The sequence below is a fragment of the Phascolarctos cinereus genome, unplaced genomic scaffold (assembly GCF_003287225.1).
Source record: "Phascolarctos cinereus isolate Bilbo 61053 unplaced genomic scaffold, phaCin_HiC Scaffold_1;HRSCAF=81, whole genome shotgun sequence".
NCBI lineage: Eukaryota > Metazoa > Chordata > Mammalia > Diprotodontia > Phascolarctidae > Phascolarctos > Phascolarctos cinereus.
Window position 1 is genome coordinate 285292509 of NW_027555514.1, and position 122039 is coordinate 285414547.

The following is a 122039-nucleotide window of genomic DNA, read 5'->3' on the forward strand; positions in this document are numbered from 1 at the left end:
CAGAGAGGGAAACTGAGGCCCAGAGGAAGTAAGGGGCTTGCCCGGGGTCACATCAGTACCCGAGGGCTCTCGTTAACAGAGCCAGGGGTAATTAACCCACGTTTCCCTTCTCCCCCCAGCCGTGCCCAACTGGATTCGTCCAGAGGCTTCCGAGATGCACGCCCCACCCCCGCCCGGGAGCGACCACGTCCACGAAAGTGGGGGGAACGAGGGTGGGAAAGAAACAATGAGATTTCATCTCGACCGCCAATCAGAAAGCAGGAACGGCTCCTCTGTGCCAATTGGCGGGTGGCTCAGTAGGAGGCTCCTATGATTGGCCTAGAGTCAGTTATTCCCGCCCCCACACCGCCAACTCATCCAATGAGCATGTTGCCCCCCCACCCCGCTCGGCTCGCCAGAGAGACGCCGCCGAACTAAGCGGGACTGTCAGTGGATGAATGGGGCGATTGAGGGTTGAGGGGGCAGTCTAAGAAAAGGACCTGGGGCCTCCCGGACTTACCAGGATGGTGGCTACATCCAGGGTCGGCAGCTTGTCCAGGGGTCGCAGCAGCGCCATCTTCACGCCAATCCGAGCCTATCAGTAGGATAGAGGTGCGAGTGCGCATGTGCACCCCGCTTTTAAACAGCGCTTTGGCGGTTTTTCTGTCTTTGATGACGTCACTTCCGGCTTCCATGACCCCCCCCCCCGAGGAGCACGGGGGCGGGGAAGTCTCTTTCCCATTACATCACCTTCTGGTGGGGCGGGGCTGCGGAGTCTGGGCTTTAAAGAGGCCGTTACCTGGTTTCTAAAAGTGCGCCCTCCTGGGGCATCCCCGTCCTGCGGTCAATAGGAAGAATCAGTAGTTCAACAAGCATTTATTGAGCACCTGCTGTGTGCCAGGCACTGTGCCAAGATGTAAGACAAACAAAACTATATCTAATATGTGTTATAGATAAACATATACACACATTAAAAAAGTGCAGAAGACCAGGGCTCTGAATTGCTCCTAACCCTTCATACCTCTGGGACCTCTCCCTGAGCCTCAGTTTCCTCATTTGTTACAAGGAGATGGTCTTGATACCACCTGACATACCCAGGTGGTTTCAATTCAACAAACATTTAGTAAGCAACTGCTGTCCTCAGGGCCCTGGGGAAGATCAAGTCAAATCAAACAGCATTAATGAAGTGCCTACTGTGTGCCAAGCACTGTGCTAATGAGGTAGGCCCAGAGAATGCAAACGGTGTTTGGTAAGAAAAGTACTTTGTGTATGCAGTTATCCCTTCTACATTGCAGGGGTTGGGAGTGGGGGAGGTAGAGGCAGGGCATTCCCCCCCACTTGGAAAATCCATATAAAATTTTTTGGCTATCCCTTTGTACCAGAGCAGAAGTCTGAATTTTGTCTTTTTCTTCTATGGGGTGTTTACAGGACCTTGTTGTAAAATTTGGGTTAAGTGTTTGGTCATAGGCCTGTGGCTTCTGCTAAGCTCCCCAAAAATTACCATTGAATTTCTTAAGCTGATTCATGATGTATTGAAGCCGTAATGGAGAAAGGTGAGTCACAGTGTGGAAGAGATAACTGTACGGTACCATGAAGCGCTCTTATTGGGAGCTCTAGCTACCTCTGAGACCTTGGCCACATCCTTTCCTCTCTGGGCTAAAGCATGGTGCCATGGAAAGAGGGCTGGCCTTGGATTCAGAAGGACCTGGGTTTGAAACCTGCCTCTCCCTCATCGCTGCCTATGTGACCTTGGGCAAGTGACTTCTCCCTGGGTCTCATCTATGAAAGGAGGGAGTTACCAGGGCCTTCTCCAGCCCTCAGAACAGAACGGTGAACCTTCACCATTCCAAAGCTCTACTGCATGGGGCCTTCCTCCAAAGGCACTGCATGGATGAGGCTGCTTTGGGATGGACAGGCCACCAGGTGCTGCTGAGCAGACTGCTTCTTGGAGCCTCTGAGCCCTCTCCAGCTCAGTGCCAGAGCACAACCTTCAAGAACCCTGAGGACATTATCCAAAAAGCATTTATTAAGTAACATGTGGGGGCTCTGTTGCCTGGCTGGGGTGATAGGAAGCAAAAAAATGAAGCAATCCTCGACCCCCGGAACTTGTGCTCTAGCTGGGGAGACTCAAGATCATCACTCAGGGCTCTGCTCAGGAGCAGCTTCTCATTCCCAGTCAGGTGGCAGTGCTAGCCCCCTCCTCAGGGTGTTTACTGGCCCATCTCAGAGTCTCCCCTATTAGAATCCTCCTGTTCTTTATTCTGTCTTTACGTGCCCACTGTTACAGAGAGTGCCCTCCACATGGATGAATCCCCAACCCACCACATGAAGGTGTTAAGCCAGGGGATCTGTCTATGGTCCTGATCCCACCTGGGCTGTGAATTTGCCAGGTTAATTCCCTCCCTCTAAGCCTCAGTTTCCTCATCTCTAAAATGAGCTCCTACCAAATGGTAGGAGACAGGAGGCCTCTGAGACTTGGGAGCTCAGGCCTGGCTGCTGCTGTCCTTCCAGATCTGACAGTCCCAGGGGCCAGGGCCCTGACAGAACAGAATCTCGGGATAATAACATTGCTAGTGCTAGCTAGCGTAGGGCAGACGCAAGAAACGTTTGTTGAATAAATGAATGAGTGAATGAACAAGGGAGCCCACCTCTGAACAGGAATTTCCTCTGTAACTTCTAAGGTAAAGTGGTCTTCCAGCCTCCACTTAGAGACCTCCAGTGAAGGGGGACCAACGCACTTCCTGCTAAGTGGCCCATTCCACTTGGGCTAGCTCAAATTGCTTGGAAGGTTGGGGTTTCCCTCCCATTGCTGCTTAGCTCTGAGGCCAAGAGGAGTGCATTGGACCCTCTTCCCCAGGCAGCCCTTGGGATCCCTGATACTGTCCTGTCCAGCCCAGGCCCTTCCAGACTGTATTTGATGCAATGAAAACCACCCCCTCATCTGATCCTCCTCTGGCCTGGCTGGCCTCTTCCTCTTTCTCAATGGCCTTGCTAGAAAGTGGCCTCCAGAGCTGAACACCACGTTGCCATCATTCACTGGAGGGAGAGCGACAGAGAGCCCCAGCTTCCTTGGCTCTGCACACAATCCTTCACCGAGATCATCAGCTCGGAGCTGCAAGGGAACTCAGAGGCATCCGAGCCAGTCCGGATAAGGAACCAGACCCAAGGGGAAGAGTGATTTGCCCAAAGGGCGAGAGTCAGAGCAGGGCTTAGATGCCGGTCTTCTGGCTCCAAACTCGACACTTTTCACTTAACCACACTGCCTCCCAGGCTCCCTCTCCCTCCCCAGATTCCCTCCTATGCTTCCTTCCTTCTCACTCCAGCTGCCTCGACTGGGTTCCTTCCTGGTAGAGACTTGCCGCTGTCAGGTGACCTCCAGTCAAATGTTAATGGCACCTTGGGGGCTGAGGGGACCAGCCCTGGCTTTGGAGTCAGGAGGCCGGCTTGGATCCCAGCTCTTCCACTTACAGTTGTGTGGGAAGGGGCTTGGAGATCATCTTACCCAAGCCTCCCAATTGGCGCATGAGGAAGCTGGCACCAGAGACTTGCCACACAGCCCTTAAGTTGCAAAAATGAGATTTGAATCCAGGTCCTCTGACTCTCTGAACTCACACGCTGTCAGTGGCAGTAAGACCCAGTTCTCCTGAGGCCCAAGGCTCTACCTTCCTTGATCCTGTGAGCTCCAGAGCTTGAGTCCCTTGACCCTCCTGACAAATAGGATGAGTACTGTACATGGTCATACCTAGCCCCACATGAACTGCGGGGGTCTCAGCCCAAGGGTCCCTGCCAGCCTAATCCAGCCCCTCCCTCCCCTGAAGACAGAGCTGCTCCCCCTCTCCTCACCATGTGACACCTCCCCTCCTTTCTCCCCATCACAAGCTCTGTACCACGTACATAAATGAGCCAAGGTTGGTTTCCCCGGCAACTGTGGATGAAGCCCTTAATCTACCCCAGCCTGCTGATTGGTGGAGGTAGATCCCGCCTCCTTCCATCCTGAGATAGGGAGAGAAGGGAGCTGACCAGGGCGCTAGAGCCTGGATGTGCTGGTGGACCAGTGAAGTGGATCTCTCTCAGATCTGACTGAGCCCTGGAGCTCCATCCTTCAGGACGGGCATCCATCTCGGCATTTCTTCCCATAGCCCCAGCCCCCCGGTGTCTCTTGCAAATGGTGGTATCTCCAAGGAGTGCCCCTAGGCCACGGCTAAGCCAAGAGCTAAGCCTGGATCAGGGACTGAGCATACCCACAGCTTGAGGTGAGTCAGGGGCAGGGGTGGGAAGAGCTCTGGTGGGCAGGGAGAGATGCCAGCTGGGGCTTGCCTGCCCAGGGGCCAGACTGAATCAGGGAGGTTCATTTCTAGGGGCTCTGCAGAACAAAGGGACCAGAGATGCCAGCTAGTGCCACCTGAACCCCAAGAAGCTAGGAGAAGATGCAGTGGGGGGAGGTGGTACCCCCTCTCCCGGGAATGTGACCTTCCTCCCATATCCCAAGGGTTGAAGAGGCAGCCAGGTATAGTGAAAACAACCAGGGTGCACTTAGAGACCTGGATGCCATTTCTGGCCGGACTATACCTGCTGTGTGACCTTGGACCAATCACTTTACCTCTGAAAAGTATGATGGGGTTCACCATCCCTGATGTGCCTGGGCCCCACGGCTGAAGAGAGTGGTTTGTTACTCCTATTCTGTCTGCATGGGAATTGTTGTTTTGAGGATAAACCGTCAAACACGTGGTGAATCTCCTCAGCCTGAGGAGCCCCAGGCACTGAAGGACTGGCAGGAGGGTTCCCAAGGTCTGTCCAGCAAAATCCAACCCACAGCGCCCTGAGAATGACCCCCCCCTTGTCTCCTCCAAAACTCCCCACTGTCCAGCTTGGGGGTGGCTGGACAGGAATGACCTCGGAGCACCTGCTGGGTTCCTTCCAGGAAGTATAGGAGGCATGTTTGGAATCTGTGTTTGGCCCTCTAGGGAGACTGTTGGTCTGTGGAGAATGCGTGAAGGGAGGGCCAGGGCACCTGGACCCCTGTTCCCCAGGGCTGCCCCCTGATTCTAGGCAACCACCCCTCCGGGTCTTAGCTTTATCCCTGGGGAAAGGGAGCTCTGGGAACGGCTGTGTAGAGCCTGGCGATCTTCGGAGAGGGAAACAAGCCGTGAGCTCCCCACTGGGGATGGGGCGGGCGGAAGAGCCCTGACCTTTTCCCACCAAGTCCAGGATGTTCGAGACAAAGTCCTTTTCTTCCCTACTGGCCAAAGAGATTCTTGGGGTCAAGACACCGGCCCCTCCCTTTCAGTGGGCCACGCTCAAGTTCTCACAAACACTGGCTCTCTTTCCCTCAGGGCTTTCAGGTTACAAAGCACTTTCTCACAACTCAGAGGTAGGTTGTGCAAGAATTGTTACTCCCATTTTATAGATGAGAAGGCTGAGGCTTAGAAAGGTTGACTTTGGTCACCAGCTGGGTAAGCGACAAAGGCAGGCTCTGTACCTAGCCTTGTGGACTCCAAGGACTCCTGACTAAGCATCTCAGGAAATCAGTGAGGTCAGTGATCTCCCCCTCCCCCCTCCCCCACGCCCCCACCCTGGCGTCCTCTGGCCCAGAGCCCTGAGTGGATCCTCTCGCTTCCTCCTCCGCAGTTTGGCGATGGTCCTCACCCAGGGTCGCCGTCAGCCCCAGCTGGCTGGAGTCCTCTCTCTGCCGCCCCCGCCCCGCCCCCCACCCCCACCCCCCAGCACTCTCCTGTAGCAGGAACCTTAGGACCTCAGCGCTATCAGGTTGTGGCTCGATCCCTGCCTGAGCAGGAAGTCTGTCCCCAGCAGACCAAGTCCTGCCCCCAGTGAGAGGCCCCTGGGGATCAGTTGGCAGGACCACAGAGGCCTATGTCTACACAGTGGATGGGAGCTTGCCTGGTAAAAGGCCCAGTGGGATGAATGTGCCTGAGCGGGGAATAAGAGTGCCAGACCTGGCTTTGAATCCCGCCTCTGACGCGCACTGGCTGCCCCCTCTGAGCCGCAGTTTCTTCAGCAGCAAATGGACGAGATAAGGCTTTTCGGACTGTGTGAGGAGTGGTTATGTACAATGGTAACTTGTAAATGTGCGTTAACGGTGTGATTCCTCCCTCTGTCCTCAGTGGCAGCAGCAGAGGCCAGGGCCATGCCGCATTTTCTGGACTGGTTTGTGCCCGTCTATCTCATGATCTCCATCCTCATCCTGGTTGGTTTCGGGGCCTGTATCTACTACTTCGAGCCCGGTTTGCGGGAAGCCCACAAGTGGCGAACACAGAGACCCCTGCTGGACCGGAACTTTCGCAAGACCCTGATGATCCAGGACAACCTGGCATTTGGGAGCCCCGATGTCTGATGGGTCTGGGGCCGAGACAGATGGGGGGACAGGGATCCCTGCCTCGGGGTCTGGTCCTGTGCTAGCAGCCTCTAAAGCCACACCCTTGCCGGTCCTGCTCCCAGCTCCCTGCCTCTGCCTCAGTGACCCTTTCTAATCGCAGGAGTGAGGTTTGGCCTTCAATCGGTCACTTACTCCCCTGGATGCTGCAGCATCGGCCACCCAGCTAAGGCCCCGCACTCTTTGCCAGCCCAGGATCCCCCCAGAGCGGGAGGCAAACTGCCAGCCCCACTCTGAGGCCTGAGGTCCCCAGGCTTGGCCAGAGCTGCCGTTTCTTCTCCTCTCTGTCTCTTCTTGCTAGCTCAAGCCAAGAAGCCTCAGGAGGGGAGAAGCAGACGGGCAGGCTGGGGTCCCTCGTGTCCACTCCTCCTCCACTCCCAGAGTCCCACAAGAGGGGGCGACTTCTGGGGAACAAGGACAAGCCCTGCATCTGCCTTTCGTGCCAACCGAGTGCTGCTGCTGGTTCATTCTCAAGTATCTGAGCATCCCCCACCTCTCGTGCCAATAGCTTACTCCTCAAATGTGAGTCATTCCCCTCTGCCACAGCGGGCAAGCAGCCAGCCACTGCCCATCAGCCGTCACTCTCCCCGCATTCTGTGTGGGGCGGGGTGGGGTGTGAGGGGCCCCGGACACTGCCATTTCTATTTGCTGTGAGCCACGGCTTCCCGGTTAGGGAACATCTCCCCTGTCCCCAGACACACTCAGCATATGAGGCGATCCCTGCCTTGGGGTAGTGCCCCAGCCACGCAGCAGGCCCAGGAAGGGGACACAGACTCCCTATAGTCCGTGTAGGCACAAGCTGGGGGTAGGGGGTCAGAAGCCTGGGATGTTGGCAGCCCTATCCAGGCTGGGGAGAGGGCATTCCCAAGATGGGTATTCTTGGTTCCTGGGTACGTAGCCCTGGCTTTTAGGAGGTCTCAGGGGCTCTGAGAACCTTCCTCCCAACCCAGCAATGCCTCCTTCCCCAGGGGAGAGAGGGTTCGGGCTTGGAATAGAGAAAGGAAGAACTTGGAGGGGAGGCCAGGCCATCCCCATCACCCTTTTAAGGGTGGACATGGTCTGGAGAATGGAGGAACCTTCCTTCTTCTTCCCTGGGACCTGGCCTCTGACCTCAATTTGTCCCTCCTCTATACTGGGCTTTAGGTCGTGTGAAAGGGTCTTGTTGCCGCACGGGCTGGGGTCAGTGTGGGGACGGAGGTACCTCTGGTCTAGCGGATGTGTGTGAGTAGTAGGGCTTGTGGGTAGGTGCATGTGCCCTATAGCTATCAGGGTGAGTGTGATCCCATGTGGGTGTGAGTGCATGGGAAGCATCAACAGAGGGACCTGAAAGGGTGCGTGCGTGTATGTGTGTGTGTGTGTGTGTGTGTGTGTGTGTGTGCTCGTGGGTAAATCCGGACATACATGTGTGTGACTTGGAGAGTATGCAGTGGGTGTTTATACAGAAGAGGATAAGAGGTATGTGCAGGTATGTCTAGGAGAATATGGCTATGAGTGTAAGTGAGAGGTGTAAGTGAGACTGGAGGGAGTGGGGGGGTGGTGTTGATGAGGGCAGACTGGGCCCTAGGGCATGCTCAAAGTTGTTCTGCTCTGGGAGGAGGCCTAGAGGCCTGATGGGTCTCCTCAGGCCATAGAGGTGAGATGTGAAAGGTGGGTCTTCATCCCAGGAAGGAATGGGGGCCTGGGGAAGAAGCACGTTCTGGCCTCTCCAGATGCCCCAGGCTCTTCTATGAGCCCCTTCCAATCCAACCCTGAAGCTGAGGACCTAGTCCAAGGCTGAAGCCCCCGGTCAGTCGATGCCTCACTGCCAGGGTCCTGTGCTGCCCTGTCTGAACCATACCTGGGTCCACATCTCCAGCACCACAGCTCTGCTCACCTGCACTACCACCGACCCCCAGCCCTGCTGCTGCCTCTTGTGGAGAGACTTCAGTCGTGAATGTGAAATGTGGCTATGCAACTTGTCTCCCCTCTCCCTCCCTCCCTCCTCTGTCTGTCTGTCTCTCTCTTTCATTGTCTGTTAAAAGACGTTAATAAATGCCTTCTGGTCCCTCCACTCAGCCGTCTCAATATTACCTAAAACCTCCGAGTCACATCCCTACCCTCCTCTGCTCCTCATGTCAAACTGGGGAGGTGAGCAGGGCAGCTGAAATCAGCCTTGTGTGACAGATGAGGAAACTGAGGCAGAGGTCAGAAGAGACCTACCCAGAACAAGTAGCAATCAGGGACAGGGCAGGGATTAGAACCCCGGGCTCCTGATTCCCAAACAAGGGTCTTTACACCCCAAGCACTGATGTAAATGTGTGCTAGGGGACAGGGGAGGGAGACCCAACGATATGGATGACGGTGATAATGAGTCTCCTGATTCCCTCTGCCCTTCAAGTGTGTGAAGTGCTCCCCTCTAGAGAGCCCGGTGAGGCGACAGTCATGTTTGCTCATCCCCATTTGACTGAGGAGGAGATGGAGGCTGAGAGCAGGCAGGGCCTTTCCCAAGGGCCTCCAACAAGGAAGGGTCCCAGGTGGGATGGGAGCCGAGTCTCCTGACTCTCTCCACCCCCCAGGCCAGGGAGAGAGGGGAGTTCAGCCGACAAAGGAAAGGGGGGAGGAGAGAAGAGAGGAGAGGGGGAAGCCGGAGGCGCCTGGGGCCAGACCCAGGGGAGAGGGATTCCAGGGTCTCCCCTCTTGTTATTGGGGTCAGCTGCCTGTGCAGGGAATCCTGCAGGCCAGCAGGGAGGGAGGGAGAGGAGGGGATGGGCCAGAGTGGGGAGGCACGGAAGGAGACAGAAGAGGAGGGAGAAGTCCGGGGGCCACTATCATCTGACCTTGTGGCTGAAGCCAGGGCCAGGGCCCATGACCAGCACTGCCCGGCTCTGATGCGGCAGAGAGGACATGACCCTCTCTGGGTGGCAGCTCTCGGGGGACCCAGCCCAGCCATTCCCACAGCCCCATGGGCAGCTGAGGAGGCAGACTCTGTCAAAGCCCCCAGCCCACCCAGCAATGCCTTCCCCAGGGAAGTCAGTTTGGAAGGAGCCTGGGGCCCACTCTCTACATTTACTGAAGTGTCACGAAACAGAACCCACAGACCTAACAGCAAGGGTTTGGGGGTGGGGGGAAGCACACGTATTGACTCAGGAATCCAAGGTCTGGGTTCAAATCCTGGCTCTTCCACTTACTGTGTGACCTTGGATGAGTTCCTTGAGCTGTCTGGGCCTCAGTTTCCCCATATTAAAAAGGGGAGGGGGAGCAGACCATATGATTTCTAAGATCTCTTCTTGCTCTAACCCATGATCTCATGAAGGCCAGATCAAGCGTTTCCCTTTAGCAAGACCCTACCCCAGACGTAGGGGGATGGCTGGGCTGTCTCAGCACAGACAGCTGCCTTGTCCCTGGCTTCCTCCCTGGCCCTCCCCCAGCCAGCAGCCTGGCCTTTGGCTCAGGGAGCCAGGATTCTGGTGGATGAGGGCTCTCTTTCATTTGCCTCCCACTCCCTGGGGCTGGCATGCTGTGGGGTGGGGTGCAGGAGCCTGGGGCCTTGTTGTGAAGCCACAAGGAAACAGAGGCCCAGGCCCGGGCCTCTGCTACTTACCGCCTGGGGGCCCTGGGGCAGAGGGGGTCACTGAGCTGGCACCCAGTGGCCCCAAGGAGAGCCTAGCTGTGCCCCAGTTTAGACCCACATGCCCCCAGCAGCTCCTAGCAGCCCTTGGCCCAGCCCTCCTCAGTGCAAGGTAAGTATTAAGGGCTGCGGATGGAAGCTTGGTCAGGGGCTTGGGGGCTTAGGGGTCAGGGCTTTGTCTAGCAGGACCAGAGCTTCCTAGATTTAGATCTGAGGGGACCTAAGCAGCTGTGGAGTCCACCCTTATTTTATAGATGAGGGGATTCAGGCACAGAGACAGTCAGGGATTTCTGCAGGGCTCAGAGAGAGGGGCTTGGGACAAGAACATGGCACGCTAAAACACGGCCCAGTGGATGCTCCCTAGAAGCAGCCCACCAGCCCAAACCAAGGAGTAGGGGAGGGCTGGTGGATAAAATCTTGGGGAGGGGGAGAGAGGCAGATAAGGAAGACTTCCTGGAGGAGGCGACAAGGTTTGAAGGATGGAGCCTAGATCTAGAGCTAGCGATCTCTGAGGTCATCTCTTCCAGGTTCCTCATTTTTCACATGGGGACCCGGAGCCCACAGACGTTAAATGACTTGTCCAAGGTCGCACAGACAGCAAGTAGCAGAGATGAGATTCAAACCCAGGTCTCTGGCTCCAAAGCCTCTTCCCACTTTTACTGTATTGCCGAATGGGCAGGATTTCAACTGACGAAAGGGGTGAAGGAAGGCCTTCTGGGAACAGGGGGTGTATGGGAGCTAGATCGCTCAAGCAACAGCATCGATCAGACCGGGTCCCAAGGCTCTCTGCTCAGCACAAGGAAGAACAAAGCCAAGTCCCTGCCCTCCAGGAGCTTACATTCTATCGTCAGAGAGGAGGAGTACTGAGATAACTGTATACTGAGTCTTTACACAGTGAATGCAAGCTACTCTGGTGGGTTTGGTGGAAGCGAGGAAGTGATCCTACTATGTGCCAGGCTCTGTGCTGAGTGCTGGGATACAAAATGAGGCAAAAGTCGAGTCCCTGCCCTCCAGGAGCTTACACACACACACACTCATGCACACATGGACACACTCACACACAGAGTACAAAGTTCACAGAGGGCAGTAACGTGAGATAAGGTTGGAAGGGCTGGGCGGCCGCCATATTGAACACTGACCAAGGATGGTGAGCTGGACTGGGTAGGTAATGGGCAGTTGCACAACCAGAGCCGTCAGAGTCTTCTGAGAGTGTGAAGGATGGCTTGGAAGGGGAGAAGGTGGAGGCAGAGGCTGCGACAGTGGACCGGGGAGGGCAAAGAGGGCCTTTTACTGGTGTTGAGAAGGCCAGGCTAGGGAAGGAAGGGGATTCCATGAGACCCAGCAAGGGACTGGACGCTGGGAAAGGAGAGCTGAGAGTTATCCCCTACACTGTGGCTTACAGGGGTGATGGGTCCAAGGTCAGAAACAGTGAAGTCCCAGGGAGGAGCAGGTTTGGGGGAAGACAATAAACTTGTTCTTGGTATTAAAACAACATCTTGTAATGTGGAGGTGTTTTGCATGACTTCACACATATAATAGGTGTCATGCTGCTTGCCCTCTCAATGGGTGGGGAGAAGCTACAGGGATGGAGAGAATTTGGAACTCAGAAAAAAAGGGGAGGAGGAAACCACACTGTTTGTTCTCCAGGACTACTGCAGTGGGGGCCTTGGGTCAGAAAGTCCCGGGTTCCAATTCTGCCTCTGACGCTTAGTAGCCATATGATTCTGGGCAAGTCCCCTAACTTCTCAGAGCCTCAGTTTCCTCATTTGTAAAATGAGAGAAGTCCCTTCCAGCACTAAATCTTTGAGTGATTGTTAGTGAGACTTTACAATGGAGGTGAAGGGCTCGGCTCACATAGCAAATATCAGTAGAGAAATTTGAATCCCGGACACAAGCTCCTTTGATAAGATTTAGGACTGGAAGAGACCTTAAAGATCCCATAGTCCAGGCCCCTTATTTTACAGAGGAGGAAACTGAGGCCCAGAGAGGTGAAGGGTCTTGTCCAAGGTCACACAGCAATGCTGGGCGTAAAACCCGGGTCCCCAGAGTCCTAGGTCTGTGCTACCTTCTGTACCTCAGGGGCACTGGTAGCTCCTGGCATTGGCTGCTGGAGGGTAGAGTCGGGGGAACCCCTCCCTCCCAGCCCAGGGTGCCTTTGCTGTTATGGGAGACCTGACCACTAAAGGAGGAGATGGCACTTCCTAGTGTGTCCCACGCTGCCTCCTTGGTGACTACCCACCTGGCCCACGCCTAGTCCTGGCAGTGGAGATAGAAGCTTGAGATCTCCACCTCTGGGTTTAAGCAAATCATTGCCCTTCTGGGAACCTCAGTTTCCTTCTCTGTAAAATGGGGACAATTGCACTCCCTCCATCACTGTACCGTGGAATGGAAAATGCTTTGTCAAATTTAAAGCCCCTTGGGGCCGCTAGGTGGCACAGTGGATAAAGCATCAGCCCTGGAGTCAGAAGGACCTGAGTTCAAATCTGGTCTCAGATCAGACCCTTGACACTAGCTGTGTGACCCTGGGCAAGCCACTTAACCCCAATTGCCTCACACATACACACACAAAAAAATTTTAAGCCCCAGAAAAAGTTATCAGTGATATGGGGTGTCAGGTTGCAAGTGGAGGAAGCTAGGCTGCAGAGTCACAGAAGAGATGCATGTGCGTGTGGGGGTATTAAGCTGACATGCCCTGTTCTCAGGCCCCTCCCACCTCTGACATTCCCTGTTCTCAGGCCCCTCCCAGCCTTGACATTCCCTGTTCTTAGGTCCCTCCCACCTCTAACATTCCCTGTTCTCAGGCCCCTCCCAGCCTTGACATTCCCTGTTCTAAGCTCCCTCCCACCTCTGATATTCCTTGTTCTTAGGTCCCTCCCAGCTCTGACATTCCCTGTTCTAAGTTCCCTTCCAGCCCTGCCATTCCATGGTCTAAGGCCCTCCTAGCCCTGATATTCTCTGTTCTAAGTTCTTTCCCAGTTCTGACATTGTGTTCTAAACTCTCTCCCAGTTCTGACACTCCTTGTTCTAAGCTCCCTCCCAGCTCTGACATCCCCTGTTCTCAGGGCCCTCCCAGCTCTGAGCTTCCCTGTTCTGAGGCCCCTCCCAGCTCTGATATTCTCTGTTCTAAGTTCCCTTCCAGCCCTGACATTCTCTGTTCTAAGCTCTTTCCCAGTTCTGACATTGTGTTCTAAGCTCCCTCCCAGCTCTGACATTCCCTGTTCTCAAGCCCTTCCCAGCCCTGACGCTCTCCGTCGGGGGCCCCTGCCCTGGAAGGTTTTGAGGTGCAGGAGGGATCCAGCAGCCGCCCCGCTGTGGTTTCTGGGAAGCTCCCTGTCTTTACAGGCAGGGTTGCTAAGGCTGGGGAGGGGGCGGGGCTCTGGCAGAGGAGGCCCCGCCCCAGGAGGAGGGGCCTGAGCGACTGCAGAGCCTGAGGTGCCCAGTAGGGGGCGGCGGCTGTGGAGGCGCGAGGCCCAGGGAGCAGGTGGGCCAGGCCTAGGGAGGCTGGGGGAGGGGCAGGGCTGGGGGCTGGGGGCTGGGCCCACCCGAGACCCCCTCCCAAGCAGAGAGAGAGAGAGACTTGGGGGGGGTAGAAATGGGGCGGGGGACAGAGACGGGGGAGGGACTAAAGGGGGTAGAATGGGGCAGGGGGACAGAGACGGGTAGGGGTTAAGGGGGGTAGAAATAGAGCGGGGAGGGGCAGAGATGGGGGAGGGGCAAGGGAGTAGAAATGGGCAGAGATGGGGAGGGGCTAAAGGGGGCAGAAATGGAGGGCTGGCAGAAAGATCTCAGGAAGTGGGGGACAGAGAGAGACCTTGGGACTCAAAGGGGGATGGGTCAGAAATGGGGCGGCTGGCCCTTGAAGCCCAGGCACCAGGTGGTGGTGCCTTAGTGTCTGCTCCCTTCTTGCCTCAGTTTCCCCAGTCAGGAGCCTCTGGAAGAGCCCCACGTGGGTCATCCCGTGGACGCCTGCTGTGCCTGGGAGGACCAGGAGTCCAGGAGGTCAGGGGGCCCGGGAGGAGGCAGGTAGAGGGAGTTGCCCCCCATTGGTGGGAGCAGATGGCCAGGATCCGGGTCACTGGGAAGAGGGGCCCCTCTAGGTGGGGGGCAGTCAGGAATAGGGGGCTTCCCATGGGGGAGGGTGTAGGATCCCAAGTCTGAGCCTGGAAGGGCCATCAGAGGCCCAGGGAGGGGAAGGCTGGACCCAGGGTCGCCCAGCATCTAAGTGGCAGAGCTGGCAGCACTTGAACCCGTGGCCTCTTGGGCCCACCCCCAGCCCACTGGCCTCCCCGGCGCTAAGGGGCTGAGCAGGGTCGTGGCCAGCGTGAGCAAAGGACGCCTCAGAAGTTGGCGGTTAGCATCCATGGTTTGTTTGGTGGATTTCTAGCCTGGAGAAAGTGATGGGGAAATGCTGATGATGCAGATTGAGCAGAAAAGTCTCCTCCTTCCCCCTTAAACAGCAGCACCCTCCTGGGTGTAGCTGTGGGGGGCTGGGGTTCCTGTAGCGCTGGGCATCCGCCTCAGTTAGGATCACAGATCACAGAGTTAGAGTTCAAGGGGCCTTGGGGGTCGGCTAGGTCGACCCCCACCACCCCCTCCCCATTTTACCAATGAGGAAACTGAGGCTCACGTGAAGTGACTTGCCAGAGTCATGCAGATAGAAGCGGAAAAGTCAGGATTTGAACCGACGTCTTCTGCCTCTGAATCTTGATAAGTCCATCAGACCAGCTGCAACTGGCAGAGCCTTCCAGAGGCCTGGTCACCTCCATACCTGCCAAAGCTTCAGGGGAGGGCCTTGTGGTGCTTAACAGATCAAACTCTTGACCCTGCATCAGGAAGAGGACTTGGGTTTGAATCCTAGCTTAAGCATGGGTTAGCTAGGTGGCCTTGACCTAGTCACCTCACTCAGCACCCTGGCCTCAGTTTCCTTATCTGCAAAATGGGGATAATAACAATCCTTCCATACTCCTTCCCTCACAGAGTGGCTGAAAGAAAAGCAACTTAGAAACCTTTAGTTTGCTAAAGGTTTTTAAAATGGGAGTTCTCTGGGTGGCGAGGACAAACCTGTGTGTGTGTTAGGGGTAGATGTGGGTGTCAGGTGTTTTTAGGTATCTGTGCTGAGATTAGAATGGAAACTCTTTGAGAGCAGGCACTCCAGCCTTTCTCCCCGAAATGGCAAAGCCAATTTACAATTATTTAAGCTAGTTAGTGCAATGGAAACACTAATTAGACTTCCACTTCTCACTCCTAGCAATCAAGCTTTATTAATCAAATGCATGTAAACATTAGTTTATATAATCATAGCATATAGATCATATATATTACATTATGTCATTGATTCAAAATAATAATGACAGCTCACCTCTCCATAGTGCTTTGAGGTAAGGAGCCAGACCTGAGGAGAATACAGTTATCTCTTCCCCATGGTGACTTTCCCCATCGAGGTTTTGATATATCGCATATCGGCATAATAAATTAAATGGGAGTTTTGGGGGAGTTTTGTGGAAGCCTCAGATGACACAGGAAAAGTTTAGAAACTCAGAAATCCATAAAATAGATGTATGGTATTGTATAGTATCAGCATCTTTTATCTTTTAATCCCATCATAATTCAGACTTCTTCTGTGGTGCCACGGGAAGGCCAAAACATTTTACGCAGATTGTCCAGACTGCGGTAGCTCTGTGTTCCCACTGTCAGCCCTCACCGTAGGCCCCAGACCAAGGTCCCAGCCCACCCTGGCCCCCCAGCGCAGCTTCTAAAACTTCTTTGTGGTCATCTTGGTCTTTGGGGCTGTGCTCTTCCTGCCCTTCAGCTCACAGGACCTTGACGCCCTCAGGCATTGGCCTTTGCCTGGTCTCCTGGAGAGAGGCAGTGAGGTCACCTGGGAAGAGCACCACCCTGCTCCGGAGACAGAGGTCCTAGGTGTCCCTGGCACTGGCCTTTACTGCCTTTGTACCTTTGGGCAAGTTCACTTAACCTGTAGGCCTTAGTGGCCTTCTCTATTAAAAAAAAATGAGAGGGATTGGCCTGAGGTTCCTTCAGGCTCTAAATCTGTCATTCAGTAGATCCGTAATCTTATCCAAATGCATGGTCTTACACAAAGGTACAAGATGGCAGCCCATCTTGGCCTCATCCATGCAGTCTTGAGGATCGTCCATACACATTCTACCCAATGCCCTGGAGGCCTGCCTCCAGATTAAAAAAAAAACGATGAAAGTATCCTCTTTCTTTCTTTTTTTTTAAATAAGTAATTAATTTATTTTTAGTTTTCAACATTCACTTCCATAAGATTTTGAGTTTTTAATCTTCTTCCCCTCCCTCTCCTCTCCCTTCCCCAAAATGGCGTGCAATCTGATGTAGGCTCTACTTATACACTCATATGAAACATATTTTTCCATTAGTCATGATGTAAAGGACAATTAGAACTAATGGGAGGAACCATGAGAGTGGAGCAGTGAAACAAAACAACAACAAAAAAGGAGAGCAAATAGTGCCTCCACCTGCATTCAGACTCCATGGTTCTCTCTCTGGATGTGGTTAGTATTTTCCATCACGAGGCCTCTGGAGATGTCTTGGATCCTTGCATTGCTCAGAAGGGCTGAGTCTATCAACGTTAGTCATCGCACAACATGGCTGTTACTGTGTACGACGTTCTCCTGGTTCTGCTCACTTCACTCTGCATCAGACCATACAAGTCTTCCCAGGTTTTTCTGAAGTCAGCCTGCTCATCATTTCTTACAGCACGATGGTATTCCATTACATTCATATACCACAACTTGTTCAGCCGTTCTCCAATGGATGGGCATCCCCTCAAGTTCCAATTCTTTGCTCTTTTACAAAAAGAGCTGCTATCAATATTTTTGTCCATGTGAGTCCTCTATTTTTAAAATTTTAAATAAAAGATTGTTTTTACATCCCCTTCATTTCCAAATATGCCTCCCCCAGGGATACATCCCTTAACAAAGAATAAAAAAGAGGAAAAAATATTGATTCAGCATCCCACTGAATCTGCTCAGCTGACACGTTGGCTGAGTCTGATAGGTTATAAAATGTCCTGCACCCATAGTACCTCACCTCTGCAAAGAAACCCGCCAGATATTTTATTTTTAAGAATTTTATCATATTAGTTTTCCCAATGAACAAGTTTTATTTTCTCTCCCACCCCCTATCCCTATTGAACAAAAAGAAAAACAGAAAAAGAGAGTCACCCCCACTCTCCCATGATGCATAGTCAAGGGAAACAGTTCCAGCATTGGCCATGTCTCAGAATGGAGGTCTCCTTCTGCACTTGAATCCGTCTGCTAGGAGGCGGGCAGCCTCCTTCAGCAGGGTCCTCTGGGGTCATAGTCAATACTTGCGTTGGTCAGAGCCTGCCGTGTTTTGTTATCTTGTTCTCTTTGTATAAATGGTTTTCCTGGTTCCGCTCCTTCCCTCTGCATCGGTTCAAGCCAGTCTTCCCAGTTTTCTCCGAAACGGTCCTCTTCCTCGTTTTCTTATAGGACAACCGTCTTCATCACATTCGCACACCTTCCTTGTTCAGCCAGCCCCGAGTGAAGGGCATCCCCTCAGCTCCCTCTTTGCTACTGTGACAAGAGCTGCTGTCAGCAGTTTTGAGCACGTGGGCCCTCTTCCTCTCCCTCTGACGTCTTTGGGGTCTGGGCCCAGCAGGGCTATCTCTGGGTCAGAGGGAACGCACACTTTGTTGGGTGGAGCTCAACGTGTCTGTTTCTGCACAGCGCCGCTGACATTCATCATTTCCTCTTTCGTCATCATGTGTGTGAGGCGGGACCTGAAAGTTGCTTTAATTTTCATCCTCTAATCTTGTTGGCATTTTGGTTATTTTCTCTTCCACAGAGCATTTTTCCATATGGGTGCTGATCACCTGAATTTCTGTCCTTGAGAACTGCCTCTTCGTATCCTCTGACCGTCATCGGGGAATCCTCCTGGTCTCTTAACATTCTGTGGGCACCCATTCGGCCTTCCCCTCACTCTCACAACCCATTTTCCACTTTATTTTCAAATTACACTTTTTTCTGATTGATCTTTGTGTTTGCCTTTTCAAAATCCGAGCTGGCCTGTGAGCTCCCTGTGCAGCCACATTGGTCTCTTTTCTGAATCCTTTATGTTTTTAGCATTAACATTTCATGCTTGAGAGCCTCCTGTGCCCTTTGGGCTGACCTTTCCTGTAGATTCTTAGTAGGATCCTACTTGTCCTTCCTGGAAAGGCTTTGGAATCTGATCTCAAGAACTGGCTGCCAAAAAAGCCAACTTCCCCTTCCTTATCTATCATCAAGACCAGTTGACAATCATTTATTAAGTGGCAGAATGGGGGGGGGGGAATGGTAGTGCCTGCCTCCCAAAGTTGTTGTGACCTTCAAATGAGATGATGATTGTAAAGGGCTGCCCACCTGGCACTTAGTCTGCTCTCTGTAATGTTAACTATTATTATTATTTATTATTATTATTATTATTATTACTATGCTCTGAAAGCCACAGGGGATCCACAGAAAGGCAAGAAGTGGGCCCTGCCCTCAAGGAGCTCACCCTCTAATGGACAGAGGACAAGCAAACAGATACAAACAAGTGATATTCAGATTAAATAGGAAATAATGACTAGAGGGAAGGCTCTGGAATGAAGAGGGCCCTGGAGAGATTTCCTGTAGAGGGTAGGATCTTAGTTGGGACTTGAAGGAAGATAAGGAGGGAGAAACCTTCACAGCTGGGGACAGTCAGATAAAATATCTGGATGCCAGTGATGGAGGGTCTTGTCTGTGGACCAACCGGAAGGCCGGAGTCACTGTGTCAGGGGGAGTGCAGGCCAAGAAGACTGGGAGGGAAGGAGGGGGCTGTTACGAAGAGCTTGGATGCCAAACAGAGCACTTTGTGTTTGCCCTGGAGGTGATAGGGAGCCTCTGGAGTTTATTGGGGGTGGAAGGGGATGGGGAACATGGTCAGACGTGGGCTTTAGGACAGTCGCTTTGGTGGCTGGAGGATGGACTGAAGGGGAGGGAGCCTTGAGGTAGCCAGATGCCCCTATGCTCACCCCGGTAGCTGCTGAAGTAGTTCAGGCATGAGGTGGCCAGGGCCTGCACTAGGGTGGGGACAATGTCAAAGGAGAGAAGGGAATGGATTTGAGAGATGCTGCAATGATGAACTCGGCAGGCCTTGGCACCATGTGGGGTCTGGGGGTGAGAGAGAGTGAGGAGTCCTGGATGACTCCAAGGGTGGGAGCCTGAGGGACAGGATGGATGGTGTTGCCCTCTACAGTAATAGGGATGGTAGAAGGAGGGGAGGGTTTAGGGAAAGATATTGAGTTTGTTTTGGACATGTTCAGCTGAAGATGTCTCCTGGACATTCAGTTTGCCACATCTGAAAGGCCTCTGAAGATGTGAGATTAGAAATCAGGAGGGAGAATGGGGCAAGAAAGGTAGATTTGAGAATCTTCAGCATAAGATCACCAGGTAGCTGGGGAGGGGGGGCAAACAGAGCCCTGAGGGACACCTGTGGTTAAAGGAGGCAGAGGAAGAGCACTCAGAGAGGTAGGAGGAGGCCAGGGGAGAAGGGGTCCCAAAAACCTAGAGAAGAAAGGGAACCAAGGCAGAAAGAGTGATCCAGTGTTAGGGGCTGCAGAGAGGGCTGAGAGAAGGCCATGGTCTCTGCAATCTGGGCTTGGCAGACCACTTTCAGTGACTCGTGAACCCTAAGACAATGCGGTCAACTCTCAGCGCCCATCATTTCTAGCTTGGCAAACAGCTCCTCTGTTATACTCCCCAAATAGGAACAGGCCAACATTTGTCAGGAATTATAACAAATAGGAATAATTCACTTTTTATATAGAACTTTAAAGTTTGCAAAGCCCCTCACAGACAGGGCTTCATTTTATCCTCTGAGGCATGTACTACAGATGAGAAAACTGAGGCTAAGACAAAAAAGATTCCCAACTCCTCAAGTCCCCGGCCAAGAGCTCTCTGTCTTAGGGGAGGGATTCGCCCTCAGGGCGTCTCTGTGTACCCCAGAATAATTTGGCCTCTTTGGACTTCATAAGGAAATGAAGCCTTGTATGTGGTGGCCTGCTGAGGACCCTGGCCTCCCTCACTGAGGCCCTCCTACGGAGAGAGATTGAGCCTCGGCAGGAGGCCATCTGCCGTGGAGAGCACGCTGAAGCTGGCATCCCCGAACTAGAGATAGTTGGGTGGCCCTCCCTGCTGAGCCTGGGGGGAGGGAGACCTGAGCTCAAATCCAGCCTCAGACATGCACCAGCTGTGGACCCTGGGCAAGTGACTTCACCGCTACCTGCCTCAGTTTCCCCATCTGTTAACTGTGTAAAATGATAACCCTCCCAACGTGGTTGTAGAGGATCAGATAATAACATTCAATGGTCTTTTATAAGTAAATTCTAAATGAGATTGAATGACAATGTGCTTTGCAGACCTTACTGCCCTGCACAAAACCTGGCTGCCTCACCATGGCTGGCTCCCTGTGTGGCTCTTGGATGGGTCACCCCCAAGCCCCTCGTGCAGCAGGCCAGTCCTTCACTTAATGTTTCCCAAATAGCGTTTTCAGGTTTGCAGAGTGCTGTAGGGACAGGACCTCATCTGATCTTCTGATTCTGCATCCCTGAGTGAGCTCTGGGTGTGAGTGCCAGAGGGGCACACCTCCCTGACAGCTGCCCATCCACCTTCTACTTGAATACTTTCAGCGATGGGCTGCTCACTCCCTTGCAGGGCAGCTCTGGTTGTTTTCTTTGGCTCATCTGGGGAGGGGGCAGATAAGTCTAGGCCTGTGGCTGTCAAGACAAACTCCGTAGTTCCTTCTCTCCCTTCTCATTCTAAAATGAAGATCAGTAGGAATGTGTATGTGGTGGTGAGTAGACAGGTGAGAGGTTGGAGGTCTGGAATGAAGAATGCAATCAGGAGCAAGGTTGACTTTGGGCAAATCACGCTTCCACTCTGTGCCTCAGTTTCCCCATCTGTAAAATGAGGGGTTTGGCTAGGTGGACCTAGATCTGCACTCCTGTGATTCTGTGACCCTGAGAAGGCGGGGCTGGGGGGTGGAGGCAGCCTGGAACAGAACTGGAATGTCCACTCAGTTCACATCCCTCAAGCTTGGCCTTCTCTGCAGCAGCCACAGGCATGGGCAGGAAGACAAGAGGGGAGCCAGGGCAGGCTGGGCAGACTCCCTGGTCATGGCCACAACCCCCTTTTCCTCAGGGAGAAGCTTGAGGAGCCGGGATGGACCGAGGCCGACCTCCTTCCCCTCCTGGGGACCAGCAGCCAGGCGAGGCCCCTCCTCACCCCAGCCGTCCCTCGGGGATCCCTGTGGTCTCACCTCCCCTCAGCCCCGGGGCCAAGAAGACCTTGAGCCTTGGCTGCATCTCCAGTCACATTCCTCTCCCCCTGAACCAGTCTGGGCCCAGAGTTAGGCCCCTGGTCCTTGACCCCCAGGGATCCGGCCACTGCCAGGGGGGCCATCCTTCGCCCTACTGGCAGCCCTGTGCCCAGGAAGCTCAGCTCTCTCTCCTTTACCCTCCACCACCACAGCCACCAGGAGGCTGCCTCTGTCCCGGGATCTTCCCCTCGGCAGGAGGCAACTGTTAGAGATAGGAAAGGGGTTGCCCAGGCAAAAGGGGAGTCTCCCATCCTGGACCCACCCCCTGCATCTCTGTTGCCCATCATCAGGGCACGTTCCGCGAGTCCTGGAAACCCCAATCCCATTGGGCCCCCAGGGGCCTCCGTTTTGGAGAAGCCCCTGCTGACCTCGCATCTGGCCCTTTCTTTCCAGCCACGCTCAGCTCAGAGCCCATCAGCCCCGCCCAGCATAGGGCTCCCATTCCGATATACTTCCCGGACACCCAGCCCAGGCTCCCCAGGGAGGGTGGGGACCCAGCACGTGGGCATCCCCAGGCTCCGGCTGCCGTCTGGAAGGGGCATCCCGGTCCGGGGGCTGCTCAAGTCGGGAAGGATCACATTGGCCAGGTCAGAGAGGGCTGAAAACCCAGTTGCCACCCCAGGCACGACCGCCGATCCAGCCCCAGCACATTAGGTACCACCATGGATCCGGCCAGGCCAGAGATAGTCACAGGCTCATCCAGGTCAGGTGTAGGCCCAGGCCCAACGGAATCCGAAGCAGCCACTGCAGGTGTGTCCGCAGCCACGGGCCAGCTACCCTACCCACAGCCAGGGCTGAAGAGGACAGGGCCTCGTCAAGGAAGAGTGTAGCATTCTTCCAAGTCACCAACCTGGAGAAACAGGGCACTATGGGGCACCGACCCAGGCCAGTGCCAGCCCCCAACCCAGCCACAGACCTTGCCCTGCACGTCCCGCATGTGCACGCAGCCAGGGTCGTGGCCACCTCAGGCACAGGGAAAGGCTCACCAGTCTCCACTTTCACAGCCCTGGTCTTGCCTCTGTCCAGCGGCACCACAGTGCTGGCCGCCGCAGAGCCAGGCAGGGTTCTGTCTCCACCAGGGCCACTCCCAGGCCCGGCCCAAGCAGACCCAGCCAGCACCATCCTCATGCTAGACAAAAGCACCAGCACCAGTGCCAGCCTGGCAGCCCCAGCAGACCGGGCTGCGCCGTGTACTGCGATGGTCCTAGCCTCGTCCCACACAACCAGGAGCCTGGCCTCCAAAGACACCAAGGTCTTCTTTACTGTGCCAGGCATAGACGCGTCCCCAGCCTTGCCAGGCACAACCATGGGTCTGCCTGTGTCCAGACGAGCCCAGCCATGCACAGCCATGGTCTTGGTCACACCCCAGAAAACCACCCCACACAGAGCTACGGTCGCCCGCCTCGCAGAGAGCGGCACATCCCCAGCCACCCCAGGGGAGGCCTTTGAGCCCCCCGTGCCGGCTGTCGTCCCGATCGTGGCAGATATAGGCTCTGTCCTAGGCACGCCAGACCACACCTCAGAGCCAGGCACCCCAGAGTCAGAGGAGGAAGAAGCTGCAGCTGCCCCCCAGGCCTTGGCTGCCAAAAGAGCCGCTGACCTGGATGCCCTGGACCTGGCGGTGGCTCACAAAGGTAAATAAATGAGAGTCCGGCAGTTTGGGGTTGGGCTGGCTTGGGAACATAAGTGTCCGAGGCTGGGGAGAATCCCAGAGGCTCGGGGGCCAGACCCAGAGAGAGAGCGGGGTTCAGAGGAGCTTAGCTCCAGGGGCCATGACATCTTTATGGCCCCCGCCTCGAACTGAAATGTAGCATTTCCTGCGATGCCCTAAAAAGAGCTTGCTGAGAAGGGTCCAAGACACACAGACGGTAGAAGACCCCTGGTATCTCTAGAGGGTGGCTCACCTCTCTCCCTCAAAGTTAGAGAGAAAGGGCTGGTGGGAGGAAGGAGGGGCGAAGTGAGCATTTCCACCCTCCCCTCCCCAGCCAAGGCAAGTCACTAAGCAGTTATTGAGCACCTACTGTGTGCATCGAGTGCCTACTGTGTGCTAAGAGACGTGAAAGGCAGTGACCGCCCCCCAGGAGCCCCCGGTGCAGGGGGAGACAGCGTGTAAACAAGCTAGCCCGGTCGATTGGGGATAATGCACAGAGGGAAGGCCCTTTGTGCGGAAGGTGAGATTGTCCCTGGGATTGGAAACACTAGAGCAAGTGAAGAGGGAAAGACTTCCAGGCCTGGAGGATGGCCAGTGCAAATGTCCCGAGGCTGGAGATGAAGGTCTTGTCTGATGCCCAGCCAGGAGGGCGGAGTCCCTGAAGGCTGGAGGGCATGGAGGTGAAGCAGGTGCAAGAAGCCTGCAAAGAGGTAGGGAAGGGGGGTTCGACAGCCCTGGGGGGCCGGGACTGGGGTACCTGGGGCTAGGGCCCTGCTTCACACAAACCCAGGAGGTAACCATCTGACTTCACAACCATTGCTGTTGCAGGAAAGGATCCACTTTGTGAAAAGGCACAGCTGAGTCCCTCCGAGGCTGGCTCCTGTTGAGCCTTTCTATGATCTGATTTTTCAGAGTTTCGACCACTGAGATCTAACTGGCCTGTGAAGATGGAAGGATTCTCTTGGAAGTTCAGACGAGGTAAGTTTAGGACCGACCTCGGGGGTCCTAGTTAGAATGCCTGTGAGGAAGTGAGCTCCCTGTCCTTGGAGCTATTCAGGCCAGGGCCATGTGGCCTCCTGCCTTTGAGGCTGCAGAGTGCAGCCCCGTACTGGGGAGATGAGATGGCTGCCGGACTTAGGGGATTGTTGAGGTCACTCAGGTGGAGCTCTGACTCCACTCCTGTGTTCCTTAGGGCCTTCTCCACAAGCCTCCTTAACTTTGGAAGCCGTATCCCGGGAGAAGGGGAGTCAGGGAAACCTGGGTGGTCTTGGGGCCGGCTTCTGACCTTGGAGGTGATGCCCAGGCCCTCAGAGGCTCGGATTGCTCCAGAGGGTGGGCCTTGCTAAGCCTCTCTGCTCCCCTGCCTTCATGCCCAGAGCCTGTCCCAGACACAGGGGACAGGATATTGTGGAAGGAGCTGCCTCAGGCCATACCACAAGTTCATTCCAGAGCCTCAGCACAAGCTCTGGCCTCTGGGCCCTCTGCAGGGCAGGGCAGGGCAGGGCTAGAAGGGACTTTGGGCCCCTCATTTTGCAGATGAAGAATCCTCCTGCCAAGCCCAGGTATGTCCATCTGAGCCTCACAGAGAACTTGGGGGGAGGCAGTGCTGAGACCCTTGGCCCTATTTGACAGATGAGCAGACTGAGGCCTGCCAGGGGAAGGCTTCCTGGCTCTGGTACTGAACACACTGTGACCTGAGGGCAAGTCCCTTCCCCTTGCTTGGCCTCAGTTTCCCTGGCTGTAAGATGAGGGGCTCGGACGAGCTGGTTTCTGGGTTGTCTTTCAGCTCTGACACTCTCCGACTTGGCCAAGGCCTTGTGAGTTACTGGGACTTCCCTGCCTGATTTCTCTTTTGCTCCCTCTGCCCCTTCCCTCCATCCAGGGCTGGTTCCTAAGGAGGGCGGCCCCTGGTGCATGAACACACATGTGCAAGCATGTCCCCTCCTTCCCAGGCACTGATCCCCCTCCTGGGAGGCTGGAAGGGCCCTGGTTTTGAATCCCTGCTTTGCCACTGGTCACCGGCCTGATCGTGGGCAAGTCTCTTCTGGAGTTTTCTCTAAAGTGATGGAATTGGGATGCCTTAAGGCAGAGTTGGCAAGGAGCTGAGCGCCCCCCATTTTGAGGCTGAAATTTAATAACGATGGCCTCTTAGTGTACAGCTTTGTGAGGCAGGTAGGGAACAGACCCGTGGTCCCATTTTACAGATGTGGAAGGTGAGGCTCAGAGAGGTCAGTGGACTTGGTGCTCGTTAACAATTACTAATAGTAACAGTAGAGATTTCGATTGTTCGGCGTCCTATTGTTGCTTGTTCTGAGAGAAGGTGCCTTGGGAGGGTCTCCCAGCTGCTGTCAGAGGGGCACTGGGGCCCCCGGGGCTCGGACCCCCCCCCGAAATGCCTCTTCTCCCCAGGGATGGGTGAGTTGGGAGCAGAAGCTGGGGGGCACCTGCCTCCCCTTGTCCCAGCTCCCCCTTTCCCAGGGCAGAGGGGGAAAGGGGGCGGGGTTCCCCATGGGGGGGATGGGCATGGGCACGGGGAGGAGGGGGGAGGATTCACGGGGATGGTTAACATGCGCGTCACGTGGTGCGGGTGGCAGATCCCAATAGTGACGGCGGCGGCGGCAGCATCCTTCCCTCTTTCCTTCTCTGCCTGCCCGCCTCCCTCTCTTCCCATCTGCTCCTGGCTGCTCCGGGCCAAGAGGGGAGGCGAGCAGAGGAGGGAGGGAGGCCAGGGCCAGGGCTGGGCCCCCCCCCCTTGTCTGAGTGGGGACCCAGAGCCACCAGCCCTGCGCACCCAGCGCCCGGCCCCCCCACCCCGAGAGCATCTCCAAAGACAAAGAAGGATTCATGTCCAAAGGTAGGGGCCGGGCGAGGTGGAACTGGGCCAGGAGGGGAAGGAACAGGGCGGGGGTCTGCCTGCCACCACCAAGGCCACGCTGCGGCCACAGCAGCCACCGCCCGGCCCTGCCCCCAGAGACGGTGGGAGGGCTGCTGTGTGGATGTGCTGGGCGCAGACACACACACACACACACACACACACACACACACGCACACTGACATAGCAAGATGCACACATGAAGAGACAAATGAGAGGGGTAGGGGAAGAAGGGAGAGGGACCCTTCCCCTTTCATTCTCATCCCTCCTCACCCCCACCCCTCAGGCACCTACATGTAAAGACGGGCTTGATGACTCCGGGCGCCAGAGCTCACACTCACACACACACTCATACATACACACATAGGCTGCCACAGGAGCCCACAGTGACACTGGTCCACCCTGACATGGATGTGTTCATACCAGGCACAGCTCAAGGACATGCTCACACACAGGACACACACAGATGATCCCACAGCTGCTACACACACACACACACACACACATCACACACTCACACCCCACGGTGCAGAGGGCTACCCAGCCCCAAACCCCTGGCCCAGAGCCCCACAGGCTTCCACACTCACGTGGCCAGTGGGGAAGGTACCTGGAATGGCCTCCCTGGGAGGGGAGAGGGGTAGGAGGTGACAGTTCCTTTCTATATGGAGATCCCGGGCTGGGGTGGACTCCAGGATGTGGGAGCTGGGCAGCAGAAGGCCTGCAAGGGGACTGACCTGCGTGTCCCCCTAGCCCCAAGAGGAGAGGGAGGGTGGGAGGTGAAGCCCAGCTTGCCCCCAGAGAGGGGGGAGGGGATCTCTGCCTGTAGAGGCCAGCCCCCAGCCTCCATGGGGAAGGGGAAGGGGGAGGAGGGAGCCAGGTGACAGGCAGGAAGAAGAGGGGAGAACAAAAGGGGGTGGGGGGCTTCCCGGGGCCTGGAGGGACACGAGCCAAGACCAGAGGCCCAGAGATGGGGCAGGTGAGCCTGTGAGCAGCCCTCTCCCGTGGAGGAGACAGAACTAGACAAAGACAAGCCCGTTTTCCTGAGCAGCTCCCAGATTCTCAGCTTCATTTGCCTTTGGGCAGTCTGGGCAGGGGTGAGGGGTGGGAGTGAGGCAGGAAGAAGCTGCTTCTCAGGGGCGGCTCGATCCCCCTCCAAAGCCCAGAGCCGAGGGATCTGGCTCCATGAACACTACTGTGTACATGCGGGGGAGGAAATGCAGCAAAGGGCAGTGGAAAGAGCCCTGGGGGGCCTGGGTTCAAATCCTGCATGGGCTACACTGGCCATGTGCAAGTCCCTTCTGTACCATGGGCCTCAGTCTTCCCATCTGTAAAGCAAGTGGGTTGGATGAGATCACCCAGTCACTCCAGAAGCCACTAGCTTGTGCTGGGCTCACCAGGAGTGAGCGCCCCACGGGAGTCAGCAGGCTGGCTGGGACACTCACTACCCAGGGGACGCTGGGCAGTCCCCTTCCCCAGCTGGGCCTCAGTCTGCTCATCTGCAAAATGGCGACCTTGAAGGCCTTCCCTGAGGGCAGCTGATGCTCTCTGGGAGTATGACCCAGAGCAGAGCCTGAGGGGTGTCAGGCTGAAGCCAGGCCAGCACACAGTGGGCCCGGGCAGTCCTCTCCAGGCTCGGGAGGCACCTCCCTCGGTCATTCCAGTGTTCATCCCTGTGCCCAAATGGCCTCAGGATCCATAGGGAGGCAGGGCGTCCCCTCTGACGAAGGGCAGTGAACGTTCCCAATCCATCCTTCACCCAGCCCCAAATGGGGAGGAGGCCAGCGTGAGAGGGGCAGCAGACCAGGACCAGGGAAGAGAGGCTGAGAGCCGCCCGGCTCGGTCTGTCCACAGTGGAACGAGCGGCCTGGGAGGCGGGGATGTCAGCATCGCGGCAAAGGCTGGGCGACCAGGCGTTGGGAAGGGGGTGCTGTGGAGCTGAGACGTTGGGCTGGGGCCCTGTGTTCTAGTCCTGGCTGTCTGGCACTTACTTGCTGGGCGGCTTTGGGCAAGTGGTGTCCCCTCTCTGGGCCTCTCCCAGGCCTCAGAGCCCCCTCCCAGCTGTCCACCTGTGCTCCAAGGAGCCCTTCCTGTTTTGGGATTGTAATTCTGTCATGGGAGGCTTTCAGGGCGGGATGGACCTTATAGAATGGAGGGTCTGGGAAGGCAGAGAAGAGCAAGGTGTTACAGGAGACAGGCGAGGCACCAAGGGAGGTGGGAAGAACACTGATGTGTTTGCAGTGAATTCGCTCGTTCGCTGCTCCCGGCCCAGTGGCTAGGGTGCAGGCGTGGAGTCAGGAGGACTGAGTTCAAATCCAGCTGTGGGACCCTGGGCACCTCACTTCACGCCTGCCTGCCTCAGTTTTCTCATCTGTGGAATGGGGCTCATAATAGTTAAATGAGGTTGTACGTTGCAGACCTTAAAATGATCTAGATGGCTAGCTGTCCTGTCAAAGGGAGGAAGGCCATTGCCTTGGCTGGTGGCAATCTCCACTTGGCCTCTGCTGCTCCCCGGTGCTCTTGGCGGGCACTGGCTTGTTGGGAACCTGGGAGCAGCCACCCAGCGCTCAGGGGAGTGGCCCACCAGGTCATCACACACTCATGGTGACAGAGAGAGCAATTTTCCACCAAGAGGCAGGCCACAGCCAGAAAAGGGGGGTACCCAGGCCAGGGGCAGGGAATGCCAAGATCGGTCATCAGACTCACCAGCCTTCACTTCCCAGCCCTGGGCTGGGGAAGAGGAGGTGTGTAGAACATGGAAATCAAAGCTGGGAGGGAGCTTAGGACAGGGGATGTCAGAGCTGGGAGGGGCCTGAGAACATAGAAGGTCAGAGCTGGGAGGGAGCTCAGAACATGGAATGTCATGGGAGGGAGCTTGGGGCAGGGGATATCAGGGCTGGGAGGGGCATCAGACACTATCTCATATAGAAAGCAAGGCCTCTGGAGGACAGACAGGGCCTGCCTTAGATCAGCCCAGTGAGTGGTAGAAGCTGAGTCTCCAGCCTTCTAGGCCAGCAGAGCTCTTGCTCCCTCAGACTCTGGGTGTCATGGCCCCATATTCACTCCACAAGTAGTTGTTAACTCCCTCTTGCATGCCAGGCCTGGAGACACAGAAGTAACTCTGATAGAGCCCCTTCCATCAGATGGCCCGGACACAGGGGAGAGTGACAGGGATGAAGAGGCCTGTGGGGGATCTGAGGGGAGAGAGGCCACTTTTCTCTTGGGGAAGGGGCAGCCCCTGAGCTGAGTCTCCAAGAAAGCCAGGGTCTTCTGGAGGAGCCTGTTCCAGCCATGGGGAAAGGTCTGAGCCAATGGGAGCAGGGTGGGAAGGGGATGACAGAGCAGGGATGGAAGCTGTCTGGTCGGGCCAGAAGGTAGACTGTATGATGGGGAGGAATGGGGCATCAATCTGGAAAGACAGGCTGGAGGCAAAGCGGGAAAGGGCCTTGAATGCCAGAATCAAGAGTTTGCTTTTGGGGGTAGACAGTGGGGAGCTCCTGAAAGCTTTTGAGTAAATGAGAGTGGTTAGACAGAGGAGAGAGGCTGGAGGCAGGGAGGTGGGGAGGCCAGGCAGGGGTGCTTAAACTAGGCTGGTCTAGGTGAGATGAGGACTGTAGATCATACGTTTCTTACAAGTAGGGGCTATTCCATTCTTTACCTTTATAATATCCCAGCTCCCAGCATAGCAGAGGCACTTATGGGATACCTGTTTATTGGCTTAGCTGAAGAAAAAGAATTACAGCAGGAATTAGGAGGAGGAAATGGGGTGAGAAGGAGTCTCCAGGTTTGGCAGCTGGCAGCATGGTTACAGAGGCCATGTTCGAACTTGGGTCCTCCACCTCTGAGGTCAGGAGCCTGGGGAGCTAGAGAGATGGGGGTGCCATTCACAGATACGGGGAGGCCTGGAGGAGAGACACGTTGTAGGGGAGGGAGAAAGGGTGAGCGCCATCGTGGACGCAGAGGGTCTGAGGGGTGGGTGGGTCATTCAGTGGGCAGTCAGCTGCCTGTCCTGGAGCTCTGGACAGAGGTGGGGGCTGAGCCAGGCCCCAGAGTCGTCTGCCTGAGAGGTGATAACTGAAACTACAGGAGTCGATGAGATCACCAAGGGGGGGGAGAGGAGGTACCCAAGGACAGAGACCTGTAGGGCACCCACCTTTAAGGGATGTGTGGAAGAGGGGCCAGAGATAGGAGAGCCAGGAGAGGAAGAGGTATGGAAGCCAAGGGAGGGGACAGGATCCAGGAGGGGGTGGTCCCCAAGGTCACATGGTAGTTTGAGGACAGAAAGAGATCAAATCATGACCTTGGCAGAAGCCTGTTCGGAAGAGGCCTCAGGACAGAAGACAGTTTACAAAGGCCTAAGGCCCAAGTGGGTCAGGAGGCGAGATGGCAGTACCGAGATACCCGTCTGTTCTAGTGGCTGAGTCCAAAGATCTCAGTTCATACCCCAGCTACATTTATTGCTGATTGTGCGACCTGGGAGAGGAGGCTGGGGGGATCTTCTGCTCAGGATGGACCGTTCTGCAGTTTCTGCTAAGTTGTGAATGAAGCTGGCTGGGGGTGCTTCGTGTGCCCCCAGAGACCAGTTGTCAGTCCCTTTGTCTTTCCATCACAGGGTATGGAAGAAGGAGGGAGGGGACCAAGTGGAGGTTGTCCTTGGCCAATGGGAGAGGAGGCAGTCTGGAGCTGGGGGGGAGGGGGGGGGGGAGAGACCTCTTCCTGAAGTGAGGGAGCCCCAGGAGGTCCAGCCAAGCCTTTGTCTCCGTGCCTGAGGAAGGCCAGGCTCAGTCACAGAGCAGGCAGAACCCCCTCATCAGAAAGAAACTGAGGCTCCTTCCCCCTCTCACTGGGGTTGGGAATGTGGCCAAAAGAGACAGTCATTCTTCTTGGCCTCTTCAATAGTATTTTCTAACATTCCACACTCTCTAAGGCCCTTCCCAGCTCTGACATTCCATGTTCTAAGCTCCCTCCTAGCCCTGACCTTCCCTGTTCTGAGGCCCCTCCCAGCCCTGACCTTGTCTGTTCTAAGGGCCCTCCAAGCAAAGTCTATACCATTAAAAGTATAGTATCTTACAAACCCTGCCCAGAAGTGGTAGGTTGCACACTGAGGGGAGGTGGGTTCAGTAGGACAGACTAATCAGGACAGACTTCTTGGAGGTGAGGGTCACAGTCCTTGAGGGACGCAGCGGCTTTGGGTGGGCTTGAGTTTCCTCCTGTGGTGGGCTTGGGGCTGGTCAGCCTCATGGCTCCATGGCCTCCTCCCCGCCTCATCTGCAGGCTTTGCAGAGAACAGGACTGACGTGACCATGTCGGAGCTGGTGGCTGAGCCCAGGCCCAAGCCGGCGGTGCCCATGAAGCCCCTTGGCATCAGCTCCAACCTCCTGGGCTACATTGGCATTGACACCATCATTGAGCAGATGCGGAAGAAAACCATGAAGACGGGCTTTGACTTCAACATCATGGTTGTGGGTAAGAGCGGAGGCTGGCAAGCAATGGCCTCTCAGAGCAGGCCACCTGGGGCTTCTGCAGGGGATCTCGACCCAGGGCTGCTGAGGCCGTGGGACCCAGGCATCCCTGCACCTTTGGGGCACCTGGGTGGCCTTTTAATCTCTGTCATTTGGAAAAATTGTTGGTGTCCTCCTACCCACCTCCTGGGAGGGGGGTGGGCCCAGAAGGGGGCTGTTTATTTGGAAATAAAGTCCTAAAAGCAAATTGACTTGGGGTCAGAGGACCCTGGGTTCAAATCCTGCCCCTGGGCTTCATCCTCTTCCTTCGCTCCCCATCCAGGTCAGAGTGGGCTGGGCAAGTCGACCCTCATCAACACCCTCTTCAAATCCCAAGTGAGTCGGAAGTCGGCAAGTTGGAATCGGGAGGAGAAGATCCCCAAGACGGTGGAGATCAAGGCCATTGGGCACGGTGAGTGTCTGAGAGCGGGTCTCCGTTCCAGCTGAATGGACTCAGAAAGGCCAGGTGTGACCTGTCATAGCCAGGGAGCATCTTGAGGCTGGATTTGAACCCGGTTCTTCCTAACTCTAAGGCCTCTGTTCTAGCCACATGGCTGCCCTGCCTCTCAGCCATCAGAAGAGCTTCCCTCCAGCCTGTTCCTCCCAGTCTGCTACACCCCTCCCAAGGGTCTTGGAGCCCACTGAAAGCTGCCTGGGCCTTGGGGGGCGGGGGCACAGGGCCAATGGCCAATCAGAGGCAGCTTCTCTGTAACATCATTGTCACTTCCAGCGGGGGTAGGTAAGGTCTGCTGGGGTACAGCCTCACTCCAGCCCCGCCAGGGGGTCTTGAGAAGATTATCATTGGAGCTATGAAGATGAATGTTCCACTTTGGAGATGAGAAAGTGGCTCTGAGCGGGCTTTGGCTACGGACAGCTCCTGGCCTCCCTGGACACTTCCTTGCTGGGCACAGCTTGCTGTCCATGGCAGGCGAGACCCAGATTTGGGATGGCATTCCCAGAGAGGCCCCGGCCCCTCCCCGGCCCCGTTGGTCCCCAGCGGCAACCCATCACCGACATAATTAACTTCCTCAAAATTAATCTTGAGACTCGCCCCTGCCTCAGCTAGAGCTGGGTCGATTTCCCCCAGGACAGTTTGGTTTTAGTGGGAAGGATATTGAGGTATTTCCCTGCAGCAGCGGGAGGCCGAAAGGCCAGGATCTATCTCACCTCACTCCCCTTGGGGTTGGCGGCTCTCAGCTTCAGGTGACCATGGCTTGGGTCGGAGAGCTGACGACTGTGAGCCAGGGCCTGATTGGACCGTGTAGGCATTGTCCAGTCCTGACTCCAGCGACTGGCTCCCTCCTCCCGCCGGGGCCCGGAGGCTGGCCGAGGTCTCCCAGCAGTCCTGGGACTCAGCCCCTGCTCCTCTGATGACTGACACAGGGCTCTTTCTGCTGCTTAAGCCTCGGTTTTCCCTCCCTGTAAAATGGGGATAATACCACCTACCTCTCAGGGCTGTTGGAAGGCAGGACTTTGCCGACCTTAAAGCACCCTCCAAATGTCGGCTCTGATTATTGTTACTACTGTTATTATTATTCATGTTTATATTATTCCGACACCCCAGGTGTGCTTTGGTAGACAGCCATTCCTCTGTGCCCAGACCTGTGCAGGGGCATCCTTCCAAGCCCAGCTGGGGTCGCTGCCTTCTCAGAGCCTTGCCTGGTTGTTCTGGCTAGTAGAACCCCCTCCCCAAGAATTACCTTTGTATTCACTTTGTGTGTAAACACATGGATGAGTTGTGCTTGGCCCAGGGAGCAGAACCAGGAGCTTGGGGTGGGGAGTTGCAGCAAGACAGCTTTAGACTGGACATCACAAAGGCTTCCTAACTCTTGGGGCTATCCAGAAATGGACTGGGCCACCTTGGGAGGTAGTGAGCTCCCTGTCACTGGAGGTGTTCAAGTGGAGGCTCGGTAACCACTTGTTGGACGCGTTTAGAGGGGTGCCGTATAAACGCTTATCATCTCCCACCCCTTCCCCCCAGTCTATGGCTCTGCCAGGAACGTGGCCCGTCTGTTAGGAGGGAGACAGTTGGGTGTGGAGCTGGGTGCCTGTTCTTGCCTACTCATCATCAAGGAAGGAGATCGTTGTAGCCTGGAAGGCGGGGGTGGCTAGGATTTGGAGAGGCAGGGAGGAGTGGATGGCACTCCAGGCAGGGGAGCCGCATGAGCAAAGGTTTAGAGGGGGACCTTTGGGAAGGGAGGGGGGTCAGACAAGATGGCGGCGCAGCGGCGGGGAGCCGGGCTGCTGGGCGGCCTTGAAGGCGCCGCTCCCGGCCGGAGGTTCGCGGTCCTTCAGATTGGATGCAGAGGGTGGGGGGTCGGCGTGGAGCAGGCGTCACCCTCGTCCTGTCTGTCATCCCAGTGATAGAAGAAGGCGGAGTCAAGATGAAGCTGACGGTCATCGACACCCCAGGCTTTGGAGACCAGATCAACAATGAAAACTGGTACGTGCGTGGATCCCTCCCCCCGTCCGGGTTGCCGCAGCTCCCTCCGGCCTGGGCCGGGCTGAGTCCTAGGTCTACAGCGGCAGGGGACCCAAGGGGCCCTCTAGCCCGCCCGCGTTTGGCACATGGGGAGACTGAGGCCCGGAGAGGCCGTCGCTTGTCCTGGGTCACACCGCTCGTGAGGAGCAGAGCTGGGTGTTGGGGCACCAGGGATTCAGATGGTGAAGCCAAGGATGGCAGATCCACTGGGGAAGTCCAGAATCCACGCTGTGGAGGGGCGGATCCCCGGATAACCCAGTACACAGAAGGGGCTCCGTAAATGCTTCTGGACTGAGCAGCATGCTGCATGAGGGCTGGTTGAACCTGGGGAACAGCAGACACAGGGTGGGGTGTGGTGGGGTCACCATCTTCAGGGGGTTGGTTGGGCTCTGCTTGGCCCCCCGGGAGCTGAGAGCGGCTGAGAGATGAGCTCAGGCTCGAGGGGGCCAAACAGACCCTCGTGATGAGAGCGGGCCGAAAAGGAACGGGCTAGGTGGGGTGGTAGTGAGATCCCCCTCCCTGGGGGGATTCTGGAGGTCCCTTCTGACCCGGGCGTCCGTGATCCCACGAGGTCTGTCAGGTCCCATGTCCTGCCCCCTCCCAGGCTGTGGAGGGCAGCTGGCTCACCTCAGTCTACCCGTGTCTGTCCTCCTCAGCTGGGAGCCCATCGAGAAGTACATCAATGAACAGTACGAGAAATTCCTGAAGGAGGAAGTGAACATCGCGAGAAAGAAGCGGATTCCGGACACGCGGGTCCATTGCTGCCTCTACTTCATCTCTCCCACGGGACACTCGTGAGTGCCTGATGCCCCTCCCCTGGTCCCATAGAAAGCACACAGCAAGATCTTTGCCACTGTGTCCTGACTCCGAGCCTTTGCTCTAGCGGTGCCACATGGCTGATGTGCTCTCAGCCTCCTGCCTTCCTTCAAGTCTCAGATCCCATTCCTGCTTCCGGGGTAGGCCTGTCCCCTCCCCCTCTCCCCCGGCTAGTAGTCCCTTCCCCCCGTTGTGTCTGTGTCTTGCGTGTATCTAGTGATCGGCAGGCTGTCCCCCGTCAGAGTGGGCACCCCTTGGGCAGAGAGACTGTCTTTCGCCTTTCTTTGTATGTCCAGCACTTAGCCCAGTTCCCAGCACACAGTAGGTGCATAATAAATGCTGGTTGCTGAGCTCTAGCTCTACAGAACCAGCCAGGGTGGATTGTCCATCTGGGCAGGATGGGGCGCAGGCTCTAGGGGCCCCCACTTACCTCCTGGCTTTTCTGCCAAGAGCCCTCCTCAGCACAAAGGAAGGGCGAGCTGACCAGCGGCAGCCACTGTGCCACCCAGGGCGGTGCCCACGGGGCTCACAGGGCTAAGAACAGAGCTTCAGAGCCGGCAGGAGTCTCAGAGGCCACGGAGTCCAACGCCTTTACCTTACAGAGGAAGAAACTGAGGCCTGGGGAGGAGGGGCTAGAGTGATTTGCCCAAGGTTACAGGCAGCAAGTGGCAACGTCAAGATTTGAACCCGGGTCCTCTCCTGCCTTGAAGCATGGTTGCTGGTTAGGAGGCACCCACCTGCCTCACCTTCTGTCATTTGTTCATTCATTCAACAAACCTGTTGTGAGGCCGACCGGTGTCCCCTCGGGCCCAGAGTCCCTCTGGAAGAGGCCACAGCGGTCATTTGGTCTGAGGATGGCCTGGAGGAGGCCACTGGAACAGGGACTGAGCTGTTTCCCCACAGCCCCTGGATGTGGCTGAGGCAGGCATACCTCCGAGGGCACAGGGGGCTGAGAGCCAGCCAGCCAGCCTGCTAGAGGGTAGAGGAGAGAGGGGGCTGGGCCTGGAAGACCCGAGTTCAAATCCAGCCTCAGACCCTTAGTGGCTATGGGATCCTGGGCAAGGCACTTCATCTCCGCCTGCCTCAATTTCCTCATCTGTAAAATGGGGATGATAGCATCACCTGCCTTGTAGGGCTTCTGTGATAACTGGAGAATGCTCAGCACAGTGTAGGCACGTAGTAGGGGCTGTTATCGTTATCATTATTCTACCGCCTCAGACACCTGGAGCCATGCACCCCCGGGCCTCAGTCTCCTCCCAGGGGCTCTCCTGGGGGCCGGGCTGGGTGGTGGAGGGTGCGGACCACAGGCCTCTCACTCGCTCCTTCTCCAGCCTGAGACCCCTGGATCTGGAGTTCATGAAGCATCTCAGCAAAGTGGTGAACATCGTCCCCATCATCGCCAAAGCCGACACCATGACCTTGGAGGAGAAGATGGAATTCAAACAGAGGGTGAGCTCATCCCTGACCTTTGTCCCCTTGTCGGGGTGCCAGCCGCTCTGCTCGGCCTCCTCTTTCTCCTTTCGGGGTTCCACGTTCCCTGGACACTGGGCTCCCACCTCTCCGTCCCCCCATGCTCCCCCTCACCTCTCGTCTCCTTGCTTTTCCCTAGGCTGTTTCCCACACCAGGCATGCCCTCCCACCCCATTTCCACCTGTGGAAATCCGCCACTTCCCACAAGAAGCCTTCCCTGATTTGCTCCCCCTCCCCACCAGTGTATGAGAGTGATCGCCTGTCCGCCAGCGTTCCTGAAGTCTGGCTTTAGAGCCAGAAGGCACCTCCTGGTTCATCCCTGGCACACTCTTCCTGGTGCCATCTTTATCTCTGTACACATCAGACCTCCCTTGTAACCTGGGAGTTCTCTGAGGGCAGAGCGCGTCACTTTTTGTCCCTGTATTCCCAGCCCTAAGCTCCATGTTCAGAAGATAAATATTCAAGTTGCATTGAGTAGAATTGGGGACCCATATTCTGCCCCTAACTACTCGGATGACCTTGGGTAAATCACCTCCCCTGCCTGGGCCTCGGTTTTCCCAACTGTAAAATGAGGGAGTAAGACAAGATGACCTCAGAGGTCCCTTCCAGCCTGAATGAATGAGCACCGTCCCCTCTTAGATCCTTGGTTTCCTCCTCTGTAAAATGAGGAAAGACAAGCCCAGAGGTCCCTTCTGATCCTCGGTCTCAGCATCTCTGACCCCAGGCTGACTCTCCCACCCCCAGGTCCGGAAGGAGCTCGAGGTGAATGGCATCGAGTTTTACCCGCAGAAGGAGTTTGACGAGGACCTGGAAGACAAGACGGAGAATGACAAGATCAGGGTAGGAGGCGGAGGGCCGAGACAAGCTGGAGTGGCCCCCCTGAGGCTGGGGACCAACTTGGCATTCTGGCTCTGTTCCCAGCGTGGAGGGTGGCATGCAGTAGGTGCTTTAAAAATGTTTGCGGCACTGCGTGGGATAGGGAGTGGACTTAGTGTCTCAGGTCCTGGGTTCCAATGCCAGCTTGGCCACTCAGCACCTGTAAGCGACTCGACCTTGGGCAGGTCATGTCGCCTCTCTATGCCTCAGTTTCCTCTTTTGCAAAATGGGGGAGCTGGATTAAGTAACCCCTGCTGAAGTAGGAGTGGGGAGACCTGGGCTCTATAGAGGGAAGTGAGTCAGGATAACCGAGCCCAGGCTGAGGGACAGACCCGCCCGCACAAGGGCCCAAGACTTGTCCAGGGACTTACTGACCCAGCTGTGGGATTTGAATCCAGACCCCTGGACCCCAGACCCAGGACCCTGTCCACTGTGCAGGGGAAGACTTCCTGGGGCCGGAGGAGAATGGCCTCAAGCCCCTGGCGGTGTCTGTGTGTGTCCCCTCCAGCAGGAGAGCATGCCCTTCGCCGTGGTTGGAAGCGACAAGGAGTATCAGGTCAATGGCAAGAGAGTCCTCGGTAGAAAAACCCCCTGGGGAATCATTGAAGGTAAGGCACTGACTTTCCCGCTGATTCTCGTTGGGCGCCTGCCATGTGCCCAGTGCTGGGCTGGGTGCCGTGCAGGAGACGCGGCTCCCGTGATGGACCGTCTGGCCTGAACTTTGTGATCCCCCAGTGCCGAGCAAAAGGCTCTGCATACAGTGGGCGCTAAAGGCACGTGCGAATGAATGAATGAACGAGGCAGAGGAGCGCTTGAAGCTCTGGTTGGGATGACACCTGTCAGCCAGTCAGTCAGCAGGTTTTCATGAAGGGAGCTGCCAGTCTAGAGGCCGTGGACAAACACACTAGAGAAAAAGTCACCTGGAAGGCCAGGGCTGGGGAGGGACAGATCTCAAGTGGGCAGGGATGTTAGAAGCCGTCCAGCCTACCCCTTATTTTACAGATGAGGAAACTGAGGCCTCCCGAGGTTAAGTGACTTGTGCAAGGCTGTATAGGCAAACACCAGAATAAGGAGTAGAACCCAGGTCTCCTGACTTTAACATCTGTGCTCTCTCCCCTGGGCCGTGGTTGTCCCTCCCAAAATCTAGCACTAATCCGGGCATGACCCAACCAAGGTGGAAGAAAGCAAGGCCACCTGTCTGTCATCTCTTGATCTAAACACAAAGGGCTGCCATGTCACACCCATGTTGAGCTTATGGTCAACTAGGGCCCACAGCTCTTTTTCAGCTGAATTGCTCTCTAGCCACATTTCCCCCTCCTGTATTTGCACAGCTGGTTTTTAGCCAAACAGCCAGAGGAGATCTGGAACCTTAAGAGGCAGGATGGGTGGCCAAGGGTCTAGTTGCAAAAGTGTGTCAGGGGACATGAGTTCCAATCTTGACTTTGTTATTGGCTGATGGAATGACAAATAGTGGTTAAATCATTTAGCTTTTTGGTGTCCAGGTTCCTCCATCTCTAAAAGAAAATAGTCCAAGCATCCCTGCTTGTCAGGGAGGCTATGTGTCAAGTGCTTAGAGATAACAAGAAAAGAGCCCAAGGGGTTTTTTTCAGGGTTTTCTTTACCCAAATGATCCTTGTGGGAGAGTGTGGAGTTTAAAATTGTCCAACCTACAATAAGAGAAACTGAGGCAGAGCACTGAGCCAATGGTACTATATTAAAGGATCCATGGTCCCTTCTAATGAAGTGGACCTCAGAGCTCTTTCATGGTCCAAGGTGCTCCTGGTCCCCAGGACCTTGTTTTTGTAGGGTTTGCTACCCAAATATGCAAAAGAGGCATGGTGAGATCCAGAACCTCATTGGTTGATAGATCTTGCTCCTGAGGGCCTAAAATTAAGATGGGCCAGGCAAGTGTCATCTCCAGTGACCAAGTGGTCATAAGATGGTTGGACAAGAGAGGGTGGTCCGGAGGTCCAAAGATAAGCTGGGAGACGTTTCAAAGCATCAGAGCATCCCAGCCACACTGGCTTTGGACGTGGACTTTGAGTTAAACGGGATAGAGATATCTTTAGCAGCTTTCTTGGGTTGCATAAATGAGCCTCACAACTGGTAAACAAGTAGTGAGTATGATGTTAAAGTTTGAGGCCTGCTGTGAAAACCTGTCCTATCTGATTTATGTAAAAATATCAAGCGATTGACACTGATTGGAATAGAAGAGGGGTCCAAATGAATCATTCCTTACAAGAGAAGGGAATGGCTTCTTCCTGCCAACCTTGGAGATGCTCAGCCAGGGAGAGGGGAGGCAGGAGAGAAAATGGCACCCCAGAGCCTGCGGCACAGCCCACGTGTGTGCCCAGTTTCCCGCCTTTCCAGCATGGCTTCAGGCCTGAAGGAATCTAGAAACACATCCAGGTGCTTCTTTCCCAGACCCTCCCTTGCAGATGACTTCTCCCTGGGGCTGCGGCTTAGTCCAGGTAGGGAGACACATTACCCATCTCTGGGTCTCTGGACCACTGGGCCTTTCCTAGACTTGGTTTTCTTACCCATGACTTTGAGGGGAAGGCACTCTCTGAGGCTGACAGTGACTTGGGGGCCTGGGGGTGCTTGGCAGTCCTGTGGGCTTTGGCAGGGGGACTTGGGCCTGGCTTTTTCCTGTCCTGTCCTGAAGGAAGCCATACTTCTCCATCCCAATGTCCAGGGCTCCTTTTTTTTTTCTTTTCTTTTTATTTTTTGGCTAGGCAATAGGGTTAAGTGACTTGTCCAGGGTCATACAGCTAGTTAATGTTATGTGTCTGAGGTCAAATTTGAACTCAGGCCCTCCTGACTCCAGGGCCAATACTCTATCCACTGCACCACCTAGTTGCCTTTGTTTTTTTGCTAAGCAGTGGGGTTAAGTGACTTGCTCAGGGTCACACAGCTAGGAAGTCTCAAGTGTCTGAGGTCAGATTTGGACTCAGGTCCTCCTGACTGCAGGACTAATGCTCTATCCACTGTGCCACCTGGCTGGACCCCGCCCCACAGGGCTCCTTCTGCCCCAAGTACTGGGCAACACTGTTACTTCTGAGCCTCTGGGGAATTACAGCTGGATCTTACCTATTATTTTTTCTTGGAATATATATTTCCAAATCATCCGGGGGAGCAGGAATTCTGAAGACACCTGCTACTTTGAAAGCAATTTTTGAAACACAAGGGGATGGCCTGCCCATGTTTCTTCACTTGACCAAGTCATTTTCACAGGTCCTGAGCACATTCTTGGGTGGAGGAGACGTCTCCTACCACCGGGTATGACGGCTGGGCCACTGCCTATGTGGCAAAATACAGAAAAAGCAGGGATTTTCCCCAACCTGTGTTCTTCGATAGAAGGAACCGGCGTGCATGGAAGTTTCAGAGAGGAGAACTGAATCCATTCTCTCTACCTGGAGTGAAGGGATGAAGGATGGTGCTGTTCCATGGGTTGCAATCTCAATTTGGCATCATTAGATGGCACCTCAAGCAATGAGGTCACTGTGGTACCTTGCCTTTGTAAAGTACCGGCCTACAATAGATGCTTGCTGATTGGCCAAGATCAAAGTAGTTGGCAAAGAACTTTCCCATCCATTAACTCATCCAATCCTCCCAATAGCCTTGTGAGGAAGTGCAAATATGATTACCCCATTTTACAGATAAGGAAATTGAAGCTCAAAAGGGAAAGTAGTTTTCTGAAGATCAGATAGCTCCTATCCAAGAAATAACCCATGTGTCAGTTGGGTCCTAGGCCTCGCCATAATAGACCTGGGTTTAATTTTGGAGGGTCTCTCTCAAGACCTCTCAGGCTAATTGCCATCAGCATTAGCTAATTGGAATGTTAGTATCTGGCTTGTTTCTCTCAGAAGTGAAAAATCTCTGGTTCAAACTTCCACCCAGAGAAACACCAGTATCTGACTCACTTTGTTTCCCCTCAAAAGATTCCCCCGCAAGCACTCAGGCTAATGAGACATAAGCTATAGGGCAGATTATATTTAACCTGACAAAAATGCAGATTCACAATGGACCCCCTGAATTGTCAGGAAATGTCTGTTTTTCTAGGGGTCCTGAAACAACGCTGCCCTTGGGTGAATCTCACCTTTCCCTGCTGACTCATGGCATTAGTGAAGGGAGTCAGCGGTGCTTCTCAGTGGGAAGGATACAAGTGAAAGGGTCCTAGACACAGCCGGGCTGGTACCTCCAGGCGAATAGCACTAACCACTTTGGTCAGGTTGGGTAAAGTGTATTTGGCTGAAACAGTCGGTTTCAGAACCTGGCTGACAGCAGGTGTCACGTAAGGAGGGCCTAGCTGAGTTCTGCTTGGCCCCAGTAGGCAGAACAGGAAGCAGTGGATGGGGGATGTGGGGAGCAGATGTGAGCTCCACGCCTCACTGTTAAACTAACCAAGGGTGGAATGGTGCCATGGGAGGTAGTGAGTACCCCATTAGTGGGAGTCTCCAAGCTGGATGACCACTCACTTGTCAGGAATTTCATATAAAGGGGGGGTCCTGTTCCAGGCACCAAGTTTGTTATCTCCCCATTACTCTGAGTGTAAGGACTGTCATTGGCCTTTCTTTGTACAGGGCCTGCTGACTGACCAGATGATCTCAGAGTCTCATCTTGCTGAGAGATTCTGGGATACTGGGAGTTCTTGTCAGCCTTGTGAAGACTTCCTTGCCCATTCCTTCACTTCTGGGAACTAGAGCTCACCCCAGGCTTTGGATATCTACTTCCTGGGACATCTCCTTTCCTAAGGGAGGAGGGTGGGGACCGTATCCTCATTCCTGTGCTAAGCTCCCCGAGGGCAGGATCTATAGCTTAAAATCTGCTTCTTTCTTTTCCATCCCTGGCACTAAATCCATTGTCAGCTTAGCAAACAATGGGCTGATGAATGAATGAGTGAATTAATGAATGACTAAATTTGTGTTCTGTAGGCCTCTGATTGCCATCTAGCTCATGAGTGGGTTGTTGTACAGTAATGTGCTTTTAAGAAGTCCCTAGAGCCGCCCTATGACTGCTCAGTACTAGCATAAAGTAACTTGTCTCTTTTGGATTTTCAGTGGAAAACCTCACCCATTGTGAGTTTGCCTTGCTCAGAGACTTTGTTATCAGGTAAGGCCCTCCCTGTAGTATGGACCCAGTTTAGTCAGGAGGGGCCCCTGAAGCCCACCTCCAGGACTTCCTGGCCTCAGCCCTCTCCTCTCCCAATTCCTCTGGTTGGAAGGCATCCCAGAGAGCAGGCCCTCTCCATCCAGAGAGCCTTCTGTTGAATGGCCAAGACTCGCCTGGAGATGGAGAGTCCCCAGAGAGGTTGGTAAGAGCCTGGCTGATACCGGCTGCCTGCCTCCCTGAGGCCAAGGGCCTCCCCTTGCCGGTGACAGCAGTGACTGTGACCGGACGCTCACAAGGGGATTGGGAACAAGCATTTCTTAGGTGCCTAGGAGGCACTGGGCACTGCTGCCATCTGGGAGGTAGATGCAGTCATGCTCCCCCTTTTACAGTCAAGGGAACGCAGGCAGGCGGCGGTGAAGTGACTTGTACAGGGTCCCACAGCTTCTTAGTGCCCGTGGATGGATTTGTGTTTCTCTTCCACCTGGGCCCTCAATGCCAGCGGGCTGCTGCCTGCCCTTGGGGAAGCCTCCCTCCTTCTCCTCCCCTTCACCCACGGCGCAGCAGAAACATCACAGCGGGCCAGCTGGGTGGCACAGGGCACAGAGCACCAGCCCCACAGGCAGGCCCCCTGAGATTCCTGGCGGGGTGCCCTTGGGCAAGTCACTCACCACGCCTCTCCTACTCAGCAGGGCTCTGCGGACCAGCTGAGATCATGTCTGTAAAGCACTTAGCACAGTGCCTGGCCACGTTAGCTTCCTTTCCCTGCTAGGACCCTAGGTCTAGGGCTGGAAGGGACCCAGAGGCCTTCTGGTCTGACCACCCCTCATTTTACAGAAGAGGAAACTGAGGCCCAGAGAAGTCAGGGTTGGGGTGGAGGTGGAGCTGGGGGGCCTCAGGGGTCTGCCGGGTGGCCACTTGTTAGATGGCACCAGGCGGGCAGTATCTGCCTCGGGCCCCGCTCCCAGCCCCGGCCCACAGCGGGGCAAGTCTTTGGCCGGCCTTCGGGGCCTGTGAGTGCGTCCCCTTTGGTCGGCCCACCATTGGAAGCCGACTGCTTTGCTTTCCCCTCTCCCGCTTGTTCAGGACCCACCTCCAGGACCTTAAGGAAGTCACCCACAACATCCACTACGAGACCTACCGGGCCCGGCGGCTCAATGACAACGGCGGCCTGCCCCGGTGAGCGCGGCCACGATGGCCACGCGGGACAGTGACCTGTGACCTGCCCTCCCCCTCCTCCCCTATCATCCAGCGGCGCCCCCACAGCCTTTGTCGGTCCCTTGGGCCCACAGGCCCGGGCCCGGTGTTTGTGGAGCATCGTCTGTCTCATTCCGTGCAGGGGTGGGGCGTTTTCTGCCCTCCCTCCCTAGAAGGCTCTTCTCCCTCCCTGGCCCTGCTCTTGGTCCTAAGCTTCAGGCCTTCCCTGCCAAGTCTGGCGAGGCCCCCTTAGATCCAACCAAGCCGCTCAGACGCCTGTGCTGGGGCCAAAGAAAGACCTCCGAGGACAGGCCCCAGCGCTGGTCTGTGGGGGGCGGTTGGGGATGTGGGCAGGGGCCAGACGGGAGGCAACAGCACCAGCAGGGAGAGCTTCCGGCCTGTGAGGCCCCGGGCAAGAAGTCGGCATCTAGGGAGGGCGGGAAGAGAACGCCACCACCACCAGAGCCTGTGTCCTGTCCACGGTCCATCAGCCGCCATCTGTCACGAAGCTGCCTGCTGCTTCCCCCGCCGGCCAGTGCCTGCTCACCTCCTCCTCTGGCCTCTTGCCCTTTCCTGCTCCTCTCTCTCTCTCTCTCTCTCTCTCTCTCTCTCTCTCTCTCTCTCTCTCTCTCTCTCTCTCCCTCCCTCCCTCCCTCTCTCCTTCCTTGTTTTCTCTTCTGTTTCTCTATTTCTGTCCTCTTCCCTCCCTCTCCCTCTTTGTCTCCCTCCTTCTTTCTCCTTTCCTCTCTCCTCCTTCCCTCTCTCTCTCTCTCTCTCTCTCTCCCCCTCTCCTCTCTCCCTCTCTCTTTCTCCCTTTCTCTTTCTCTCCCTCTTTCTTTCCTCCCTCCCTCTTCTTTCCCTCCCTCTCTCTCTCTCTCTCTCTCTCTCTCTCTCTCTTCTCTCTCTCTCTCTCTCTCTCTCCCTCCCTCCCTCCCTCTCTCCTTCCTTGTTTTCTCTTCTGTTTCTCTATTTCTGTCCTCTTCCCTCCCTCTCCCTCTTTGTCTCCCTCCTTCTTTCTCCTTTCCTCTTCTCTTTCCCTCCACTCTTTCTCCCTCTTTCTCTCCTTTCCTCTCTCCTCCTTCCCTCTCTCTCTCTCTCTCTCTCTCTCCCTCTCCTCTCTCCCTCTCTCTTTCTCCCTTTCTCTTTCTCTCCCTCTTCTTTCCTCCCTCCCTCTTCTTTCCCTCCTCTCTCCTCTCTCTCTCTCTCTCTCTCTCTCTCTCTCTCTCTCTCTCTCTCTCTCTCCCCTCCCTCCCTCTCTCCTTCCTTGTTTTCTCTTCTGTTTCTCTATTTCTGTCCTCTTCCCTCCCTCTCCCTCTTTGTCTCCCTCCTTCTTTCTCCTTTCCTCTTCTCTTTCCCTCCCACTCTTTCTCCCTCTTTCTCTCCTTTCCTCTCTCCTCCTTCCCTCTCTCTCTCTCTCTCTCTCTCTCTCCCCTCTCCTCTCTCCCTCTCTCTTTCTCCCTTTCTCTTTCTCTCCCTCTTTCTTTCCTCCCTCCCTCTTCTTTCCCTCCCTCTCTCTCTCCTCTCCCTTCTTTCCCTTTCTCCTTCTCTCCCTCCCTCTCTCCTTCCTTCTTTCTCCTCCCCCCCTCCATCCTTCTTGCCATCCTGTCGCCCTTTCGCCTCTTCACCAGTACTGCCTTCTCCTCCACACTGTCTGCATGGTAGGGAGCCAGCCATGTATAACACAGAGCATTCTGGACTTAGAATTCAGGAGACCAAGGTAAAGTCCAGGTTCTGACAGCTGGGTGACCCTCTCTGTGCCTCAGGCTCCTGCTCTGGACAGTGGGTACAGTACCCTCCTCTGGGCCTCCCTGCCAGGGCTGGGGCAAGGAAACGCTACCTGAACCCTAGCCCAAGCCGGAGGGCAGACTGAGGGCTCCCTTCTCTCTCTCCTCTCTCGTTCTGTCTCTTCCACCCCCCTCCTGCCTGCCTGGTCCTTCTGGGCCCTGGCCCAGGCTTCTGCCTGTCCCTGTCCCTTGGGCTGCCCAGGGAGGTCCCTCTTCTGCCCTTGGGCCCCTGAGGCTCCTGGGGCTGGGGATGCAGCAAGACCACGAAGGAGCCACAGGAGAGAGGCCAGTGGTATTTGTGACCTCTTTCTCCTGGTCCATTCCATAGGCACCTCCTCCATCAAATCTCACCTCCTTCAAGGGCTTGGAAAAATAAAGCCCGGAGACGCTAGAGTGAGCAGGTCAGTGGGAAGCGGGCCAGAGCAGTGGGACGCAGAGCCTAGGGTGTCTGGCCCCGCTGCCCATTCGCCCTCTCCCCTTGGGTCTCTGGCCAGAGACCCCCCTTGCAGGTAAGCTCCTGCCAAGAGAAAGGAGCAGCCGGGCCTCAGCCTGGACAGGGCTGCATCCCTGGTGCTGATAGTGACCAGACCTCAGGCCTCAGGCCCCAGCTCTAGAGTGAAGGAGAGCTGGGGCTGGGTGAGGGGGGCAACAGCGATGGGGGGAAGGGAGGCGGGCACTCCGCAGGCCCTCACCTACTCTCCTCCCCCCTGCAGGGAGAAGGTGTCCTTCCACCAGCGCCAGCATCCCCCTGCCCCGCCACCACCTCCGAGTGAAGGTCATTTCCAGGCTGCTCCTCCTCCCCCTACTGTCCCCCCACCCCAGCTGCTCACCCTTCCGGGACAAGGTCTCTTTAGTGTTCTGCTCGTCCAGCCAGCTGTCCGCCTGACACGCTCTGCCCACAGCGAGAGGGAGAAGGGGGGTGAGCACCATCCTGCCTCCCCGCGAAGGTCCCTCTGGTGACCTAGCTCTTGGTCTAGCCACCTGTCCTGGGCCAACACCCTCACCTGCTCCCTCTCCAGCTTCTGCAAACCCATAGCCAACCACTCATCATCTCCTCTAGGGGAAATGGCACCAAAGCCCCCTCCTCCCCCAGGCTTCATGGGCTGCTCTTCTGGACCCCGTGAGCCAGGAGAGCATCACTTCTGGCTTGTCACATCCAGGTGTGAGCCCCAGCATGGGGGGGGGGGCGCGGAACAACCGAGACCTCACCCACCTTGGTCATCACGGGGCTGGAAGGTATGTCAGGCTTGGCTGGCCCAGAGTGTGTGAACACCCTCCCCCTCCCCATCCTCCCTCCCATGATGAGAAGTCCAGGAGGAGATGAGTGACCCGAAAGGGCATTTCTGAAGTTGATTTTTCTCTTTATCCTTAACTCAAAAAAAAAAAGTTTAGGAAGCCCGTGAGATGTGAAGTCTAAGATAAAGCTTTCCCCAGCCCCATCTCCGTCCCTTAGCAATAAGAGGAGATGTCATCTGTCCATCCCTTTTTGCCGCACCCTGAGCCCCTGTTAATGTGAGTAATGAATCTGCTTGGCCGCAGATGGGCCGCAGGCCTATAGCAGTCTGAGGCCCGATGCATGAATGTTGTGTGTGAATGTTGGCTGACACTGCCGTCCATACTGGGTCTGCAGCTGGGCACGGCCCGGACCGCTGAACACTGGGGACCCAGACAGAGGCCTGAGCCCAGGCCCCCTTCCGGCTGTCCCCTGTCTTGGCCACCTGGCGGTGACGGGAGAGAAGAATCTCCTTCCACGGGCACCAGCCCTGAGCCAAGACAAGCCACCGAACACACACCGGGTGTAGACTTTAACTTTCTATGTATTGTTTAATTCAACAAGACTTTGCTGTTTGAACAAGAGTGGCCTGGCTTGTTCTTTCATCGCCTCTGCCCGTGGCCCCGGGCTGCACACTCCCCTCACCTCTGCTGGGTTTGCCAGAGATCCAGGGCTTCTTCATGGTGTAACCCTCCCAGAGCCTGTCTACACCTGGCATCAGATTTGACCCAGAATCCCCCTTCTCTGGGTGTTTTCTGAGCCTTGCCCCAACAGTCCCCATACCTGGGGCAAGATGCCTCAGCAAGAGGCACTGGAATTACTAATGTTTGACCTGCCCTTGTTTTTGCAGAGAAATCCATGAAAGGGCCATTTAAATCCACTGCAAGTAAGCCCCTTTCCACAGACACTGATTCAAGGCCTCCCCTACAGGCTCCACACCCCTGAGGGCGAGGACTGCTCTTCATTCCCCCCCCCCAACTCAATAAGCACTCATTAAGCATCTCTCCTGTTAGTCCTGAGGGTGAGCTTGGTAAGCCCTGCCCCCCACTGTGCTGAGTGAGGATCTGTGACCTTGGCTTTTCCAAGATAGTTTGATAATGATTGGTTTTCTTTGTCATCTTCTCACTCCACGAAGGCTCCATAGGCTTCACCAGACCGCCAGCAGGGTCCAGGAGCCCTGTACTGGCCCAGAGAAGTGAGCACAAAGTACTGGGGGAGGGCTAGCAGTGACAGGCAAAGGGGCCAGGTCAGCTAAGCCCTGAACGAAGCCCAGGCACCCTGAGAGTCAAAGGTGTGGAGGACAGCCTGGGCAACCGTCTTTGTATTAGACTGTAAGATCCTTGAAAAGGGGCCCATGTTGGCATCCCCAGAGCCTGGTCCATAAGAAGGGTCCTTGGCCCTGGCCGATAAAAGGGTGAGCAGCTTTGAGACACAGTTCTTGGATCAGAACTGGCCGGTGGCAGAAGGGCAGATGATGGCTCTGTCCTTGGTGCTAGACAGACATGAAATGCCTGTGTTGACCTTGGATGGAGCAGGGCAGGGTCCTATAGGTCCATAGTCCGGGCTGTGCTGGAGTGAGGCAAAGGCCGTGAGCACCAGCTCTGCCTTTGCCTTGAGTCTGGGCCTCCCTGGTAAGATGGCAGCTCCTACAGCCTGGTGCAGTGGGAAAAGCCTTGGACCTGGAGTCCAAGACAATCAGACGCTGCCACTGACCACTTGCGCACCTTGGGCAAGTCACTTCCCAGGAGAGAACTGGAGAGCTGGAGGAGACTTAAGGACTGCCTCATCTGACCCCTCCCCTACAAATCTTGCCTGGAGACCCCGAAGGAGGGGTCCACCACCTCGAAGGACACCTTTCCAAACTGGGACAGCTCAAAGCCCTAACATGAAGCCTAAATCTGCTTCTTTTCAGCTTGTTCCCGCTTCCGCTCTCAGGGCCAAGCCAGGGATTGTCACGTGCCCCCCCCCATGTCTCTCGTCCACAGTAAGCATCGCCAGCTCCTCTGACCAACCCCTAAATGGTGCCTACAGACTCCAGGTCTCAAGCCAGCCTGGTCATCCTCCTCTGGACACTCCCCAACCACAGTGCCCAGAATCACGCCCAGCATTCACGATGAGGTTCTCTGAGGGTAGAGGATGGACGGGGACACTCTCACCTCCCTCTTCCTCCAACTTAAACCCTCATCATGCAGCCCCACATCAGCTCTTCTGGCTGCCAATTCACAACTGCTGCTGACCCCAAAGGCACCTGGGGTCCACTGGAACTCCCAGATCATTTTCAGAACCACCACCTCTAATCAAGGCCTCCCTTGTGAATTTTCATTTCTCTTCCCAAAGGCAAGTCTTTATGCACTTCTTGTTGAAAAGGAAAGATTAATACCATACACCACTTTCTAGGCACAAATCTCACAATTTAATTTTATATTAATCTACTGTCCAAGCTGCTTCTGGATGAGAGAAAGAGAGACAGAGAGAGAGGAGGGAATGACCCAACACAAACATAGAAAATTAAATGCAAATTGAGCCAAGCATTTTACATATTTTAATAATAGCTAATCTGTATAGAGATGTTTTAATCGTAACAAGCATTTATGTGACACCGATTGTGTACCAGGTGCTTTACCAATATGATCTCATCTGATCCTCACCACACCCCTGGGAAGAAGATGCTAGGATCCCTCACTTTACAGCTGTTGAATTGGAGTCAGGCAGGGGTGAAGTGACTTGCCCAGAGCCACTCAGCTAGTGAGTGTGTGGACTTGAACTTGGGTCTTGAGGCCTTCAGGCCCAGTGCTCTAATTACCATAGCTCTTTATCCTATCATAAAGCCACAGATCTGGAGCTAGAAGAGACCTGAGGCCATCGAATTCAATCCCTTCATTTTACAGAGGAGGAAACTGAGGCAATGAGGTGAAGGAACTTCAAGGGATTACTGAGCTACAAAGTGTCTGAGCTGGGATTTGAACCCAGAGCTTTTTGAATCCAAGGCCACCTTACCCCAACCCTCTGGAAAGGAGGGGGTGGGCTGAGAAGGGAATAAGCATGCATTATGAGCCTACTGTGTGCCAGGCATTGTGGTAGTCCCTGCCCTCATGGAGTTCACAGTCTAATGGGGGAGAGAACCAATTTGTACCTTTGTACAGGATAAACAGGACAGTCTCAGAGAGAAGGCCCTATCATTGAGGGGGAGTAGGAAAGGTATTATTAGACCCATTTTACAGATAAGGACTCTGGAGTCCTGAGAGGTTGCAGGGTTTTTCCAAGGTCACACAGCCAGAGGCTGAATTCGAACCCACGACTCGACAGTTAACCGGCCCTTAGGTTAAACCTTTATCTCGCACAAACAACGAGGGGCGGGGCCCAGGAAAGGTCGGATTCGGAGGCCAACGGCCCGGCGGCTCGCTCTCCCTCCCTCCCCATCATTTGCATTGTCTCTCTCGGCCCGTCCCTTTCCCCACCCAGGGGGGGGGCGTGTCCGGATCAGGCTCCGCCTAGAAGACCCACGTGACGGAGCAGCCTCACCCTATCGCTTTCTCGCTCTCTCCCCGCGCCTGCGCCATAATCTCTCCGGCCCCGGGAACCCTGCCCCTCGCGGAGCAGACTCCGCCCCCCCTCCCCCCTTTCCTCTCCCCTCCCCTCTCCCCTCTCCCTTCCTCCTTTCCCCTTCTCTCCCCAGTCCCCGGCCAGGGGCGGCCCGCCCCGGAAGGGCGAAGATGGCGGTGAACCAGCACCACATAGAAGAACGCCGCGGCTTCGCCATCATCCCGCCGGGCGAGAGGTGCGGGGCGGGAGCGAGCGAACGGGGGGGCGGGGCCTGCAGGGAGGGAAGAACAGCCTCTGAGCCTGCCCCTCCCCTCGCAGGCGGGTCAACGCGGCAGGCCACACCTCTTCCGCCCATGGAGAGGCGCATGGAGCGCGCGCCCCCTCTGGTGGGGAGGGGAAGGGGAGGCATTCCGGAGAGGGGCCGTCTCCGGCTTTGCCTGCCCCTTTCAGTGTCCCCGGCCTTCCCCATCCCACCAGCCCCTTCCTTTCCTCCTCAGAGTGCCTTTCCACGTACCAGCCTAGGGGTTAATGTGGCCCCTCCTCGAGGGCAGGAGACCCTGCCCTGGCTTTTCCTCGCATCCCCGGCACTTAGCGCGGCAAGTGCCTGGCGCACAGAGTGTTTTGCCGGCTGGTTGTTGAATGAGAGCACCGAGAGGCAGAAGAGGAGAAGGGCCCGGGACAGAACGAGGGGAGGAGGAGAACCAGGAGGCGGTGATTTCTGGCAGGGCAGCAGGGAGGGGTGAGAGTCTCAGAAGAGATCCGGGAGGATCGGGAAGGAAGAAGCCCGCCTTGGCCTTGTACCGCAGGCTGAGGACGCGGAGACGCGGCCAGCCCTGTGTGTCGCTTGTGCATGTGATACCGACAAGCGCATTAGAAGTTCATCAGGGAACTTGCAGCTGCAGTCGTATGTGACTGAGGAAAACTCCTGAGTGGCATCTGGAAGGACCGACCATCTCCACACTGGCTTAAATCATGGCCCTCCCTTTGTCCCCTTGTTATTATTTTTGGGGCTCATCTACCCTCCTGGGGATGTATTATTTCGTTAGGGTAAGCCCCCAGGGCATTCGGTTATTTAAAGGTGACCGTTTATTGAATATTCCATCATAAAGGACATTCGTCATATTCATCAAACTAAAGCAACTAAAACTTAGCTGAGTCAGACCTCAGCCTCAGTCACCTACTAGCTATGTGGCCCTGAAGGAGTCACTTAACCTCTGGGGAGGTCTAACTAGATTTGGGAGTATCTCCTGAAGACCTCTGTGGAGGGTTTGCAGTCACTAGGCAGGGTTCCCAGACGGGCCGCTAGCTCCGGTTCTGCCCCCTTGCGCTTGAGAGCCTCTCACACACTTAAGTCGGGCATCACATCCTCACTCCCCATCCCATCCTCCTCTTCCCACAGCTCCCAGGACAGCAGCTCCGCCTGCCTTTTGTCTTCCCCGGCTGCCCCTCCTCTTCATTAATTTGGGCTTCCCCAGACTGGGCGCCATGTGTCTTTGGTGACTCGGTTACGTGCCTACCTTGAGCCGTAACCAGCAGCTAGGTGGAGGAGCAGGGACGCTGGGCTTGGTCGGGAAGACCCTAGCTCAGATCCTGCCGCCAGCACGTTCCGGCTCTGTGACCCTTAACCTCACTCAGCCTGGGTTTCCACATCGATGCCATGGGCATGATAACAGCGCCTGGAAGGGGGATACCTGAGCCCGGACCTCCCTCAGTGAATGATTCTGAAGAACTGCTCAGTGTGACATCATAATGTCAGAAGAGTGAGGGCCTTTGTGGCTTGGGGCTGCCACGTTTGTTTGGAGAAAGAGCGGCTGAGCCTCCCGAGACCCTCCGAGCCTGGCAGGGCAGCCCCCCGGCCCCCGAGTGACCCCGAGCCTAGCCGCCCCTCTCGTGTAAAGGCAGGGCCTTGGTGCCCGAGGGGGCCGCCGTTAGCGGGTGCCGCTTTGCCGGGTCGTTTATTCTTGGGCGATTCACATTTAGTTTCCCACTGACGCAGACTGTGAGCTCTTCTAGCCGGACTGGGCGTGAGGTGCTTTGCTCTAATGCTTGCTATAGTACTGAATGAAATCCACAAGCATTTATTAAGTGCCTACTGTGTGGATCCATCAGTCGGAACTATCCCGAAGCGGAATGGGGGGAGGTCTTTAAGCCCCATTGTCAGGCTGACGGAGAGGGGATTCCTGGGCCGGTTGGGGTACCGTGAACAGTGCAAGGCACCCACACTGGAGGAGGGGCAATCGTTGCCCCAAGGGCTCGAGTGAAAACATGAATGACTGTTAGTTATTATTAGTTCTTGTTAGTTGTCATTCACTCCTTCATGCCTCCATTCATTCGTGCAGTCAGGCCATCAGACCCCAGTGCTATTTGTACTTTGAACATCCTGTCCGTACCCAAGCCACTTGGACGGAATTTCCCAGAGAGCTCCAGTAGGACGTTGTCAGGTGATGAACTGGCCGTTTTTCACTTGTGGTGCTCTGTTTGGGGTCGTATTTGGGCACCGGCTTTGCCTCCCACCCCCCTGCCCTCTGTCCTGCAGTGAAATCCTTTCCAAGACGGTGCCTGGGTGCCCGCTCACCAGGGCAGGGCTCTACTGGTCTAGGTTTTTGTTCCATTTTAAAGTCATCACGTGGAAGAGGGATCAGCTTTGTTCTGCCTGTGCCTGGGGAGGAGAACTGGGCAGATTTAAAAAGGAGAAGACTCCAGCTCAACATGAAGACCTTCTTAACAACTGAGCTGCCTCGGGGAGAAAACGGCTCCAAGACTCCAGCTTTGAAAATTCATCCACCTTTAGCCCTGTGACATCGGCTTCCAGATTTAGCTCCCGAGGAGGTGAAGGCTCACATGGATTTGGGGCTTCGTGGGTTACTTCTAAGTGTTTCCCTCCCAACAAGTCTGTGAAATAAGTACCACAATGCCCATTTTACAGATGAGGACACCGAGGCTAAAGAGGGGAATGACTTGCCCACAGTCTTGTGGCCATTGAAACGAGGTGCTGTGATGCAAACCGAGGTCTCAAGACCCCAGATTCAGGTTCTTTCCCCTGTACGTGAGCTCAGGGTGGAATGTTCCCGCTCTTGGTGGCAAGAGGGAGGGAATTACTCCCTTTTGATGGGCACTGCCTGTTTTAGGCACCCTCTGGGACCTTTTACTAGTGCTGAATGGTACCTGTGGAGTGGCCTCAAAGAGGTTCTGAAAGGACATTCTCAGGTGGAGCCAGGCCCAGTGTGGATGGGGTGCCTGCCAGCCTGACCTGGAAGGGGCCGTGATGAGGTGGCTGTTGTCATCCCACCTCTGTGGGCAGGGACACACCACGCCCTGGCCTGGGCAGGTCCTTGGCCTTGCCTTCCTGTGACCTCTTCCTCATCTTAGGCAAATGCCTAGGAGAAGCCATCTGTGCTGATTGCCCCCACTCCCTCTTTCCCCTCTCTTCCAGAGGCCAGTTTCCAGCCTCAGCACCCAACTGAAACTTCTCTCTCCAAAGTGACTGGCAGTCTCCTAACTGCGGCCTCATCAGGAGTCTTCTCTCGGGCCTTGGCCTTCTTGGCCCCTCTGCCCCTCGCTTGGGGCACTCCCCAGGGTGTTGTCCTAGACACCCTTCTCTTTTCTCTATTTTTCTCCCTCATCAGCTTAATGAGTACCTCTCTGCAGGTGTCTCAGCCCTGGCCTCTCCCCCTAGCTCCAGTTGCACATCTCCAGCTGCCCAGGGGGTGCTTAAAACAGACTGTCCCTTAGTGGGTCAGCAAGCACTTATTCAGCACATGCTGTGTGCCAAGGACTGTCTAGGACGCTAAGCTCTAGGGACACAAAGCAATCCTGCTTTTAAGAAGCTCACACGTCCTGTGGAGGGGTCGGTAGCGAACATCTCTATATGAACAAGGGAGATCATCTCAGAGGGAATGTGGATAACCAGGAAGGAGATTTCTAAGGTGGAGTCCTAGCAGGAAGCTCCCTCTCCTGTTCCGGCTGCCCAGTGGGCGCTCCCCTCTTCCCAACTGTCCAGTTCTAAGCTCAGTTTGCAGCCTGGAAGTTCTGGGTTCAGATCCTGCCTCTGACCCATCCTGGCTGTGTGATCCTGAGTGAGGCCCTCACCCCTTGGAGACACCAGCTGCTGGCAGCTGGCCTCCCTCCCACGGACGTGTCCCCCTTCCATTTGTTCTCCTTGCGTTCCGACCACCCAGATGCTAGGTTGGGCAGGTCCCGCCATAGCGGCGCCCTCATTGTCCCTTCTGTCTTGTGCGTACCTAGTTGTGTTGTCACGGTCCCCTCCCCACTAGAGTGTAAGCTTCTTGAGGGCAGGAACGACTTCATGTCAGTTTATTTTGTATCTCTAAGGAGTGGCACCCGGCAGGTGCCTCGATGGCGACCCTAATGTCCAGCTTTGACCACATCCCGCCGCTGCCTGCAGGATAAAATCTAAACTCCTTAGCTGGGGATGGGCACTGGCTCTTTCCAAGTGAGGAAACTCTCTCTCCCAGTGCAGGTCAGCCCCTCCTCTGCATCCCAGAGAACTGAGAGGTCAAGGACTTACCCAGGGTCACACGGCCAGGATGGGTCAGAGGCTGCAAGACCAGCTCACTTCTGTAGGGAGTAGGCCCAATCCTTGTTGGAGTGGAGAGAGCTCTGGACCGAGAGTCAGCAGACCTGGGTTCGAATCCCAGCTCTGCTTTTTTTTTTTAAGGCAATTGGGATTAAGTGACTTGCCCAGAGTCACACAGCTAGTAAGTGTCAAGTGTTTGGTCTGAGACCAGATTTGAACTCAGGTCCTCCTGACTTCACGGCCAGTACTCTATCCACTGCACCACCTAGCTGCCCCCCAGCTCTGCTTCTGACTAGCTGTGTGGCCGTGAGCTGCCTCAGTTTCCTCCCTTCCCACTCCTAATCTAGGGCCCCCATTTCCAGCATTCCTTTACCCACATCTTACAAAGCGTTACAAAGGTCAAGCTGGAGTCTGACTACACCCCACCTGCCCGGGAGGCCTTCTCACCTCTATCTCTGCCCAGCCCAAGGCTCCCTGGTCCTCCAGACCTCGTTCAGTGCCATGTGTTTCACAGTCATTGAAAAGAGACCTTGGCAGCCACCCAGCCAGTGTTCTTGACCCTCCACACCATGTCTGACACGCTGGACAAGTGGTCATTGCACAGGGATGGGCCCTGTGCCAGCCACCCAGTTTGGGACATGTTTGATCACTGGCAGGGTTCTCCAGACCCCGGAGCCAACATCCCTGCCTCTCTTTGTGGCTAACAGTCTGGGGCCCCCCGCTCTTTCCCATAGCACTCCCTCAGACCCTCAGTGATGGCTCTTGCATCTTCCAAGGGTCCCTTCTGCCCCTACTCGGTCAGGAAGCGACAGCATTCTCAGGTCCTTTACTGTCTCTCCTCCGGACCCTCCCCAGCTAGTCGGCGCTTTCCCAGCCCCCAGAACTGAACGTGGAGCTCCGGCATGGGCAGTGACACAGTCCCCTTCCTCCTTCTGGATCCACTGATGTTGTCCTCAACACAGCCCAAGATTTCATGAGTGAGGGGACTCCCAGATAAGGAACATCCCTCTACTGTTGCAGGCCAGAAACTCTTCTGTGGCATCTGTTCTGAGAGGGGCACCTGGGGCCCTAAGAGAGGCCTGAAGCCTGGGCTTGCTGAATCCAAGGCCGGCTCTTCATCTGCTTTGCCACACTGCCTCTGGGCTTAAGGTGGCATGAGATTTGGGGGCTCTTTGGCCGTTCATATCTTACTAACTTGCAGTCCACTGAGACTCCCAGAGCTTTTTCACAGGACCGATTGCCTACCCAGGCTTCTCCTTTCTCTGCTTGGCAGAGGCCTGTTTTTCAAAACCCCGATGTGGGATTTTACATTCATCCTCATTAACTTTCATATGATTAGAGTCATGCCAGTATGTTGACCTACTGAGTGCATTTTGGCGGCTAATTCTGTCTTCAACTTGCTCAGTCAGCGAGCATTTTTATTAAGCACCAGCTTTGTGCAAGGCGCTATCTTACCTGCTGTGTTAGTTCTCTCTCCTAGGTGCGCATGACCTGAAAATCTGGTTTTTTAAACAGGCCATTTATGCTTTTAGCCTACTCACTAATCATGACTGTGTTGAACAGCTCAGGGCCGAGGGCAGATCCCTGGGGCCCTCCAACAGAGACCTCTGTCATTAATCACTCCTCTTTGGACCTACCGCTCCACCTCGTGCTGGAACGACCCAATTATACTCCTATCTCTCCTGTATTCAGAAGGATCATGGGAGAAACTTGGTCAAATATTTGCTTAGAAATCAGGCATAGATGGAGATGACCACATTCAGTGATTCACCAGCCCGGTGGCTGATTACAGAAGGAAGCGGGATTATCAGAACACCCCCAGCTCATGCTGGCTTCCCCTTCCAAACCGGTTCCTTTTCTCCGGCTAACAGACACTCTTTTTAATAGCAAAGTCTAGAATTGGCCTAGAACCCAAGCTAAGCTCACCGTTTTTAATCTCAAGAATCAGCCACCCTATTCACTTTCCAGAAAGTCAGGCCCTTTGACCATAGCCAAGCCTGTGGAAATGGACGTGGTCTTCCCTGGTTTCCGCATGAAGAAATATCCCCTTCAGTACTTTCTGCTTTTGCTGTTCGGTAGTTTCAGTTGTGTCTGACTCACTCACTTGGAGTTTTCTTGGCAGAGATACTGGAGTGGTGGGCTGTTTCCTTCTCCAGCTCATTTTACAGATGAGGAAACTGAGGCAAACAGGGTAAAGTGACTTGCCCAAGGTCATGCAGCTAGTGTCTGAGGCAGGATTTGAACTCAGGTCTTCCTGATTCCAGGCTGGTGCTCTCTCCACTGCACCACCCGGCCAGAAAAATCGCAGAAGAAACCCTGAAGCAGCGTTTCTTGTCTCCTGACTCACCTCTGTGTCTTCTGCCCTGTGGATTCCCCAAACGCAGTTTCTTTCGCTTCCTCCTTCCTCTCCAGTCCTGGGCCCCTCCCATTTTTCTCCCACATCCTGTCCCAAGCAGAGGTACCAGTGCGTTCGCTGGACAGTCTGGCCACCAGGCAGTTTTCATTCATTTGCCGGATTGTCAGACTGCTCTGTTTTGAGTCATTGTGGTTCTCTGTTGTGTCTGACGATGTGATGTCCTTAACTTGGGCATCTTCTGCCAACAGGAGCGCCTTGGAGGGGGCTTCGCTGTGGTCTGGGGGGAAGGCACTGGATTGGGAGTTGGGGGACCTCAGCTGCCGGGGCGGGGGCAGGGGTGGTCTTTTGCCTTTTTGTACCTTGGTGCCTGGAACATAGTAGGTGCTTAATAAATGGGCGTTGACTGTCTAATCTTGCCTCCTTGGCATCTTTCTGTCACTCGGGTGACTGGTCTGCAGTAGAGGGGTGTCTGCAGAAGCGCTCCTGGTTCTTTCTCAGATTCTCCTCATGGCCATCATTGGGGTCGGTTGTTCTCAGAAAGGTGGAGGGGTGTAGGGTGGGCACAAGGCACCAGCGAGGGATGGAAAAGTGTACAGGATGCGTGTGATGGGTCCTGTGGTGGGGGTGGGCAATAAGAGCTAGGCAGCCCCAGTGCCTGTGGGCACCACTGGGTTGGTGGGGGCAGCTTCTGAAGGATGGGTCACTGTCTGCCTCAGGGCAGTGAGCCTTTGGGAGCTAGAAACAATAGGATGTGCTGCTAAACAGACAAGAGAAAGAGGGCAGTGAGCTCACTGGGGTCAAGGGAGGGTTAGGGTTAGGGCTGGACAGCAGAGATGACCTCGCACCCTCCGGCGTCCTCCTCTTTCCCTACAGTCTTCTGATGCGCTGTGAAAACGTGGAACTCTCCTTCTCCAACATGTCTCAACTGTCCCCCCTCTTCAAGAACCCCAAGAAGGGGAAGGTGTACCTCACTCCATACCGGGTAACGGAGCCCTCAGCTCAGGGCCTTGTCCTTGGGCGTCTCTAAGCCTCCCGTGGGGCTTCCCGGCATGGGGGGTAGGAGGGCTGTCCCTGGGGTCCATCCAGTGTTCCCTTCCTCGGGACCAGCTCCTGAGGCAGACGGCTTGGATTTCTGTTTTCCAGATGGGGCTTTGGATGCCGAGAGCCAGGGGCATGTGGGCTCGAGTCTTGCCTCTGACCCTGAGCCCTCCTGGCTCCTGGCAAGGTGTGGGGCCCTTGGAGGGGGGAGCCACCTGCCCATGTAAGTGTCCGTGTGGGGCAGCGGTAGAGACACGTCCGCTGCTAGCTCCCAGGTTGGCTGCTGGCGGAGACAGCTTTGTCCTTTCCTCCTCAGTCTCCTGGTCCCAGGCACTGTTTCTTACCCGACCTTCCCTCCCCTTCCTTCCCGCCCTCCCTGCACCCGGCCTCCTAGGTGATCTTTGTGGCCTCTTACCCTACCAAGGACTCTGTCATGTCCTTCATGATTCCCTTCAATCGAATGAGGGATTGTACAGTTGAGCAGCCCACCTTTGGCGCTAACTACTTGAAAGGGGTCGTCTCCGCTGCGCCAGATGGTGAGTACCACCCTTGGCACATGAGCTGGGGGGGGTCCCAGTGGGCATCCCTGAGCCCGAGCCACGTGCCACCCAAGGCCTCGGCTCAGCCTCTCCCCCTCCCCCGTGTGCCACCCTGTGCCCCTCCGCTTCCCCATGTGCCACCCAAGGCCTCGGCTCAGCCTCTCCCCCTCCCCCATGTGTCACCCTGTGCCCCTCCCCCTCCCCACATGCCACCCAAGGTCCCAGCTCAGCCCCTCGCCCTTCCCCACATGCCACCCAAGGTCCCGGCTCAGCTCCTCACCCTCCCCTGCATGCCCATGATGCCAAGCTCATCAGGTCTGTGCTCTTTCACCCACCAGGGGGCTGGGAAGGAGAGGCCACCTTCAGGCTGACCTTCCGGAGTGGAGGCGCCATTGAGTTTGGCCGGCTGATGATGGCATGTGCCTCCAATGGTGAGTGGCACCATCTGAGGTGTCCGGAGGCGCCTGATAAATCCTCGATGGTGGGATCATGGGGGCTGTGGCCCCTCTGTGAGCTTCCCTTGGAACCCCTCTTGCTTTTCAGCTGCTAAAGGGCTCCCACCACCAGTGACGCTCTTTGGCTTCAGCCCCGAGGCCACCATTTTCTTCACCGCAAACCTACCGAGGGTCCCATTGGGCGCCACCCAGCTCATCTACGTGATGCCCAACAACTGTCCCTACATGCCAACCCCCCCAGGTGAGGTGCAGCCTGGCCAGGCCCAGGGGGTCTCTGGATAGCAGCCTGGGCCAGGGCAGATGGTGGGGAGGCCACGGTTTCTCCAGGGAAGGAGTCCAGCCATCAGGCGAGGGGGTCCCCTCATCCCTTCCATCTCTGCTGTGCATCCCCCTTTAGACCCCCCAGGACAAGTGTCTCTCCATGGTCATTCCACTCCGTGGTCTGTGTGCCTGTGCCAGTATGGACTAGCTGCCCCAGAAGGGGCTGGGGTTTGCAGACAGAGACGCAGGCTCCTCCTTTCTGTCATGCATCCCAGTGATGAGCTCACTTGGGCCCCATCTCTGAGGGCCTCTCAGCCCACCAGCATCTCTGATGCCACACGTCAAAAGCTGAGCTCCTTCCTTGCCCTCCCCACAACCGGCCCTTCCTTCTGGCCTTCCCCTGTGTACCTGGGGCCTGTCTGTTCCACACCATCGTCGGAAGCCTGTGGTCCTGTAGGACACCTCCCAAATAACTGTCATCCCAATAGTAGACATGACAAATCCCTAGGCAGAGTACAGGCCGAGCCATATGGGAAATTCAGGGGCAGGGGGTGGGGGGAATGGGGCAGGAGGAAGATTGGGGAGCGTGGATTTGGGTTCAAATCCTGGCTTTACTGCTTGCTACCTATGTGCCCTATGGCAGGCCCCCCTCCCCACCCTTAGGCTCCGTTTCCTCCTCTGTAGTCAGAGAAGGCTGGACGAGGGCCCCTGATCCTGGACCTCTCAAGATCAGTCCCTTGAATATGGCCATGCCACACCTCACATCTCTCCCCACCCGTGTCCACAGCTTCTTTACCCCCTGCCTGGGTGATATTTATCATGGAAGAATCCCTCCCCACTGCTGTTCCTTCCCTCCGAGACCCCCTCTACTTGCTTCTGCAGAGATCTGGCCATCCTCAGAACCCTTCTCTGCTCCAAAGCCTCCAGTGAATCCCTACTACCTGCCTAGTAAAGCACCGTGTTCTTGGCCCCTTTTCTAGATATGTTAACTCTGTACCCCCGTTCCCCAGGCCTGGGGCCCAGCCAGACTGCTGCTGCCTTCGGGCCCTTAGTACCCTCCCTGTTTTCCTACACTGTTGCTTGTGCCTGAAACCCCATCTCTCTTCTGTCCCCAGCTTCAGCCGGCCTCCCTCCTTGGGGTTCTGGGGCCCCTTTCTCCATGACGCATCCCCTGATTCTGCTGAGTCAGTGGGCTTGCCCCCGTCTTGGGTACTTGGCACCTGTGTCCCGTTGGATGATGAGTATGGCAGGTCCCAGAGGCCTGGGCAGGAGTCTCCCCCAAGCTAGCCCAATGCTGAGCGCCATGTAAGTCACACGCAACACACTGTTTTTCCTCTTTGTTGTCTAGGGTATCAGATGGCTACTACCTTGGCCGCTGGGGTCGGGATTCCTCTCCCTGGATTTGAACCCCCTCCCCCTGGATACGGACCTCCTCCCCGTGGTCTTATTCCCCCTCCCCCTGGATATATCCCTGGATACGTGCACCTTCCCCCTGGATACGGAGCCCCTCCTCCTGAATACAGAACCCCGGCATTTTCCAGTGCAGGGCAGCCTCCTGCCCGGGCCACAAACAGTGACCCTTCTGGCCCCCAAACCCCTACCAGCCAATCAGAACCCAGAAGCCCAGGTAAGAAAAAGGCGTTTAGAAAGATGGGCCCAAAGGCTTATCTAGCTGTCCAGGGGGTTGTGCGTGGGAAGGGAGAGAGCCTAACCATGGGGAAGGGGGCCTTCTAAGCCTGAGTCTAGACTTCACCAGGAAACTCTGTCTTTGACCAGCTGCGTGGGGCAGCTGAGTACTTTAGGGCTTGGCTTTGAAGGCCGATGTTTGGGTGGGCCAGGAGGGGCTGCCCTTCTGGGCTTCATCCCTCTCCTTGCTCTGGCCACAAGGAGGCTGAAGCTGGCCTTGAGGGGTTGGACTCAGGGATGCTGGAGAACCCCTCCCCTCCACCCTGACCATCTGTGCTCCGAGGTCATCACAAATCAGTCAGAGAATCCAGTAGCTTCTTCACAGACCAGGACAGGTCCAAAAAGGAGGGCTGTCCTCAAGGAGCTTGTCGGAGAGCTAGCAGACCCAAGGCCAGAGGGTGACCCCATGGGGGACTGCCAGGGACGTGCAGGAGCAGCAGGTTAGAGCCCCTGACCCTGGGGTGAGATCAGCCATTGAAGGAGAAGGCCAAAGGAGGAAAAGGGCAAGCATGGTGTGGGGTGGGGGGCAGCCCTCGCCCTTCACAGGAGCTTTGGCCTTATCCTAGAGGACCCAGGATTCCCTGGCAGAAATGAAGTTCCACACATTGGTTAGGAAGCGGGCCCCAAAGACTAAGGTGACGGTCTGAGCATCCCAAGGAGAAAAGTCTCATGCAGAGCCATCACGGGAAGCCACGCAGAAAGCCGCCAGGACCCTTCCCCTAAATCCAAAGGGGCTCAACTGATGGGAGAGGCGAGCTGGGCAAGTTTGAAGAATCCACTAAATATAAGAAATTGGAGGGGGGAAGGGAAATGGTAGAACTGCCCTGTTCACAAGGAGAGCCCTTCCCTTCCCCTCCCCTCATGCAAACATGTCAGGAACAGGTAGGGCAGGAACCCGGAACGAGAGATTGGATCACCCACCCAAAGGGAGGCTCCAGTCGTCAAAGGGGAATCCAAGCATCGAATCTTGTACTTGGGTGCGAGAGACCAGCTTCACAAGTGTAAGATGGGGTCTTAGTGGACCACAAACTAAATACAGCTCAGCAGTTGTGATGCAGCAGCCAGAAGAAGTAAGGAGACCTTGGGATCCAGTTTCCAGGTGTGGGGAGGGGAAAGTTACCCTCCTCCTTTCCTCTGCCCTCATCTGAAGCGACGTTGTGCTTTGCTCTGGGCACCGAGGTTTAAGATGGACGTTGATAAGTTAGAGAGTGTCCAGAGGAGGGCAGCCAGGGTAGTGAAAGGCCTGGAATGCCATAACAGTCGTGTGTGTGTGTGTGTGTGTGTGTGTGTGTGTGTGTGTGTGTGTTGGATTTTGTAAGAATCATCTGGTCCTGCCACCTCATTTTATAGAGTGAGAAACAGGCTCAGGGGAGTGAATGACTTGCTCAGGGTCACACAGGTAGTAAAGATCAGAGGCTGAATGTGAATCTGCTTGCTCTGGCTCTAGGGCTCTTCCCATTGCCCCACATTGCTTCCTGTAGGAGGCTGAAGTAAAGGAACAGGACCTGTCTATCCTGACTCGGAGAGGACGTGAGAGCTGCTTCTGAGCATGTGTGGGCAGTTGTGTGGGAGCAGTGAGCGAAGGCTTGGCTGGGACTGCCGTGGGGCTGGGAGCACATGCCAAGGGCTAGCTTCTGCTCCAGACTCGGCCTCCAAGCTCCCTTCCCACCCTCAGTTTGAGGGGCTCTGGGCAGGGGGAGCAAGTCTCTCAGACAGCCATGGACGCCACAAGGGCAGTCTGCTCAGTCTTGTCATCAGAGGCTGATCGCTTGTGACTCGATGACAGATGGGGCCCTGTTGCTGTCACAGAGAATCTGGGAGGCAAAGACCCGGGTGCCAGCCTTGCCTCTGACCAGCTGTAGGAGAGGCTGAGCAGTCAGAATCTCTCTGAGCCCTGTTTGGGCCTCGGTAAAGCGAGGCCAGACCAGTCACATTTGTATCACCTGCCTCACAGCTTTGTGAGTCAGGGGCTGTGCTGGGGAAGCCTTAGGGCCCTAGAGTAGTGGGAGAGAGCCTCCTCACGCCCAAAGGACACAGTCTGACTCCCGCTTCCCCAGGAATTCTGGGAACTGGGGATTGAGGACAGCGGACCTCATTTCCTTCCTTGTAAATGAGGAGGTTGTGCAATACCTCACCTCCCCAGCACTGAGCACTAGGCTGTCTGAGACAGGGAGATTGTCTCTTTTTTTTTTTAATTGATGCCCTTTATTGTATCCTATTCATTTCTGAATATATCCCTCCTCCCCAGAGAGTCAATGCTTAAATATATATATATATTCATTTATTTAAAAAGAAAAAATGTTCAGCAAAACCAGTTAATGTGTCTGCCTGGCAGTGTATGCAACATTCTGTACCCATCGCCCCCCCCCCACCCTATCCCCAGGCAAGGAAGGAGGAGCCTTTTCTCCACTTTGGGAGGTCAAGCTTGGTGGTCATGCATTAGATTTCGGCTGACTGTTTTGTTCCTCTAGGACTTGGAGTAAATCCTTTACCTGGTGCCACATGCTTCCTCTCTGTCTTCCCACAAGTACTGGTCTTTTCTTACAGAGCAATAGCCTATCACATTCACTTGTACTGTTCAGTGGGCAATGACTTTCTCCCCAGCTCTTTGCCACCACAAAAAAGGCTGTTGTGGATACTTCAACATGTGTGTGGGCTTTCTTTTTGGTCTCCTTGGGGTGTTTGCCCAGCAGCAGAATCTGGGAGTCAAAGGGTATGGACATTTTAGTCACTTTTCCCAGAGGTTAAGTGACTTGCCCAAGGTCACCTAGCTAGTAAATGTCTGAGGCCAGATTTGAACTCAGGTCTTCCTGACTCCCGGCCCGTCGCTCTAGCCTGGGCCACCCTAGCTGCCTCCTTGCAAACCTTAAGGTGTATCAAAGTCCTAGCTATTATGATTAATTATTAAAAATCTTTCTTATGGCTGTTAATAGTTTGCAGCTCTTCTCTTGAGAGCTGTTCATATCTTTTGACCTTTTGTCTACTGGGAATGACTCTTGGTTTTGTATATCTGATGAAAAATTATTTGATGCAAAGATTTTCCCTCCAATTTTGACCCCTAGTTTTAGTGAAAATAAGGTTTCCCAGGGCAGCTAGGTAGCGCAGTGGATAGAACACTGGCCCTGAAGTCAGGAGGACCTGAGTTCAAATCCAGTCTCAGACCAAACACTTGACACTTACTAGCTGTGTGACCCTGAAAAAGTCACTTAACCTCAATTGCCTAAAAATAAAAAAGAAAAAGAGAATAAGGTTTCCCCAAAGTAGGTGATAGGGTTTCTACTCTGACCATCAATTGGGAGGTGGGGGAGGTGAGGATGGGATGGGGCAGTTTTCTAAATTTCTTGGAACCTCGATAGGAAAGGGGAGCCAGTTGATGTTGGGGTAGTATTCTAAAGAGTAGAAATCATCCTGGAGTGTCTTGAGACACTGCCGTGTGCTGCTGCTGAAGCTGTGGTCTGATCCAGCCATTCTGGAAAGTGGTTTGGAAGGACCCAGAGATTCCCCATTGCTAGGCTGATGCCCCAAGGCTCTTACGCCTCACCACTGATAGCAGCAAAGAGCTGGCGATAGAGTAGATGCCCATCACTCGGGGTTCACGAACATGGCGGGCTGTCAGTGTGTGTAAGAAATGCTGAATGGAGAAGCCCTGGAAGATGCCTGTGAGCTGATGCAGAGGGAAGGAAGCAGACCCAGGGAAACAGCACCAGGCTTACACGGGAAGGTCAACAAGATAGCCCCAGGAGTGCGAATATTGTGCAGTTACGATGACCAGGCGGGGCCCAAAGGAGGGATGAGAAAATGCCCCTCCCTCCCTCTCTGCAGAGGCGGTGGGCTGTGGATGTGGAACGCTGCATACACTGTTGCAGTAGCTGACGATAGGTTGATTTGTTTTACTGGATGGCTTGTTTTTCTTCCTTTTTTTCTTACGATATTGTGTTCTTATAATGATAAGACAGGAGAGGGGGAACGTTTATTTGGAAATGAAGGTGATATAAAAATAAAAGAATGATACAACTTGTCTTAAAAAAAAATCAACTAACCTGCCTTAATTATTGTGGCTGCTGTCCTTCCTGATAGAATGATGATGGCGCGAAGACTTCGTAAGCGGTCCACCGCTCTGGTCCTTCGTGTGGGGGCAGGAGCCTCGCTGGGCTGAGGGGACAGCCCCCCAGATGTAACAGGCATGATGCTGTCTCGTCCCCTGCGGCTCTGGCCCACGTGTCCGGCCGACAACCCAGCCTTGCAAAGCATCTGGACCCAGGTGAGCGGGAGCTGGGATTGTAGGAGGTGGGGCGTGGGGGGCGTGGGGGGCTTCTGGGAGCAATGAAGGACAGAGAGCAAGCCCTCTGTTTGTCTCTGATGGTTGTGATGGGGGTGTGTATGTATGTGTGTGCGTGTGCGCACATGTATGTTTGGTGGTGTGGCATGTGTATGTGTGTACATGCACGTGTGTGTATGTACAGGGCATGCTCTGGATTGGGGGGCACTCTCCTCACCCTCATTTCACAGACCATCAGCCCTTGCTTGCAGGCAGGCAGTTTTCCCAACAAGGTGTGGCCGAGGCAGTGCCAGCCTGGCCCCTCCCAGACTGTCCTCAGGAGAGGCCCCGGGCAGGCTGAGATGCCTTCTGGGTTTGTCTTAAAGGGCCCTAGGAAGGCCTGAAGAGGCTCTGCCTAAGGTGGGCGTCAGCAGGCTCGGCTCACAGCTCACCTGAGGTATTGTTTCTAGGAGCTTGTCTCTGTATTTTCCAGAACTTAGATGTAATTAGTACTTTAGACACGCTAAATAACAAGACTGGTCATAAGCTGGTTGTAGAATTAGCAGCTAGATAGCTGTGAATATTCAGCACAGCTAACGAGCCAGGCCTGTGGCAGAGAGGGAGGAGCCGCGTTTTGTGCGCCATGTACACACACCCACCCACACCCACACACACACACAGAGACACACACACGCACACACACACACACACACACACAGACACAGAGACACACACACACAGAGACACACACACACACACAGACACAGAGACACCCACCCACACCCACACACACACACAGAGACACACACACGCACACACACACACACACACACAGACACAGAGACACACACACAGAGACACACACACACACACAGACACAGAGACACCCACCCACACACACACACACACACACAGAGACACACACACGCACACACACACACACACAGACACAGAGACACACACACACAGAGACACACACACACACACACAGAGACACCCACCCACACACCCACACACACCCAGACACACACACACACAGAGACACACACACACACACCCACACACACACACCAAGACACAGAGACACACACACACACAGAGACACACACACACACACACACACACACACACAGACACACACACACAGAGACACACACACACACACCCACACCCACACACACACACACACACACACACACACACACCCACACACACAGAGACACCCACACACACACCCACACACACTCACACAGAGACACAGAGACACACACACACAGAGACACACACACACAGAGACACACACACAGAGACACACACACACACAGAGACACACACACACAGAGACACACACACCCACACCCACACCCACAGACACACACACACACACACAGAGACACACCCACCCACCCACCCACCCACACACACACACACACACAGAGACACCCACACACACACCCACAGAGACACAGACACACACCCACACCCACACACACACAGAGACACACACACAGAGACACACACACACAGAGACACACACACCCACACCCACACACACACACAGAGACACACACCCACACACCCACAGACACACACACACACACACACAGACACACACACACACACACACATACACAGCTCAGTCAACATTATCACAGGACAGAGTCACAGACTGTAAGGACTTCTTCACAAAGGAGTCCTGAGGATGAGGAGCACGGTAGCGCTAAGCACTTTCCAAATATTGTCTCATTCACAACCGCCCTGGGAGGGAGGTGCTGTTCTTAACAGAGGCAAACAGAGGGTACGTGACTTGCCCAGGGTCACGCAGCTAATAAGCATGCAAGGCTGGACTTGAACTCCACTCTTCCTGATTCCAGGCCCAGGGCTCTATCTGCTGCGCTATTCTGTCCCGTTGAGTTCGGCTGGGCTGACAATTGGTCATATTCCTAGGGGTTTTAAATGGCTAAGCCCTAGACACAGCCAGCAGGCTATGGTAGTCCAAGAGCTGGAGGCAGAAAGCAGTCCCAGCAGCCAGGGGAAAACCCAGCTCTCATCTCTTGGGGATCTGAGGGCCCTCTCAATCTTAGTCACTGTGTCTGTCAGCAGAAAGAAATCCCCAATTCAGTTTGAGAGTCTTTTTTTTTTTTGGTGAGGCAATTGGGGTTAAGTGACTTGCCCAGGGTCACACAGCTAGTAAGTGTTATGTGTCTGAGGTCAGATTTGAACTCAGGTCCTCCTGACTCCAGGGCCAGTGCTCTATCCACTGCACCACCTAGCTGCCCTTGAAAGTCATTTTTGAGAGAGATCAAGGAAGCAGAGAAACACACTCAAGACAGACACGGACACAGAATGAGAGGGTGGTCACTGGGGAGAGGAAGCAGCTTGGAGGAATGAGAGCTTTGCAGCAGAGAAAAGAGCCATCTATGAACTTGAGAGAGAGGCAGCTCTGGCAGTGAAGAAGAGAGCTTTCTTAGACTCCCTTGGGAAAGAAAGGACTTTGAGAGGCACATTCTGGAGTTGGGAGCAGCGAGGGCCACATATGTTCCCTACACGTGAGCTGTCATTGTAGTCTGTTCCCACCCTTCCCATGCACGCTCTGTGTATTGATGGGGAATGTGGAGGGCAGGCTGGGAGGAGGATATCCCTGACTGTTGAGAAGTTTCCGGGGAGGATGGAGTAGAGAGGAGCATGGCCGGACCTCCCCATAGCAGGTCGGCGGAGGGAAAGGGTGCAGCCCTCAGGGCAGCAGCTGAATCAGTCCTATGTCATGTTCTTAAAGGACAGTACGATTCCATTTCTTTGAAAAGCCACAGTTTTTCTGGCCTGCCCTCGGTTGGTGGGCACCCATTTATTCCCCATTGCCCCTCCCCATCTCTGCCCTCCTTGACACCTGTGCCCAGACATGGCATCTGAGTCAGAGGCCACCGACCGTTGCATCACCGGATCCAGATTGCTTCTAGAATGGCGAGTGTGACCTCCCAGTGCCCAGTGAACATCACCATTCCATAGTAGGTGAAATCCGGGGCGCCGAGAGAAGGCTTCCCTGGGGAAGAGAAGAAGCTGCTGACCAACGTCCCCCCTTCTATCTATCCCACAGACACCGCGAGCATCGGGGCCCTTTTCTGGGTGACCGCTTCCTCCTTTGCCACTGGGCACTTAGCTGCGTTCTCTGGGTCCTCACTGGATCAGGAGTGAGCAAAGAAGAAACAGACTCAGCAGGGCCCGTGGAGAAGGAGAGCAGGCCTGCTCTTCCTGAGGTCCACGGGGTACAGATCTGGGAGCAGCAGGAAGGAGTCACCTTCACTGAAGCCAGGCAGGCTGAAGGGCCTAGTCCTCAGGACCTGCCCCTTTGGGGAGGCACCAGGCTGGTGGCCACGGGGGCCAAGGGGAAAGGGAGGGGAGGGGCTGGAGAGCAGGAGGAGGTTCCAGGTCCTGGGTCCCTGATTGAAGGGACTCCCTTTCCCTGGGGGAAGGGGCCCCTGAGAACCCGGCGTCCCAGGCCAGGCCCGTGCCCGGCCGTGGACTTATCGCTGTGTTCTCTCCTAAGGGCAGCCCACCTTTCTCACCACTTCCTGAGGAGATGGAGAAGGGGTATCAGACAACTCTCCTGTTTTCGCACAGACCCAGCGGCCTGCCCTCCCGTTCTCTCCTCTCCCAGGCACCATACGAACACGGAGCAAGGCGGCTGAGGGCCACCAGGTCCCGATGTGGCTGTCACACTTCAGGAGAAGCCTGGGCCCTTGGTGGGGTTAATAAAGTGAAGTGAGAGGCGCTAGGCTGACTGGCCCTTTCCTTGCCTGGGTTCTGCAAACACATGACACCTCTGTGAGGACTCTAGGTGACACCGTGGACAGGGTGCTGGGCCTGGCATCAGGAAGACCTGAGTTCAAATCCAGCCTCAGACGTTTACTAACTGCTTGACCCTGGGCAAGTCACTTAACCTGTCTGCCTCAGTTCCCTTAACTGGTAAAATGAGAATTGTATAATAGCATCTCCCTCCCAGGGTTGTTATGAAGAACTGCTTAGCACAGTGCCAGGCACACAGTACGCACTTTATAGATGTTAGTTATTATTATACTCTCTGGAAAACATCAGCGCCAGGCCAGCGGCTGGGAGTCCTGCGTGGAGTCAGGGCTGCCTTCCACGCCATTGGCCTTTGGGGCGCTTGGCTCAGGGTGGGAGCCCGCATGGAAATCCTCAGCCCCTCCTCAGTGAACCAAGGAATTGACAGGCAGGGAGGAGCCCTGGGAGCCCCTCTGGCTCTGAGGTCACAGACCTGGGTCCGAGCCAGAGCCTCCTACAGATAGGACCTTGGGATAGTCATTGCCCACCTCTAGGCATGTCCCTGGCCTGTAGGGCCAGAAGGAGGCAGAGAGGACTAGTGTGTGGCCTGCTGTCACAAGAGATGGAGAATTAAAATGGCCTGTGCTCAGAGGGCAGCTTCTGTGCAGACAGGTCACACCAGATGGCCGGCAGCCCCCCACGAACCGAGTGAGGAAGCCTCCACTCCAGACACCAAGGTCACAGACCTTGGGGTACCTGGTCTGCCCAGTCCATTTCGTGGGTGAGGAAGCCAAGGCCCCCCAAAGGGCAGTGCCCTGCCGAGGCAGGACCAGAAGCTGTGTCCTCTGCCCACATGCCCTGCCCCCTGCCACAGCCTGATCTCACTTGGGCATTTTCTGTTTCGAAACTGAGGAAGTGGAGATCCCCTAGTAGGGGCCTGGGAGCAGGTTTTTCCAGGAAGACCTGCAGAAGCCAGCACAGATTTGTTTTCCTGTGTGGTCAGCGCTGGAGAAGGCATGGTGTGCGGGTGGGGGAATGTCCCCGGGCCAGCTTGGCCATCCTGAGGCCGCATTCCCAAGCCAAGGGATGCCCAGAGTTGGGCACTGTGGGCAGGCTTCATTCTGGGTCAGCCTCAAAAAGAAAAAAAAAGAAAAAGGGCAGCTAGGTGGCACAGTGGATAAAGTTCTGGCCTTAAAATCAGGAGGACCTGAGTTCAAATCCGGCATCAGACAGTTGACACTTACTAGCTGTGTGACCTTGAGTAAGTCACTTGACCTCAACTGCCTCACCAAAAAACCAAAACAAAACCATTCTGGGCAGCCTCCCCAGGATCTTAGCCAGAAAGGGAGATGCTTTCCTAGGAGTGAAGGAAGCTGGCTCACTCTGGGCAAGTCAGTGTGCCCTCTGGGTCTGTAGTCATTCTCCTGCCTCTGTCCCAGAGGGTTGTTGGGACTCCTTAAAGGGCTCTAAGTGTGTTCTGCCTACAGCTCTGTTGTTAGAGTCAGGCCGTGACTGCCCTGCCCTGAGGGGCACTGAGGCCTGTAGCAGGAAGGCAGCTGTGCCCTCTGGACCCCCCAGCCTACTCCTTTGCTCTGGTCTTCCAGCTAACAGGCCCAGGCTGCGGGGCCCATGAGCACAGGATGGGAAGAGGGCAGACCCTAACAGCAGGCCCAGTAGCACCCCCTTACCCCGGTCCAGCTGCTGCACCCAGAGGTGCCCCCTGCCACAAATCAGTGCTCTGGGCTGCAGCCCAGTGACCAATGTTACCGTTAAAGAGTAGCTTTATTAGGGTCTAGGGGGCGGTCAGGGGCAGAGCTGGGAGAACTTTCCTTCTGTCCCCCTTGCTCCCCTCCACTCCTCCCTCTCTGCCCAGAAGGGAGGCAGATAATCTTCAGAATCACCAGAGCTCCTGCTGAAAGCCCAAGGACCAACTTTCAGACCCAAAGATCGCCCAGCCCAGCTTAGTAGGCAAGGTGGGGCCTAGGCCTGGGCCTGGGCCCTTGGGGGTGCCCCAAGTCCAGGGAGTCAGGCCGGGAGCAGAGGAGGGAGGGCCAGTGTGGACACTCCTAGGCACGCCAAGAATCCTGAGGCATTCTGGCTCCAGCTGGTAGGAGACGGGCCAAGCCCTGATGATGCCCAGCAGAGGCAAGCTGAAAGCACAGACCCCACCCACACCCCCACTGGCCCCTTCCCTGAGTCCTGGCAGTTGAGGCTGAAAGTTGGAATCCAATGAGGTTTCACAACCTGAGGAACTTCTTACTGGCCAGGGGGTTCTCCAAGCCTGAGATGGGGTACAGGTACCACATGACGACGCCTGATGGGTTGATAACCACGGTGAACTTGGTGTCTACCGTGAGGCCGCTGACGACGTTTTCTGTGTAGACGTCCTGGGCCTGGAAGAGGAGATGAGGCGAGCGTCAGGACCCAGTGGAGGGTCGGCGGGACCTACCCCAGGGGCCAGAGGTGGCAAGGCTGGGGTCCTCGACGCTGAGGCCCAGAGCAGGTGGGCGCTTTCCTGGGCAGCGTCTCCGGCCGTGACTCACCTCATACAACGGCGAGTCTGTGAAGTTGAGGGACCTGAGCGTGGTGTGATAGCGGTAGGGCATGTCCGTCCTGCGGCTGAAGAAGACGATGGCGCTGGCCTTCCTGGACAGCGGGCGCACATACACCTCGATGGCGTCCTCGGTCTGAGGCAGAGAAGCGGGAAGCAGCTCAGTCCCATCTGCCGCCTCAGGGCCCCCCTCAGCCCAGCTCACCCAGGCCCGTGGGGGCTGCCTCTCAGGCCTGGGAGGGACCATCCCCAAGAAGAGGCCTCTCAAATCTGTCCTTTCTGTCTGTTCTGGTTCCGCCCTCTAGGGCTGAGCTGAACAAGGCTAAGCCCTGAGTGTGCACGTGGGTGTGGGCCTTTACTTCCCAGCGGAGCCAGGCACCTGCCCTGTCTACCATCCATGGGCAGCAGGAGGCGGCCCCCAGGGCATCACTCCCAGCCTGCCTTCTCTCCCTGGCTCTCCTCCTCCCCTCAGCCACACCCCGCCTCATACCCTGAGGATTTTGCGTCCTTGGATACCCAAGGGATCCTGGTTGATCTCAATCATGAGTTTGTTCTGCAGAATGTCGGCGTTCTGGGCTGAGATGGTGCGAAGGTCCGTGGACATGAAGAGGGGGGCCGCGAAGATCGTCCAGAGGGCCATCTGCGACTTGGCCTGCTCGAAGCTCAGCCCGTAGTTCCCGATGAGCAGCTGGAGGGAAGGGAAAGGACAGACACTGAGTCAGACCTGATCTTCCTGGAGGGTGAACGCCCCGGCCAGCGTGAACCTGGCCGGTATGAACGCCCTGGCCGGTGTGAACGCCCCAGCCGGTGTGAATGCCGCCATCCCCTCCCCCACCCCGGGCCACCTAGCTCGGTACCATGTCTGGGTCGTTCCAGTGGCCGGGGCCCGCCACGGGCTGCAACACTTCCTGGTGCTTCGTGAACCAGTCCACGATGGTGAGGACGCTTTGCCACGAGTCTTGGATGTCATCGTAATTACGCCAGAGGTTGCAGATGTCCATCAGGAGGGTGTAGTTCACCTAGAAACCAGCAGCCAGGTGGGTCAGGTCATCCCTCCCACCCCCAGGAATGGACCCACCAGACCCCCTGCCCTCGGAGGGGCCTCAGGCCGGCCTTGTCCCGCCCACACGTGGATCGGGAGAACCCATTCTCATCCTGGTGCAGTGACCTCACTTGGTGATGGGCCTCAGGCTCCTCATGGGTAGAATGGTCAGGCTGGACTAGACCAGGGCTGGCCCCGAGGCCACAGGTCCCCCACCCTTGCTTTAGACCCTCCAAGGTCCTTTCAGCCCTAAGATTCCAAATGCCTCCTCTTGACCTCTGTCATGCTGAGGGCTCACAGAGGGGGCAAGGAGGGGCTCACCTCAGGAGGGAGACCCCCGTCGTAGGCTGGCCAGCTGCAGGAGTAGGCGATGGGGCGGCCTGTGGCATTCAGGGCTTTTGACATACTAGGGTATCCTGAAAAGGGACGAACACCCACCTGTCAAGGAAGGTCCAAGGATGGGGACTGGGGAGATCCCGTGTGATCACTGATGACCACCACGGCTGGAAAAGCATCCCACCTTGGATCTCCTTATCTGATTCCCAAAGGGAAGGAAACGGAGGCCTGCTCCAGCACTTCCGTCAGCCCTGCCCCTCTCTTGTTCCCTCAGCCTCCCCTGGCCCAGGGTCATCACTTCCACCAGCCTGGGCACTGCCCGTCCACCACCCAGTGGCCCAGTGCTGGGCCTGGATGCCTCCCAGAGGCTTTCCCTCGGGCCCGGACAGACAGCACAGGACACCCAGGAATGTCCGGTGGCACACGGACGCTCAGACTCACACACCCTGAGCACGGTCCTCGGGGTTCGAGTAACAGCTGTCCAGCTTCAGCATGTCCACATCCCAGCTGGCAAAGGTCTGGGCATCCAGGACCACCTTGTCCAGCGTGGTGCCAGGGTAACCCATGCAGGTCCTGTTACCCATGTCTCCATAGATGCCCAGCTTCAGGCCCCGGGAGTGAACCTAGCAGTGAGGGAGAGAAGGCACTCAGGACGGAGGGAGCGCGGAGGCCCATCCCCCTGGCAGGAGGGAGGCCCTGCCCACAGCTCACATAGTCGGCCAGGTACTTGATGCCGTGGGGGAATCTCTCAGGGTCAGCCACCAGCAGCCCGTTCTCGTCCCGCTCTGGTGTCATCCAGCAGTCATCGATGTTGATGTAGTTGTAGCCCAGGTCCCTCCAGCCATCCTCCGCCAGTCGGTCCGCCACATCCATGAACAGGCGCTCGCTGCCGCATGGGAACGGGAGAAGGGAACACATGTTTAGGCCCTCAGGGAGGTGGGAGAAGCTCACTCCACTCCCTGGGCCGGAGCCTTGCCCTGGCCTGGGTAGGCTGCAGTGCCTTCCCCCTGTCTGGAATCCCAGCCCAGCCTGCATCCTTGGACCCAGGCCGGTTCCTCAAGCTGCACAGACAAGACTCAGCCTTTAAGCTGGCGCCAGAGCCCGGGCTCCTGGGTCCTATTTTCAGCTCCAATGTTGACTTGTCCAAGCTGCCTCTAGGCAGGAGTCCCCACTGGGCCTGGGGCCCCAGCTCTATCCAGAAGGCCCTCGCCCAAGACTCTAGGGGTAGTGGGTGCCTGCACCAACCTGATGCAATTGTCAGGGTCCTCCTTACAGTCGATGTTACAGCGGTACCGTTCCCAGGCCAGCCAGCCCATGGGCGGTGTCCGCATCAGTCCATTTTCCAGAGAGAACACTTGGACCACCAGGGCCAGCACGGTCACCAGCAGCTTCATGACTGCGACCTGGGGGGAGGGGAAGGGGCTTGAACAGGAGCCCCGAGGCTGGCAGCTTCTCCCCTGCCAGGCCCCCAAAGTAAGAGCAGCCATCCCCCAACCTCAGAGGGAAGAATAAGCTCTCTGACTTTGTCCCAATTTGGAAACGGAATGAGTGCCTACAACTCCCAGGGCCCTGGACCTGGGAGGGAACGGGCAGCGCCTGCCTGCCAGGAGTCTACAGTCTGCAAGGGACGGACACACACCGAGAGCAGGGGATGGTGGTGAATGGGGGGGGGCTCAGTCAGCCCAGAACACCCCCTTCCCTTAGGCCCTGCCCTCGGGGGAATGAGCCCAGCAGCATTAAGCAGGGTGGCAGGATGGGCAGTGCCAGCTCCCTGGGAAGGTCACTGCCCATCCTGGAACTCCAGGCCACACAGGGAGTGCCGAAGCTGCTGAGCCAAATTCGGAGCCAGTGCCTCTTCTGCGGTGCCACCCTGACTTTGTGCCGTCCCTCGAGACCCAACTTCTGAGCTCAGACCATGGCCCTTTGGAGTGGGAGACCTCCTCCTCCAGGAAGCCTGCCAGACACCCCCCCCCACCCCCACCTTAGGGGGTGTCCTGGGGACTTGCAGGGCAACTCAGCCTGATGGGGGTGGGGCTCTGTCCAGGGAGCCAGCTGGCCACTCTCAGGTTTCCTCTTTAATAATAGTAGTAGTAGTAGTACCTGCGTTATATCATTTGTTTCCTATTAACCTGAACCTCCCCCTCCCCTCCCCTCCAGCAGCAAAGCCAAACCGGAGCTCCCCTCCAGAAAGCTCTATGACTCCCAAAGCCTTTTCTAGGTCATCATGCCCATTTTATAGAGGAGAAAACTGAGGCTCAGAGTCTGCAAGGCTCTTCCAGACCCACACAGCCAGAAAAGGAGAGAGGATGGACTTTCCCGGGGTTCTCCCCAGAGGGCTGGACAGGTGGGGAAGGTGGACTTGGAGGCTGGACTCGTCCAGCCCCCTCATTTTACAGAAGGGTAAGCTGAGGCCCAGGGAGGCATGCTTTCGGCCGGCCGCGGGAATCTTCAGCCTTCTCCCCGGCCACCCCAAGCGCCCCGGGGGCTCCCCGCCTCTGCCCCACAACTCCGCGCGGTCCCCTCGGTCACTCGGGGTTACTCTGCCTTAGACTAGGCTTGAACTCACGGTGCAAGTGTAGACCGACCAGCATCCCTGGAAGGAGGTCAAGGACTCAGCCGGTCGGTCCTCAGACCTCCTCGAGTCTCGCCTCCTCGTCCTCCACATGAGGAAACTGAGGCACTCTTCCCAAGAGGAAATAACGTGTAATAGGAGCTCCCGGGACTAGAGCGGGGGAAGGGAGGACGGTCTGAGAGGTCAGCGAGACCGATCCTCTCATTTTACTGGAAGGGAAACCGGGGCCCAGTGCCACCCAATAAGGAGGGCCGTGCCCAGAGTCCCGCCCGGGCGCCCCCAGCCCTGCGCGGTTCACTTACCCCGACAGGTTCGGCCAAGCCCGCCTCGCTCTGCCCCTCCAAGGCCGGTGCCAGAGGCTGGGGAACTCCACTCTCTGTCCGGCGCCCACGTGACCCGCCGCCACCACCCACCAACCATAGGGGCCGAGCCGAGGGGCGGGGTCGAGCGGCGTCACCTAAACAGCCCTGCCCTCCGGGAGTCCCGCCCCGCGAACCTTCAGTTGGCGAACTTCCTCCAAGCCCCGCCCCTCTCCTGACCTGGCCCGGAGGTCCGGCCTCCGGCGCCTAAGCTGTGCTTGCAGATTGTGGTAGTAAGACCGGCCCTCTCCACCTGGGTTTAAGACCCACCTCCGACGGTCTAACCGAGGGGTTCTGAAGCCGGGGTCCACAAACTTGTTTTTGGACAACTGTATTTCAGTATAAAAGGTTTCCTGTGTAATGCTATGTATTTGGTTTTATGCATTTAATAACATTCTGGAAAGGGGTCTGGGACTTCTTTGCCAGAATGTCCTAGCACCCAAGGGCAATGAAGATAAACCTTCGATCTAGCCCATATCGACCTGGAGGCAAGCTCTGCTTTTTGTACCACTAGGCTTTTAGACCTGATCAGGCCAGACGCCTCCCAGTTCTGACATTGCGTTTTCTGAGCCCCTAAGTCCCCACATTCCCTGTTCCAAGCTCCCTCGCAGCGCTGACATTCCTTGTTCTAAGGGCTCAAATCAGTCAACAAATATGAAGTACCTACTCTGGGCACTGGGGCTACGGGAAAGGCACCAAGACAGTTCCTACCCTCAAGGTGCTTACAGTCTGGCGGGGGACCATGTACGAACAAGGTAGAGACTTAAGGGCAGAGGGAAGGCTCTGGCCTGAAGGAGGGCCAAGCGAGGTGTCTTGCACCTGGTAGGTGTGAGCTGAGAGTGCAGGGAAACCAGCAGGTGGGTCCTAAGAGGGAGCTCAGTCTAGGCACTAGGGGCAGCCAGTAACAATGCAGAGCAGCAGAAGCCAGAGCATTCTTTGTGCCAGGGATCGCAAGATGGCCAGGGGAAGTGGCTTACAGAGTAGGGGGAGGGGTTTCAGGTGGCAGAAGAGTGGAAAGGCTGGGGCGGGGAGAGGTTGCGAAGCGCTTGGATACTCAATAGGGAATTTAATATTTGAGCCCGGAGGTAATAGGGAGCAAAGAGGGCGTTGGGAGGAGTGGGGCAGAAACTTGACTTGCAGAGCTCCCAGCTCTACCTTTCTGTGTTCTTGGTTCTCAAGTGTCCCCCCCCCCCCGCCCCGATCTGACATTCTTTGTTCCAAGCTCCCTCCCGGCCCTGACATTCTCTGTTCCAAGCTCCCTCCTGGCCCTGACATTCTCTCCATCCCATCTTCTCGGCATCTGTGGCTTTCCAGGGTCCCTTCCCCCTTCCCCATTCTGGGCCTCTCCATTTCGTGGGAGGGGCCCTCCTTTCGGCTCAGCCTGCCTCCCTCCCTTCCTCCCCCTCGATCCAGCTGCAGAGCAAACCCCGGGCATTTTGGCTCTGCCCAAATCAGGCAGGGCCGCCTTAGCCCTTCCCCTCCCTTCCCCTCTGCTGCTGCCTTCTTTCCTGCCCTCTTTTCTTGCCGCCTTCTCTACCGCCTAGGGATGGGGGGCTGGAGGAGCCAGATCTAAGGTCCAAAGTCAAGGTAATGCCCCATGCCCCCCTCTGCAGCTCCTTGGGAGCCAAGTTTAAGTTAGGGATCCTAGTCATTGAGCAGTCCTGGATAGTGGGGAGTGGAGGGGTGCTGCCACGTGGCTCCCTGGAGGATCCAGAGCCTGGGCTCCTCGTCCCCCTCCCCTTCCCCCATCTGCCCATTTTGCTCCTGGGGTGGTTGGGGAGGAGCAGCTTGCTGGGCCCCATTCCCCAGAAGGCAGTCCCAGATCCCGGGGGGGGGGGGACCAGAGGGGAGGGAGGGAGGGACAAGGAAGGAGTGGCAGTGCCTTGAGCATACAAGAACCTGGGGCCAATGAGGACTTGAAGAATCCGGGAGTTAGGAGGGACCTTGGGCTTCAGCTGGGCTCTGCCACTCACTTACCTACTCCCCCTCTCTGCGCATGCATCCTCCCCTGTAGAAGGTCGGGGGCTGGGCTGGGCGTCTCTGGAGCTCCCTCGAGTTCTAAATCGGCCAACCTATAATCCAGTCCATCCCAACCTTGGTGTGGTCGAGGGAGTGCAGAAGAGCCAGGTTCCAATCCCCCCTCCTCAGACACTTAACAGCTGTGTGACCCCTGGCAGTGAGTCACTGCACCTCTCTCTGGGCCTCTGTTTCCTCGTGTGTAAAAATGAGGGGCTTGGACCTGCTTCTAATGTCACTGAGCATTCACAAGCATGGATGTGGGGCCAGTTATGGGGAGCAGCAGATGTGCTGCCCTGCCCCCTTCCCGGGCTGCTACCAGCCCCTGCCTGGTTCAGGGTGAGGCTGGCTGAACCCCTCTGCCCTCCCTCCTCCCGACCAGCTGAGGGAAAGGAAGGAGGCCCCAGCAGTCAGACCAGGGTGTGACTCAGCTGCAGGTCATGGGAACATTCTGGGGAAAGAAATAGAAAACGTGAGTGGTCATCAAGCCCCAGGACCTGACAGGCCTCTGACTGCTTGTCTCCCTGTTAGACGGGAAGCTTCTTGAGGGCAGGGACTGGATTCGTCTTTCTTGGCATCCCCAGCCTTTAGTGTGGAGCTTGGCTTCAGGGAGACCCTGAAATACCCGGGCACATCCCGGTGGATGGTCCCGGCCTTTGTCCAGGCCAGCCGCAGTGCCATGGAAGATGGCCAGGGAGATAAAGGAATGTTCCCGCCCCACCTCCAGAATGCCTAGAATGTGCATGAGATAAGAATGTCCTAACTGGAATGTCCTTGCAAGGGAGGGATTCCCTTGTTCTTCATCTCCCTACCTTCAGCCCGGGAGCTGATGGATTCAGTTTTTATGGCCTCAGCCCTGTTCCCTAAAGGGCATAGAATGAAGGAGTCCAGGTAGTCAGAGCTGGAGGAATCCTGCGCAATCTCATTTTACAGACAGGGAAGTCGGGGCTGCCAGGCCTCCTGCTCCTGGGAGATGCGAGACCAGAGGATGCTGGCCTGAGAGCTTTGCGGGGCCAGGGAAGGCATCAAGTCCACTCCCCTCACTCATGAGTGAAGATCTGGCCCGTGGTCAGAGAGCAGCCAGCATTCAAACCCAGCTCCCATGACTCCGACCCTTGTAGAGGTAGAGTCATTAGGATTTTTTGTGAGGGGAAGGGAGAGTCAAAGGTCACAGGACCCTGGAAGTCACCTGGCCCAATCCTCTCATTTGACAGATGAGGAAACTGAGGCCCAGAGAGGTCTGAGGACCTAAGGCCAGGCAGGGGTAATTGGCAGAGCCAGGATTTGAACCCAAGTCACCCGCCTCCAAATCCAGGGCTCTTTCCAGTGTTCTGCACTGCCTCATTTGGGACAAGAGCCTTGGGTTCAAATGAAGCTCACCTTGGGGGGTGGGGGGCGGGGGGCAGAGACAAGCTTTAGGAGCTGAGTACATCCAGGAGCAAGGAGAGGGATGTTGGCAAAGCAAAGGAGGCTGCCCACGAGAGGGGGTTTGGGGCCACTGAGGTGGGTGTCCAAGGATGGAAGGAGCCGAGCTGGGGAGTGTGAGATATTCTGGGCCCTCTGGAGCTCGGGGTCTTGCCTGGGAGCGGCCCCAGGGCTTAAATGCTCCCTCATTTGACAGAAGAGGAAGAGGCACAGGCTGCCCGGGGGCAGATCAGGAGTGGACTGGACAGCTGGGGAACCAGCGGTAGCCACTGAGTCCAAACCAGTTCTGACCTAAGCAGGTATGCCCTAGGGTAAGGCAAGATAAGAGCCATCAGTCCTGAATGCTCTGAATATGGGCTATGGCTCCCCCACATCCCTCTCTCCCTCTGCCCTCCTTCCCTCTCCGGAACGCTCACTGGACTTCTAGTACTGACTAATGCTCGCTTCCCGGCTCAGGCCCCAGTTTCTCCATCTGTGAAATAAGGAGCTTGGCCTTGATTTTTTTAAATAAGATTTTACTGACACCTTTCATTTTTACGTTCTCCAAATTTCTCTCATATCTCTTCCCCTGGCCCCTCCAAGAGAGCTATCCCTGATAACAAAGAGTGTTTAAGCTGTATTAGAACACCACCAGCTGGGACAATTGCTGCATCAAAGAACGGCCTTTAGTTTCAAAGACACAGGCTTCATCCCCTGAGTGACAGGCGGTGGGGGGAGCGGGGAAGGTCAGGGTAAATCTGACATTTACACAAAAGGGCTCTAGGAGAGTTTAATGGGGGGAGGGGGCTCCACGGAGACCTCACCCTCACTGCATTGGGGGACCAAATGTTTGCTTGAATGAACCAGAGACGTCACCAAAAGTGTGACATTCGCAGAATCCCCACTGGAAGGGGCTTCGGGGGTTATCCAAGCCTACTGGCGCGTGACTAGTCTAAGGTCATGGAACCTGGACTGGAGCCCAGGCCCTAAGGGCCCAGAACATCCCACCTCCCCCAGCTCGGCTCCTTCCATCCTCGGACACCTGCCTCAGGTGCCTACGAGCCAGAGCCTATGGCCATTCCAGGCAGGGCCAGGGTTTGTCAGCAAGGCTCCCGCAGGTCAGGGGATGGTCCCTGGGGTCCTCCCCTCCCTTCTGCTGCTCGGACACATCTACCGGGTGCCCTCTCTTCAGCCTCTCAGCTTCCCCTCCCTCCGCAGGGCCCGGGCAGTCGGTGCCATGAAGCTGAATGAACACAGCGTGGCCCACTACGCCGTGAGCGGCTCTCCCGCCGACCATGAGGGCTTCCTGCGCCGCTGCAGCAGCCCGGGAGCCCGCCAGCCATCGGCTGGGGCCGGGGGGCTCCTGCCCACGCTGCTGGTTCGTCCTCAAGGGGAATCTGCTCTTCTACTTCGAGGGGCGGGAGAGCCGGCCCCCCCTGGGCCTCATCGTGCTGGAGGGCTGCACCGTGGAGCTGTGCGAGGCCCCCCAGGAGTTCGCCTTCGCCATCCGCTTCGATGCCCCTGGGCTGCGGCCCTACGTGCTGGCAGCCGAGGGGCCCGAGGCCCAGGAGGCCTGGGTGAAGGTGCTCTCCAGGGCCAGCTTTGGCTACATGCGGCTGCTGGTGCAGGAACTGGAAAGGCAGCTCTGCGACATGCAGGTGGGCCTCGCCTCCCGCCACCCCGGCGCCCGCCACCCGCCCCACAGGGCCACCCGCCCTCCGGACCGGCCACCCCCCCAACCCGAAGACGAGCTCAGGGAGGGCAGCCCCTCGGCAGATACAGAAGGGGAGGAGGTGGCCACAAGGCTCCCTGCTCCTGTTGGCCGACGGCGCCTGGCGGAGAACTGTCCCTGGGGCCCGGCCGGCCTGCCCCTGAATGGGGGGGACAGCCCAGTGTCCCCAGAGACCTCCTGCTTCCCCAAGCTGCATGACTGGTACGGCCAAGAGATCATGGATCTCCGGAGGGAGTGGTTGCAAGCCAGGGGCCTGGGTGGTGGGCTGTGAGGGGAGAGCAGGGGGACATGGGGCTCCTGACCCCCCCCCCCAAGCGGTCTGGCTTTTCACCCTCCACACTGCCCGTGGGGGCCCAGATCAGCTCCAGGGAAGAAGCTGCCTGGTCACTCTCCTCGCCCAGGCCCCAGCCCCCTCCTCCTTTCCTATCTTTGTTAAGACCCCTGGATGCCCACTGCGGCCATCGTCTGAAGGGAGGTAGTACACCCTTCTTCTTTCCTTTCCCTAATTGCTCAGGACACAGGGTTGAGTCCTCAGGAGAAAGTCAGAAAGGAAAGATGGCTACTGAATGACCGGGTGACCTGAGGGGAGTCAGTGAGCAGCTCTGAGCCTCAGTTTCTCCATTTATAATAATAACCAGGAAGGGGATCTCTAACGGCTCTGACATACCAAGAAAAAGGATAATGATGAGACAGTGTAGCCTAATGGATAGAGCTGGCCTCAAGGGCAGGCATCGTGACCCCCATTTTACAGATGAGGAGGCTGAGGCCCGGGGGGGGGGAGGGCTGAGCCTGGGCCTTTCCCTGTTTTGCTCTTGCACCACATGAGCTTCAAACGGATGTCAGCGGACCAACCCTTGGGGGCGTTGTGGAGGGATTCCTTTTGGGCTGGGATTAGGTGATTTCTGGTTGCAGGTTCCGGGAGTCTGTTAAAGCCAGAAAGAAAATAGCCTTGTGGGGAAAAGGCCCACAGGCGATTCCTAGTCTTTCATCCCCCTTCATCCCCGAGGGAGAGTAGGAAGGAGATAAGGACTCTAACTGCCTCCAAGCCTGGCTCTGGAGGTCAGCAGACTGAGAGCTGCAAGGGCAGTGCAGGTGTCATCTGGTCCACCCTCATCCTTTTACAGATGAGGAAACTGAGGCCCAGAGGGACTAGGGAGTTCGAGGCAGGACACAGAGCTGCCCAAGCCCCTGGTTCCTGAGGGAGGTCTGAGAAGTGGTGGTGGTGGGGGGAGGGTTCCTCCCTCCTGGCTCTGATGTGAATGCTCAGAACCCGGAGCAGAACATCTGAGTCAGACAGACGCCTAGAGTCCACTGGTCCGCCTTCTACCTCTGTCACAGGGGTTGTGCTGCCCGTCAGAGCTGACTAGAACCTGGGACCACCGGCTAGCTGGCTGCCACCCCACTGAGGCAGGTGCCCGGGCGTGGGGCAGTCCTGGCTTTGACCCCTGCCTCCCTGGGCCCTGCACAGGAATGCGCACACAGGACCGCAGGACCCTCAAAACAGCCTCTGTTGTCCCCATTGGGTCCAGGGACTAGTTCTGGGAAACGCCCCCCACCCCAGTCAGCATGGCCTCAAGGAAGCCCCTAACACCACAGGTGGGGGGGCAGCCAAGCTCCCCCCACTCAAGTTCTCTGGAGGCAGCTGGTGACAAATCCAGCCTCCCACACTGTGTGGCGCTGGGCAGGTCACATCCCCTCTGCCTGCCTCAGTTTCCCCAACTGTAAAATATGCTCATAGTACCTCACTCCCCAAGGCTGTTGTGACCATCAAATAAGATCTGTAAAGCACTTAGCAGGTGCTATATAAATGCTTCTTCCCTTCTCTGTGTCTCTGGATTGACTCCAGCCTGGGTCAGAAGGGGCTTCATAGCTTTTGCCACGGCTTTGTGGAGTGGAGGGCTTCTTAGCCAAAGTTCACGGACCCCCTGGACTTGAGGGGGGGCCATGAACTTGGATGGGGAGAAGTGAGGTCCTTCTCCTCTCTAGCCTCCCATAGTGAGCATTTCCCTCCATTATGAATGGGGCGTTTTAGGCACGGAAGGGGCCTTCTCAATGGGCAGGGAGGGGAGAATTTGGAACTCTGGCTGGGTAGCAAACACTGAGCGCTCAATAATTGCTACTGGTCCTGCTCCCCAGGGTGTCATCCGCCAGAGCACAGGGGCTCCCACGGGGTGGGGGTGCTGTGCCCATGTGCTCGATGGGTTTGGGGATCTTGAAGCTGGGCGGGGGAGATGGGGATGGGGGCAGCCTCGTGCCAGGGGCAATACGGGGTCATAGCAATCCATCCTGGGGCCAAGGAGAGAGGGGGGCCACAAGAAGAGGGGTGGGTGGGGGCGGGGCAGAGTCCTCATTTTTGGAGTGAGGCTCACAGCGGCCTCAACGACACCCCAGAGGTCGGTGTCACTTTTATCGCCACCGTTTTACGGATGAGGAAACTGAGGCACGGAGAGGTGAAGTGACCCTGGCTCCTTCTGCAAAATAAGGGGGTCTCCTTCAAGCGCTAAGTGCACAGCCGCCCTGCACCTCCCGCGCGTCGGTTTCTTCATCTGTCAAACGAGGCCCCCTGGGGCCCTCCCGGCTCCAGCGGGCCGGACACGCGGCCTCCCAGCCTTCTGGGCCAAGTCACAAGGACTCTCAGAGCCTCGATCTACTCCCTTGTAAAATGGGGGCAGGGGTCGTGGCCCAGCCTCCCTACCCCGGATTCACTCGCAGAAGCCGCCTCAGGACAGCCCCGGGGCGGGGCACGGCACTAGATGACGTCACCACGCAGCCCGGCGCTCGTCGCCCCCATCCTCCCCCTCTGCCAGGAGCGCCGCTCCTCGGTCGCGCGCAGGGGCAAGGTCCGGGAATCTCGCTCGGGGCTATCGCGAGAGCGGTGGGCGGGCGTGTCCGCCCAGGCCACTGGACGTCACCGGTCTGTCCGCGAGGTCGGAGACAAGATGTCGCTGGGAGCGGCTCGCTGGCTGGCGGCGGCGGCGGCCGCTCGAAGCGGGACTCTAGGGACTGGGGCGGCCGCGCGGAAGGCCGGAAGCGGCCTGGGGCAGGGCCCGGTCCCTTCGCGATCGCTCATCGCTACCCGCAGCGGAGCCATCTTGCCCAAGCCGGCTAAAGTAAGTGAGGGGGTGGGGCGAGGTGGGGCTCCGGCCAATCAGCGCTCGGGGCCGCCGTGGGCGGGCCAATCCTCGCGGCCGGCTGCGCTGACGGGCGGAGGCCCGGGGGCCGGCCCGGAAGCGGCTGAAGGCGTGGCCAGAGGGGGGGGTGGCTGGGGGCCGCGGGTGGCGGCCCTCGGCTCAGGCCCTGCTTTGCTTGGGGGCTGGAACGTCCCCTGGAGGGCCTCGAGGCCAGGGGGGCACCCCTTCCTCCCCCCCACCCCGCCATGCTTCCAACCCAGAGTCAGGACGGGGCGCTCCTGGCGCCCAGGACGCCCTTAGATATTAGAGGAGACCACGGTGGGGAGCCAGTGAAGGACCACTCCCCACTTTTGCGGGTGTTTTCACTTGGAGCCAGCGGTTTTAACGCGTCGTGTCGGGCACTGAGCAGGGGCAGCGGGTGGGGTGCGGACTCTTCACTGGTAGCGAGTCCCTTCATCTCGCGACAGCCCCGACCTCCCGGGCTAGCGGCCAGGATCACGAGAGAATAACTGTCACTTGGTTACGGCGCGTGGCGCGTGGTAGGTGACCTGTCAGCGTTAGCTGTCCAGGGAGGGGCCTGACCCTCCAGGAGGGTCGGAAGGGCACTGAGGAAGGACTGAGTGGGCCCGGGGGGGGGCCTCCTCTGGACGGGGTGTGTATGTGGGGGGGGCTGCCCACCAGACAAAGCTCCATCCCCTGCTTTCTGATGGGGCACTGGGCGGCTTGGGAGGTGGGGTCAGCCCTGGGGGTCCCAGGACTAGGCAGACCCTTACAGGCCTGTTGCTGGGCCGTGGTTTCCCTTGGTGCCTGTCTCTAACATCCTACAGATGTCCTTCGGCCTTCTCCGGGTCTTCTCCATCGTGATTCCCTTCTTGTACTTTGGAACACTCATTAGCAAGAATTTTGCTGCCCTCTTGGAAGAACATGACATTTTTGTCCCAGAGGATGATGACGATGACGACTAGTAGGTAAGACTCGATTTCTCCCTGCCTGTATTCCTGAAGCACAGGACAGCTCAGCAGAGCCTTAGCTGGCACGGTCCTGGCCTGGCAGTCAGGGGGTCTGGGTTCAAATCCTGTCTGCAGATCCTGGGCAGATGGCTTCACTTCGGTCACCTCAGCAGTTTCCTTACGTACCTCCCTTTCCAGGTGGTTGTGAGGCCCAAACAAGGGATTCTGTGTAGAGTGCTTTGTAGACCTTCGGAGAGCCATGGAAAGGGGAGCAGTGTTGTCCCGGATCGTCTGGAGACACACAGCTCAGGGGGGCCCAGGCAGAGCCTCGAGAGCACCAGAGCTCCCTGAGGCCAGGACCTGACACATAGTAGGCACTTGTTCGGTGTGGATGGATGATGAACTAAGCTAGCCCCTGGTGGTCCTCATTTTCTTACTTCACCAACTTCCCTGTGCATTCTATGCCCTCCCCCTACAGAGCAGCCTCATTTCAGCATAGAAACAGCCTCTTTGGGTGTTGTTGCAAAGGGGAACCTGCCCCCGACAGTGCAGGCAGGGCACCTTCTGGAAAAGGAAGAAGCCCCAGCACTTCCAGCCTTGTTCAGGCCAGATATTCAAACAGATAGTGGCACACTCCTCCCTCTGGGGGTGTCCTTTTCCTCGTTGCCTCCCTTCAAAGGTTAACCTGGTAGCAGCATGAGGAAGGTAGGAGGCAGATTTCAGCTCCCAACTACCAGAGGCTTGCCAAGGTGTCCCTGGTCCTGGGGGGGGGGGTGCCTAAGTGGAGGCTGATGTAGATGAAGGGATTCCTTTTGAGGAATCTGCCTTTGCATCGATTTACTTTGCTTTGATCTGTGCAGGGCAGAGGTGGAACTCCCGTCACAGATACAATGAAGGGGAGAAGGATGAGCTGGAGGTTGTTGGCCTCTGAGATGATCCAGCCCATTGAGGCCAGAACTAGAGCAGTGGACCTGCCTCTAGTCCCATCCTGTGCCCCTGAGGGCAACCTTCTTTAAAATAAAGGCCATGCAGGGGCAGCTAGGTGGCGCAGAGGATAGAGCACTGGCCCTGAAGTCAGGAGTACCTGAGTTCAAATCCAGCCTCCCACACTGTGTGACCCTGGGCAAGTCACTTAACCCCAACTGCCTAAAATTAAATAAATAAATAAATAAATGGAATAAAATAGAGGCCATGGGGCATCCCGCAGCAGAGAGGCCTTTGAGGAGCAGATCCTAATGCCCATTTCTGTAGTGCCTGAAGGTTTACAAAACACTGTTTCCAGAACCCCAGGAGGTAGAGGTCAAGCACACTTGTCCATATTTTACATGTGAGTTACAATGGCCTGCCGGAATCACAGGGCTACAAGAGGGAAGTATCAACCGCAGTCTTTTCCAGTTCCAAACCTAGAGCTTTCCCTGTTCTTCCCCACCATCTCCTGGCCGTCTAGTCCAGCCTTCTTCCAAAGACAGCAGTGGGCACTGATGACGTATTATTAGAGGTTACAGAGTGCCTCCTTCACCACAACCTTCTGAGGTACCTGCTACGAGTGGTCTCTGGCCCATTTTATAGATGAGTAAACTAAGGTGCAGGGAAATTAAAGAGCTTCCTCACTGTCACATGACTGATAATTGGAAGCCAGGACTCCGGTCCTGAGGATTCCCCAATTTAATGGTTTTTAAATTATTCCAAAGAAAATAAACCAATGAACTCCTCCCCGAGAAGGACACAGGCTGGAGATACTGGAGGTCATCCAGCAGGACTGGACCTGGGGAGGGGAACGAGGTTGGGAAAGGATCCCAAGGTGCCTCCTGAGCACAGGCACTTCTTTGGCCTGCGGCGTGCCCCTGCCCCACTCTAGGGGCCCCAGAGCCCTCGGTGGAGGTTGGCGTGTTGGTTATGGCCACCAGGTGGTAGGAGGGCACAGAGCTGGCCTGAACCTTCTCCTCTGAGCGCAGCTCTGCTTTCTACTGCAGGGTGCGCTGGCCACCCACAGGGCACAGCCGGCCCTCTCCTGACACTGAAGCCTCTGTAGCCGTCGTGTTCCTTCTCCAGCAGCCTCGGCCCTCCACCACCATGACCAGCGTTCCCCCCGCATGGCGCAGGGGGTGTGATGTATAGAACATAGCCTGTTAGCCCGAGCTCCCTTGCCCTCTGTGAAGGCCGGGCTACAGCCCCAGATCACTTGAACTATGAATAAAAAGCACTTTGCAGCTGAGGCCAGGGCAGGACTGCCCGTGTCTGTGCGTGCATGGTGTCTTGGGTGATGCATGGGAGAGCCAGCTGCTGGCTGCTGACGTGAGGCCTAGGCAGGCCGCAGGTCTGGCACGTAATCCTGACACACCAGAGCACGGAGATGAGGGTGATGCAGCCGCCTGCCTGGAAGGAAGCAGCAGGTGGGAGCCAGTCCTGGACTGGTATTCCCCTGATCTACAGAACGAGGAGGTGGGGCCCCATCTGCTCCAGGCCACAATCCCCGGGTGGTTGTTTTTAGCACGGCTGCAGCCAGGCGGAAGGGAGGAAAGCACCCAAAGCAGGGCACAGGCCCCACTGTCCCTACCAGGAGGAAAGCTGTCTTGGTTCTCCTTTTTTCCCTCTAGCCCTAGGGATCAAGGCCACATGGGGAGGGGCTACCTTCTTTCTTTGGCGGCTCTTTTGGGGCTCGTTTGGTTTCTTTCTCTGGGGCTGTTTTGTCTCCATTTCTCGTTCTGTTAATTTGTATAGTTTCTGTTTTTGTAAGCGTCTGCCCATCTCACCAATCACTTCTGTTGGCGCAGAATCAGACCAAATGGTTTCTGACAATTTCCTGTATTCCCACTTCATCTCCTGTCCTGTCTCTGTCATTTCTGAGGGACATTTGAAAACCACAACCGTGAGTGGGCACTTAAAGGCCAAACGTTTCATGGGCTCTTAGGGATTGGTAGGGAGGCTGGTTTCCTCCAGCGCCTTGCTGGCTTATGGAGCACTTGGTCTCCCATTGTTTGAGGCCGCCTTGGTCACTGGGAAGGGCTCATCAGCAAGGGGTTAAACATTCAGGGACTCGTTATTTTTGGCCACAGCAACTTGGGAAAACTGTCCAAGTCAGGAGGGAGCTTCTGCCTCAGTGAATCCTGCACTGAAGCGGGTCAAGTTTCACAAGAAAGTTCAAAGCCCATGATGACCAGGAACACAGCAGGGACCTCTGCAACCTTGCTCAGTGCACAGAAAAGCCTTGAGGGTCTTTTTTTTTTTAAACCTTAAAATTCACTTGATTTATTGAGATCTTACATAAAAGTGAGTAGATTTCCAATATACAATTCATTTAATCATAGATCTGAGAAGACATGTAACCAAGCTGCTCCGCTCTGTAAAAATGCTCTTTGTAGGATCCTTGATAGGCAATCAGCCTGCACCCTTACACTGCTCATAATCGTCTTTAAAAAAATCTTGTTCTTCTTTTGCCCATAGATCATCATGTCTTTCTACGTTACCCTCCATGTCACAGTTTGATTCTTCAGAGATTGTGGTAAAGCCTTGAGGGTCTTAACTGACCCTCCTGGGGGAAGGAGCGAGGGACGCCGTTTTTCAAAAGAGGCCCCAGCTTTTTAAAGCTAATATTTCATGTCAGAAGCAGCAGGTAGACATTACAGAGACAGGGCCGGGAAGGGACTTTGATCAGAGGCAGGCTGCCCACTATGGGGAATGCTGACAAGGGGGGGCCTTCTGAGGCCTGGGTTGGACCAGGGCCCTCTGAGCTTCCTTCCCTCTCTGATTTGAGGCCCCTCACAGCCACTACGGAGTCTGCTGGGAGGAGCTGGCTGTACTCCAGCCAGCTGACCCAGCACAAATCTGTGCTGCAGGGAGAGGGGATGGCAGGCCTGCTGGGCCAGGCCCGGCCCATCCAGGGAATGCCAGCACACAAAGGTTCCACCATAGAGTTTATTTGCAGTATTAGAATTAAATACCAAGGCGCCCCTTTCCAGAGGCGCATCATGGGTCGTGACCAGCATAGAATCTGGAGAGGAAATCTTTGGGTCGGGGGGCTTCTGTTTCATGGAAGAATCGCATGATATGGGTCCGCTGCTTCCAGACTTTAATTGTCTCCTCCAATTCCATCTTCCCCTGCGCAGAGAGGAAAGGTGTTCGGTCACCCGGCCCTCCCAGGTGAACCCAGGAGCCCCGAAAGGGGAATGCTTTCCCAACACCTGGCCCAGACGGGTCTGCCTAACCCGGCTCAGTCTGTGGACCGAGGCTCACCCCGAGGTTCTGCTTCCAAGCCCTTCAGGACAAGGAGGAGAGATGCTGGGCCCCGGAGGGTGGTCCCAAAGGGAACAAGAATCGGCCTCACAGAGGCAGCAGCTGGGAAGGCAGGGTTCTCCTAGCCCCCGCCCACGGCCCCTTTCCTCTTGAATGCTCATCACAAGATCTCAGACTGTCCTGGACACACCTCCAACTCAACATGCATCTGCTACCTCTATCCATCCGCTATCTCTCCCTGCAGACTCCCCTTTCCCTTTTCCCACTGAGGAGAGCTCTAACGTACACGAGTGCAGCGACTTCGTCAGGGGCGCCAGCTTGCCTTCCCCACAGCTGCCAAAGTGGGTCTCCCTAAGAGGGAGGGGACCAAGGCCCTCTTTCCTGCTCCCCCCCACCCAGGTCTTCTTCTAGGGCTTGGATCAAACCCAGAGGCCTCCTCTGCTTGAGGTGACGTCAGACCAGCTGGATGGGCCTTCTCTGGGACTAGCACGAGACCCTCCCCCTGCCTCCATGAGTTTGTAATGGCTGTCTTCCCCTGTGCAGCTGTCCTGGACAGCTCTACCTGCCCTGCTAGCACCCTCCCTTCAAATGAGTTTGTATTTCTCCCGATGTTGTTTTTGTATACTCTGTTCCATGTCTGGGCCCTGGTCCTGGAGTCAGTAAGACTTGAGTTCAAATGTGACCCTTGGCAAGTCACACAACTGCTATCTGCCTCAGTTTCCTCATCTGTAAAATGGGAGCAATAACAGTACCTGTTCTCCCAGGGTTGTGGTGAGGCTACGACATAATATTTATAAAGTGCCTGGCAACGTGGTGACTAATAAATGCTTGGCGATTGACTGGTAACCTGAAAAACGAAGGAATGAAAAAATGCCAAGTGCCGGCGAGCCGGCCAGACAGAGCGGGCTCCCCTGCTACCAGCTGTCTGTCCACCAACAGCCTTCCAGGAGCCCGCGGGGGGGGGGGGGGGGCGGGGAGACCCAGACGGCCCAGGTACCTTAATGACCAGGAGATCCACCACCCGAGGGTCTGTAACGTGGGCGTTCTTCATGAACATTTCTCGGACTTTGTCCCGGCCCTGCTTCACAGAGATGTCCAGCTGGAAAAGGTGCACTGGGGAGAAAGGAGGTCAGCAGTCAGGGCGGCCCTCGTCCCCAGCTTCTGTTCACCCATCCTGTTCCACCAGGGTCGTGTTCCAGAGCACGGGCCCGATGGGCTGGACGGGGGTGTCTGAGGAGGGGCACACAGACCCCAGCGCGAGGTGCCCGCACGCACACGCCCCCCCTTGAGGGCAAGGCCCCGGCTGGATGCTGGGAGGGGCCCGCAAAGAACCAGCAGTCTGAGGGGTCAGCGGGCACCTCCGTGTCCAGCCTCCCTTCCCCCTGCCCTGGGCACAGGCTGGAACCCCGGGCCCGAGCTGCTGCTGACCCTCAGTATGGGGGACCCGGACCCACCCGCATCAATTATGCGCCGCTAGAACTGGAGAAATGGGACCCGGGCCCCGCCTAGGCCCCCACCCAGCGCCCCTAATCCCACCCGGACCCTCCACGTCCTCTGTACGGGAGCATCGGAGACTCGAGCGCCAGGGTCGGGAGCCCACCCCCCAGCACACGCTGGAAGGAGTCCCGGGGCTCCGGGCACCTGGGACCTGCCTCGTCCCCTCCCTGTGACTCAGTTTCCTATTCTGCAAAACAGCGCCTGCATGACACCCTCCCGACTGCAAATCTGCGACCTCGTTAGTGGGGGGGCAGAGGCCTTGAACGCCAGGCTCAAGGGTGTGGTGGAAGCGGCAGGGGGCCCAACGGTTCGAACGCCACCTGTGCTACAACTGCCTGCGTGACCTCGGACTCGTGCTTCCCTTCCCTGTGACTCGCTGGGCACTAGCGCCAGGGATCGCGCCTCAGTTTCCCCTCCATGAAAGGGGCGTCCCCGCCGGCCCACTCGGGATACACTCACGGGGCTGTCCCTTTAAGAGCGGCGGGGATCGCGACCTTGACCCTGAGCGCCCGCTCCGCCCCCCCCGCCCGCCGGGCGGCCCCTCACCGGTAGTGGGCACCTCGCGGTACCAGGCCCGGTACAGCTCCCGCACCCGCCGCTTGGCCTCGTTCAGGTCCCGGCTGAAGATGGGCTTCACCGCCGTGCCCACGGCCCCCGACGCCACAGACGCCGCCCGGCCCACACCGCTAGCCGCCATCTTGGCGCAGCCGCCGCCGGTCCCGCCCCCGAAGGCGGGGAAACGTTCGTCCCGGCTCGGCCATTGGCCGCCGCGGGCGCGAGGGCGGAAGGAAGGACGGAAAGAAAGTCGGCCTCCGGGCTCTCTGATTGGCGATTGGCAGGGGGCGGGGACGCTCTCTCGGCCGCGGGGACGGGGGGGGGGTGGAGCGAAGGAAAGCCCGCTGGGCCTCGGAGTTCTCCGATTGGTTCACGGACCCGGGCCGGGGGGAGAGAGAGAAAGAGAGCGCGCGCGCGCGCGCGCGCGCGAGCTGGTGAGACGGAGCGCGCATGCGCCTAGGCGTGACGCTACGAAAGGGGCGTTGGGGTGTGATTGTGTGTTCTGGGCGCCCGGTGGGAGGGGCCGCTCTGGGTGGGGGTGGAGCGCCGCGCGTGGGAGCGCAGGGTGGGGGCTTCACCCTTCCTGCACGTGTGCCTGGACAAGTCCCTTGGCCCCCCAAGCCTTCAGTGGTTCCCCATTGCTCCTGTGATAACGGCCAAACTCCCTGGCATCGGAGCCCCTCGAGAGTCCAAGCCCAACTCCGACCTGTCACCGTGTGTCAGCCAAAGGTCCGCGATGAGATTCCATCCGGAGTGTTTTGTTCGGTTTTATGGGCGCTGTGTTTCAGGAAGGACACCCAAAGCGGAGGGAGTGGGTGCAGGAACGGGGGCACGTAGCTTTGAAGAGGGAGGATGGGAAGCCCACGAGAGCCGTCTTCTGCTCTTCTCCTGCCTGACCCCCCTGGCTGGGACCTCCGTTTTATGAAAGGCCCCGGCTGTGGTCGCTTCCCTCTCAGCTCAACCCTCCCCTCTGGACTGCTTGCCCTCCTGGCTAATAGACACCCCCAAGCCCCCTTACCTCTCTGTTTCCAAGGCTGCCCTTTGATTTCGTCCTCATACATTAAAAGGTAACCTCGATAAGGGACCATCTTGTTTGCTCATTGTTGCATTGCCAGGGCTCATCACTGCACCTGGCACATCACAAGTGCTTCATAAATATTGTAGGTAGGTATGTTATCTATCTATCTGTCTACCCATCTATCCATCTAGCTACCCAGCTATCTTCTTATCTATATTTTGGAATGTTCAGGGAGAACCAGCACCTCTGGTGTGAGGGCCTCTCGGGCCTCCTCATCCTCCTTTGGGGTCCACCTGTCACCTAACTCTCTCCTGTGGCTCCAAGAAGCTCTCGCATGTGCAGCAGTCACACCCTGGTCAAACTGGCTTGGCAGGCAGTAAACCAAGTTGGGGATAACCGAGGGCTCTCAAACCTGTCGGGGGGGGGGCATCTACCCCAAGCATGTGAAGACTTTCCCCGGTGGAATGGGCAGATGAGAACAATTTGTTCCAATGGCCACGAAGGTGGCTGAAGCAGGCGCTGTGAAGCACTTGGTCAGACATTAAAGACACCAAGGTCATCTACCGTCATCGCCAGTCTTCTTGACTTTGTCACCATTGGACTTTGACCTCTCTGGAAGAGAAAGAGGCTGACAGCTTTGTGCAGCTCTGCCTCCCTGAAACCCAGCTCATCTCTGTCCTCTGAAAAATGAAGGGTGAACATCGACTCATCTGTCTACCTCTCCATTGAACAATCTGTCTGCCTGTCTGCCTGTGTCTCTTCCCTGTCTCCCACCTGCTGTCTGTCTCTCTTTGTCTCTGTCTCTCCTTTTTCTCCTCTCTATCTCTCCCTGTTCTCCTCTCTCCTCTCTCTCTCCCTCTCTCTCTGTCTCTCCCCCTCTCCCCCTCTCTCCCTCTCTCTACCTCTCCCCCTCTCCCTCTCTCTCTCTCCTCTCTCTCTCTCCCTCTCTCTCTATCTCTCCCTGTTCTCCTCTCTCCTCTCTCTCTCTCCTCTCTCTTTCTCCTCTCTCTCTCCCTCTCTCTCTGTCTCTCCCCCTCTCTCCCTCTCTCTGTCTCTCCCCCTCTCCCCCCCCTCTCTCTCTCCTCTCTCTCTCTCTCTCTCTCCATCTCTCCCCTTTACCTCTTTCCCCTTACACACACAGACCCACACACACCCCAGGAGCTGGCCCACAGTCCTCCTCAGCCCCTTCCAGCAGCAGCCCCATGTCTTCCACCTGCTTTCCCACCCCTGCCCCCATCAAAAGGCTTTGGGGTTCAGGTCAGATAGGCTGTGGTGGTCTTGCTCTTCTGTCACACTCGTTCGTCTTTCCTTTGGTGCCCCTCATTTGCTAGTTGCGGTGAGCTCTCATCCCTCTCTTGCCGTGAATGTGTAATGCATCCTTGTCTCCCCACTAGGCCACCATCTCCATCCCTATGCAGACGACTCCCCGAGCTATAGATCCAGCCTTGATTCTCTCTCCTGAACTCCAGGCCCACCCTCCTGCAGCCTGCTGGATGGCTTCTCCTGGACGGCCCATAGGTGCCTGAAGTTCAACACACCCCAGAAGAAACTCTCTCATGATCTCCCCCTCCCCCATGGCCCTAACCCCCCCTTCCTAGAGAAACGTCACAGTTTCTTTGAGTTTAAATTTTTCTTTTTAATTTTTCTCCCCCTCCCTCTCCCCCTTCCTCCCCAATATGGCGTGCAATCTGATGTAGGCTCTACATATACATTTCTATTAAACATAGTTTCACCTTAGTCATGTTGTAAGGAAGAATTAGAACCAATAGGAGGAACCATAAAAAAGAAGAAACACAACTCAACATAAGAAAAAAAAAAGAGCAAATAGTCTGCTTTGATCTGCATTCAGACTCCATGGTTCTTTCTCTGGATGTGGATAGCATTTTCCATCATGTCTTTTGGAGTCGTCTTGGATCCTTGCATTGACGAGGAGGGCTAAGTCTATCAATGTTCATCATCTTACGACGTGGCTGTTACTGTGTACAACGTTCTCCTGGTTCTGCTCCCTTCACTCAGCATCAGTCCATACAAGGCTTTCCAGGTTTTTCTGAAGTCTGCCTGCTCATCATTTCTTATAGACAATAGTATTCCATTGCATTCCTATACCACAACTTGCTCAGCCATTCCTCAGTTGATGGGCATCCTTTCAATTTCCAGTTCCTTGCCACCACAGAAAGAGGTGCTATAAATATTTTGTGCATGTGGGTCCTTTTCCCGTTTTTATGATCTCTTTGGGATACAGCTCTAGAGAAACTTCTCTAGAGGACCCCGTTGTCTTCCAGTCCCCCAGGACTACACCCTCTTCTGTCCCTGGACCCCCTATTCATGTGTACCAAAGCTCTCACCATTTCTGCCTGGTCAGTAACCCTGGCATCCATCCCCTTCCCTCCTCCCCCACCAGCCCACCTAGTGCAAGCGTGCTGTAGGTCTGTCCTTCAGGGCTCTCCTCTCCATCTCATAGCTTTTGAGCCGTCATCCCCTTGGGCCAATCAAGTCTTGGGGATGACTTCCTTTCCAGAACAAAGCAAACCCCAGAGGGGAGGGGGTGGAGGGGGCAGGGCAGGCCCCTGGTAGACACAGATCCTGTCTCAGGTGCTGTAGAACCCGAGTTTGAACCTTACTTAGCATTGGTTCTTACTGGCTGTATGACCTTGGTCAAGTCACTTAATTGAGCCCCCCAGGTTTCACTTCGTCTACGAAATGAGACATTTGGATGACCTGACCTCTGGTGACCAGCTGCTGAGCTTTAGAGAGTCCAAGCGCCGCTTTCCAGACAGACAGACGTGCCTGGTGACTCTGCCCGGAGGTCACCTCCCAAACAGGGGTCAGTGACTGAGCCGGACCCTTTGTGTGGGGCCTTCTGAGGCCCCCCCCCCAGACCTCCGGCGTCGCCCTCTCCACTCTAGCCCCAAGTGGGCATCTCCGTTGACACAGGGGGTCACAAGGGGACGATGGAGCACGAAGGGGGGGGGGTCTTCTCTTTTAACATCAATCTGTGATCGCTTCACCCGGTGCCGTTCAACGCTGCCCTGCCTTGCCTGGCGATCCTGTCTCAGCCCCTGGCTTTCCGCCTTCTGTCTCAGTCCCTTGGAGTTTGTCGTACCCAGCCTTAGCCTCTAGCCTGGAGAACTTGGAGACTCCTTTGGAGAATATGGACTTGGAGCCTGGGGACCTAGGTTCAAATCTTGACCCTGCTACTTATTGACCAGTTGAGGACACAGCTTGGCACAGGGAAAAGAACGCTGGCTCAGGAGCTGCATGATCTTGAACAAGTCATTTCTCTGTGTCTCAGTGTCCTCATCTGAAAAAGGAAAGTGTTGGAACTTTGGTCTCTAAAGTTCCTTCCAGCTCTGTCCAGGCTCCTTGCCCTTCTCATCTACAAGACGAGGGAGGGTCCGGCTCTGAATCTAATTCTGTGTCGGTTATCACGTGCGTGATTGAAGCCATGGGCATTGTGACCAGGGACGGGTGCCCGCCCCGATGGCCTGGGCTCCTTGCCCCCTCCGGGCTTCCCTGACTTCTCTCAAGGCCCGGCTGAGGCCTCCCCCCTTCTACGAGGAGCCTTCCCCTATTGCACTCTGCAGAGAGCCCCGATTTGTCCAGTCTGTGGCATTTGTACACAATGGGGAACTGTGTTGTTTCCTTTTAGACTGTCAGCTCCCTGAGGGCAGGGGTGTAACTTTCTGTCCCCCAGCGCTTAGCACAGAGCCTGGCCCACAGGAGGCTCTTAATGGATGAATGCCACGGACCTCGTGGGCTAAGTAGGGACTCTCTGGCCGTGGTGGCCGCATCCCTAGCCTGAGCCTGGCACCCCGATCCCTTCCCGCTGGGCACTAAGGCTAGGATGCATCGGGGCCTCCCCCTGCCCGAGGCTGGTGATGATCGGGCCCTGTCACAAAGCCCCCCTTGATGTGATGTCACACTCGGGCCCAAGGCCCCTCCTGGGAAAGGCAGCATCAGCAGAGCAGACTCCAAAGGGCCGGTGGAGGGCTGGCCACAAGGGTCTCTCATCGGGGGGGCTTGCGTTTGGATTATGACCCTGCCCCACGTGGGTGGGCAGGCCACCTGGGACTAGAGCCTGAGAGGAGGGGAGGGGAGGGGGCGGTCAGTGTGGCCACTGACACGATCGAGGGACAGACTGCAGGCTCCGAGATCTCCGAGATCCCAGCTCAGGGTAAGAAGCCCTGGAAAAGCAGCCAGGCCAGCGTGGGCCACTTTCCCCCTCTGGGGGGAAATCTTACTCCAGCCTAGCGTACCCTAGCCAGCTCTGCAGAAAGAGCTCATTCGCCCTCCAGGGAAAATCCCTGATAATATGATGATGTGCTTTTTCCCTTGGGGATCAGGAGGAAAGAGAGGATTTCTGTTTTAGCAGGGCACCCAACTTTGTCATTAACTAAAGGAATGAAGCTCTCACAGTGAAATTCCAGGCATTAGCCAGCTGCAGTGGGAGGCAGAGAGAACCTTGAGGATGGTGGCAGGGGACTTGGCTTGAAACGGAGACCGTGTGGCCAGTGGAGCCTGGAATCCCAGGCCTGGGGTTCTGGCTGGACAAGGGTCCTTCCCCTCTGGGCCTGTTTCCCCATCCGAGCAGTGAGGGTGGTTGGACAAGCCAGCTGGGAGGTCCCTAGGAAAGCATTCCCCGGGGTGGGCAGTTTCCATCCAGATTTATGTAGAGGCCCATGGGTGATACAGAGGAAAGAGGCCTTTGGGCCTGGAGTCCCAGGTTCTGACATTAGCTCCCATGGATAAAGTAACTTCCCCCAGCCTTAGTTTACTCATCCGTAAAATGAGGGGAATAATTTTAAAGTAATTTGCAAACCCTAAGGTGTTATATGTGTGTTTTATTATTATTGTTGTTATTATTTCTGTGGCCCTTTGAGACCCTCCTTAACCCTGAGACCATAGTAGGAGCTCTGTGAGGTCAAAACTATTTTAGAATTTCTAACATGGTACATATCTATAGCTATCACCCAAGTTTACAGGCTCTTGGGCAACTGTCCTCAGTCTTTGTAGGGGGAAGCAATTGGGGTGAAGTGACTTGCCCAGGGTCACACAGCTAGTAAGTGGATGAGGCCAGATTTGAACTCAGGTCCTCCTGAGTCCAGGGCCAGAGCTCTGTGCACTGCCCCACCTGGCTGCCCCAGTCCTCAATCGGTTTTTAAGTGTTAAGGGACCACCCTGAAACCCAAAAGTTGAGAATCATTGGACTAGAGTAGGTCCCAGGACCAGAACCCAGACCCTCTGAGAAACCCACCCTATGCTGGCCCCTGGTGTTGACGTCCTCTCCTTTCCTTCCCAGGCTGGAGATGGCGCTGATGTGGTGTTGCACACGAGAAAGGTACATACAGTATGTGGTAGACCCCGGTTCCACCTTCCAGACGAGGGTGGGAGGCTGCCCAATGTACCGCCCACTGGAAGATGAGACAGTGGGTTTGAATCCTGCCTAAAACGCTTAGTAGCTGTGTGACCCTGGGCCAGTCACCTAACCATCTTGAGTCTCAGTTTCCTCATCTATAAAATGGGAATACTTCTCGGGATTGTTGTGAGGAGCCAGTGAGATGACCCCGATGTCAGATGCTGTGCTGGAAATGTGGGTTGGGATGAGGATTCCTGCCCTCTCACTGCTCTGGGCCCCTCCAGCCTGATGCTGCTGAGAGCGTGGAGGCCCATGGAAAAGGCTTTGAAGTCAGAGGACTCTGCCCCTTGATGGGAAACCCGGAGAAAACCACTTTCTCTGTCTCAGCCTCAGTTTCCTCAACTGTAAAATAAGGGAATTGGACTCAATGACCGCTCCAGATCTTTGAGTCTTAGGCTGTGCGAAGAGGCGGCCCAGGCCAAGTCGTGTGGCCTGAGCCAAGTGGGGAGAGGGTCAGGACCCAGCAAGAGTCCTCATCAGTGCTGGCGTGGGACTAGGTCTGGGGCTGGGGCTGGGAGAGACGTCCAGGAATGGTGGGGGAAGGGGCCCCATGCTTCTGACCCTTATCCCACGTGTAGCCATTAGCAAGGCCCTATCTTTTCTGAGCCTCAGTGTGTCTGTCTGTAAAATGGGAGTGATGACACAGACACTAATCCTCACCTCCCATTATGAAGTGCTTTGTAAACCTTAAAATGCTCCTAAAAAGGAGACACGGACACTGATGGCGCCTCCCTCAGCCCTCCCCAGTGCCCCCTAAGCCAAGGCAGGCAGAAGGAAAGGATAGTGGTAGGAGGTAACACCATGCTGGCACAAAGGGCTTTACCGGAGGAGAGGTGCCATTATTAGCCACTTACTGTATGCCTCGCCCTGCCACCAGAGATGCCCTCGTCCAAACCCACCATTTTTACAGAGGAGGCAGCTTGAGGCGAAGAGAGGGGAAGAAGGGGCATGCCCCAGGTCACTGAGTCGGGGCTCTGACCCAAGCTCCCTGACTCTCAGCTAGGCAGCCTTTCACACCATCCCAGCTTGTCCTCCCTCCCAGTGCCCTTGAGTCTCCAAACAAAAGTGTTTAGGGGTCATTCCAAACTGGACCCTGGGGCCTTAAAGAGCCCCAGGGCAGTCAAGCTGGGGCCAACTGCATGACCCACAAGGCCCTTGGGCAGAGCTGATTAGGGCTTGACAGGCTTTCTGGGGATGGGAGAGGTGAGGAGGCCACTCCCAATGCCTGAGCTCCTTCCCAGGCTACTCAGGGGGTCTCCAGAGCTCCAGCCTCTCCTCCCACCTCCTCTACCAGCCCAGTACCTGGCACTGAAGGGGGGGGGTCACCTGCATCCCTCCCCAGGGTGATGGGGCTATCCAGAGTGGAAAGGCATTTGGGGTACCCAGCCAAAAAGAGGAGACATTTGGGATCTGAGGACCAGCCTCCACATGCCCCACTCGTCACCATCTGTGTCACTCCCCTCGGCTCCTCACTGGAGAACGAGAAGGCTGCTTCTCGACCTGGGGGATATGGGGAGCAGATTCTGGTTGGGGGGGGGTGGTGGCTTGGACAGAGTGCCTTTTTTGCTCCAGGCTTCTGGACTGGGGGCGGGGGAGGGGGGAGGGAGGCTCAGCCTCTTGGCCTCAGCTGTTTCTTGACCTTTTTCTCTTTTCCAGAGTTTCCAAGTGCCTGTATGTGATGCAGCTTTTCATTCTAGCAGGTGAGGATGCCCCACAGCCCCTGGCCCAGGGCCTCTCACTGTGGCTTGGGCAGAGTCGTGGAGGGTAGGCATGATTGGGGGGGGGGCAGGAAGGTCTGGGACCCGTCCTAATCAGCTGCCTGAGAAATGAGGGCTCTGGTCAAATGACCTGATTTCACAGAGAAGGAAACTGAGGCCCAGAGAGATTTGTCCAAGGTCACGAGGGTAGTAAATATGAGCAGAGTCGGGGTTTGAACGGTCAAGTCCTAGAACAAATCAGAGCTGTGAGTTGGGGAATAAAGCATCTTTAACTGAGATAACAGGGCAGCAGATCTGCCGGCCTGGGGGATGGCCAGTGGATTTCCCAACCAAAGAGAGCCATGAGAAAGTGTTTATTGTTTTGGGGGGGGGGAGCAGAAACAAGGCCGGGTCATGAGAGCCCAGCGGCCCTGGGCAATCCGGGCAAGGAAAGCCACTTCATTCTGGCTGGTTTACCCAGCACAAATCCCAGTGGAAGGGGACAAGGCTGGGAGAAGCTGAGATCCAGCTGGGCTCCCCAGTGAGGCAAGATCTCAGGATCAGCAGCCTGGGCTGCCTGCTAATGAAAGCCCTATGTAACCTCGTAACAGATACCCGCTGAAAAGGAAGCTTCTGCAGGGCAGGAACTCTGACTTTTGTCTTTGTCTCTCCTGGCTTAGCACAGTGCCTGGCACATGGTGGGCACTGATTGGGTGGAGCTGGGCAGCCTGTGGGGAGCTTCAGTTTCCTGGATGTGAATGAAAGCCTTCAGGCTTTCATTAGCAAAGAGTTTTCCCTTTGTGACTGTAGGCAGGCAGGCCTGTCCCTTTCCCACAGCTCTGCCTTCCTTAGCAGCTCTCTGTGGGACTGACGCCTGGCCCAGGCTGGCTTTTGGGCAATCACTGGTTGGTGAGCCCTCCGGCATCCCCCGTGGGGATGCCCAAGCAATGCCTGGCTTCTCTCTCTTTGCCCTGGCTGCAGGCATGGTCTATTACTTCTTCCATGGAAGACCTGTGAGATCCTCTGAGGATGACGTTGGCATTCTGGAGGTCCCAAAGGTAGGGGCATCGCTCTGCTTGGGCAGCTGGGTGAGGCTGGCACCAGATTGACGGGAGGGTCCCACTGCAGTATTATTATCCCTGCACTCTGAAGGGTGCGGAGCACTCTCTCCAGAGAACCAGCCCTGCCTGAGTTACTACCCCATTATGCAGAGGAGAAGACCTAGGCAATGGTTGTAAGGTCTCCCATGTTTCTGAGGCTCTTTATGGGTCAGCAGCCTCTACGAGGCTAGGCCGGCCAGAAGGAGGTGGAGCGGTTTTCCCCCTCTCACTATCCCATCTACCTGGAACTGTCCTTCTCTTCCTCCTCAGCGCGTAGGGGAGACCTTACGGCCTGTGTGGGGGCCGGCAGATAAGTGCTATCCAGTGACCCAGGTGAGAGACCCCTGTAGTATCCCCTGTACCCCGCCCAGGCCCGCCCCAGACCCTGAGAGCCTCGGCTTCCCTGCCCTGAGCCTTGGGGAGGGGAGGCGAGGGATCAGGGAACCAGGCAGGGTGTTCCCCAGGCACGTCATCCCAGGCGCCAAGGGCTTTAATTGTGAGGGTGGCAGACGGAGTGGGCAGGGGGCTGTGCCTGACTGTTGCCCTGGGCACTTCTGCCCCTCCTCTCTTCTCTCCTTCCCTTGCTGCCTCCACAGAACCGTGGAACAGAGAACCGGAAATGGCAAGCAAGGCTGGTGAGCTGGGTGTGGGGCCTGCTGCTGGTAGGGGCCAGAGACTGTTTGCTTGGACCCCTCCCCATTTTACAGATGGGGAAACTGAGGCTCGGAGAAACATTAAGCGACTGCCCAGGGTCACACACATTAGTAAATCGCAGACCTGAGTCTTCCAGGCTCCAAATCTAGCTTTAATCCCAATCAGCAAACATGTATTAAACACCTGCTGTATTTAGGGTTCCTTACCAGTTGCCAGGGTTACTGAGATATGAAACAGACACAGTCCCTGGGGGCCCCCATGCTTATCATTAGCCAGGGGGAGAGAAGACAGCAGTTGGGGAGACCTTGGAGCAGTCTTCAGTTCTTGGAAAGGACTGAAAAAGAGGGATTAGCTTCCTTCTGCCTGGCCCCGGGTCATAGAACAAGGGGCAAGGCAGGGCTAAGAGGGAGGTGAAGGAGGGGGTCCCAGAAAGGAGGAGGAGGAAGGCTGGCCACAGCCTGGCTGCTCTGCGGTGGAGGTGAGTGAGGAGCAGCACTCCCCAGCAGGGGAGCAACAGGCATTTATTAAGCACCTACTGTTTACCAGGGGTTGTGCCATCACCTGCTCAGTGATGAGAGGTTGCACCCACTCGCACCCACTCACACTCCCATCCCCACACTTACACTCATATACACTCACTCACAGACACATTCATTCACATACACTCACACACAGAGACACTCAGACCCACACATACACTCGCGTTCACACACAAACTTAGTCACTCACACATTCTCATGCACTCACATTCACAGTCACACACCCCCACGCACATTCATCCACCCCCACACATACACTCACGCACATTAACCCACACTCACACTGCCATGCTCACACACTCATGCACTTACACTCACACACAGACACACACATGCACACACACACACTCACACACACACACACACACACACACACACACACACACACACACACACTCTGACACAGTAGAAGTGGAAGTAGGAGAGATGCGTGGTGACAAAAGGCAGCCTGGCCATCCTCCGCTCCTCCCATGTGGCTCACACCCAGCTCCTCTTCCCACACGTGAGAGCTGTTCCACAGACCGGGAGGCCTCGCAAGCCTTCAGCCCCTCGGAGACTCAGTGGCTCCCTTCCCACAGTGCCAGGCTGCCCATTGGAGCTAGAGAGAGATGAGAGATAGACGCACAGAGAGAGACCAGGAGACCAATGGACAGGCGGGCAGCAGGCAGACGGAAGAACTTTGTGGTGTGGGGATCAAAGTAATGAGTGTAGAATCAGGGGCCCCAAGTTCAAATCCTGGCTCTCTTTACTGGCTGGGTGACCTTGGTCAAGTCCCTTTTCCTCCCTTGGCCTCAGTTTCCCCCTCTGTAAAACAAGGGAGTTGGACAGATGGCCTCTGAGGCCGCTTGTAACTCAAGCTCTGTGAGCCCCTGACGATAACGTTCGGTCCTTCCCCGGAGGCCCCGTCCTCGTGTGATGACCCCATGGGGCCCCAGGAGGCTGAGCCGGACCACTGTGCCTGAGAGGGAGCCTGCTATAGCCTGCCAAAGGGGAGAGGGGCCACCCAGCCTCTGCTGAGAGACCTCTGGAGATGGGAGACTCACTACCTTCTGGGGCTGGCTGTTCCACTTGGGGATGGTTCTGATCTGTGGGCCTTTTATCCTGACGCTGGGGGCGTGGCTCAGCTTGGGGTGGCTGCAGTCAAGCTGGCTGCTCAGGTTGGGAGGAGGGGGAGAGAGGACTGAGCCTCAGAGACTCTGGAGGATTAGTCCTCCTCCCCTCCTCCCTCTTCTTCCTCCCCTCCTCCTCCCCCTCCTCGCTGTCATCTCCCTCTCCTCCCCCTCATCTTCCTCTCCTTCCTCTCCTCCTCCTTCTTCTCCCTCCCCTCCTCCTCCTCCTCCCTCTCCCTCTCCCCTTCCTCCTTCTCCTCCCCTCCTCCCCTTCCTTCCTCTACCTCCTTTCCCTCATCTTCCTCCTCCCTTCCTCCTCCCCCTCCTCGCTCTCATCTCCTTCTCCTCTTCCTCCTCCCCTCCTCCCTCCTCCTCATTGTTTCCCCGCAGCCTTCCCAGAGGACAGCCAAGGTCACAAGCCCGGTGGAAGCTGCTCTGGAGGACCCTGAGGGCCCAGTGGACTTCATGGGCAGAGAGGGGCTGGGCCCGCCCTCCAAGGTGAGGTTTCCTTGTGGTTTGCTCCAGCCCTCTCGGGCCCCTGGGCCCAACAAGTGCCAGCTGCTGCTGCCAACAGCGGTTGAAGGGTCTCCGAGGACTTTCCTTAGCTGACACCACCTCATGTGGGCTGGGACCCAGGGTGCTCGGTCGTGTCCGACTCTCCATGCCCCACCTGGGCTTTTCTTGGCAGAGATCCTGGAGTGGTTTGCCATTGCCTTCTCCAGCTCATTTGACAGATGAGGAAACTGAGGCAAACAGACTTGCCCAGGGTCACCCAGCTAGGAAGTGTCTGAGGCTGGATTTGAACTCAGGCCTTCCCGCCTCTAGGCCTGGCGCTCTATGCTTTATGGTGTCACCAGCTGCACCACCTCGCTTCTGGAGCAAGAAGAGCTGGGATCAGATCCTCACCTTGATGCTTTATTGCCCGTGTGCCCCTGGGCAGCTCCCTTATGCTCTCTGGGCCTCAGTTTGCTTATCTATAAAATGGGTTGCTCTAGACAGCTCCTAAGATCCCTGTGATGTTCTGTCACTGCCTTGCTGTGTGTGTGAGCCTCAGTTTCCCCATCTGTAAAACAAGGGTGTCAGACCACGTGGTGGTTTTGTGCCGGAGAAGAGCATGAACATAAAGCTCTTTCTGGATTTTCTCAGTGCTCTTAGACTTGGCCCTTCCAGGAAGGGCCTGGGGCCTCTCAGGGTTGGGGTGGGGGCCGCGCAGTCTGGGCCCTACCTTCACAGAGCAGGTCCTGCCCCGGCTTGGGACCGGGGGGTCCGAGTCATCGTGGAAGATGGGATGGTGATACGGCGGCTTCTGCCGAGTCCAGGTGGGGCTGTGGACGTTTACCGAGCTTCGTCTGGGGTTTTAAGGTTTCATTTCTGTCTTGGCATCCTAGCACCTCTCACAGGGCCTGGCACACAGCAGGTGCTCAGCAAATGCTCGTGAATGAATGAATGAATGAGTAAATGAACGAATGAGTAAATGAATGAAGCCTACTTGTCCAGAGCCCAGGGCCTTAGCCTTTCCCAAGGAGCCCTGGAGCCCCCATTTCTCTGCCCTTCAAGGTTTACAGAGGGCAGTTCCTCATAACTGGTGAGCCCTGGGTTGTGCTAGGTCAGGAAACTGAGGCTCAGGAAAATTTTGTGTTTTAGGGTCATGGACATTTGAAGCCATTTAGCCTCCCCCCGCCATCGTACAGAGGAAGAAACTGAGGCCAAGAGAGTGGGAGGGACTTGTCCAAGGTCACACAGCTAGGCTAGCACCTGACGCCGGGTTTCTCTGTCCAGGTCTGGCACACTGTTGCCCCTGGCATTGGCAGGGGGAGGGGGAGGCTTCATCCACTCTTTAGAGACAAATCTGTTGGTGTTAGAAGGGACCTCAGAGGTCATCTGAGCAGCTGCAGCATTTACTGGTCTGGAGAAATCAATTAAGCAGTGTGTGTGTGTGTGTGTGTGTGTGTGTGTGTGTGTGTGTGTGTGTGTGTGTGTGTGTGTGTGTGTGTGTGTGTGTTTATAGCAGTCAGGGTTGAATGACTTGCCCAGGGTCACACAGCTAAGTGTTTGAGGCCAGATTTGAACTCAGGTCCTCCCAACTCCAGGGCTCACGCTCTCTCTGTTGCACCACCAGCTGCACATCAGTAAGCATTTTTAAGTCTGTGTCGTGTGCCTGCCTGCACTGTGCCCGGGCACTGAGGATACAGTACAGAGAGTGAAGTTAAGGAGCATGAACCATGTTTGAAAGGAAATCAGAGACTCTGGGAGGCAGAGGTGAGGAAGACAGGGCAGTGCAGAAGCACAGAACTGCAGTCTCACTTTTCTCACCTGCCAAATGGGAACAATATTATGGGTCTAAATGACACGCCCCCTCCTGCACCAGGCTTTCTGAAGAAAGCATCTGGACACCTTCAAGAAATAGGAATAGGTTAGTTTGGAGTATTATCAAGTGTAGCTTCCCCATCTCACAGCTGGGGAAGTCAGGAGCCAGGGAGGGAAGTGACTTATCCAAGGCCATTCAGTGATCTTGTGGCCAAGTCGGGGCTGGGGTCCAAGCTTTACCTTTCTCTACCTCCTCATTTCTTGATCCCACAGGAAAATAAACATGAGCGGAAGGCAGCCGAGGTCTATGGAGAGGGTAAGGCTGGTGGCTGCCGCCCCTACCTCTGAGGACCCCCCCCCCAGTACTGGTCCTTTGGACCTCACCCTGGAGCTGCTTTTGTGGGATGGGTGGGAGGGAAGCCAGGCCTGTGGGGCTTGGAGTCCGGGCTCATGTGAGCTGGGACCCTGGGCCCAAAGCCTCCAGCCCAAGGCTCTTGAGAAGGCCTGTGTCCACTGTGGGGGGGGGGGTATCAAGATGCACTTCTCTTGGCTGCAAAGGAGCAGCTGGGGACGAGAGAGCCCTAGAAGCTGGCCATGGCAGGGGCTTCCGCTGCACCTTAAATCAGTTGCACTCCAGGTCTTTCCCAGACCCCCCTCCCCAGGTCCTCAGAAAGCAGGGGCAGGGCCCAGGAAGGGCATCCCTGCTGACAAGCCCCCATCCCTCCCCTGTTTCAGAACCCCCCACGGACAGAGGACCTAGCTGGGTCACACGGCTCCTCCGAGGGCTCTGGGCAGACTGGTTCTCAGCCCCCAACCTCCCCAAGACTCAGAACCGTTAAAGAAGGAAGGTCCTAATAAAGCCTGGATGGAAATGCCACCATTGGTGTGCACATAGGTACCTGTCTGAGTCTGTCATTGGTCGAGGGCCTGGAAGAGGAGCAGGACCTTGGGGCAGTGAGGGGGCAGGGTAGGTGAGAATAGCCAAATAGCCACAGGCCAAAGTCCTTCAGATTGCCTCAGTGTCCTGCCCTTCCCCACCAGTCCCACCCCAGCCATTGGCTGTGAGGCCATCAGAGCAGCAGACCTGCCTGCCGGGGTCAGTGTCCATGGCCATGCCTGTCAGCATCAGTGCCCATCAGTGCCCATGCCTGCTAGGGTCAGTACCTGTCAGTGCCCATGCCTGCCAGGGTCAGTACCCATCAGTGCCCATGCCTGCCAGGGTCAGTACCTGTCAGTGCCCATGCCTGCCAGGGTCAGTACCCATCAGTGCCCATGCCTGCCAGGGTCAGTGCCCATGGCCATGCCTGTCAGGGTCAGTGACCACCATGGTCAGTACCCAGGTTCTATACTCTTCACTCTGAAGTCTGCTTTTGCCTTATCTTTTAGAAACCTTAAGGTGGAGTGGCCAGTTCTTTTCAAGTGTCCCCATTTCTCCTCCAGCAACTCATCCCTCTGGATGTGAGGGGTCATCATGGCAGCCTAGCTGGATCCCAGGAAGCCCTGGGTTCAAGTCTTGCCTTTGCCTCTTACTGTGCCAGGCGCCCCACCCCGGGCAGCTCTCTAAGACCTACCTGTGTTCTGTCGGCCAGGTGCCATCCTTGTCACCTGTCATGACCCCCAGGTCCCCTTTTCCCTCTGGTTAAACACCCCCAGTTCCTCCTGTGATTGGGTGGCCCCGACTGTCCGTGATACTGCAGACATGGTCCTCCCGGGGCAGAAGACGAGGCCTGCCATTTCCCGCCCTCTCTCGTCACATCTGGAGGCTACACTTTGGTGAAAGGGGCCCCCAAGGCCTGCAGAAATCATGGGGCTGAAGCCTCTGACACTGAGCTCCTAGTTCTGAGCCCCTCCCCTTGCCCAGGCCTGTCCTGTGGGAGCTGCTCCCTGGCTGCCCCTCCCCCATGCTGCACCCATGGAACACACACACACACACACACACACACACACACACACACACAAATCAATATTGAACTTCACTTAATTAGATTAGGCCTATCATTCCAGCTCTATGGTCAGAAATTGTTGTTGTTTAATTGTTTCAGTCCTATCTGACGCTTCGTGATCCCATTTGGGGTTTTCTTGGCAAAGATACTGGAGTGGCTGGCCATTACCTTCTTCAGCTCATTTTACAGATGAGGAAACTGAGGCAAATTGCCCAGGGTCCTACAGGTAGTAAGTGTCTGAGGCCAGATTTGAACTCAAGTCTTCCTGATTCCAGGCCCGGCCTGCCCCAGTGCTCTGGCCACTGCACCACCCAGCTGCCCCAGTCAGAAGACATGGGTTCAAATCCCAATTCTGACATTCCCTAACTGACCTTGGACAAATCACTTAACCTTCCTGGACCTCAGTTTCCTCATTTGTAAATGGAGGGGATTGATTTAGACCCAATTGCCTCTTGGGCATCTCAAAATGGATATCTCAAACTGGACACGTTTAAAGCAAGTCTCATTATCTTTCCCTCAAACCTTCTCCTCTTTGTAACTTCTGCATTCCCATAAGGACACCTCCCCGGTTCCATGGCCCCAGGTTCACAACTGCAGGGGCATCCTTGCCTCTTCACTTGCACTCATGGCACACATCCAACCTCTTAACAAATCTGTGTCTTCCTTCATGCCCCCTGCCCACACTAAGGCCTAGTGAAGGCCCCTTATCACCTCTCCCTCGGACTGTAGCAAAAGCTTTTAATTAGCTTCCTTGTCTCTACCCTCTCAGCTGCCAGTGATCTTCCTGGGCATAGATCTGACCATTGCCAGCCTGCTATCCGACAAACTCCAGTCAGTCCCTGGTCCTGACCAGGGGATGACTTGGCGATGTTGAGGGCTCAATGCTGGCCGCTCTCACAGTTCCACAGGTGGAGGGCCTGTGGGGAATGGCACCTGCTGCCTTTAGGTCTGTTCAATCTGGAAGAGAGGTTTTAGGGATCATTTAGTCTGGCCCCCTTCTTTCACTGAGGAGAAGGCAGGAGCAGAGAGGGGAGGCAGCCTAGCTTGGTGGAAAGAGCACAGGCTTTGGAGGCAGGAGGCACGGCCAGCCCTGGCACTTGCTCTAGCTATAGCAAATCACCTAACCTTTCAGTCTGGAGTCGCCTTCCCTATAAAATGAGGGAGCTGTAACTCAGTGGTCCTCCCACAGGGCTGTTTCCAGCTCTAAATTCACCAGTCCCATGTGCTCTCTTATAACACTGACCTGGCCATGTTCCTCCCCTCAGTGTTCACAAGAGTCAAAGGCAGGAGTTGTGAACTGAGAAGGTAGTGTATTCCCTGTGGTGTTAATGCCATGATCCCTTAGCCCAAGAAGAGGGGGTTATGTGGGTAAAGAAGAGGAGTCAGGTTAGTCAAAGGGGATTGGCAAGGGGTATGGATGGTCAGGACAAGGTGGTTGAGATACTTGGCAGGTACCTCTCCTATCTGGGCATAGCGCAGAGCTGGAAGGGCTGAGGATTTAAGATGAATGAGATGTTGGGCTTGTCACTGGGCAGGGGGTTTCCTGGGGGTAGGACAAAGTTGAAGTCTTGTAGCAGGCTAGTGAAAAAGAGGAACAGTTCCATCTTGGCTAGTGGCTCCCCCAGGCACACCCGGCGGCCTGCATGAGAGAGGCAAGCGAGGATTAGGGGAATGCAAGGCCAGGAAAACCCCAATGCTGTCTTTCCCAGGCCAATGAGATGTCTCAACCACTCTGATTCCCATCTGATTAGATCTCACACAGACTTAGGTGTAGAAGGGGCCTTAGAAGCCATCAAGTCCAAATACCTTCATTTTACAGATGAGGAAACCAAGGCACAGAGAAGTGATGTCACTTGCCCAAGGTCACGCTGTTAGCGTCAGCGCCAAGATCCAGAGTCATAAGATGATAGGTTTGAAGGTAGAAAGGACTTTAGAAGCCAACAAGTCTGACTTTCTAATTTTACAGATGAGGAAATTGAGCCACAGGTAACTAGTTTGTCACACAGATAATAAGTGGAAGAACTAGAATTCCAAGTCACACGAGCTCTTCTATTCTAATCTTCTTATTTTATAAATGAGACGCCTGAGGCCCGGACAACTTCTGTGATTTGTCCAAGGTCACACAGACAGCAAATGACTGATCAAGCATTTGAACCCAGGCCCTCTGATGCTGAATCCAGCGGTCTTTCCATTATACCCATTGCTTCAACACTCTTTCCTGTCCCCGGCCCACCTGCTCTGCACTACAGAGGGGACCTCATTGTATACAACAAAACCAAAACATTGTCGAGAATTTAGTTTTTGCAAACTGAGCCCTATTTAAAGTAGATGGAATGGGGAGGTAGGGAAGCTGGTAATGAAGGCCAGAGTTTTCCAACAGCCTCGTCCTTGGCAAACTTCAAATGGTCCAAGAAACTTCTTGTCAAAGGCCTTATTCTTTTTGTTGTTGTTGTTTTGGCTGGGCAATGGGGTTAAGTGACTTGCCCAGGGTCACCCAGCTAGTAAGTGTTATGTGTCTGAGGCTGGACTTGAACTCAGGTCCTCCTGAATCCAGGGCCAGTGCTCTATCCACTGTGCCACCTAGCTGCCCCTCAAAGTTCTTATTCTTTAAACCCTATAAGCCTAAAGAACACATCCCCCCTAATCTCTTCCTCCTCCTCTTTTTCCTCCTTCTTTCTCCCGCCCTCCCTTTCCTGTTCAGGAATGCCCTGGACAACATGCCTGGAATCCTTCTCCTCCTCAGCCCAGCTCCCTCTTCTCCCTAGTTCTCGCTCTCTCTCCTTGAGCCTCCAGGCTCTAGCTGCAGAGGGCAAGGGCATTCCTATAGGTGATGAATGGAGTGACCAAAGACTGAGAATGGAACTTCAGGTGTCAGACTCACAGACTAGAAAGTCTGGGACCCTGATCCTGTGGCTTAGAGATTCCTTTGAGAAACGCATGGGAATATGGAACAATGGAAGGCATATTGCCTTTGGAGTCAGAGGCCCTGGGTTCAGATCCTGCCTTTTCCACTCCCTACCTGTGTAAGTCACTTGACCGCTCTGTGCCTCAGTTTCCTCTTCTCGAGCTCAATGACTCTGAGGTCCCTCCCAGCTCTAGAACAAGGCTCCTCTCCACCCATTCAGATGCTTCCTACTTCTTCAAGTCCTTCCTTCTCCCCAGCTTCACCTGAGGTCCCCCACCATGAAACCCCAGTACCCCTTTGTTTATGCCACACATTTGTAGCAGAGCCCTAACTAGGGCGGGCCAGCTGAGGCTTGCTTCCAGGCACTCTAGAACAAGGGTACGCCTTTCCCCCCATCACCCTGGAGACCGCTATCCTGTGCATCATGGTCCTCCCCCCAGTTCATGTTCCTCCAGGGGGTCTGGGGGAAGGTGGGCCATAGGAGAGGGCATGGGAACAGAATTTAGGGCCAGAGGGGAGGGGACAGATCACCCCACTTCTGGTCCTGCTGCCCCCACCGTTGCATTGTCTCTGCAGGGCTTGCTGACCCTTGACCCCTCAGCTGAATTTGCCCCAGGCACCAGGATGTCTAGTGACGGCTCTGGTTTCACTTCTGGGTGTCCTGGCTCCCCCCGTTAATGGCCAGAGCTGCCCCCTGGACTCCACTGATGGTCAAAGTCAAGGAGGAAAGGTGGGTACCAATCTTTGGTGCAGAGCGCTCTCTGCTGGGTTAGCTCCTAAGTCCTGTTTCTATAGCACTTTCCTCACAACCCAGAGGGATCAGGTCATCTCCATTGTACAGATGAGAAAACTGAGGCTCGGAGATGTTAGCAGGCGCTCATCACAGGTCTGGCAGCTAGCAAAGGCAAGGCCTGGAATTTGAATGCAAATCTCCTGCCTCTATCGGCTGTGCCTTGGGAGCTCATCCTGGGGCCTCTGGCCCTCCCCCACCTCCTGTCCTGCCCGTACCTGCAGAGAAAGGTATGAAGGCTTCCGGCTTCACAAAGTGGCCTTTGGCATCCAGGAAGTGCTCTGGGTGGAAGCGGTAAGGCTGCTCCCAGCTGGACTCATCCTTCAGCACTGAGCTCAGGTTGGCAATCAGGGTGGTCCCCTAAAGTTCAGGCCCAGGAAAAGTCTGTGGGGACGGTGGAGTCTGGGCCTCCTGGACCCTCTTCCTTCTCCCCAGGTCTGCAACCAGGCCCAGGAACCTCCCTGGCCTCCTCATCCTGGCCTTAATTATGCTCACTGACTTAGAAGGTCAGAACTGGGGGAGGGGCCTTAGAACGGGGCATGTGAGGGCTGGGAGGGGCCTTAGAACAGGGAATGTCAGAGCTGGGAGGGGCCTTAGAACAGGGAATGTCAGAGCTGGGAGGGACCTTAGAACAGGGAACGTCAGGGCTTGGAGGGGCCTTAGAACAGGGAATGTGAGGACTGGGAGGGGCCTTAGAACAGGGAATGTGAGGGCTGGGAGGGGCCTTAGAACAGGGGATGTCAGGGATGGGAGGGCCTTAGAACAGGGGATGTCAGAGCTAGGTAGGTACTCAGAGGTCTTCTAGTCCCATCCCCTCATTTTTCAGACAAAGAACCTGAGGCCCAAATAGGGCAAGGGACTGATCCCAGGTCTCCCATGCAGCCAGGGACAGCCTTGCACTTGGCCTCCCTTCTAGGTCCAGGGCTGGGTCCAGGGGCAGGTGGGCACCTTTGGGATGAAGAAGCCTTGGATTTCCGTGTCCCGGCTTGTCCTGTGTGGGACGCCCAGGGGAATGATATCCGAGAAGCGCTGGACTTCGTGTATCACGGCATTGGTGAACGGCATGTGGGCCTGGTCCTTCACGGTCGGTCTCCGGCTCCGGCCAATCACTCTGTCAACTTCCTCCTGGACCCTGCCTGGAGAGACCAGTGAAGGTGAGGCTGAGAGGGTGGTGGTTGTGGGGCCATCCCAAGAGACGTGGAGTCCTCAGTTGGAGTCCAGCCCTAAGGACCGTGTGAACTTGACCTCTATGGCCTACAAGATGGTCTCTCTAAGACTCTTCCGGCTCAGACATTTGGTCATCTGAGGGTCACGTGGCATGAACCTTCTCAGGACTGTCCCCCATTTCCCTTAAAAAGGAAGTGCATTTCTATCTCCAGCACTTGGAACAGTTCCTGATGCAGAGTAAGCATTTAATGAATGGTTGTTGCTTGCTGCAAGTGACCTGAGAGGCACCTCATCCAAACTGTTCTAGCATGAGGGTCCCCTCTCTTGTGTCAGTTTGGAGATCTCCAGTGATGGGGAACTCACTACCTCCCAAGACACGCCAGTCCTCTTTGGGACAGCTCTAGCCAGGAAGCGTGTTTCCATCAAGTCAAAATCTACCTCTCTGTGACTTCCACACGTCCTGAGGGCACCGTGCACACATGAGGGAGCCGGCAAGAAGCCCCAGGCAAACCTTGGAGCACTACCCAAATATTAGCTAAGAGGGTAAGGCGAGGAGAGGATGTCAGCCCCTCTGTCATGTTGTCAAAGTCCTGGGTGTCGTGCAAATGGAATGGAGCTTCCTTAAGAAGTGGTGAACTCCCCGTCACAGAGAGGGGTTTGCCCTGCTTTTCACCTCCACAACATCTCTCCTACAGGCCCCCTTCAATCCCCTGACACTGCTACCAGTCTAGACCACCGGAGGTAGCACTTTGGAGCAGCTGTTACGGTTAAGAACTGATGATGGTGCTGAGGTCAGATGTAAACTGGCTTCTTTGCAAATTCCCTTCTTCATTCCAGGTTCTGCCCTGTGAGGCCAGTGAGAGCGAGTCCTATCTGCCATCCAGCATAAATGATCCTTGAGTGTGTGTGTGTGTGTGTGTGTGTGTGTGTGTGTGTACACGTGTGAGAGAGAGAGAGCGAGCAAGCGTGTGTGTGTGAGAGAGTGTGTGAGTGTGTGAGAGTGTGTGTATGAGAGAGTGTGAGTGTGTGAGAGTGTGTGAGAGTGTATATGAGTGTGTGTGAGAGATTGTATGTGTGTGTGTGAGACAGTGTGTGTGAGAGATTGTATGTGTGTGTGTGTGAGACAGTGTGTGTGAGAGAGAGTGTGTGTGAGTGTGTGTGTGAGTGTGTATATGAGTGTGTGTGAGTGTGTGTGAGAGAGTGTATGTGTGTGTATGAGACAGTGTGTGTGTGAGAGTGTGTGTGAGAGTGTGTGTGTGTGTGTGTGTGTACCCGCACATGTGTGTGTCAGGGGGCATACCCCAGCAGGCCTTGCGCTGATGGCATTAGAGAAGAATCTCTCCTTGACCCTCCCTGCTCAGGGACCCGTCTCATCTATGGGAGTGGGAATTGGGATGAGGATAAAGGCTACAATTGTTGCTATTTGCCATGTAAAAGGAAGCACGTTATGGTTAATAACCATAGTTTTAGAGTCAGTAGGACCTGGATTCAAGTCCTGTCTCTGACACACACTAGCTGTGTGAGCCTGGGCCAATCACTTGACCTCTGAGAGCTCAAGGTAACTGTCACCTGGAATTTGCTCCGTGACTAAAATCACACTGCCAGACTTACTAGCTGTGTGACCTTGGGTAACTTCCTTCCCTTTCTGAGCCTCAGTTTCTTCATCTGTAAAATGAGGGGCCTGGACTTGATGACCTAGAGGTCTCTCCCATCCTATAGCCTCTGACTCCTCCAAGGTCATTCTGTAAGTCCGAGGCAGCAGCAGGTCTGATTCCTTAGGGAGCCAGCCTGTGAGCTCCCCGAGGTCAGGGGGCTGCCTCTCAGGTTCTATCTCCTCTCTCTCCTCCCGAGGCCCCTGTCCCCAAATCCCCATGGCTAGGAGAGCACTCAGTCCCTGGGGCCCAGAGCAGATGTGTACTCTGCTCAGATGCAGACTTCTCCCTCCCCTTGGGGTGCCCTCCCTCCCTCCCTCGCCTCCTGGGGCTCACGCTGGACACTGGGATGGAGGAGCAGGAGCAACAGTGCCCACTGGAGCGTGGTGGCAGTGGTTGCCATGCCTGCGGTGAACAGGTCTCCTATGACCATGCGGAGGTTTTCAGGGTTGAAACTGGTCCCTGGGATCCCCTTCACCTGGGAGGAGACAGAACAACAGCAAACTTGTGGAGAGGATGGGGCCTGGGAATCCTTTCTGCCATCCTCCCCAGCTCTCTCCTGTGACCCTTTCCTTTGCTGGACCTTCCCTCCTGGGGCGCTGGCAGCCCTCACCTTCTCCATCTCCATCAGGAAGGCGTCAGTGAGGTCCCGAGGGTGAGCTGGGTCCAAGGTCTCCTTGTGTTCTTTTAAGAATTCATCCAGGATATCAAAGAAGGCCCTCTGACCTTGGAAAAGCCATTGGGGCAGCCCCGGGATGGAGAGAAGAACTGGGAACTCATTTACCACCTGGATGGGAAGCTAGAGGTCACAGCCAGCCCTGTCTGCTGGCTAAGGACCCTCACGGGGCTGGGGGAAGGGACATGACTGCAGGTACCTCCCGTATCAGTCCTGTGTCTTCCTTCAGGCTGATCTCCAGAAGGCTCAGTAGCTTCTGCAGCTTCTGGTCATCGTAGCTGAATCGATTCCCGTACGTCAGAGAGGAGATCACATTGGTGACACAGCAGCTCAGGAGATAGCGGGGGTCAAAGGGACGTCCTGAGCGGAGAGGCAAGGTGGAGGAAAGGGAAGAGCGCGACCCTGCTGCCCCATTCCCATCCAGAATATGGAGCACTCTCAGTTTGGGGACTTATCTGCTCCCCTGTGGGGCAGGAGGCAGACTAGGGTAGGTCAGCAGGGCTTTGCTACAAGGCATTGAAATTTAGAGGGTGCGGATAAGACTGATTCTTTAGCAGCTTAGAAGCAAATGAACTCCACCCCAAGTTTGCAAGTACTTTGTTTCCTTTTCCCTGAGGTTACCTCCGGGTGAGCTGCAAGGGCACCCCCATCCCGGTCCCTGAAGATCTGGATTCCTGTCCCACAATCGTCCTTGGGTTCCCACCTCCCTCAACCCCAGCCTAGCCAAAAAGTTGCTCGTTCTGGCTCACCTGGCGGGACACAGACCCACCTTTCTTGGAGGCAAAAGCAGAGCAGAGAAAGGCTGCCTCAGTGGTCACCCACTGCTCCAGGCTCTGCTTTCCTAGTCCAAAGTTCCTCAAGGTGGTCAAGGAGAATCTTCTCTGCTCCTTCCAGGCTTCCCCATACCTGGCCATGATCACACCTGGTGAGGAGAAGTAGCTGAATTGGTCAGTTTACTTTGCACTGACTATGTGTCAGAAACGGTGCCGGGCACTGGAGAAAAAAGAAAGGTAAAAACCATGGCACCTGTTCTCAGGGAGCTTCCATTTTCCTGGGGGAAATGAGATGCAAATACATAATACGAGACTTCTTCCAAATGGATGCGAGCTAACCTCAAGGGGAAAGAGCTAGCAGCTGAGGGGGCTGGGAAGGTGAGATCTGAGTGAGTCTGTAAAGAAGCCAGGGAAGGTGAGGCACAGGGGAGGACAGAGAGCCTTCCAGATAGGGGGGATAGCCCCTTCAAAGGCACAGAGCTGGGAAATGGTGTCCCAGGAACAGCAAGCCAGCTGCTGTCACTGGTCCTAGAGTGACTGAAAGGGAGGAAAGTGTATGAAGCCTGCAAAGTTAGGAAGAGGTCATGTTAGGAAGGGCGGTGAATGCTGCACAGAATTTTGTATTTGATGCTGGAGGCAGGAAGGAGCTGCTGAAGGGACGAGGCAGGAAGACCATTAGGAGACTATTTTGACAGTCTGGGTGACTTGGGTGACTGGGAGGATGGTGGTTCTCTCAACAGCATTTGGGAAGTTGAAGAGGGGGAAGGTTGAAGGGAAAGAGAATGAGTCTTGCTTTGGGCGTGCTGAGTTTGACATGTCTATGGGAGGCTGGTTTGAGATGTGATCCATGTTGGTGAGGTGGGGCTGGAGTTCAGGAGAGAGATTAGGCCTGGAAAGATCAATATGGGAACCATCTGAAACAGAGAAGATGATTGAACCCATGGGATCTGATGACATCACCAAGGGAGAGAGTAAAGGGAAGAGGTCCCAGAACAGGGCCTTAGGAACATCCAGGTTTAGTGGGCATGACCTGGATGAAGATTCAGCAAAAGAGGCTTAGAGTCTTAAAATCTAGCCACTGCTCAGATTCTTATAATCTAACCACTAGTGTTCAGACTGCTTAAGAGTCTGCCCGATATGATGGATGTTCTAATAAACCTTGTCTTTGGCTGAAAGAAGGCTTGGGTAGAATTCTTTCGGACAGTATCTGCGTGTTCTGATTTTGGGATTCCAGCACCCCTAAACCTCATCATTTTGGTGGGCCATACGGGGAAACTACCTTATCTCAAGTTCTTCTCCAGCCAAGAGTGGAAGGTATGTAAGCCTCCCCCTGCCCCTTTTCTTGCTGTGCAGTTGGGGTCACTCTCCAAGCACCAAGGCTTGGAGGTGCTTTTCAGGCAAACAGTTACGAGGCTGTCTTGCACTCTCAGCCTGACGCTTTCAGGCTCTTGGTCCACTGGGTTGGTTCAAGGCCATGGACCTGGGTACATGTTACATAGCACAGAGGACAAGGATGGATGCCCTATCTGGAAGCATATGCCCAATTCTGTCCATTCTCAAGGCACTGGGAATTGGGGAAAACTGCAGTTGCTTTTTGGTTCCCTGAGGCTTACTTACTCCTTTCCCTCTATACCCCTGAATTCTCCTTCATGGAGGTAACAGGGAAAAGTTAGAATAGCTAAAAGTACTCTGGCAGATTCTGGAGGTTTTGTGACTGATCATTAAGGAGTTTCAAAAGTCCTCCTTACAACCCTGGTCACTGTTTTCTCCCACTGCCTTCCCTTGAGTCAAGAGGGTATCTGTTAACCCCTCTCATAGGAGAAAAGAGTTTCACCCTTTACCACTCACCTTTGATTTTGCCCTCCCCCACCTGGGGAAAAGAAGGAGGGGCAGCAGGTACAGGGTGTGCCCCCCTGGCAATGACCTTGGGCCCTAGGGCAACCTTTGCCTGGAAGCATCACCCAGGTTCAGCACATCCTGCTCAAGGTAAAGAAGCTGGCCTCTGAACTTGGGTAAGCACGCTCTTTTAAAGTTGTAGCTTTAACTGTTAATGATGAGATGTTGATTCTCTGTGTAAAGTAATTTGGAAATGCATTTAACAAAATTGAAGTCACCTGATTGGTAATGGGTTTCAAGTTTCAAATTGGTGAACTTTTTCTATCAGTCATGTCAAACAACTTTTCATAATTTGATTACCACTAACATAATTCGGCCATTGTTGGTTATTGTTTTAATGTGTGAACTTGCCAAAAGGCTTGTTTGGGTTCTGTAGGGCTTGCTGAGAATTTGCAAGTATATAGAAATGATCTCTCATGATCGGCTTTTTGCACCAGGACAAATTTAAGTTTGAGATGTAAATACTTGGAAAAGTTTTTCCTAAGTTGTGATTAATGAAACTTGCTGTTTGAGGTAAAAGCTCATAGGATTTTATTTTGAGTTGTCTGATGGGTCATAATCCATCGATAATCAATAATCCACCATCTGAGAGAAATGCCACAAGCTACTCAGAATGTGATACTGGTGGGAAGTCAGCATTGGGAAAAGCTGAGAGGACAATTTTAGCCTCAGTCTAAGATGGGATCCTCCTGGCTCAGTTTCCCCATTATATTCCTTTGAAAAGGAATGTTACCCACCTGGCTATTCCTGAGTCTGGCTATGAGGTGGATTTAATACTGCATGGTTGGAAAACTGAATTATCTGAATCCAAACAGAGCGAAGGATGTTTTATCCTGTCATATCTGGGCCCTGCAGTCTGTTGTGTCAGATTTGTTTCTTCCAGACTACAGGCCATTCACCTACAGTTGGTACAAACAGCGAGTACCAGTCAATGTCCCCCCCCCCCATGGCTCCCTGGACACAGCCTGTGCTCGGTTCCAATCAACCTCCTCTTTGGGAACCCCCGGCAAGGACAGCTCTACGCCCCTTGCCAGCAGGAAGCAGTTTCAGAAGCCAAGACCTTCGCCCCTTATCCCAAAAAGGATTTGGGTCCCCTTTGTTTGAGGAGGGAATGATGGGGTTGGGATCTGGACCCCAGAAAGGAAAAACCCTGGATTTTCCCACATGGCCAAGTCTCTGGCATTTGCCTGAGGCCATATTCTACCCATAATCTAGGCTAGGTTAAGGTTAATAGAGAATTGGGAGATTGGGTGTAGCCACAAAGAAAACTGGCCTTTATTTGTGGCTACACCCAATCTCCCAATTCTCTATTAATCTTAACCTAGCCTAGACCTCTCTATGTCCCCCAGCCACTTCCCACCCTTAATCCTATCTAGGCTCCATTTTCCCTTGGCCACCCCTGGAGTTCTATTACCTCACAGACTACTTGGCCACTCCTAGATCCCTCCCATAGTCTTTCTGTATATAAGGTTTATCTTGTCTCCATTAAGGTGCTCAGATTCTTAGAATCTAGCCAATAGCTCACTAATGTTCAGACTCCTTAAGAGTCTGCCCAATATGACAGATGTTCTAATAAACCTTGTCTTTGGCTGAAAAAAAAATTCAGCAAAAGAAACTGAGAAAGCAACAGGTAAGAGGAGAGCCAGGAGAGAGTGGTGTCCCAAAACCTAGAGAGAAGAGAAGATGGAAGAAGAGGGCAATTGACCATATTAAAGGCTGCAGGGGTCAGGGAGGTGGAGGACTGAGAAAAGGCCACTTGATTTGGCAATTAAGAGATTGTGGGTCACTTTAATTAGGTTGGAAGCCACACTATAGAGAATGAGAGAAGAGGAAGGAGGAAGGGGTGAACTCTCAAGGAGTTCAGCTATGAAAGGAAGCAGAGACATGGGATGACAGCAAGGATGGCTGGATCACTTGAGGGTCTTTCAAGGATGGAAGAGACATGGGAGGGTTTGTAGGCAGCGGGGAAGGAGCGGTAGATAGGGAGATAGTAGTGACGAGGCCAACCATCTGGAGAAGATGGGAGGAGACATGATCAAGAGTTAGGCAAGAAGGGCCATCTCCTCATGAGACACTGGAGGGAAGGACGAAATAGTGCAGGAAGATGTCTGGGAGATGGGAGATGCACAGGAGGGAGACCTCTTGGTGATGCCCTCATTTTTTTCAGTGAAATATGAAGCAAGATTCTCAGCTGAGAGAGTTGGGGAAGGGGGAGGCATGGGAGGCTTGAAGAGAGATGAGTAGGCTTGGAAAAGCCTACTGTGGGGAGTGGGAGAGCTAATCAGTTAGGGAGGGATTCCTCTGTTAGAGGCTGGGGCAAGAGGTGCCAGCCCTGTTGGGGCCAGGCATGACCCTGAGGGGCTCCCATCAAATCAGTCTGAGGTGGTCAGACTCCTGACTTCTCCTGAGGCTAGTAGGTCTGACCCACTGAGCCAGGAGGCACCTCAGAGACCAGCCCTGGGCAGGAGCTGGTTTGTAGCTTGCATTTGCCTTTGGACCAACAGTTGGGCCAAGCCCAGGTCGAGGCAGACCCTCTTCCCTCAGGACTGGCCAGTGGCTTTACTGCCCAATTTCTATTTTACCTTTGCTCAGGCTGCTTCCCAGAACAACTCATGGCTCACTTCTAGACTTGCCCATTCTTCAAGGGACAAGTGAAGCTCTGCCTCCTGCCAGAAGCCCACCTAGACCACTCCAGCCCACACTGAACTCCTTCACTGCTGAGTCTGAGGTGCCCCCCCCCGGATGTGGGGTAAGTGCAGCCTCCCAGAAAGGTAACTACTCTGGGCCTCAGTTTCCTCCTCTGAATGATAAGAAGGTTGAACTTGATGACTTCTGAGTCACCCTCAGACTAAGCATTGCTTTGGAGGACAGTCCTTCAGGAAGTAAGCCTGCCTTAGTGGTGAAGTGACTGACTAGCCCTGGAGGCTGCCCTGGGGCACTGGCTGGGTCAAAGAGCAACTCACCTTCAGCACTGGGCCCAAAGCCCAGGTGATGGTAGACTGGTGAGTATGGCCGGTCAGAAGTATCCTCAGACTTCTGCACCAAGGCCTCCCGGACAGCATCTAGTCCATTCAGCACCACTACAGGGGTCCGGGCCATCTGGAGGCTAAAAACATCGCCAAACGTCTCCCGGAGCTGTGGAGGGAAGGGAGGATATGGGCAGAGGGAGGTGGCAGGGCCAGAGGCTCCCTGCACCTTGCTGACCTGGAGTGTCTACCCCAGGGTTCTGAATCCTGGCCCCAGGCACCTAGGTACTGCCAGGAGAAGGAGCCTCCATGCTGGAGGGAGCAGGAGATGTCCACTATGCCCATCTAGATTAGGGTGATCAGCACCCGCACAGCAACTAGACCCAGGAACACATGCAATGTCATACATGCAGAAGAAGCAGGCTGCATGAGTCATTCCTAGGCTCAGAGAGTCAGAGCTGAAAGGACCTCAGAGGTCATTGAGTTCACCTCATTTTACAGAGGAGGAAACTGAGGCAAAAAGTGACATGTCCAAGGTCCCACAGCTAGAAAGGGCAGACCTGAGATTTGAGCCCAGGCTGTCTGGTTTCAGATCCAGACAGTGGAGGTGGAGCAGAGAAGCAGCAGCAAATCCCAGAAAATGTAGTTAATATGAGTGCTAGAGCTACTACTGCCCCTGCCTTCAAGGAAACCACATGCTATTCGTGCAATCTGGTTGGAGCAGAGGACAGCAGAGAGAGGAGGCTGGAGAGGGGGACTCACAAAGGCTGGGGAGGGTTTCCAGCACCGAGCCAAGGCATTTGGATTTTAGCCTAGACACAGAGGGCTGGAGGCATGGGCACTTTCTGAGCAGGGAGAGGGATGTAGTCAGAGCTGCACTTTAGGGAGAGTCTGGGTGCATCATGGAAGGGCTGGAGAGGGGGGAAGCTGAAAGCAGGGAGACCAGTTGGCAGTCAGTCAGGGGGAGGAGGACCTGAGCCAGGGATGGGGGTGGGGAGGGGAGGTAAAAACAGGTGAGGGAAGTGATAATCCCAGGCCCCGTGGATAGCCAGCAGGACTTCAGAACTGGTGACCTCTGGCATACAGCAGTGGGGAAATCTTTGATTGCAACCCAGAAGCTGGGGTAAGGGGGAAGTGGGAGATGGTTCTAGAGGGGATGGGGCCTTGAAAAGTGACTGGAAAGAGGGCCACGGCTGCACCTTGAGACCTTGATGAACTTTGAAAGGGAGGACTTGTTTCTGAAATCCCCAGGATCAGTTTGTAAGTGGTTTGGGCTAACTTACACCTACCCAACAAGCACTCGGAGCTGGGGGCGGGGATCTCCTGATCTTCACAGGCCCCCAGGGTGGGGGGCCTCTCCCCAGCCCATTCTGTCCCATCTAGGGAACTGTACCTGCGTCTCCTGCCCAGCCCCGCCCCCTTCCGGCCCCATTACCTCTCTGAAGCAGCCGTGGAGATTCTGAAAGTCTACTTGGAGCATGTTTCCCAGCAGGGGTATCCTGGTGGGGCCCGAAGGATAGCGGGGGGACCTCCGCCACTGTTTTGAGAACTCCAGAAGGAACACGAAGACAGTGAGAGCCAGGACCATGGTGGTCAGGGTCTGCCAGCAGAACAGCTGGGCCACGAGTGCCATGACGTTTCCCCTGTCCCTGTCCCACGCTAAAGACCCTGTTCCTCCTCCTCTTCCTCTTCTTTCCTTTCCCTGGAAGTCTGACCCTGACTTTCTATCCAGCTCCTGGGGGTGGAGACCAAGCCTGGGCTCCTCCCCAGATAACAACTCCCCTCCCCCTCTCCCATCCGTAGCCCAGCTCCTCTTAAAGGAGGAGGAGGCCTGGGCAGCTGCAGCTACTGGAAATCTGCCCAGACAGGTGGAGGGATTTACTTCAAACCCCAAAGGACTCTGCACTGGGAGTCAGGGGAGGAACCTTGGTTTGAACCTTGACTCTGACACCTCCTACCCGGGTGCCTCTCGCTGAGACTCCGTGCCCTCATCTGTAAAATAGGGACAGTTCTCTGTACCTCACTTACAGCAGGGTTCTAGGGTCGAAACTCACAAAGCGCCCCCAGCGCCAGAGTGTGGTATTGACTGAGCATCTGTTACGCCTCTTGTGGGCAGCCCGGTACCATGGACAGCGCACCAGGGACTGACTGAATCCCTCAGGCAAGCGGCTTCCCTTCTCGGTCCCAGTCGTCTTTTCAGTAAATTTCTT

At 55.7% G+C, this 122039-nt stretch overlaps 10 protein-coding genes across 20 annotated transcripts in view; 6 read left to right on the forward strand and 4 right to left on the reverse strand.

Moving 5' to 3' along the window:
* Positions 1–632, reverse strand: part of CENPM (centromere protein M) — a 10769-nt gene extending 10137 nt beyond the window's left edge. The window contains exon 1 of the mRNA XM_020982756.2: positions 500–632. Coding sequence (XP_020838415.1) covers positions 500–556 — 57 coding nt within the window. The 5' untranslated portion in view covers positions 557–632. The remainder of the gene's footprint in view (positions 1–499) is intronic.
* A 3336-nt stretch (positions 633–3968) lies between these two features.
* On the forward strand, positions 3969–8424 carry LOC110205854 (small integral membrane protein 45). The gene is made up of 3 exons (XM_078147675.1): positions 3969–4232; positions 5387–5512; positions 6102–8424. Exon 3 carries the CDS (start codon positions 6125–6127, stop codon positions 6329–6331), a length of 207 nt encoding a protein of 68 aa, XP_078003801.1. The 5' UTR covers positions 3969–4232; positions 5387–5512; positions 6102–6124; the 3' UTR covers positions 6332–8424.
* A 17180-nt stretch (positions 8425–25604) lies between these two features.
* Positions 25605–44197, forward strand: SEPTIN3 (septin 3). Of its 2 annotated transcripts, none has more exons than XM_020982757.2 (10): positions 25605–25867; positions 31157–31348; positions 31667–31795; positions 33745–33826; positions 34522–34659; positions 36013–36130; positions 36896–36991; positions 37536–37635; positions 42088–42139; positions 43223–44197. In XM_020982757.2, exons 1-10 carry the CDS (start codon positions 25858–25860, stop codon positions 43317–43319), a joined length of 1014 nt encoding a protein of 337 aa, XP_020838416.2. In that variant the 5' UTR covers positions 25605–25857; the 3' UTR covers positions 43320–44197. The 2 variants fall into 2 exon arrangements, with proteins under 2 accessions (XP_020838416.2, XP_020838417.2); XM_020982758.2 differs by having other exon boundaries at positions 37539–37635.
* A 5810-nt stretch (positions 44198–50007) lies between these two features.
* On the forward strand, positions 50008–68831 carry WBP2NL (WBP2 N-terminal like). Of its 6 annotated transcripts, XM_078147693.1 has the most exons (12): positions 50008–50168; positions 57700–57808; positions 58259–58400; positions 58742–58834; positions 58947–59099; positions 60468–60746; positions 64883–65066; positions 65336–65520; positions 67307–67612; positions 67961–68068; positions 68158–68373; positions 68608–68831. In XM_078147693.1, the coding sequence occupies exons 1-7, from the start codon at positions 50104–50106 to the stop codon at positions 64885–64887; spliced, it is 846 nt and encodes a 281-aa protein (XP_078003819.1). In that variant the 5' UTR covers positions 50008–50103; the 3' UTR covers positions 64888–65066; positions 65336–65520; positions 67307–67612; positions 67961–68068; positions 68158–68373; positions 68608–68831. The 6 variants fall into 6 exon arrangements, with proteins under 6 accessions (XP_078003819.1, XP_078003824.1, XP_078003821.1 ...); XM_078147698.1 differs by lacking the exon at positions 67961–68068; XM_078147695.1 differs by lacking the exon at positions 65336–65520.
* Positions 68832–70606: 1775 nt separating this feature from the next.
* Positions 70607–75757, reverse strand: NAGA (alpha-N-acetylgalactosaminidase). 2 transcript variants are annotated; one of them, XM_020982763.2, is made up of 10 exons: positions 75647–75757; positions 75339–75365; positions 74018–74175; positions 73484–73658; positions 73218–73395; positions 72758–72852; positions 72252–72413; positions 71885–72082; positions 71387–71530; positions 70607–71236 (listed from the first exon to the last, which is right to left on the reverse strand). In XM_020982763.2, exons 3-10 carry the CDS (start codon positions 74164–74166, stop codon positions 71081–71083), a joined length of 1257 nt encoding a protein of 418 aa, XP_020838422.1. In that variant the 5' UTR covers positions 74167–74175; positions 75339–75365; positions 75647–75757; the 3' UTR covers positions 70607–71080. The 2 variants fall into 2 exon arrangements, with proteins under 2 accessions (XP_020838422.1, XP_020838421.1); XM_020982762.2 differs by lacking the exon at positions 75339–75365.
* A 1207-nt stretch (positions 75758–76964) lies between these two features.
* PHETA2 (PH domain containing endocytic trafficking adaptor 2) lies at positions 76965–82677 on the forward strand. Its single transcript, XM_020982764.2, is given in 5 exon segments — positions 76965–77290; positions 78653–78842; positions 79341–79443; positions 80342–80470; positions 80472–82677. Coding segments are annotated over 2 exon segments (765 nt in total). The 5' UTR covers positions 76965–77290; positions 78653–78842; positions 79341–79443; positions 80342–80360; the 3' UTR covers positions 81127–82677.
* A 957-nt stretch (positions 82678–83634) lies between these two features.
* On the forward strand, positions 83635–87151 carry SMDT1 (single-pass membrane protein with aspartate rich tail 1). Of its 2 annotated transcripts, XR_013483441.1 has the most exons (4): positions 83635–83965; positions 84814–84954; positions 86384–86469; positions 86910–87151. XR_013483441.1 is itself a non-coding variant. In XM_020982765.2 (3 exons), the coding sequence occupies exons 1-2, from the start codon at positions 83795–83797 to the stop codon at positions 84949–84951; spliced, it is 309 nt and encodes a 102-aa protein (XP_020838424.1). In that variant the 5' UTR covers positions 83642–83794; the 3' UTR covers positions 84952–84954; positions 86910–87151. The 2 variants fall into 2 exon arrangements, 1 of the variants encoding a protein (XP_020838424.1); XM_020982765.2 differs by lacking the exon at positions 86384–86469 and having other exon boundaries at positions 83642–83965.
* A 1686-nt stretch (positions 87152–88837) lies between these two features.
* Positions 88838–91403, reverse strand: NDUFA6 (NADH:ubiquinone oxidoreductase subunit A6). Its single transcript, XM_020982768.2, has 3 exons — positions 91213–91403; positions 90167–90282; positions 88838–89034 (listed from the first exon to the last, which is right to left on the reverse strand). The coding sequence occupies exons 1-3, from the start codon at positions 91361–91363 to the stop codon at positions 88903–88905; spliced, it is 399 nt and encodes a 132-aa protein (XP_020838427.1). The 5' UTR covers positions 91364–91403; the 3' UTR covers positions 88838–88902.
* Positions 91404–91546: 143 nt separating this feature from the next.
* Positions 91547–105953, forward strand: LOC144454902 (uncharacterized). Of its 3 annotated transcripts, none has more exons than XM_078147705.1 (9): positions 91547–91950; positions 97539–97577; positions 99312–99355; positions 100334–100410; positions 100723–100785; positions 101049–101087; positions 103145–103252; positions 105335–105377; positions 105797–105953. In XM_078147705.1, the coding sequence occupies exons 2-9, from the start codon at positions 97546–97548 to the stop codon at positions 105898–105900; spliced, it is 510 nt and encodes a 169-aa protein (XP_078003831.1). In that variant the 5' UTR covers positions 91547–91950; positions 97539–97545; the 3' UTR covers positions 105901–105953. The 3 variants fall into 3 exon arrangements, with proteins under 3 accessions (XP_078003831.1, XP_078003832.1, XP_078003830.1); XM_078147704.1 differs by lacking the exon at positions 91547–91950 and adding an exon at positions 96306–96413; XM_078147706.1 differs by lacking the exons at positions 91547–91950; positions 100723–100785 and adding an exon at positions 96304–96413.
* Positions 105954–108294: 2341 nt separating this feature from the next.
* Positions 108295–121580, reverse strand: CYP2D6 (cytochrome P450 family 2 subfamily D member 6). Its single transcript, XM_020982769.2, has 9 exons — positions 121265–121580; positions 119827–119998; positions 114964–115116; positions 114394–114554; positions 114132–114305; positions 113855–113996; positions 111648–111835; positions 110918–111059; positions 108295–108643 (listed from the first exon to the last, which is right to left on the reverse strand). The coding sequence occupies exons 1-9, from the start codon at positions 121460–121462 to the stop codon at positions 108465–108467; spliced, it is 1509 nt and encodes a 502-aa protein (XP_020838428.1). The 5' UTR covers positions 121463–121580; the 3' UTR covers positions 108295–108464.
* Between the last annotated feature and the right edge of the window lie 459 nt (positions 121581–122039).

What these genes read in the sequence shown, in the direction of transcription:
- LOC110205854 (XM_078147675.1), top strand. Translation starts at nt 6,125, where the DNA reads ATGCCGCATTTTCTGGACTGGTTTGTGCCCGTCTATCTCATGATCTCC.
- SEPTIN3 (XM_020982757.2), top strand. An exon ending in ATCTCTCCCACGGGACACTC is followed by an intron (nt 34,660 to 36,012) that starts GTGAGTGCCTGA and finishes CTCCTTCTCCAG; the next exon opens with CCTGAGACCCCTGGATCTGG. An exon ending in CCCCTGGGGAATCATTGAAG is followed by an intron (nt 37,636 to 42,087) that starts GTAAGGCACTGA and finishes TTGGATTTTCAG; the next exon opens with TGGAAAACCTCACCCATTGT.
- WBP2NL (XM_078147693.1), top strand. Translation starts at nt 50,104, where the DNA reads ATGGCGGTGAACCAGCACCACATAGAAGAACGCCGCGGCTTCGCCATC. An exon ending in TGTACCTCACTCCATACCGG is followed by an intron (nt 57,809 to 58,258) that starts GTAACGGAGCCC and finishes CCGGCCTCCTAG; the next exon opens with GTGATCTTTGTGGCCTCTTA. An exon ending in CTACATGCCAACCCCCCCAG is followed by an intron (nt 59,100 to 60,467) that starts GTGAGGTGCAGC and finishes TTTGTTGTCTAG; the next exon opens with GGTATCAGATGGCTACTACC.
- NAGA (XM_020982762.2), bottom strand. Translation starts at nt 74,166, where the DNA reads ATGAAGCTGCTGGTGACCGTGCTGGCCCTGGTGGTCCAAGTGTTCTCT. An exon ending in GACCCTGACAATTGCATCAG is followed by an intron (nt 73,659 to 74,017) that starts GTTGGTGCAGGC and finishes CCCATGCGGCAG; the next exon opens with CGAGCGCCTGTTCATGGATG. An exon ending in ACGGGGGTCTCCCTCCTGAG is followed by an intron (nt 72,414 to 72,757) that starts GTGAGCCCCTCC and finishes GCTGGTTTCTAG; the next exon opens with GTGAACTACACCCTCCTGAT.
- SMDT1 (XM_020982765.2), top strand. Translation starts at nt 83,795, where the DNA reads ATGTCGCTGGGAGCGGCTCGCTGGCTGGCGGCGGCGGCGGCCGCTCGA. An exon ending in TCTTGCCCAAGCCGGCTAAA is followed by an intron (nt 83,966 to 84,813) that starts GTAAGTGAGGGG and finishes AACATCCTACAG; the next exon opens with ATGTCCTTCGGCCTTCTCCG.
- NDUFA6 (XM_020982768.2), bottom strand. Translation starts at nt 91,363, where the DNA reads ATGGCGGCTAGCGGTGTGGGCCGGGCGGCGTCTGTGGCGTCGGGGGCC. An exon ending in CCGCGAGGTGCCCACTACCG is followed by an intron (nt 90,283 to 91,212) that starts GTGAGGGGCCGC and finishes CTTTCTCCCCAG; the next exon opens with TGCACCTTTTCCAGCTGGAC. An exon ending in TGGATCTCCTGGTCATTAAG is followed by an intron (nt 89,035 to 90,166) that starts GTACCTGGGCCG and finishes CTCTCTGCGCAG; the next exon opens with GGGAAGATGGAATTGGAGGA.
- LOC144454902 (XM_078147705.1), top strand. Translation starts at nt 97,546, where the DNA reads ATGGCGCTGATGTGGTGTTGCACACGAGAAAG. An exon ending in GCATTCTGGAGGTCCCAAAG is followed by an intron (nt 100,411 to 100,722) that starts GTAGGGGCATCG and finishes CTTCCTCCTCAG; the next exon opens with CGCGTAGGGGAGACCTTACG. An exon ending in AGTGCTATCCAGTGACCCAG is followed by an intron (nt 100,786 to 101,048) that starts GTGAGAGACCCC and finishes CTGCCTCCACAG; the next exon opens with AACCGTGGAACAGAGAACCG.
- CYP2D6 (XM_020982769.2), bottom strand. Translation starts at nt 121,462, where the DNA reads ATGGCACTCGTGGCCCAGCTGTTCTGCTGGCAGACCCTGACCACCATG. An exon ending in ACACAGGACTGATACGGGAG is followed by an intron (nt 114,306 to 114,393) that starts GTACCTGCAGTC and finishes CTTCCCATCCAG; the next exon opens with GTGGTAAATGAGTTCCCAGT. An exon ending in CTTCATACCTTTCTCTGCAG is followed by an intron (nt 108,644 to 110,917) that starts GTACGGGCAGGA and finishes TCTCTCATGCAG; the next exon opens with GCCGCCGGGTGTGCCTGGGG.